Source organism: Lepus europaeus, chromosome 7 (genome assembly GCF_033115175.1).
Source record: "Lepus europaeus isolate LE1 chromosome 7, mLepTim1.pri, whole genome shotgun sequence".
NCBI lineage: Eukaryota > Metazoa > Chordata > Mammalia > Lagomorpha > Leporidae > Lepus > Lepus europaeus.
The window spans coordinates 56,021,278-56,162,336 of NC_084833.1; the positions used below are offsets into that span (position 1 = coordinate 56,021,278).

A 141,059-nucleotide genomic window follows, 5' to 3' on the forward strand; every position below is an offset into this window, starting at 1 on the left:
AATGGAGAACCCATGGCTGGCTTCTCGGCACAGGGGGCCGAGGGGGCTCCTTCGGAGTTTAATGGGCAGCTTTCTGTATCTCTCCGCTTTGACTGGAGCCGCCGAGGTCTGTGCCACACAATGGGCAGTTTCAAGCTGGATTTTAAAAGAAATAACTTTGATCGTTTCAAGAGCAATGAAGCCTGATGCAGCGGGGAGAAAAGCAGGCGGTAATTTATGGCCACCATTAGGGACACAGAGACAAAGGCGGAGAGGACGAGAGGACGTTTCACTAAGTGAAGATTTACAAATGGGCGAAATGCACCCCGATGATGAGAAATAGCTGAGTGCTTCTCCCGGCACCCAACAAAAGGGGGTGGGCGGGAGGGGCAGAAGCCAGAAAGGGACGCACCCTGCCTGCCTTCGCTGGCCGGGAAAAGGTCAAGAGGAAAACAGGCACACAAAAGTGATTTTCTCAGACTCTCATCTGCAACACCCCAAAGAGGCAGGCTCAGCCATGCCCCCCCACCCCCAGCCATGTTTGGCGGCTGGAGGCGCTGGCCAGCCTAGGGTGCAGCCGGCTCAGGGTGGTGGCTGGCCCCCAGGAAGACGACTATGTTTTTGTGCACAAGCTAGTTTTTGTGACGTTCATTTTCTCCTGACAAGAGACAGAGAATTTCTGGCGGGGCGTGGGGAAGGAGGATATGGAATACATGCTGTGCAGAGAAGCTTCGAGAATGTTGTTTGGTTGCATCTAGAAGTGAACTGCACTTGTTCCCAGAGTGGCGCTGTGACAGGCTGCAGCCATCTGTGCACGGGGAGCCCTGGGCCCCTGGAGCCCTGTCCTGCTGGGAGGACCGGGCCAGCACTGCTGGATTTGCAGCTGGCGTGTAGGAGTTCAAGTGGTCACAGATGCCACCTATGTCCCCCGGGGCGAGGTTGGGGCTAGCTCTCATTCTTGGTGGCCCACCCTTGACCGCTAGCCACATTTCCCACTACTTTTTAGGCTGCCCCAAAGATACATTCGGCAGGTTTGGAGTGAAGTGAACATGTGTGGTAGCGGCACCCGGCAGTGTGTCAGGGAGGAGCCAGCCTCAGGGTGCCTCACCACGGGATCCGGCGGGGGTGGGGAGCGCCCTCGGTGCGCTGTGACGGGGTCACAGCAGCTGCGAGGGCCGCATGAGGGCTGAGTGCACAGAGTGTGTGTTGCGGCCAGACAAGGTGCGGGGATCTCTCTCTCTCCTCCACGACCACCCTCCCGGGAGTCCCAAGATGGCGTTGGGGTTCGTGGGCTTACAGGACACTTTCTGGGGGCCCCTGTGCCCCATCGCTCCCGGCCGGAAGGGCTGTGGGTCCTCAGACCCTGGACTGGGTCAAGTTAGAGGGCACGGCGAGCAGGCGGACTCCGGAGCCTGAGCCCTGCGCCCGGCGAGGTGTGGCGCGGGGGCTGCGCAGGGCGCGGGCTGCACGCGGGGCACGGCCCCGCCCCGCTGGGCTGACAGCGCCCTCGGGCCCAGCGGCCGCGCCCTCCGCCCGGCCTGGGAGGGGCGCGGGAGGGGGCCGAGGGGGGCGGCACTGCCCTCCGCGCCGCCCGCCCCGGCCCGGGGAGGACCGTGTGAAAATGAGGCCGGGGCTCCGGGGGCGGGCGGGGCCGGGCCGGGGGTGTCGGAGCGCGGCGGGCAGGGCGCCCGCACACCTCCCCGAGCCGCCGCCGCGCTCGCCGCCCGCCCTCTGCCGCCGCCGCCGCCGCCGCCGCGCCTGCCATGGGGGTCGCGGGCCGCGGCTGTCCGGGGCCCGCCCGGGCGCTGCTGCCGCTGCTGCTACCGCTGCTGCTGGCGGCCGCCGTCCCGCCCCGCCGGGGCCGCTCCGCGGGGCCGCCAGAGGGTGAGTGTCCGGCCCGGGGCGCACCTGGAGCGGCTCCGCGGTGCGGGGAAGGGGGTCCCGCGTCCGCTCGGTGTGGCCCCCGCGCCCTCGGAGCCCTCGCCCCCGGCGGCCAGGCCGAGGCGCCGCCACCGCTTGGGCCCGAGGCGCAGGGCCTGAGTCCCGCAGCCTGGCCTCGGACCCGGGCGGTTGACAGTTCCCGCCCCGGCCCCGCCTGCCCGGCCCGGTGTCCGGGGCTGAGCAGAGGTCGGCGGGGGGACCGAGGGCCTGGCGGGCGCTCCGCCTGAGGCCCCGCAGCTGCGCTGCTCGTTCCCCCGGGGCCGGGAAGTTTCTCCCGCGGGCTTCGCGGTCGGCCCCAGGGCTTCGTGGTCCGCGGAGCGCGCGCAGCGGCCGTCTGAGGGTCTGGGGATGCCCGAGGCCGCCCGCGGTCTCCGGGTTCGGACTCGCACACGCCCTGGAGTGGTGTCAGCCCGGCAATCCTAATGCCAGGGAGGGTTTCCAGGTTGAGAGGAGGGGTAGGCGGGGTGGGGTGGGGGGGACCGTTCCCCCCGGAGCCCGGGGCCGGCTCTCCCTACCCCTGGGCCCTGGGAAGGCTAGCCGCTGCTGGCTTTGCGGAGCGTTTGCTCCGGTTAGCGGGCTTTCCCACGGCTCCTTGTGCGCGGGGTCGCGCTCGCTTGGCGTCAGGGTCTGACTCAGTCTGCTGTCAAGACTCTGCCAGGTAGGAAAATAGGGCAAAAGCCCTGTGTGGTAAGTGCTGTGAGAGGGGGACTTCCTCCCTGTGCTGGAGGTCCTGGCAGGCTTCCTGGAGGAGGTAGACTAGAGCTGAGTCTGGAAGGCCAGTAGATGATGGTGGGGGGGAAGGCCTGAGAGTGGTATGGGTCAGCCCAGGGCTCCGGTGAGGCGTGAAGTGCGGTGGGAGGGTGGGAGACAGGGCTGGGGAGGGCCGGAGGGCAGCTCGCACAAGGCGTGGGGCACCACTCCGGGGCTGGCTGTGTTCTCTTGCAGAAGTGGACGAGTGTGCCCAAGGGCTGGATGACTGCCACGCGGACGCCCTGTGCCAGAACACACCCACCTCCTACAAGTGCTCCTGCAAGCCTGGCTACCAAGGGGAGGGCCGGCAGTGCCAGGGTGAGTGCCGTGGGGACCCGGGTGGGTGGGCCGGCAGGGCACATTCTACCTCCTTAGCTCTTTTATTTGAGATTTATTTATTTGTTTGATACAGAGAAGAGAATGAGGGAGAGAGCCAGAGAGAAAGATCTTCCATCTGTTGGTTCACTCCCCAGATGGTGACAACTGTCAGGGCTGGGTCAGGCCAGAGCCAAGAGCCCAGAAGTGCGTCTAGGTCTTGGGCCATCTTCGGCTGCTTTCCCAGCTGCATTAGCAGGGAGCTGGGTTGGGAGTGGAGCAGCTGGGATCTGAACCAGCACTCATTTAAGATGCTGGCGTCCCAGGCGGCGGCTTAACCCGCTGTGCCTCAGTGCCATCCTGCTCCTTAGCTTTGGTTGGCAAAAGTGCCACTCGTGTTGGTGACAGTGCTGCCCTCCTGCCGAATCCCATTGCTTACTCTCTAAAATGCATTTCAGGTCCTTAACAGACTGGGAGCCTTAGGCCCTCCCAGAAGCCGGCCGTGCTGTCTCGTCTGGCTGGGAAATGTCCTTTGTTGCGCTTCCGGAGGAGAGAGGTGTGCAGATCTTTGGTCCCGGTTGGTTTGGGGCAGAAAGTAAATAGCCCCGTGCTCAGGAGAGCCCTGCATGCGGGCGCAGCGCTGATCCTGGCCTCCCTGGGCAGTGCGCACTCTCCCCTGGGGCCGGCTGCTCTCCGGCCCCTTCCTGGCTTCCGGCTGCTTGGCACTGGGATGTCCAAAGCGTTAGGGCTACACCAAGGGCTTACCTCATTTGAGCTGGGTGTTTACACTGGAGAGATGTGTGCGAAGGGGTATTTTAGCCCTCAGGGCTCCCGCTGTGGGAGTCCAAAGCGTGGATTCGGCCCAGTGACATGAACACTGGGGTTCAGAACTAGCCAGAGACTGGGCACGCATAGGAGGAGGCTGAACCGGGGAATGAAAATCGTGGTACCTGGTGCGAGTGCGGCTCCGGAGAATGCTGAGCCATCCTGCCACTCGTGGTACAGGTGGTGGCACTGAGGCCCAGGGCACTTGGGACACCACGGTCGCAGTGAGTCTGCAGGTGACGGAAAGTCAGGTCTCCCCCTCCCGCCACCCCTCCCCAGCTCTGTTCTACCCCCACGTCTCTCAGTCTCTTGGTGTCTATCTTTGGTTGGGTGAGAACGACTGTTTATAGTTACCCAGTGCAGGAAGAAGTTTCTAGCTGATGGAGTGTGTTGAATTCATCTCTGTGACTGCCTCCTTGCCTCTGCACCTGACCTGCACAAGTGTGCTGGTGGCTCCTGTGGCTTGAGAGGTTTACAGCTCTGTCGCTTGGGCTCAACCATGAAGGGAACCGATCTGAAAATCGGCAGGCCCCAAACCCGCCTAGTGAGCAACAAAAGTCCTTCCAGACACTTGGACTAACACATTAGCCTTTTTAGATTAGGGGGAGCATTTTTAATAAATACTTGGTTTGTTGCCACTTAATGACCTCGTCTTGAAACCCATCTGTTTTATCTTGTGGCTTCTGAGTAATAAAGATTCTTGGTATTGGAAGAGTGTATGATATCCAGTGGTGCCTGGTGTGTGGTAGTCACTCAAACATTCTCTTAATTTCATTTTTTAAAACTTATTTTTGTTTTAAAAGCAGAAAGAGAGAGAGAGAGTGAGAGAGAGAGAGAGAGAGAGAGAGAGAGAGAGAGAAATCTTCCATCTGCTATTTCACTCCCCAGATGCCTGCAACAGCCAAGGCTGGCTCACATTGGGTCAGCCTGAAACCAAGTGCTGGGAACTCTGTCTGGATCTCCCACTTTGGTGGAAGGGACCCAAATACTTGAGCCACTGCCTGCTGCCTCCCAGGGTCTACATTAGCGTGCAGCTGGATTGGAAGTGGAGCCCGGATGTGAGCCCAGGCACCCCAGTATGGGCTGTGTAATACCAAATATCCGCTCACATTCTTGCTTTTTATAAATCACTATGACAGATAGACTCAATCACTGGCACCCTGATACAAGCTCTTTGCCCACAGAAGAAATATCTAGATACAAAATGTGTAGGTGACCAGACAGATGGGTGCCTGTCAGATGCCTTTGTACTCTCGAGCAATGACCCAGTCCTCGTCTTGTCTTCTTAGCACAGCTGAAACAAGCTGGGATTTTAAAAATTACTTGTTGAGTTAGTTAGTTAGAGAAGATGGCACTATTTTCTATCTTCTGGTTCGCTCCCCAGATGCTCCCAATGGCTGGGATTGGGTCAATCAAAGGCTAAGGCGGGGGATCCAATCTAGGTCTCCCCTAGAGAGTAACGGTGTCCCTGTTAGGTTTGGATTTCTTGATAGGGGAGTTTAGAAACGGCCATTGGTGGCAGGAACTTAACTACTTGAGCCATCTTCTGCTGCCTCCTGGGGTCTGATTATCAGGAAGCTGGAATTGGGAGCGAGCTGGGAATTAAACTCACGTGTTCTGATGTGGTTTGTGGGCCTCCTAAGTGCTTAGCCAAACACCCGCCCCACACTGGGATTTTTTTTTTTTTTAATTTTAATTTTTATTTTTTTTATTTTTGACAGGCAGAGTGGACAGTGACAGAGAGACAGAGAGAAAGGTCTTCCTTTTGCCGTTGGTTCACCCTCCAATGGCCGCCGCGGTAGCGCGCTGCGGCCGGCGCACCGCGCTGATCCGATGGCAGGAGCCAGGTGCTTCTCCTGGTCTCCCATGGGGTGCAGGGCCCAAGCACTTGGGCCATCCTCCACTGCACTCCCTGGCCACAGCAGAGAGCTGGCCTGGAAGAGGGGCAACCGGGACAGGATCGGTGCCCCGACCGGGACTAGATCCCGGTGTGCCGGCGCCGCAAGGCGGAGGATTAGCCTACTGAGCCGCGGCGCCGGCTCACACTGGGATTTTTGAATCTCACTTTGCTGAAAAGGAAAGGAGTCCAAAAGACAATGTAGATAGCAAATTTGACTAACAGATGGGATTCTAATGGGCAAGTCTGTGTCTGGTGATACCCTGGGGAAGTCATTCCAGAAGCTCTCCTTTGTGTGTGGACAGCAGAGCCCCTGCCTGTCCTGTCCAAGGAGGTGCGCTCCCCGGCAGGCTCATAGCAGGCAGCTTGGTGGTCCCTTCTGAAGACTGTGTCTCTCTGGGTTTATACTTGCCCAGAGACAGTGTTCTCTTGCTCTTCCTTGCTAGCCCCACCCCCCCTCTTGTCACGGGAATCCAGAAAGTTCCCTCTTCTAGAATGATGTATTTCTTGTGTCTCTTTGCTGATCCCTCCATGCAGGCTCTCTGGAGCATGGGGACTCACACACGTGGGTGGCCTGCTTGGGGAGGTGCTCACTTCTTCCCCATCTGAGTGTTCCCCGTTCTCCAGTTGCTGTGCACTCCCAAAGGGCACAAATCACATACTGGATTCTTAAAGTATATCTTTAGTCAGTGTTGTTGAATGATAAGTGCCAAGAGTTTCCTTACTCGTTTTTGGGTTTGATGTACTACAAATGGAAATGAATTGCTATCAGTTTATAGGTGAAAACCATCTACTATTTAGTTTAATTATTTATTTATTTTTAGGATTTATTTATTTATTTGAAACTCAGAGTTACACAGGGAGAGAAGGAGAGACAAAGAGAGAAAGAGAGAGAGAGAGAGAGAGAGAGAGAGAGAGAGAGGTGTCTTCCATCTGTTGGTTCACTCCCTGACTGGCTGCAATAGCTGGAGCTATGCTGATCCAAAGCCAGGAGCTAGAAGCTTCTTCTGCGTCTTCCACATGGGTGCAGGGGCCCAAATCTTGAGCCATCTTCTACTGCTTTTCCAGACCATAACAGAGAGCTGAATCAGAAGTGGAGCAGCCGGGATTTGAACTGGCGCCCATATGGGATGCCAGCACTGCAGGCCACAGCTTTACCCACTATGCAACAGTGCTGGCCCCAGTTTAATTTTTTTAATATGATTTATTTACTTGAAAGGCAGAACATCAGAGAGAGAGAGAGAGAGAGAGAGAGCAAGCAGGAGAGAGAGGGAGGGGCGAGAGAGAGAAAGAGAGAAAGATCTTCCATCTGCTGGCTCTCCAAATGGCTGCAATAGCCAAGGTTGGGCCAGTCTGAGGCCAGGAGCCAGAAACTCCAAACAGTCTCCCACATAAGTGGCAGGGACCCAAGTACCCGGGCCATCATTCTATTGCTTTCCCAAGCGCACTCGCAAGGAGCTGGATTGAAAGCAGAGCAACCTAGGACTCGATTTGGTGCTCTTCTTTGAGATGCCACATTGCAAGCTGTGGGTTAACCTGTTGCTGCATCACAATACCAGTCCCTAGTATTTAGTTGGTATTATTCCTTTTTTTTTTTTTAACAGGCAGAGTGGACAGTGAGAGAGAGAGAGAGAGAGACAGAGAGAAAAGTCTTCCTTTTTGCCGTTAGTTCACCTTCCAATGGCCGCTGCGGCCAGCGCATCGTGCTGATCCGAAGCCAGGAGCCAGGTGCTTCTCCTGGTCTCCCATGTGGGTGCAGGGCCCAAGCACTTGGGCCATCCTCCACTGCCTTCCCGGGCCATAGCAGAGAGCTGGCCTGGAAGAGGGGCAACCGGGATAGAATCCGGCGCCCCAAGCGGGACTAGAACCCAGTGTGCCGGCGCTGCAAGGTGGAGGATTAGCCTGTTAAGCCACGGCACCGGCTGGTATTATTCCTTTTACATATTTAAATTATTTAAAATAGTATTTGATTATTACTATAAAAAGCCAAATAGTGTAAAATAGAAAATTAAGCACCTCCGTGGGGTCTGCATTTGGTGCAGCTGGTTAAGCAGCTGCTTGCAATGCCAGTACCCAGATGAGTTCAAATCCCGGCTGTTCCACTTCCAGTCTAGCTACCTGGTAATGTGCCTGGACAAGCAGTGGAAGGTGGCCCAAGTATTTGGGCCCCTGCCATCAGGGGGGTGAACCAGCGGGTGTAAGATCTGTCTCTCCCTCTGTCTTCCTCTGTAACTCTGCCTTTCAAATAAAGAAATCTTTTCTTAAAGCACCACCATCACTGTTAGCTGTGAACATATGTCATTTGTACTGTCATTTCATCTTTAACAATGTTTTGGATGTTCAGCTTGTGTTGGAGTATTTGTTTATTTGGAAGGCAGATAAGGCAAGAGGTGGGGGCGAGAGAGATGGAGATCTTATACCTGCTGAGTCGCTCCTTAAATACCTACAATAGCAGGAGCTGGGCCAGGCCGAGGCCAGGAGCCAGGAACTCAATCTGGGTCCCCCATGTGGGTGACAGGGACTCAACCACTTGAGCCATCTGTTGCCTCTCGAGTGTGTGTCAGCGGGAAGCCGGCGCTAGGAGGGAGCTAGGCCTGGCACACCGGGCCTCCGGCGAGGATGGGAGCGCCCTCAGCAGCTTCGTCACCTCGGCAGCAAGTTCAAGTCCCTGGACCGTCCTTTCAAGCTGAAACCCTGCAAGGACTTGATCTTTTGAGTGTTAATAGTGAATATAAACCTAGAGAGTAATGGTGTCCCCGTTAGGTTTGGATTTCTTGATAAGGGAGTTCAGAAACTGGCATTTTCTGCTGAGAAGGAAAACGAGAGGACAGGAAGACTGGCAGGACTCGGGGATGGAATCCTGCTTGTGTGTTTCTCGGCTTCTTGAGTGTTGGCACCACTTGTGTTACAGTCATCGCCAGCTTCACTGGATGTATGTAAATTCAAGGACGGGAACTGGGTTTGCCCAGAGTGGTCGCAAGTTTACCCTCCGCGAAGTCTGTCCTGCCGAAGCTGGAGAAATGAAAGCGTGGTCCCTGGATGAGTAGTTGTGGCAATACTGTGACTCAGAAGTGGCTTAGGTAATCGCTGCGGGCTTCCAGGCCTGGCTGGGCGAGGGGTGTCGTGGTCAGCACACACGTGCTCCTTACTTCTCACTGTAAGGAATGAGTCAAGCTTAACAGGGACGGAGCTAAACTTGGCCTTTGTTTAGGGAACTTTATTTATTTTAGTTGTTTAAAAATTTTATCTTTTTTTTTTTTTTTTTTTTTTTTTTAAGATTTTACATACTTGAGAGGTAGAGTCGCAGACAGTGAGAGGGAGAGACAGAGAGAAAGGTCTTCCATCTGCTGATTCACTCCCCAAATGGCTGCAACAGCTGGAGCTGGGCCAATCCGAAGCCAGGAGCCAGGCACTTCTTCCGGGTCTCCCATGTGGGTCAGGGGCCCAAGGACTTGGATCATCTTCCCCTGCTTTTCCAGGCCATAGATGGCTCAGAAAAGGAGTAGCTGGGACTCGAACTGGCGCCCATATGGGATGCTGGTACCACAGGCGGAGGATTAACCTATTGCGCCACAGCACTGGCCCAAAAAACGTTATCTTTGGAAGTAATTTCGGACTTCTGAAAAGTTGCAGAAACTGCAGGATGCACATGGGCTCGTCATTCACCTTACCCTCTTGTCAACAGCTTACAAAGGCACAGCAGAGTTAGCGCCCGGAAACTAACCTCGGCACAGGGCTGATAGCTAAGCCGGAAGCACTGCTCACATGGCGCCCGTTTTTCCTCCCGAGCTGTTTTTGTCCCAGAAGCCACTTCAGGATGCCACACTCTGCTTAGCACTTGGGCCTCTTCCATCTCTTCCGTCTTTGCCTTCCGTGTTGGTGACACTTGAGGAGGACTGCTCCGCCCACTTGTCTTGAGCTTTCTCGTGATGAGATTCGGTAGAAGAGGGTGCCTTGTGTTTTCTCTTGGTTAGATTGCTGCTGTGCGTTTTTGTCAAGGCCACCACAGAATCACTGTTGTGTCCATCTCAGTGTGTTACATCAGAGGGCACGTGGTGTCACCGTGTCCCGTTGCTGCTGAGGGTAACCTTGATTGCTTGGTTAAGTTGGTATCTGTTGAGTTTTCCCACTGCAGAGTTACTATTTTCCCCATTTGCAATTAAACACGTGTTTGGGGGAAGATATTTTGAACCCATGCCAAAATTCTGTTTCTCCTCAAGTCTTTGCCTACTCCTTAGCATCCAGCTGTAGACCTTGCCTGCAGCACTTACTACCGTGATGAGTGCCCATGGAGACTTTGCCTTTCCCTCATTCCTGTGTGTCTGTTGGGTGGTATTCTTCTGTGAGCCAGATCTGCCCCTTTTCAAAACCTCGCTTATTTATGCATTTGTTCATTTGTTCCACTATGGATTCGTGGGCATTGACTTTATTTTATCTACTATTGTTTACGTTTGGTTCAAATGCTTCCATCTTGGGCCATTGGGAGATCCTTCCCATTGTTTCCTGTGTGATTTTGGCATCCTTTTTTTAGAAGTTCCTGATTTTCTGACACCACAAGAAGCTCCATACTCATCTTGTTTTTTTTCTGCTCCCCAGCCCTGGGAGTAACCACTTCTCCAAAAAGCTCTGGTTCCTTGGGTTGGAGGGTGGGACCCAGAACCCAGAACCCGAGGCTTGGTGTTCTCTTCGCTGCATGTGTGTGTGAGAGGGGGAGGCTGTTGTTCCTAAGCCTTGTCAGCACAGAGCTAGGAAGTACGTGGGTCCACATCCACCTGTCTTCATTCTCTGCGGCCAGTCCTCGGGGCAGGTTTTACGATGAGTTACCCTGATACTTTGGATTTTAAAGCAATGCTACAATATTTATTCCAGCCTCTCCCTTTGCATCTTCCTTCCACAACAGCGAGAAGCTTGGCTCTCATTGTCTGCGATTCCATGTACCTCTTTGGGTAGTCCTAGAATACACATAAAGTGTGTGTAGAATTACTATTCCCGGCCCTATCAGATTTGGGAACTAGAGCACAGTAGGCAGTATTTCTGTTTTCGGCAGGCAACATCCAGTGAAGATATTGTTTTTCAGCGACTTAGGTTAGTGCTTTCCCTCCCCCTCCTTTTCAAAGTGGTTGTGTTACTGATTTATAATCCAGTTTTATTTCTTTTTGTATTCCATGTTTTTGTGTATCAGCTCCTGTCCCTTCCCACCCGGGCTTCCTGGTTGATTGTGTGTATGGATGTATGCACGCATGGATGTCATAAATTACTTGGTTCTAAGAGGCAAATACAGAAAGGTATTCTCAGAGGTGTGTTGTCCCCTCCTCAAGCCCATCACCCACTCCCCTGCACTCTCCTTCCTGTGGGTCACCTATGTCTAAAGTTTCTGGTTTATCCTTTTTATATTTCTTTGTACAAATAAGCAGATATAGGTTTTTTTTTTTTCTCTTTAAGATTAGTTTATTTACTTGAAAGGTAGAGTGTCAGAGAGAGAGAAATCTTACATCTGCTGGGTCACTCTCCAAGTAGTCGTAACAGTCAGGGCTAGGCCAGGCTGGAGCAGGAACCAGGAACTCTATCTGGGTATCCCATGTGGGTGACAGGAACTCAGGCACTTGGGCCATTTTCCACTACTTTTCAGGTGCATTATCAGGGAGCGTGACTGGAAGTGGAGCAGTGGGGACTTGAACTGGTGCTTGGATTTAGGATGCTGCTGTCACAGTTAGTGGCTTAACCCTCTGTACCGCAATGCTGGCCCCTGTGTTTAATTTCTTTTTCTTTTTTAAAATTTATTTATTTGAAAGTCAGAGTTACACACAGAGAGGAGAGGCAGAGAGAGAGAGAGATCTTCCATCTGCTGGTTCACTCTCCAATTGGCCACATCAGCCAGAGCTGCGTCGATCTGAAGCCAGGAGCCAGGAGCTTCTTCTGGGTCTCCCACACCAGTGCAGGGGCCCAAGGACTTGGGCCATTTTCTACTGCTTTCCCAGGCCATAGCAGAGAGCTGGATCAGAAGCAGAGCAGCTGGGACTCAAACCTGTGTCCATATGGGATGTTGGCACTGCAGGCAGCGGCTTTACCCACTATGCCACAGCGCCAGCCCCAACCCTGTATTTAATTTCAAAGAAACTGCCAAACTGGTGATTTCTTGGATGTACATGACACCAAAGGCCCAGGCATCAAAAGAAAAAAGACAAACTGGACTTCATGAAAGTTAAAAGAAAATTGTGCATCAAAATATGATACCAATATAATATAAAGGCCATTCGGGAAATGAGGGAAAAGGTTTGTAGATGATATATCTGGTAAAGGACTAACATTTGGAATTTATAGAGAACTCTTAAACTCTAAAAATCAAACCCAGTTCAAATATGGGCAAATAACTTGAATAGACATTCCTCCAAAAAGATACACATGAAAAGATGCACAGAGTCACTAATAAGTAGGGAAATGTAAATCAAAACTACAGTAGGTATTGGTCACCCTACTGGGATGGCTACCATCCAAAAACACAGACAATAATAAGAGAGGAGAGGAGAAATTAGAACCTTATGTGCTTTGGGTGCGAATGTGAAGTGGTAGAGCCACTATAGGAAACAGTACTGTGGTTCCTTAAAAAATTAAAAATCGAATTATATGATCGAGCAAGTCCACTTGTGGGTATATACCCAAAAGAATCGAAGGAAGGGCCTTGAAGATATTTATATTTATATTTATATACCAGCAGTCACAGCATTATCCAATAGTCCCCAAAAAGCTGAAGCAGTCCACGTGCCCACCTGATGATGAATGGAAAAGCAGAAGGCGGTACCTGCCTCACTGGGATATTACTCAGCCTTGGAGAAGACAGAGAGCCTGCTGCATGGTGCATAAGCATGGCCCTTTGGAATCTGTGTTAAGGGAAATAACAGTGCGTGATTCCTCATATATGAGCACTTAAGTCCCACAGACAAGAAGCAGATTGGCGGTTGCCAGAGTCTGGGGTTGGGAGATGAGGAGTTATTGTTTAATGAGTTATAGAATTACAGTTTCATAAGATGAAAATGCTCATGGAGCTGAAAGGTGGTGATGGTTGCATAACTATGAGTGCTTTAATAATACTGTGCACTTAGAAAAAGAAGTTTCCACACTGTTTTTTGAAGTGGCTGTGTTATTTGTTCCCATCAGCAATGTCTGAGGGTTCCTGTTTCTCTACAGCCTTGCCAACATGTGTTACTGTCTGTCTTTTTTTTTTTTATGACCTTTGAGTAGACATGAGATGCTGTCTCATGGCGTTAGTTTGCTTGCTCTAATCTGTTATGGTTCTGAGCATTTTTTGGTGTTCTCATTAGCTGTTTGCAGTTCATCGTTGGTGAAATGCCCTTTTAGATCTTTTGCCCATCTTAAAAGTGAGTCAGTTGTCTTCTTATTGAGCTGTAAGAGCTCTTTGTACATCCTTCCTAAATTACATGATTTGCAATTTTTTTCTACCAACTCATGGCTTTTTTCATTATTCAAAATAATTTCTTTTGAAGGGCAAAAGTTTTTAATTTTAAGAAAGTTAAACTTACTAATTTTTAAACTTATGGATTATGTGTTTGCTTTTGCTGCAAAGAAATCTGCTTGGACCAAGGTCTCAGTGCTTTTTCTCGTGTATCTTCTCTTAGAAGCTTTCTGCCTCTGACTCTGACATTAGGTCTCTTGTCCACTTTGAGTTGATATTTTGTGTATGGTTTGAGGGAAAGGTCTAAGTCATCTTTTTACATATGAATATCCAGTTATCACAGGAGCATTTGTTGCAAAAACTGTCATTTCTCCCAATGAATTGTGTTAGCACTATTGTGTGACATCAACTAGAATAAATATAAGGGTTAATTCAAACACTCTAAGCTTTGTTCCATGGATCTATCTGACTGTCTTTATGCCCATGCCACACTGTCTTGATAACTATAGCTTTGTAGTGCAAAGTCTCCCAAATTTGTTTTCCTTTTTCAAAATTGCTTGGACTTTTCTTAGTCTTTTGTGTTTCCATATAAGCGTTAGGAAATGTTTGTTGAGTTCTGCCAACACCTCCAACCTTATTTCTTCCATGAAGGTAGCATACTATAGATACTCTTTTACATTTTAATATTTCCATGTCCTAGAATGTCTTATAAATCACTCCAAATCTGTTCAAGATCTTTTTTATAGCTGTATAGTACTCCATCAAACTAATGTGCCATAATTAACTGTGTATGCAGATTTCGTTAGTTTTCAGTATTATGTAATCACAGACAAACAATGCTGCTTTGCATAACGTCAGGTGTATTTATCTTCCTGCTGTTGGGGATGTATCTGCAGGGCAGTTTCCTGGAAGTGGATGGCTGATTCAAAGGTAAAGGCTTGGGTCTGCACCGCGAAGAAATAGCGCCTGTCTGGTTTACTTCTGTTTTGTTCCTCAGACATTGATGAGTGTGAAAATGAACTCAATGGAGGCTGTGTCCACGACTGTTGGAATATGCCGGGCAACTACCGCTGCACTTGCTTTGATGGCTTCATACTGGCTCATGACGGCCACAACTGTCTTGGTAAGGAGAGCAGGGATGGGCAGTTCTTCACCCATGCCCCAGCACCCTCAGCCCTGTCTTGCCTTCAGTAGAAAATGTACTGGTGAAGGCAGAGGGAGACCAGAGACTTGCCTTTCTGCTCCATGTCAGAGCGTTCAGGCTTTTATGCGGTCCGTCCTGATAGAAATCCCTCAGTCCAAGGAGGAGCCTGAACGCAGCCAGGGCTCCTTGCTGATGTTCGAGCACCGACCTGTCACCGTGGAGATCTTCGCTCTGGCATGGAAAGGTCCCTGACTCACAGCTGTTGTGAGTTCCCTCTGAGACGAGGCAGACTCCTTCCCCAGAAGGCTGCAGGTGTGTGCCTGGGTCACAGTCAGGGCGCTGCCCACGTTTTTTCTTGAAAGAGAGAAAATCAAGTGGAAAACTTCCGTGAGCATCCTGCTGGGGTTTTAGCCTCTGAGTGAGGGCTGCAGGGTGTGTTTACGTTGGCTCCTTGTGCCAGCACTGGAAAGCGCTGCGTAGCAACAGCGAGCCGTCGGAAGGGGCTGCGTTGGGTGCAGCACACCGGGCTGGTAGGTATTTGGTGTAGGCGGTTGTACAGGAGGCTGGCACGAGAGACGCCTTTGATGCTGGTGAGCCTACCTGTGGTTGAGCCTCCAGGTCTGCGTGTGGGGACCACTCAGCCTTCCAAGCCTGCTGATGTCCCCCTGGCCAGCCAAGAGACAGCCGGAATGGCCACTTGATCAAAGGCTTTGAGATGGCCATGAAAGGCGCTAAAGTGCAGGCAAGGCCTGTGTTTCGAGTGTGGGGGTCTGCAGTGCCTGAAGGGAGCAGTTCCATTATGGATTCAACTCTGATGTAGCATTGATGCCCGTCAGTGTCACCTGGGGCTCTACCTGCCAGACTGGGTCCTTCCTCTCCTGCCTGTGCCCTGCGGAGGGGGTCGGGCTCCAGGTGTCCAGACCACTCAGCCATCAGCCAGGGGTGACGGGGGCTGCAGGGTCAGCGGCCCCCTCTGCAGACTCCCTGGGCAGCCGAGATCACAAAACACACATCTGAGAGCAGGACTAGATGGAGAGGACCTCAACTCTCAGAAAAGGGAGATGGCTTTCCGCGGGTAATTTGATGGCAAACAGACAGTACGGGGTTTTGTTTGTTTTCCATTTCCAGGGGGAAGCTCCCTCTGATTTGCCAGCAGGGACATTTTGAGGACTCCTGGCTGGCAGCAGAACCATTCACTACTGTTGTGCTCTGATCCATGGCCAGGGCGGAGGTGGGCGGTGCGGGGAGTGTGAGCTTCCAAAGAGCAAGCAGCAAACCACCCAAGGGTTAGGACCCGGGCCGGGTGAGTGGGGTAGGGGTGAGTCCTGCTCGTTGGAAATCTGGAGGCCTTTGCCTCGATTTCTCTGTGGGCATAGATAGATGTTCAGTGGGAGCTCCCTGGGCCCTCCTGGGGTCTCTGTGGTCGCCGGCATCTGCCCTGTGGAGCGACCCCGAGCATCCATTGCACGTGTGCAGGGCTATGGAGTCTGTAGAAGGAAGGGCCAGGGGAATCCAGCCACAGACGCCCTGCCAGTCCGACTTGAGAGGGCGGTGGCACTCCTTCCTGCCTCTCGGGGAGGACCCCTCTCTCGGCTTGGCCCCCTGCCCCCACCGCAGCCTCACTTACCTCTGCCCCCATAGCTGCCTGATGAGCACCGCTTAGCTCTGGTGCTGAGCCTTGCTCGATGCAAGATCCTCAATGCCTGCGAGCCTGAAAAACTGAGCGCTGCCCTGCCACACCCGGACCTGCCCTGTGTCCACTTCCTATTCACGGAGCACCTGGAGCTGCCCTAGTTTATGTGGCTTTGTACCTTAGACGCACCTGTGCAGTTTCCCCACCACCATCGCCTAGGCCTCAGCCAGCACTGGCTGAATCCGCAGGTCTGGAGGTGGCCTCCAGGCGGCAGGGGTCTCGCCTGCAGCCAGGCTGACGGCCATTGCCTTGCAACCTTGGGGAACCTGCCCGCCTGGGATCTGTGCCTGTGCAGGTGGGCACACACACGGGCAGCTGCAGTCCTCCGCACAGAGGGCTAATGAAGCCCTGCCCGTCACTGTACAGAGAAGGAACAGAGGGTTAAGCCAGGGATGGCGTGTGGCAGCGCAGAGAGGGGCACCCCTTGGCTCACAGCCAATCCAGGATGCGGCGCTTGGGGAACAGGCCTGTCCCGCTCACTGTGGGGCGCCCCCGCCAGGTGTGCTCCAGCACGGCTCACCCTCTGGAATGCGCTCCCTTGACTCTTTGGCACGGACGAGGGCCGGTTTGTTAGGCTTGGGGGGATGGCTTGAGTCCCATCAGTTTAGTCAGGCATCTGCTTGGTAGTGTGGGAGGACAGATGACTGCAAGATCTGAAGCTTGAAACCAGATAACAGATATTTAAATGTGAATTTTCTTGTTCCGAACCCGCCCGGGAGCTAGCGATAGACACGTGAGAAATTAGGCTGGAGAACGCAAATGGCTTTGATATCAGCCTTCTCCGGGAGCCTTTGTTGTGTCTGAGAGTGTTCTTGAAGTTTCCAAGTCTTCAGCTCTGGCGGCGCTGAGCGTGCCTGACCGGGGGCGAGCACCCACTGTGCTCTCTGTCCCCACAGACACTGCAGCCGGGTAACGTGTGCCCACAGCCGAGCACAGGTGTCAGACAGTGGTGCGGGAGGACAGGTCGGGGAGGACCTGCTCTCTGCCTGACTCTCTGCTGCCTCCTTCTCTGGGGTTCCTGGGGCTCCCGCTGTGTCCTCCACCCCCTCCCTGGCCAGGCATCCTGCAGAATTCCACCTCTGCCCACCCCCGCACCCCTGCCTTTGGCATTGCCTGCATCCACCACTTCATTCGGCAACTCCAAGTGAGTGGTTTTCAGAGCCACGCTTGCAAACCAGATTCTCTCCCTGTCGGTGGACCTAGCCCTGACTCAGCATTGCAGACAAGCCCCCGCCTTCCTGGGCCGGGGGGACAACCACATCTCCATCCCTGTTTCTGTACCCAGCGCTGGATGTCAGCTTTCCATCTGACGTGGTCTAGCAATGTCCCACCCCCGTCTCCCTCCACGCCTGCCTGCCCAGCGTCCCTGCCGCCAGCCCCAGTTCCGTCCCCTCCTGGTGTTGGCCTGGCTATTTCAGGGGCGTGTATGCAGTGGGCTCCATTCCTCTCCTTCCCTTTGTCCTACCCACCCTCAGCTGCCTCCTTATTTTTCTCCCAAAGTGGGGCCTGCCCTTGTCTCCCCTGCCCTGGTGGTCCAAAGTCCCAGACACATCAAGTAGGCTTCCCCTGGTCTCACGATCCTTCAGCGTGACCCTGGTCTGTCTTCCCAGCTGCATCTCCTGTCAGGTGCCTCCGTGAACCCCTGCTCAGCCAAGGTGAGCGACTCGCAGCTGGCAATCCCCTCTCTTCTGTAAGGGCGCATCGTTCATGAGCTTTCCCAGAGCACCCTGTCCACACGGCCAGGCTGGAAGTTGCCCACTCTCCTTGTGCCACCTTTACCTTCTGTCAGAATCCTCTGTGTCTCGGCCTCTTTCCCTCCACAGAAGGGCAGGCTCCCAGAGGAAACAGGTTTTCTCTTTCTCTGCTCTGTTACTGTGCCCTCCAGCAGGTGCGTAGGAAAGAGAAGGGGTCCCAGTAACATTGACTGGGCTGACCACCTTGCGTCCATGCCCCGGCCTGGCTGAGTGCGGCCCGGGGCCAGGAGAGCTGGGCCTGTGTCTCTGGGCCCCGGGGTGTGAATTCTGAGCACTTCTGTGATGCCAGGACCACAGGAGGGCCCGTGTTGCTCGGCAGGGGTCTCTGTGTGCCACTGGGCGGGGCTCTGAGACTGTCCCCGACGCACAGGCTGACGACCCTCTCTCCTGCAGACATGGATGAGTGCCTGCAGAACAATGGCGGCTGCCAGCACACCTGCCTCAACGTGCTGGGCAGCTACGAGTGCCTCTGCAAGGAGGGGTTCTTCCTGAGTGACAATCAGCACACGTGCATCCACCGCTCAGAAGGTACCAGGCCCCGCGGCCGGCGGGCACCCGGGAGGGGGCAGGGCTCGGAGCGGCATCTGGGAGTCCCCTCGCCACATGCATACACACTGCAGCATGGGATAGGGAAGTCGTAAGTGCAGACTCTGCGGCAGGGCAGCCACGGCCAGCGCCGCCAACATCACCTCCTCACCCGGCAGACCCAGTGCGTTGGACTGGGAGCGCCCCGAGGTCCTTCCCAACTCCAGCAGCCTCTGACTCTGGCCTTTTCATGGAGTGTGTCCCACACGTGACCGCTGTCTCGGGAGAAACAGAATGATGGTCTGCCAAGCTTTTCAGAAAGGGAACCACTGGGCGGTGGCGACTGCTCCTGGCCCCAGGTCCTTCCTGTAGACACTTTCTGTGCACACTGTTCTCAGCCCCTGGCCAGGACTGGCCCCTCTCAGGGTTTTGCATTTTTTAAAAAATTTTTATTTATTTATTTTGACAGGCAGAGTGGATAGTGAGAGAGACAGAAAGAAAGGTCTTCCTTTTTGCTGCTGGTTCACCCTCCAATGGCCGCTGCGGCCGGCGCATCTCGCTGATCCGAAGCCAGGAGCCAGGTGCTTCTCCTGGTCTCCCATGGGGTGCAGGGCCCAAGCACTTGGGCCATCCTCCACTGCCTTCCCGGACCATAGCAGAGAGCTGGCCTGGAAGAGGGGCAACCAGGATAGAATCCGGCGCCCCAAGCGGGACTAGAACCCGGTGTGCTGGCGCCGCAAGTTGGAGGATTAGCCTGTTAAGCCACGGCGCTGGCCAGGGTTTTGCATTTTTGAAGCTGAGCCTGTGGGGCTCCCGGGGTCTGAGGACCCCTCCCTGCGCCAGGGCCAGGCTATTTACAGTTTCTCCATCAATTTGCAGGGAATCTTCTCTTCCGTGGCCGCCTTTAATTCTCTGGGCTTTGACTTTACCCCTTCTCTTAATTCCTTTGCTATTTTAGTGGGTTCCTGGGATGGAGATAACGCAGCCATTATTTTTAGTTACTTTTAACTGAACGGCAGCCTTTCAATCCTTGCCTGCTCTTGCTTAAGCCAATGAGCCCTTCTAGGTGACTGCAGCCACCAAGGGTTGAAGCTGCCTGTTTTTAGGGAAGAGACCAAACTCCTTTAGGCATGCGCTGCTTACTCATTCCTGTAACTTAAGAATGAGATTGAGGCCGGCGTTGTGGCACAGAGGGTTAAGCCCTGCCTGTGATGCTGACATCCCATATGGGTACCGGTTCTTGTCCTGGCTGTTCCCCTGCCAATCCACCTCCCTACTAATGTGCCTGCAAAAGCAATGGAAGATGGCCCAAGTACTGGGCCCCTGTCACCCACTAGGGAGACTTGGATGAAACTTCTGGCTCCTGGCTTCTGCCTGGCCCAGCCTTGGCTGTTTTGGCCATCTGGGGGTGAACCAGCAGATGGAAGCTCTTTCTCCCTCTGTGTCTCCCTCTGTCTCTGTAACTGACTTTCAAATGAATAACTACATCTTAAAAAATAAAATTCTTTTTTAAAAGAGGATTTATTTATTTATTTGAAAGTCAGAGCTACAGAGAGAGAAAGGGAGATAGGGAGAGTGATAGAGAAAAAGAGAAAGGTCCACTGGTTCATGCCTCAGATGGCCACAATGGCCATGGCTTGGCCAGGCAGAAGCCAGGAGCTTCATCCAGGTCTCCAAGTGGGTGGGAGGGCCCAAGCACTTGGACCATCTTCTGCAGCTTTCCCAGGTGCATTATCAAGGAGCTGGATCAGAAGTGGAGCAGCTGGGACTTGAACTGGCACCCATTTGAGACGCTGGTGTTGCAGACAGCGGCTTAACCTACTACTCCACAATGAAATTCCCCATGAAATTCTTTTTTAAAGTTGTATTTACTTATTTTCACTTTATTTGAAAGACGGAGACAGACAGACATCTTCCATCTGCCAGTTAAATTCTCAAATGCCCACACCAGCCAGGGCAGGGCCAAGCTAAAGCCAGGAACCTGAATTCAGTTCGGGTCCCCCCCAAGTGTGACAGGAACCCAAGTACTTGAGTAACCACCTGCTTCCTCCCAGGGCATGCATTAGCAGGAAGCTAGATTGAAGCAGAGGAGCTGGGACTCGAACTAGGGGCTCAAAACAGGACGCAGGAGTCCACTTGGTATCTTAACCTCTGAGCCACAGGCCCATCCCTTGGAAGATGATTTTTGTCTCATTTTCCAAGAATGATGTCTCATGCCTTATACCTCCTTAGAATAAATGGTTCTTTGAGTACTGAGAAGAATTGGGAGAGAAATCAGGGTTGGTGGCTTCGATGGCTGTCACCTCCTGGTGTTTGTGCATTCTCAGTGTTAGGGGCCGGGGAGTGAAACCCACACTGCCGGCGAGCCCGTGGTTTCTCAGGCAGGCAGGCAGGGCCTTGATAGAACGGAAGCTGGGTCTTATTTCCCTGCCAGGTTCTCTGGAGGCTGTGCTGTGTGCCGGGGTCTCGCGCAGCCCGAGCTGTGCTTGATGGAGCTGGCAGTGAATTAAGATACCAGTAGCACAGAGTGGGCCGAGTCTCAGGGCATCCCCTTTCGCTTGCTCCAAGTTGCTGCTGGGAAAGCCCTCTGCCCTTTTCTTCAGGTGCTGGGGGTCGGTGGGGGGGGGCACCTGTAGGCAAAGCCAATGCTTGGACGCCCCCAGTGTGGATCCCCCACTCACAGAGCAGCGTGGAGGATGGTCGCCCAGCGCAGCCCCTCCCCTCCTGCAGGCCCCAGCCCGGTGCGAGACACAGGCTCCCTGTAGCAGAAGCAGACACCAAGGCAGCGCCTTTCCGCAGGCAGAGTTCTCCGAACCTTCTGCAGCTCAGACATTTTTGGATCCCCCGAAGAGTATTTAAAATGAGCATATTTGTCTGGAACTCAAACCACAGTCCAAGAATCTGCATCGTGGCCTGGAAGCACTCTCTGTGATTTTTGGTTATGTTTCCACCTGATTGCTTGGCAAACTCCTGACCGCGGGAGCCAGCAGATCATAGTGGTTTGTAAGGGGCACCTTCCATTTTCCCAGCGGGCAGCCTCTGCCCACCATTCCTCCAGGGCTCCCCCGTGTGCTTCTTGTTAAACCTTTAGAAACCATAGTAACATAGATAAAGTGTTTAAAAGGAGGCCAGCCGAGGCACTAGTATTTTCTAGGGCAGCTGCTGCTGTTGGTAATGCTTACCTACTAAGTGCTTTTCCACCTGGGGGTCCTGGCAGCTGGTTACGAGGGAGAGCTGGGGCACGGGGTGGCATCTGTCCTGAGAGCCCTGAGCCCCACTGGGGAGCCTGTGTGCGGGTGGGGTGGGCTGGAGGGCAACGGTCACCCCACCCTGCCTTTGTTCCTGTTTCCAGGTGCTCAGGCCGCCACGGTGAGCTCCTCCGCTTGTGTTTCGTCTGCTCTGAAATGGTTAGGCGGTGTCCTGCTGGCTGGGGAAGGTGGCAGGGCCCTGCTGTCCATGTTATGAAATGTCGCTCAGCCCCACCTTGAGGTGTATTTTTATTTCATTTTTGGTTTCCAGAAGCATCCTTCAGTGGAAGCCGGGGCCTGGGGAGCGCCAGCGTCGGGTATTTCCAGTGTTTCTAGATGTGGCTGCCAAGCTGGTGTCTGGGCCCTCTGCGGGGCTCCTCCCAGTCTGGAGCAGATCCACGTGCTTCCCCTCCCGGGGGCCTCGTTTGCAGTTGGCCTTGCTTGGGGGGACGGGGGTCACTCCCTGAGAAAGCAGCAGCATTGCCAGAACGGTGAAGCCTCGGTTGCCTCCTGGTAACCTCAAGTCTGGCTCCATCTGATGGGGCAGCAAGGGGGGCGATTTGTCTCCAAATCTCTGTGCCACTGGATCTTCTTAGGAAACATCTCTTGCGTAAGTAAATCGCTCTGAGGCAGTAAAGGTCACTCCGCAGATGTCTTAACGGACTCGGGACCAGAGTGAAACAGACGATGCTCAGGCAGCCGACCCGGCTGAGGAGTGCTCTTTGCTGGCGTGACCGACGCCCTTTCTGGGGCCCTGTGGTATTTGCCCTAGCCTGTTCCTGCTCCGGTCATCTCAGTTGCTCTGCAGAGCCCAAGACAAGCACAGTGCATGCTGAGCCTTCCACAGGCCACTCTCGCTGCCCCGGGGAGCAGATAATAACAGCTTCAGAAAGTTGGGCCAGAGAAAGCAAGAGAGCTTCCCGCCAGTCTGCGAGCCTCTTTCTGTGTTTACTGGCAGCAGCCCTTGGCATGTGTGACCTCCAGCAGACTGAGTGCTGGAATGCACACAACTCATAATTGTCAGATAAAAAGCAAAATGGTTTCAAGAGAGACTCAGGGGAGCACGGGACGTCTTAACCATTGGGCTGCCAGTTGGAATCGGAATGGCCACTGTGTCCGAACAACTCTCCTGGTTAAGCAGAAGTCAGTGACTCTGTGGTGAGAGGTGGAGCGAGGAGGCTTCAGGGGACAGTGTTGGACTCTCATGCTCAGAATGGCACAGCTGCCGGTACTGGATGGGGTCTTGTTAGTAGAGAGCCAGTGGGAACCGAGTGCCTCCTGGGAGGGATGTTCTGGAGTTGCCTTGCACAAGTGCAAACTGTGCAATACATGGACAGGCCCTGATACTGCGGCTCACACGGGGCAAGTGTCCTGAGGACTCCTGGGTGGGATCGGTTCCTTCAGAGCGCAGGCAGGCAGCAAGTTCCCAAAGGACGGGTTTCAGGAATGAGCATTCGGCCTAGTGGTTAAGGTGCCTCTGTTCCAAATCAGAGTACTTGGGTTGGACTTCTGCACCTGCTTCTAACTCCAGCTTCCTGCTAATGCAGACCTCAGGAAGCAGCAGTGACAGCTCAAGTGTAGAGACTCGGATTGAGTTCTTGGCTCCTGTCTTCGGCTCTGGGCCAGCCTTGAATGTGTTATTCACTGGAAAGATATCACATGCAGGAGGCCCCTCCCTTAGGCAGCCCCCCCCCCCCATTGTGTGCTGTGGTTGTGTGATGCTGTCAGTCAGAGCTTGTGCCAAGTCTGCAGAGGGAGAGCACAGGGACTCACTCAGGGCGGTCACGTGACAGAGGTCCCTGGGCACCTCTCTGCCAAAATGCAGTTGTCACAGTCACTTCCCAAGTATGGATTTGGTGGGGATGGAGAGAAGGGTTGAAATTCTTTTGAAAATTATCATCTAGAGTTAGACATTGGGTGTCACCATTGTGGCATAGCTGGTAGAGCCACCTCCTGCAGTGCCAGCATCCCATATGGGTGCCGGTTCACATCCGGGCTGCTCCACTTCCAATCCAGCTCCCTGCTAATGGCCTGGGAAAAGCAGTGGAAGACGGCCCAAGTGCTTGGGCCCCTACTACCCACATGGGAGACTTGGATGAAGCTCCTTGCTGCTGGCTTTAGTCTGCCCCAGGGCTGGCCCTTGCGGCCATCTGGGGAGCAAACTAGCAGATGGAAAATCTCTCTCACTCTATCTCTCTCTATCTCTCCCCTTCTTTCTGTAAATATGATTTTCAAATAAATAAATAAACCTTAAAAAAAAAAGAGTTGGATGTTGTTACTATTATATCTGAAACCTTTCTTTTAAAAATATTTTATCTATTTATTTGAAAGGCTGAGTGACAGAGAGGTAGAGGAAGAAAGATAGTGAGCAAGAGCACTTCCATCTCCTGGTTCACTCCCAAAAGGGTGCTACGGCCAGGAGTGGATTGAAGTCAGGAGCCAGGAACTCCATCCAGGTCTCCCACATGGGTAGCAGGGGCCCACGCACTTGGTCCATCTTCCACTGCTTTTTCCAGGTGGATTGGAAGTAGAGCAGCCTGGATGTGGGCGTTACAAGCAGCAACTGGGCCACAACACTGGCCCCATCCTCATTCTTAGGAAGAGTCTCACGTTCTCTTTGCATTCTTAATTTTTTGAAAAAGCTTTATTTACTTACTTATTTTGAAAGAATTAGAAAGAGGGAGAGACACAGAGAGAAAGAGATCTTCATTTGCTGGTTCACTCCCCAGATGGCCTCAAGAGCCAGTGCTGGGCCAGGCTGAATCCAGGAACCAGGAGCTTCATCTGGGTCTTCCATGTGAGTGACAGGGCTCCAAGCACTTGGGCCATCTTCCACTGCTTTCCCAGGCACATTAGCAGGGAGCTGCATCAGAAGTGGAGCAGCTAGGACATAAACCGGCACCCTTATGGGATACTGGCACTGCAGGTGGTGGCTGTACCTGCTAACCACAACACTGGCCCTTCCCTTTGCATTCTTTATCAGCCAATGTATAAAGACGTGGCAGAGGTCAGAGTCTGAGTTCTGGTTCCTGGGGTCAGCACACCCAGAAGAGAGCTCCGGCTAGTTGCAAGGGCTTCTACCTCTTTAGGGAAATTGATGTCGTATCTCCTTCATGATATAAGAAATTTTCCACATCTCTGTTAATTAAGCCAGCTTGATTCTAATGACATCCTTTTCGGGGGCTGCCAGAAATGCGAGCGGCCGAGCCGCGACGCTGGGGCTCGGGGTTTTCATCACAGCCTGGTCACCTGCTGCGTGCTGCTGTCTTGCAGAAGGCCTGAGCTGCATGAATAAGGATCATGGCTGCAGTCACATGTGCAAGGAGGCCCCGCGGGGCGGTGTCGCCTGCGAGTGTAGGCCTGGTTTTGAGCTGGCCAAGAACCAGAGAGACTGCATCTGTAAGTATGACCTTCCCTCCTGCTGGGAACACACCCGGACACTGCCTTCTGCAGCCTGGCTTCGGAAACACTGTGGCAGGGCCTGGGAGCAGCAGCAGCAACAGGGAGGCAGTGGTGTGGAGACTGGCCACTGCACAAGAGAAGTTGCCTGCAGGGAAGGCAAGAGATGCTTTAAAAGGGCCTCACCTGGGGGGAATGAAATCTGGGAGTCAGTGTGAATGCTGGGGGCAGGGCTCCGCGTACCCTCTGAATAAAGTTACGTTGTCGCATCTGGCCAATCACAGCTCTCGGTCCCTGGTCCCTGTGTCCTGTCTCAGCCCCGCTGCCTCCCTTCTCCGGAGGTTAAAATCTTCGCCTTTCCCATTCTTTGATGCCTCCGATTCTTTTCCAAGCCCTCCTGCCCCCCTGGCTTGGTGCACCTCACCTCAAATCCAGGATAAAGTCTTTTCCCAGAGCCCACGTCATGTGTGCAGGCCTGTCTCAAGATGCTCCATGTCCCAGTAAATTCTTGCAGTAAATTCTGCTATGGATTGCCCTTCTCATTTTGAGCAGAACAAGCACAGTATCATAGTCACAGCAGCAGGCAGTGGCCACGTGGTCTTCACACCGAGTTAGCCGCCTGCCTGACCACCACGCTGTAGCGCCCCCAGTGCCTGCCCAGGCGACCTCACACAGGGCAGCTGTTTGGTATTTTGGCTCCCACATCACTTTGTTTAATTCTTCAATTACAGTGCGTGACACTCCAGGTTGAATTGCGTCTCCCAGGCAGGAGCTATTCCCCCCCCCCCGGCCCCGCCCCGGGCAGGGGCCTTGTTCCACTTTTGCCTCTCAGTCTCCCCCTGGAGTCCAGCATGGGATGTGTCCCCTATGCACTGGCTCCATGAACAAGTGGATACATGGCAGGCACCAGCTGGATGCCGCTATCACGCAATGCTTATGATCACGGAACTCCGAAGTGTAGCGAGTGGTGTTCTGAAACCAGTGTTTATGCGGAAAAAAATACTGGAGGTTTCCCTTGAGCAATCCAAAGGTATGGACAGTCTGCCAGCCATCGTGGTTCACAGCAAGAGTTAAGAGAGGAGGAGACCACTGGGCAGCTGGAGGTCCTCCCTATTGTTTCCAGGCCTGGGCGGAGGGCAGCCGAAAGCCTGGCCGCCCAGGGCTGCTGCTCAGGTGGCTCAGGTGTGCATTGCTGGAGGTGGAACACCTGCCCGCTCACTTCTAAAAATGTAAAATGTTTTAGAGATGTCGCTACTCAAATGATACGGTTATTAAAAAATGATAAAAATGATAATAAAGAAGGAACCGCGCCCGTGACCAGCTGTTGTGATCCTCTGGCATTCCTGTTTGGTTGCTGTGCCCAGGCACCTGCAGTTTTTGCATAGCTATCGCCACAGACCACTTTCTCACATCCCCAATATGTAATTAGGTTTTTTTCTTAATTAGAAAAACTACAAAGGCCTGTGGAAGAATTCAAACGCTCCAAAGTGTACAAAGCAAGCGTGTGGTTTCCTCCCTCCCATTTCCATTGCCAGAGGTAACCACTGTTCACTGTTTGATGAGTAGATAGTTTTGTAGTTGGCTTTTTCATTTTTTTGGCCTATCATCAATGCGTTCATATGTGGTCTTCATAATTATTGGTTAAGGTAGCATTCATTGTGGGCGAAGAGTCATCGTTTCTTCTGATTATCTTCCCTTCAAACTCATCCAGGTGGGATCCGGTGCGAGAAACCCTGATGTGTCAGTGAGCGGATGACTTCAGTATGGTCTGTTTATTCAAACATAAGGCACTGTGTTGTTTCCCAAAGCCCCAGTGCAGCTGGATTATAGAAAAACTTCTCTAGGTAGAGCAAGGCAGTAGTTGGAATCTCAGTATAATTCCCCTGAAACGGTGAAAATCTCGCTCGCTGCTCCCGTCTCTGTCTCCTGTACAGCTCTGGCTGCACCGTCGAGACTGCTCACCCAGACATGGCGGGGTCTGAATCCGCGTTGTCTGTTTTATGTACAGTGCCTGGCACGAACTAGGTGCTCAAATTCTCGCAGAATGAAAATCCAAGTTCCCGTTCCTCTGGAGCAAGCACAGCCCTGGTCGAGGAAAGCTCCGAGTTTTATGTATTGATCCCTTTTGCTCTCAGTGACCTGTAACCATGGAAATGGTGGGTGCCAGCACTCCTGTGAAGACACAGCTGAAGGCCCAGAGTGTAGCTGCCATCCACAGTACAAGATGCACACAGATGGGAGGAGCTGTCTTGGTGAGTGGTCACCGCCACACAGGGCAGGCCTGCCCCAGCTTGCCCATCCCCAACCCCAATCCCAGCCCTGACCCTAACCTCCACACCAACATGCACCCCAACGCTAGCCCTAACCCTTAATGATGTATAGCATCGAATGCAGGAGTTTCTGGTGCGTTTGTGCCCAGACAGGCCCCATGCTGGCTTACCTGTTGCCGTGGGCGTGGTCTCGGCCATGGGGTGGAGGCCCCCCTCCCTGTGCAACCTTAGAAAGCCCTGCCTTCCTTCCTGAAGCAGGTGCTCTGGAGATGGGGACAGTGCGTCCCAGGGCCCAGGGCGGCGTGGGGTTGGAGTTAGCTGTGGGAGGCCTGTCCTGCCCTTCGCGAGTGCCCCCTGCTAGCTGCACTGTGGGAGCTCCTAGGGCCATGGCTCTCTTTGTCCTGGACTAGGGGTTCGGAGCAAATCTGAAGCTGGCATGCCTTGATGTCTCTTTGGTTGGTAGCGGGTACTTCACAACCTTTTGCCATATTTTATGTTTCTAAGGCTCTGCGGGATTGAATGTGCTACATTTTCCGCAGAGTCTTGCGACAGCACCCATTGATTGAGTGAAGAGAGTCAAATGGTCTACCTTGTTCTCACGGCTAGGATTTGTGTAGGGGGTAAATAACCCGGCTCATTCGGTCTGAGCCCTGTGGTCTTTGGCTTCTGTTGTAGAGCGAGAGGACGCGGCGCTGGAGGGGACGGAGAGCAACACCACGTCTGTGGCTGACGGGGATAAGCGGGTGAAGCGACGGCTGCTCATGGGTAGGCGCCGCTCCCCTGCCCGCTCACTGCAAGTGGCCTGAATGTGGGGCGCCTGTGCCCTCAGATCAGACACATGGGGTGAGCAGAGCCAGGGTGTGTCTGTTTTTCACCCACCGCTGCTGCCTAATCACCATCCAAGACCCCAGCCAGGCTGTCAGAATAACCAGGTTAATGACCGCGGGCTGCCCCAGCTAGCAGTGACACTTGGCAGACTGCCCTGAGCCTCTGTCTCTTGGTCATTCTTTAAAAATCTACCTCCTAGGATTATTAGGAAGCTCAGTTCAGACAGGGACATGGCCAAGGGGTGGGAGTCCAGCACTGGGCCTTGGTGGGTGGGCTGTGAGCGTCAGTTCCCACCCTTGCAGGTGACCAGAGCTCTGGAGGCGCTCTGGGGGGCCCAGGCTCAGCCTGGCTGTCTGTCCAGGGCTGTGCCCACCCAGCCTTCTATTTCTCACCCAGCTGATCGTCATGGCACCAGAGCTGAATGGAGGGGAGCAGCCGCTGGCTGAGGGCCTGGGGAGGCCGGCGGGTGGGTCCAGCAATGGAGCTGGGGACAGGAGCAGCAGTAGAGGCAGTGGCCGCGGGGTGGGAACCAGACAGAGCCGCTGACACACTGTTATTCTGGAACAAGATGGGCTGGACCAGAGCAAACCGGTCTCCTGTCAGCTTTTAGATTTAATAGTCAAGTTGGATGTGGGACCATCCGTGGTTACCAAGCAGGTAACTTTCCGGAGCCTTTTCAAAGTTATTATGCTTAATTGTAATAAACCAAAATCATACATATGAATACTTCAAAAGGCGAATTATCGCTCATAATGAAATACATCAGTGTCTCATAACTTTCCCTTCTGGTTTGCCAGAGGCCCCCCTCCCCCAACTTGCTGAAAAGTGAAGTGTGTGCAGTGGTCTCCTTTGTGTCAGTCCCGGAGAGTAGCCTGGGACTCCCAGCCAGGGATGACCAGGTTTGACCTTTCCCAGCTCTGCCTACCCCGGTGCACACACACAGGCATCCTCGCTGCCATACCCCTGATGCAGTTGCATCACAACTCAAATCCATCCTATGTGTTCACGCTATTGTAGCTATGAATACCTAGCTATGACTCGCCCTTGCATCATAGCATACGCTACTCTTGTATTTTGTCTTCTTAGTTTTTTAGTTTCCATTCATTCTTTTGCACACTTCTGACAGAGCTCTCAAACCCACTTGATTATGTTTAAATATGGCAGGTAACATATTAATGCACTTTTCTGCTTTTAAAAGCCTCTGCTGAGGCTTCTACCCAGCTCCAGTTGGCCTGACCTGTTGGCTGGAGGCACGCCCTGCAGAGCAGCCGAGGACTTGTTTCGTGCACCCTCCATCTTGTCTTTTGTTAGCTCACGTGGTGAATGATCGAGCGTTTTAAAATCTGTGCACGCTTGGAAACGCCCTCCTCTTCTGCCCTCACCATTCACGCAGAGCCCTGCTTGGTGTAGCCGTCGGAGCTAGGAAGAATGTTCCAGCAGTTTCGTTAGCACACTGTCATTTCCAGGCATGCAGTGCTGTTTTGAAGGGTCTCAGGTCATGTTTATTCTCGATGCGTCGTGTGACCCTGTGAAAGTTTCTCTCTGGAGGTTTTCAGATCTCCTTGTCCCTGGTGACCTGAAGCTCCACGCTCGCGCTCTCACTGCGGGACTCCGCCCGCCTGTGGTGCTGAGTACCTTCATGGGGGCCGTTCAGGTTCTTTGGCTTTCGGAAATTTTCTTGTACTTTTTCTTTGACAGGTTTCTTCACTTTATCTTCCCTGCTGCTTCTCTCTGGCATGCTTGTCAGTGGCTGTTGTAATTCCTGGATTCACTCTCTCTCTCCCTCCTTTTCTCTGTATTTTTGTTCTTTCTAGAAGGTCCTTCATTTTTCTCTTCTAATCTTTCTGCAGGATTCTTTGTTCATATCTGTTTTCAAATCCTAATTTTTTTTTTTTTTTATCTGACTTTCAGTCTTTTGCGTTGAGAACTTGTATCTTCTTTCCTGGGTGCTTCGCTTCCCTCCTTGAGGAAATTAGTTGCAAGAGTTTAACTTCTCGTTTGTAGTGTTTACTGTTTCCTCCGGGTTTCTTTCCCCCTGTTTGATTTGCCGTGTCTATTCCACATCAGAGGCTTTCCTAAAACACCTGATGACTCCTGACTGCTTTTTCGTGTTCAATAGGGAAAGTCTGCCGAGCCGGTGGGATGTTCTGCCTGGCGGGGGTGGGACTTCCTGTTTGGATGACTAGACAGCCACTCAGCCATTCATTTGGAGAGCCTCTAATACCTATGGGTCTTTTCTCTTGGGCAGGGTGGCTTAGCTGGCGGGGAATCCTTCGGGAGAACAGGGGGTGCCCAGATCTCTCGGGCCGTGGACTGTGCTCCCTCTCCTGCTCTGCTGTTCCTGGTGCACCCGAGGCCGGCGCTCCATCCGGTCCAGCTTCTCCAGTGGGTGTGCTCCTCTGCAGCAGCAGCCGGCACGGGGAAGGGAGAAGCTGTCGGGGTCAGGGAGAAGCTTGGGGGTTTGTCTGTTTCTTACACAGACTTCAATCTGTCATCCTCTTTTTAACTCCATCCCCAGGGCTGCCTCTCCCGTAGCTGGCTCCTCCATCCCTGGGCCTGTCCGGGTTCTGTGGCTCTCACGAGCTTGCCGCCTGTTGCACCCCTTCTGAAGACTCCTAGGATTCAGCTCTCTGCTCGTCAGCTGCCGTTCCCTCACTCACGTGAATGGGTCACATCTTCCAGCTACTGTGTTTTCCGTTTTCTCTGTCCTTAAGGATTTTTGCTTTAAAAAGTCTTTCATTTTAGTGAGGTTTGGAGAGGAAACATACTAAATTGCAACCAAGCTTGTTTCCCCCAGCTGTCAAATGAGCCAGCCTCGGAAGTGAATTCACACGTCTGAGTACCCGGGTGCTAGCGATTGAATGGCTGCTGCGTGTGGCTTGTCCGTTGCACAGGATCACTGTAGGAAACACGGACGGGAAGGCCGTTTGCTCCTTGTTCCTTGTGTCCTGAGCTGTGATTTGATGACCCTGGCTTAGTGTCCCGGTAGCTTTGATGGGGCTTCCTCCTTTCAGGAAAAGGTGAGCTCTCACCTGAGTCAGTTGGCTGCTGTGAGGATGACGGCCCTAGTCTGCAACTAGAGCAATGCTTGGCCCATTGCTCGGATTGAAAGGAGAAGGTTCATGGCAGAGGACTGGGAAAGGGACATGTCCCCTTGCCTGTTCTGCACTCACATCTCACCTGCTGGGTGTGGCTGTTGTCAGCAGGTGGCTGTCTGTGGACCGACTGGAACTTGTAGTGGCTTGAAATCTGCTAGCAGCGGGGAATGGCTCTGCAGGCTGGGTGACATCTTGACCCCTGTGGTCACCCTGACCAGCTGCCTCATTGAGATGGGCGGGAGGCTCTGCACCTGCCCTCCCTCTATCTCACCTGCAGGTGGCAGAGATTTGGGGTGTGACTGTGAGTACCCCTGCGAGCGTCTTGGTGTTCACGGACTTTGTCAAATATTAACAGCAGTATCAGCACTTCTTTAAGAAGCTAACTGCCTTTCTTCCCGCTTGTCAGAGACATGTGCTGTCAACAATGGAGGCTGTGATCGCACCTGTAAAGATACTTCGACAGGTGTGCACTGCAGCTGTCCCGTTGGATTCACTCTCCAGTCGGATGGGAAGACTTGTAAAGGTAGCCTTCGCCTCTCCAGGGAAGTTGGGGGGCCCGGCTTCGGAGGGAGCCCCGTGCTGCTGGGGCTAAAGGGATGAAGGCGGCTCTTCCCCTCACACTCCCTGAGTAACTCCAGGTTTGCTCACGATTCATACCAAGGGAAACTTTTCTTTCCTGGGCCACTGGATGGTTATAACTGAGTAAGCTCCATTAGAACCAGCTTAATTACATTCCCTGTCGAAGAGGTCAGCCTCTGTAAGCATTAAGTACTTCATTTCAGGCAGTGGCCTTGTTAGAAAAAGGCAGTGCAGGGAACATTCATTTGCAGGAGATAATATCAACATATCATAAATAATAGCCTAGAGATTATTATGTAAATAACAGCCAAGATTATTATCCAGAGAACTTAATTAATAACTGAAATATTAACTTTTACTGATGAAGCGAGACCCCAGTGACTGCTAGTATGTAGTGGGCAAGAGTACAAAGGATTGGTTCTTCAGCGTGATAAAGGGAGATAACCGGTTACCAGATGAAACTGAGAGGAGATAAGATTGAGAATCAGCAATCATTTAAAAGCATTGGAGCTATTTGATCATTGTGTAATTCTCCAAAAGGAATGCTCTAATCCCTTAGAGATTTAATCATTAAACTGGAATAGAAAATATACGACAGGGAACCATCTTATCTTGAGAGCGTAACACCAGCATGAGGACATGAGGACGGGACATTGCCACCCTTTCCCGTTTGCTTCGGGGCACCCTAGCCACAGTTCTCCGGAGGCTGAGGCACTTGTCTTTCAAGACTGGCTCAGTCAACAGGGAAACGTGTAGATTCAAGATATCAGCAAAGGGTCTTGAACGCTGGTCTGGGTCTGTCTTCCTTCCTGAGGGGCGAGGGGGAACCGGGAGAGTGCTGCTCTCTGATTGGCCGATGCTTGCCTGTTCCAGATGTTGACGAGTGCCAGACCCGCAATGGGGGTTGTGATCATTTCTGCAAAAACACCGTGGGCAGCTTTGACTGCAGCTGCAGGAAAGGATTTAAATTATTAACAGATGAGAAGTCCTGCCAAGGTATGTGCTGGTGGCTCACACACGGGAGCAGAGACGCTCAGAGACAATGCAGCCAGCCCCTCGCAGAGCCCAGCTCCTGGGGCGTCCCCGTCCAGCCTCCAACACGGGCTTCACTTCCCTGGGACACACACACGGATGTTGCTGGCCAATGTATGTTAGAAGTTGAGTGATCAGCCATCAGAGAACCCCTCGAAGCACGCGTCTGGCGTGATTGTCACAGAGTGCATGGCTAGAAGGAAGCGTGGCAGACAGCCCAGCCTTGGCGGGGGCCGCGGAGGAGGTGATGAATAATTTTCCTCTTCTGAAATTTCTTTTAATGTTATTAAAACTGCAACAAAAGCTGATGGCAAAAATCTGTAAATTTACCTTCTTAGCAAAAGGCTGGGATCAATCCATAACCAAGACTGGGTCCCTGTTGGTCTCATCCTGGTCCTTACAGCCCTTGTTTTAAATGACCTGTTGATGCCCGGGGAGAGGGAGGCAGGGGTGGTGGAGGAGAGATAGTGGCTCGTTTTAGGTAGCTTGACAGCCCCTTCTCAGACGCATGCTTCCCATGTACAGGGGAAGAGGGGGTTCCTCTGGACAGCCATTGGTGTAGTAGCTGCTTTGAGTGGTGGGAGCCATCACTTATTTTTAGATAAGCACCTTTTATGTCCTATCGATATACAGGAAGAAGCTCTCAGGGAAAGCATACTGTCACTCATAATTGCTCCATTTCTGGGAAAAAGGACTGCCTTATTACGATTATTTTAGAAATATCAGAACTAAATCCAAATCAATATAATATCTGATTTTACTTCAGATAACAAAGATGAAACATTACATCTTTTTAATTTCACAGCATGAATTATGTCTGTCTGCTTTCTGGGTTTGTCCTTAAAATGTAATTTGTAGATTCTCCTCTAAATTCAGTGAGTTAATTCTGCATGATGATTGTGTGGTTTCTGCAGTTTGACTTGGAAAGCCAATTTGCCGTTACACGTAATGTTTCATAATGTATAGGGCAAGCAATCCTTTTTAAGCTATGTAAACACATTAAAAAGGAATTAGAAAAGTGATCTCATTATTTTTGGCAAACCAAAAACCCCAAGTGAGCCGCCAAAATCAGCTACCGAATAAGTCCACTTTCTCAACAAGTGGCTGATATTAAAAACAGATTTCATAGAATGGCATCGATTGCTAGGGAAGAAATTGACTTTTTCTTATTTTTCACTGATCAGTCTTGGGAGAACAAATATTTGCACAGAACAAGTTTACTGAAGAAATCGCCAGGATTTCTGGGAAAAGCTAGGGATGAAGACGTTTTGTAAGAATTGCCCCTTTTCATTCCTCCCATTCCACCCAAATGTTTGCTTTTTTATTAATGCAGTTTCTCATGGCACATTCAGTGTTGAAAGAATGGGCTGGCACTGGACTAGTTGGCTGTAGCCGAGAGCTGCCCTGGGCCTGCTTTGTCTCTTTGCAGACACGAGTTGTAACTCTGTTAAAACCTTCCCAAAGAGCTGGGAGAGTGAGGCGCCAGGATTCTGGTCTGCAGGAAAGATGTGCGGGCCAGGCCAGGGAAGAAGAGGTGGCCAGATGGACACAGCAGCCTCCTGAGGCTCGTTCGCTTGACCCTAGCAGCAGCCAAGGACGCGTCCACACCAAACCAGGAAGATAGGGACACGTGGGACCCCAGGGGAGGAGCGAAACAAGACGCTGGCCAAGAGGATCCAGTCTAAAGCTTGATCACCTGTTTCTGTGTTCATGGTGGAAAATGACTAAGGATATTAACTGAAAGAATGCTCATTCTTTTGGCACAGAGGGCATTAAAACTCATAATTCACTAGCCTAATTAGAAATTAGAAGACTAATTTTGGGAAAGATCTGAAAGCAATGGGAACCAGATTTAGCTCCAACCCAAGTGTTTTTGCCTTTCAGTTTTTTTATAGCTTATAAAAGTGTTGTTGTTTTACCAATAGTAACACTCAGAGCTAACATTGTTTTTAAAGATTTATTTATTTATTTGAGAAGTATAGTTACAGAGAGAGAGGGAGAGATCAATCTTCCTTCTGTTGGTTCACTTCCCAAATGGCCCTAATATCCAGGGCCCAGCCAAACCCAGGAGTCAGGAACTTCATCCAGGTCTCCTACATGGATGCAGGGGTCCAAGCACTTGCAGGGAGCTGAATCAGCAATGGAGCAGCTGGGACTCAAACTGGTGCCCACATGGGATGCTGGTACTGCAGGTGGCGGCTTACCCCACTGTACCACAGCACCAGCCCCTAGCATTGTTATTTATAATAAAGTTTATAAAGCCCTTTTTAGGTATATTAGCTCATTTGCCTTCATGTAAATGTTGTAAAAATTTTTATTTGTTTGAGAGGCAGAGACAAACAGAGAGTGAGCACTCCCATGTTCTGGTTCACTCCCCTCCAAAGCCATGAGGCCAAATCCCAGGAGCTGGGAACTCACTTCAGGTCTCCCTGTGGATGACAGGAGCCCAGTTACTTGATCCATCATTGTTGCCTCCTGGGCTCTGCATTAGTAGGAGGCTGAAGTCAGGAGTCAGAGGTAGGTGTTGAGCTCAAGCATTCCAGTATGGGATGCGAGCATTCTGACTGGCATGTTAGCTGCTAGTCCAAATGCTGGCTCCATTTAAGTATTTTAAACTACTCAGCCCTGCAAATAAGCAAGAATGAGAGAGACCAACTGAGCTTTGAGGCAGGTGCAGTTTGCACCAGAATTTGGAAATAAGGGCCCCGGCAGTGAGTGTACTCTGTCGGTGCTCAATAGCTTCTTGAACACAAGTCAGCAGAGAGAGTGGATAGCCTCTCAGCCTGTGTGTGTGGCTCTGGGCGCTGGTCAGCAGTTGGTGTGTGTTATAAACCTCTTCTCCCCAAGCGTCCAGCACAGCTGGTTTCAGCTCTGCTCTTCCTGTGACACTTACAGATGTGGATGAGTGCTCTCTGGACAGGACCTGTGACCACAGCTGCATCAACCACCCTGGCACGTTTGCTTGTGCTTGCAACAAAGGGTACACCCTGTACGGCTTTACCCACTGTGGAGGTGAGGAGATGGCAGGGCGAGCAGGGCCTGAGTTCACTGTCCTACTCTGGGGGTGAAGGGTACACTCCCAGCCCTGTGCAGTGGGGCATTAGGAAAGCAGTTGCTGAGGAGAATCTCCCCACCGCTGTCCCTGTAACACAGCTGCTGTGAACGGGAACACGGGGAGGAGCCGAGCCCTTTTAGCCATGACTCCTTGTGTACCCTACCCTTCCAAACTTCTCGGCAGATGGTAAAGTTGCAGTCCTCAGAGAGGCTTGGCCCGGCCCCAGCCAAGTGGCAGCCCTGGGGTGCATAGGAACTGGCTGCAGAGCCTTGTTGGAGCTCCGCAGTTAGGGCTTTGAGCTGGAAGTGGAACCGTTGTGTGACTCTCTGTTCTGTGCCCGTTTAGGAACACATTCTCCTGTCTCAGAACCTTATGGTCAGGCAGGCACTGGCATGGATCAGACCTGATGCCAGCTGACTCACGCTCTGCTCCCTCTGTCATCACATTCCCCCGCAAGCTTTGAGAACACAGATTCCAACCCAGAATGTCTAGGATTAGATCCCAAGGATTTGGAAGATTTCTGGAGCCCTGGCTGGTATACTTCCTGCCCAGTCCTGTGAGAGTGGTGATTTGCTAGAGATAATGTTGTCTCCCTTCTTTCAAAATTAATATATTTTTATTTACTTGAGAGGCAAGGAGAAAGAGAGAGACATAGAGGGTTCTGGCTCAACCCCTCCAATGTCCACAATAGCCATGGCTGGGCCAGGCTGAAACCAGGAGCCTGGAACTCCACACCGGTCTCCCATGTGGGTAGAAGGGACCCAAGTCCCTGAGCCATTACCTGCTGCCTCCCAGGTGTGCATTAGTGGGAAGCTGGATGGGAAGCAGAGCAGGAACCCAAGGCCAGGCACTCCGGTATGGGATGCAGGGGCCTGCATAACGGCATCCAATGCCTGCTCCCCCTTCTCCCTTTCGACCCGTTCTTGGAACTGCTGAAAACAAACCCTTACAGTCTAAAAGAGACCCAACCCTAAGGGAAAGCACACCTGTGTGTCTGGCCTCTGTCAGAGGTGGCCGGGGATCGGGGCGCATCGCTCCCTTCTCTGTGCCGTGTCAACGGCCGACGGGGAGTCCTGCCTGCCACCTCCCTGCTGTGTGGCCCGGGAGGATGGTGCCGCTGACATTTGAAGCCTGTGCAGTGGCTAAGGCTGACCAGCTGAACATACAGTGCGGTCCTTTCTGAGGTTGAGAATGCAACTTGACCTTGAGACTGCCAAGTGAGGCTCTTACAAGGAAATCTGCTGAGTGGGGAGCGGGGCCAGCAGATGCCAAGGGCACAGCCTCAAGGCAGTCAGCACCTTCCCTTTGCTTGGTGCGTTTCCATCAGGCGACTCCCCTGCTGCCCTTCCCTCAGGGGAGGGGTGGCGCCAGTGGCCGGCCTGCCATGACAAGGGAGTGTTTTGTCCCGCAGACACCGACGAGTGTAGCGTCAACAACGGCGGCTGTGAGCAGGTCTGCGTGAACACAGCAGGCAGCTACGAGTGCCAGTGCCATCCGGGGTACAAGCTCCACTGGAATCAGAAAGACTGCGTGGGTAAGGGGCACGGCGGCGCCAGCGCTGCCACCCGCCACCCACTTCTGCTCCCCTGGGCAGCAGCCGTTTTTTTTTAAAAGAAAAAAAAAAAAAGAGTTCAAAAACAGGAGATACTTTGCAGGCTCTTTGGTATTTCTGTCTGTGCTTCTGCATTGGTTGGGCCTTACTTCTGTTTTCCTGGTTGCTTTCCTGCATGGAAAACTTGCCTCTCCGGGCTGCTCTCCCTGGGCGGGAAGTAAGGCCTGGCGTCGGTGTTCTGTGCGGGGCGCCAGCCCTCCTTTCTTTTCTCGGGGCCTGTGGTGCATGGGCTCTGCCGGCCTCGTGACCCTTGGGGGAAATGCCCTTCTCTCTCTCCGTAAGTGTCTGTGTTTTGTCCTGTCTAGAAGTGAAGGGGCTCCTGCCCACTAGTGCGTCAGCCCCCGTGTCCCTGCGTTGCAGTAAGAGTGGCGGAGGAGACAGGTGCTTCCTAAGATGTCACTCTGGCATTCACCTCTCTTCAGGTGAGTGGGGCCCAGGACCCAGGGCAGGTCCTCATGCCGGAGCCAGGTCTTCCTGGCCCCTAGGTGTCAGCTACCCTCAAAGCGCTTCCAGGTCCCAGACCACATGCCTGCTGGCCACCGGAAGCCCATGTTTTGAGACCCTATAAGCTGGGCATTTTCCTGGAAGCTCCTGTAGAGCAAGGGTGGGGGAGACTGAGCTGCTGCAGGGGGGGACCTTGCTTCCATGGTTGACGACCCACGTTCTGTCTGTTAGGACTGCAAGAGGCCTACTCTGTCGCCTGCGGCTCTCCCTCTCCTCTCAGGAGCAAACAGCAAAAATCCAATGACTCTGCCTTTAGGGGTAATGACCACATCTGTGTGTTCTCTGCGGGGGCTCGCTGTGCCCACAGGGCTGCGTGTGTGGGGTGCTGTTCTTGGGCACTGGCTCTGTTTTCATTTTTCTGACTCTCGATGCCATGAGCACACAATAGGGTGTCCTTAGCTGCAGCCTTGCATCCTAAAACCCCCTCCCCTGGGATAGACACTGAATGAGCACTGTGTGCTAGGAGGTGCCTTGTCCAGCCTTGGTGGGCCATCATAATGGACAGAGGCCCACAGAGCTCGGACACGAGGAGATGTGGGTGTCCCTGTGCCCCTGAGCACCTGCAAGCCCCAGCAGGAAATGTGCCAGGAGCACATGGCACTGATGGAGACCAGCGTGCACAGAGCAGGAGGAACAGGGGCTGTTCTGGTTCTATCAAACCCATCTGGCTTGTCGAAAGGCTAAGAATGAAATCTGCAGTTCTCAGGAGGCCCCAGTGTGGATACCTTTGGCACCATGTCGTGAGAACACCCGGATGAGGACCGTAGTACATGTTGATGCCTGTGTTACAAAGATGAGCAAAGCAAGACGGTCATGGCTCACCAGCATCGACTGAGCCGTGAAACATGCTAGCCCCTGTGTTAGGTGTGTTAGCTGATTTCACCCGTCCTACAGCCGCCTGCAGCAGCATCAGTGCAAGTGTTCCCCTCCTTAACCGCAGGCAGGAGCTGGGCTCAGAGAGGTGACTCAGAAGAGCCAGATGAGAGGAGCGGCACCTGAGGCCAGGCAGCCCGGGGCCCAGAGGCCCAAGTACTGTCATTCCCTGCCCCTTTTGCCAGATGCTTGGGCTCAGCCAGAGCGGACATCACTGTGTGTGGCACCAAATCCCTCTGTGATGGTTCCGTGGTGATTTCAGCAAGGACAGAGCTGATAGGTATTCTGACTTACAGAGCTTATCGCACACCAGGCTATCGACTGGACATTTCCCACGGTGGGGCCGGGGGGAGGGCATCGTCTCATTGAACTCTCACAGCAGCCCGGTACTGGAGCTACTGCAATGGTGTCTGTCTGGCAGACAAGGAAACTGAGGCTTAGGGAGATTGAACAACTTGCTCAGATTCTCACCATGAGTTCGAGAGCTGGAATTGGAATTGGGGCATGGATCCCGGAGCCTAACATATGGTTAAGGCAGACTAGAGGAGAAGAACAGAATCTTGCTCATCAGGCCCTCACAGTGGGACCCTGGCTGCTCCCACACCCTGGCAGCCCCAGCCGTGCTTAGTGGGCACCACGTTGGTCTGGAGTGGCAGCTCCCTCTGCCCTGTCCTCCCAGGAGGGTCTGTGCCAGCCTCCACGGTTTCCTTCAACACTCCTACCCAAATCTGGACTGCGGAGTTACCTGGCCTTCTCCCTTAAGAAGGCACAGAAAGAACTCCATCTTTCATCTTCCTGTTGGGGCTGTTGGGGACCCTCTCTTTGTTATGCACCAACACGGGACTCGTTGCCCTCCCGAGGGCTTGAGTGCGATGCTGAGGAAGCAGCTGGCGTCCAGAGTAATGGGCGCTCCATGATCTGAAGCTTTCTTGGTCTCAGGCGGAGAGAGGGCTCAGGGTGTGTAGCATGTGGTGTGGGACCCAGCCGGGGTAGCTCGCTGTCACCCACCGGGTGCCTCTGAAGGTAACCTCTCTCGCTTGTTTCTTTCTGAAGATGTCGCCACCATCAGGACAAGTGTAACGTTTAAGCTAAATGAAGGCAAGTGTAGTTTGACAAAGGCTGAGCTGTTTGCCGGGGGTCCGCGACCTGCGCTACCAGGTATGGAGTCAGGGAGCTGGCCTGCATGTTGGGAGAGGGGCCCAGAACAGAGCTGGAGCTCCGTGGGAGGGCCGTGTGTAGTCCAGCTGCCACAGGAGTGTGGCAGGTGGGGTGGGACCACTCAGAGCCGCTAGGGCCTGTCATCCCTGGGGAGCAGAGCCTAACCTAGCACCCCTGGATAGCCAGAGCTTGCATGGCAGGGCCTCCTGTGGGAGGCAGGTGCAGGTCATGGAGCTCTGGGCAAGCCTGTGGGTTCACAGGAGTCAATGAGGGCTCACAATGAATTAGCATTTGTGACCACATTGGGTTACATTTTCTAGATCTTAGACTTTGCTTGAAATATAAGCAAAAAAAGAAAAGAGGTTTGGCTGAGAAGGGATAATTTTGACGAACAAAGATGTCATAGCCAGCTTTCCTGCTGAGTCTGGTTTTGGGAAGCAGGGATTCCATTGGCTTCAGCAGAACAAATGCCATCCAAGTAGAACTGGCCTAGTGAAACAAGCAGAAACCACCCCTCCTCTTTCTTTCCCAGCTCACATTTCCACTATTACTTCATAGGATACTTGTGCAGATTAAAAACAAAGAGATCAGGATTCCTGTATTGGACTTCTTTCTTGGGTCTACCTTCAAAAAAGTCATACAAACAAATGAACATAAAGCTTATAACTAGTTGCTTTTGATTGTGTTTTTAAAAGATGTATTTGAAAGGCAGGGAGACAGAGAGAGAGAGACACACACACACAGAGAGTTAGAGAGAGATCTTCCATCTGCTTGTTCACTCCCCGAATGCCCAGAAGAGCTAGGGCTGGCTCAGGCTGAAGCCAGGAGCCAGGAGCTCGGTGTGGGCCTCCCATGTGGGTGGCAGGGACCCACATATTTGAGCCATCCTGTGCTGCCTCCCAGAGTGTGCACTAGCAGGCAGCTGGGATGGAGAGTAGAGCAGGGACTCGAATGTAAGAACTGCTTCTTTTAAGTTAACTAACCAGGGTCAACTTTGGTGCCTCCATTTGTAGAAATACTATGCAGCTATTAACTATATGAGGGTACTTCAGTGAGTTCATGGGAAAATGAAATTAAAAGAAGAGTTTCTTGTGAGGTGGGTGTTTAGCCCAGTGGTTGAGATTCCTGCATCCCACATCTGAGTTACCTGAGCTTATTACCTGCCTCTGGCTCCTGATTCCAGGTTCCTGCTAACGCAGACCTTGGGACATGGTGGTGATGACTCAAGAAATTGGATTCCTGTCACCCCAGGGGAGACCTCAGTTGAGTCAGGGCTCCTGGATTTGGCCTGACCCAGCCTTGACTGTTGGGGACATTTGGGGAGTAAATCAGCAAATGAGAGCTCTCTCTCTCTCTCTGCCCCCAAATAAATAAATACAAATAGTAATTAGTAATACTGGTAAATGAGAGATGTTTGTTTTGGTACAAAACATTTTGAAATCTGTGCAGTTTTTCATAATATGCATTTGCCATGAATGTGTTGAAGTCTGTTCATATGCACAGATGTCAGAGGGTTTTTTTTTGCACCAAAACAAACTTATCTTTGAACTCTATTTTTCATGAACTTCTTGCATATTGTCTAAGAATGTTTAATGACATGGGAAAATGTTCTTGTTATAACAATGAGGTGGAAAGGGGGAAAGTAACATATTGAGTTCCAGTATAATCCAAATTGTGTGAGTCAAAGTATGGCACAAAGGGAAAAAAATGAGGCTCACCATATCATTCCTAGTGATTGTATCTGGGTGAGAGGAGGGCAAAGGATTCTGTTTTCTGTGTTTTCCAAATTCTCCACAGTGAGCATTTACACTTTTCAGTCAGGGGTGGGAGAAGCATGAGTTACAAGTAGATGAGCCCTGTGGTTTCCTTAGTGGGGTTTACCCAGGCTGATTTCTTGGCTTTGACAGCTGCACGATGTTAACCCATGATGTTAGCCTTGGGGGAAATGGCGTGAAGGTGCAGGAGACGTCTCTACATTCTCTTAGCAACTCTTCTATAGATCAGAATTCATTTCAAAATAAACAGTCTTTTAAAAATAGATGTGGGGTGATTGAAAGGGAACATTTTCAAAATGAGCATCTGCTTAGTTTAAGAGAAGTTAGCCTTTTGAAAAGGCAAGATCGATCTTTCGGGGAAAATAGAGAAATTAGTTTGCCTCTTTCCTTTGGTCACCGATGACCTGTGGCTGTGGCTGTGGACATCCTTGAAATGTTAGAGAAGAATGTGATACAGATAATATGAGGGTTTTTTTTTAAATGCATGGAAAATGAGTATTACGAAAGAATGATACCTGGGTTTCAAAGTATTATTTTTTATGTTTTAATTCCATGAACTATTTGAAATGCCCTGGTACTTTAGTTCAATAAAGTAAGGTTTTCTAGTTGAGACAGATTGTGTGGGTGATATGTGGGCCTTGTCTTTGGTTGGGGTTCACAGTCACTGGTTGAATCCACTGGAAGCCGTGGAGAGAGGGGGGACAGCCAGGTTCAGGAACAGAGATGTGTCACACGTGTGTCACAGGTCCGCTCGCCTCCTGGACGCCTCCAGGACACTGTCTCCTTCTTTGTGCCATTCACTGCTCCCAGTTATTTAAAAATGAGAGATCAGTGTTGATGTTCTTTCCAGCTTTTCTTTCGGGCTGGAATCACTCCAAGGTCGGTTTGCCCCAGAGCAGGAATGAGTTCCCTCTTTCCCCTGGGGCCCCTGCTCCGTCCCTCACAGCCTAGCTTTCAGAAAGCAGTGAGCACAGAGCACATCCACATCACAGCCTGCACGACACCCCCCACCCCACCCCAGGCTCCTCTTCCACGTCTGTCGCTGACCAGATGGAAGCATCCAGCACTGGCCCACCAAGAGAATTAAGAGCTAAACCATGAAGTTATGAAGGAGGCAACACTGGCCCTTCACGGTGAAAATGTCATCGTGCTCCGGGCTGAGGGCTTGCAGCGTCTTGGCGCGTGCAGTGGATCGTTGAGTCCCGTGGGAGTCGTGTTCATGAAATGTTTACTGAGCTCCAGCGAATGTGCAGCTGAGTGCTTGGCCGGGACTTGGCTTCCGACCGTTGTGTTTCTTCATACAGAGAAGCGCAGCTCGGTAACAGAGAGCTTCCGCTACGCAAACCTTACATGCAGCTCCGGCCAGCGCGTCCCGGCAGCCCCTGGCCCACCCAGCGCCCCTCAGGAAATGTTGGTCACTGTTGAGTTTGAGCTTGAAACTAGCCCGCGGGAGGCGACAGGTTGGTGTGCAAACAGTGGGCGGTGCCAGGGGCTCACCGCTTGCTCCTGTCTGTCTCCTCGCCTTTCTCTTTCCATCATTCTTGGGGGAAGAATCACGCAAACACTGAAGTATCTCCTGTTTTGTTTTGCTTGTTCACCCTCAAACTAAACCCAATTGGTTCGGAACCTGGTGATTTTCTCTGCTTCCTAAAAAACCCAAAGTTACCATTTTGGTCAACAAATTCCCATTGGAATCAAATGCTGCCCAGCCTGCCAGGTGGCCCCTCTGGGGCTCCCCCCCCCCCCCGCCCCGCAAGTCCACAGGGAACTCGGGGTGTTGGTGGGTCCGACGTCCTCACAGCCTGACCGCCTCCCGGCCCCCTGCCCTGTTTCTGTAGCTTCCTGTGATCTGCACTGCTTCGTAAAGCGAACAGAGAAGCGGCTGAGGAAAGCTGTGCGCACGCTCAGGAAGGCTGCCCACGGGGAGCAGTTCCACCTCCAGCTCTCGGGCCTGGACTTCAACGTGGCCAAAAAGTCACCCCGAACATCAGAACACCGGGCGGAGCCCTGTGGAGTGGGCCAGAGCCATGTGGAAAACCAGTGTGGTGAGTAGCCCAAGACATTCCTGCTACAGAACTGCCTTGAGCTCCATGAACACCACAGGCAACCAGCAGCAGGTCTGGGCAGAGGACACTGGGGACACCTTATCTGCTCACAGTCCTGCTGGCATCTGTCCTGCCTTCTGGACCGGGAACTGCCCGGGGGGGCGGCCTCCAGTCTCACTCACCTCTCTTTGCCCGTACCTGGCACTGTGCCTGGCTTGCAGTGGCCAGGAACCCAAGGGACAGAAAGCAGGAAGCAGCCTGAGGGGAAGAGAGGGTTGCCCTTTAAGCACCTGAAGGCTGGTGGTCCTCCCGGCTCGGGGTTCCCCCGCGGGACAGGACTGGGGCCTTCTGCACACCCCATTGTGCAGCTCCTGTTGTTGCCTCAATGACCGATGGTAGCACTAAGTATACTCCCATCGGCCCAGAGTTTTGTGTAGGGGCCACACTAAGGGGCCGTCAGCTGCCAGAGCTTCAGCCCGTGGCGCTTCCTAGCGTCTGTTCCATGGCATGTTCTTGGTCCCTGTGTGTGTGTGTGTGTGTGTGTGTAAGAATCAGAGACCCGGCCCTGAGCAGCATCAATTCTGTTCCTCTGGTAAATCAGGTACGAAGTTCCAGGGCGGTCAGTTTTGAGATTTGCTTGTCATAAGAGATGATTCTGGGCAATTGTAGGACACACTGCCTGGAAAGTCTCAGATGAGGAAAATGGGGGGGGTCATTTTACAGTCATTGTGGTAGTTTATTAAGTTTGCATTGTCACAAGCGCAACACTAAGCCCTCATTCTGCATTTTCTCATTAAACCCAAACAGTAAACTCACCAGGTTACCTCCACTTACCAGATGAACAAACTGAAGCTCAGAGCCCTTGGTTCTCTTGCTCTACATCTCCCTGACTGTCCGATTCCAAAGCCTGAATTCTGGTCCCAAGTAGGATGAACTCCAGTACCGGGACCCCTCAAGGGCGAGTTGCTGTTCTTTCTGAGGTGTCAGTGGAGTCACAAGACTTGAGAGATGAAGCTTAGCTAAGGAGCAATGAATCAGCTTTGCTGAATGAGAAAGCAGAACTCAGGGCCACTTGTTTTGGAGGATTCTCAGCAATAGCCAAGAAGCTCAAATTTGGTGCATTGCCAAGATTTACTGAAAATCGAGTGCAGCTGTCCACACACAAGGGGCGGTTCCCAGATAGGCTGAACTTTTGTTCCAGCTGATGCTCTTTAACAGAAAGAAGAAAACAGAAGTAAGAACAATCCAGCTGTTTAGCATGTTCCCGTGAACACTTAGAAGAGCTCCCATCCCCGACCAAAGCGATGGTGACACTGGCTCTTGCCACCCCCTTAGCTGGGCAGGTGCAGAGGCCGGCAGGGCAGGCAGGATTCGGAGTCCTGACCCTACAGAAGGCTTGTGTAGCTGTCCTGGTGGGTGACTGTGTCCCTGCGATGCTTGCCATGCTAAATTAGGTTCAATTTGGTTCAGGAGAAGCAGCAGCTCTTGTCTCTAGAGCTCCCTGTAACCCTGGGTGAACTTTGTAGCCTCCATGGGACCACATCAGGCCACCCTGCCTGAGAGCAAGGAGGGGACAGCACACAGGGAACTACCGGTGGCTTTCCTTCCCTCGGCTGGAGGGAGGGGACAGCGTAAGGAAAGGTTGGGAGTGTGGATGAGAAAGGGTTTTTACCCAGTGGGTACGTGACATGGGCAAGCTTTGCCAGAGCCTGAGCAAGAGTGTGTGTGTGTGTGTGTGCGCACGTGTCTTACATTTTTGGGTTATTTGATGGTGTTAGAACTTCATAAAGACCAGGCTGACTGGTGTTCTCTGGATTTCAAATGGTGCATACAGTGGAGACAAGTCTAGATAGTTCTTTATGCAATTATTTTTCATGTCTGCAGAAAGGAGTGTCCCCCCAATATTGAGTGACCTAGAAAAAGAGATGGAACCATTGTGTTTAATTTAAATAATTCAGCTTTAATCTAATAAAAAATTAGATTTATTAATTTAATTAAGTTCAGTTTAAATTTTTAAAGTTTATTTAATTTATTTAAAAGGCAGAGCAGGGGCCAGCATTGTGGAGCAGTGGGTTAAGCCACTGCCTGTGACACCAGCATCCTATATGAGTGTCAGTTTGAGTCCTGACTACTCCCCTTCCAATCCAGCTCCCTGCTAATGTGCCTGGAAAGGTGGCAGAAGATGGCCCAAGTGCTTGGACCCCTGCAGTCCATGTGGGAGACCCAGCTGGAGTTCCAGGCTCCTGGCTTCTGCCTGGCCCATCCCTGGCCATTGCATCTATTTGGGGAGAAAAACAATGGATGAAAGATCAATTTGTTGTGGGGCACGCAGATTAAAAACACAGCGAGACTTTTGAAGTCAAATTAGGAGTCTACTAGCCAGCTGGCGACTGACCTCTCACAGAGCAAGTCCGGTGAAGACAGCCAGCCCCGAGTTGCGGTGGTGGGGGCTTTTTAAAGGCAGAATCTACTTTTTATCAGACATTTGATTATGCATGTGAGCTTTGTGTGAGCAGAAAGCAGGCATACAAAAGCAAGAAGCAGTTAGCTAATTAGCCAGGTTTTTTTGTAACCTTGACGCCACCTGTGCTATCCTGTGTCTGCAGCTGGGAGTAGACAGGAGAAACCAGAGTCTAGTGGCCTTGGCCATTATCAAGTAAGCAGGGGTACAGAAGCTAGAAATGGGCCAGGTACAAACTAACATTTAATTATATGAAGAACAGGCCTTGTTTTAAAACAAGCAAGCAAAATAACCTATTGAACTTTGAATCCCTTGTCACAAATTTATTTCTAACTTTCAAATTAATTAATTAATTTTTTTAAAAGGCAGAATAACAGAGAGAGAGAGAGAAAGAAAGAGAGAGACAGAGAATCTTCTAATTATTGTTTACTCCCCCACGTCTTTGCAACAGCCAGGGCTGGGCCAGGCCAAAGCCAGGAGCCTGGAATTCAATCCAGGTCTCCTGTGTGGTGGTAGAGGCCCAATTACTTGAGCCATCACCTGCTGCTTCCCAGGGTGCAAATTAGTAAGCTGGATGGGCAGTGGTAGTGGGACTTGATGCCAGGCACTTTGATATGGGCTGTGGGCATCCCAAGTGGTGGCTTAACCTACACCACCTTCAAATATTTTTTTAAAAAAGATTGATTTAGTATTTATTTGAAAGTCAGAGTTACACACAGAGAGAAGGGGAGAGAGAGAGAGAGAGGTCTTTCATCCGCTGGCTCACTCCCCACATGGCTACAACAGCTGGAGCTGTGCCAATCCAAAGCCAGGAGCCAGGAGCTTCTTCTGGGTTTCCCACATGGGTGCAGGAGCCCAAGCACTTGGGCCATCTTCTACTGCTTTCCCAGGCCATAGCAGAGAACTGGATCAGAAGAGGAGCAGCCAGGACTAGAACCGGTGCCCATATGGGATGCCAATACTTCAGGCCAGGGCTTTAACCCACTGCGCAACAGCGCTGGCCCTCAAATATTTTTAGTTTAGTTTTTAATTTTAAAAATGGCGCATGTTTCAGAGGTTCAGAAATGCATGCAATTGGCTGGTGCCGTGGCTCAACAGGCTAATCCTCCGCCTAGTGGCGCCGGCACACCAGGTTCTAGTCCCGGTCAGGGCGCCGGATTCTATCCCGGTTGCCCCTCTTCCAGGCCAGCTCTCTGCTGTAGCCAGGGAAGGCAGTGGAGGATGGCCCAAGTCCTTGGGCCCTGCACCCGCATGGGAGACCAGGAGAAGCACCTGGCTCCTGACTTTGGATCAGCGCGGTGCGCCAGCCGCACCGGCCATTGGAGGGTGAACCAACGGCAAAAGGAAGACCTTTGTCTCTGTCTCTCTTTCTCTCACTGCACTCTACCTGTCAAAAAATTAAAATAAATAAATAAAATAAAAAATAGAAATGCATCCAATCAAAGGGATGTTCTCCCCACAGCTCCCCAATCCCACTTCCCTGCAGTCACTGCCTTTATAGTTTGTACAGCATTTTCCCGCATCTTTTTCTGTACATATAAAAATGAAATTTTATTCATTCAATAAATATTTATTAAGCTGTTCTGCCTGCCAGGTATCATTCTATGTTCTGGGGATGCAGCAATAAAACATGTAAAACCCTCGGCCCCTGGAAGTTTACAATTCTAGAGGAAGGAGACAGACAACCAGCCCACAAAGAAGGGAGCAGACCAGGTAGAAGAGTGGGCGTGGTACGCAGAGCAGGTCAGCAGGCAAGTGGAATGAAAGGTGCCAGGGCCAGGAGTGGGCCGAGGAGGAGCATGTGCCCCCAGAACGTCGTCTCTGGTCAGGGACGGTCTCTGTGGACAGTGTCATTTGGGCAGAGACAAAGGCCTCGGGGAGGCAAGCCTTGAAGATCACACGGGGAACAGGCGTCCAGGCCAAGGGAAGAGCAAGGGTGAGAGGCAGCTGTCGGGAGGAAGGTGTGTGAGAGGCAGCTGTCAGAAGGAAGGGGGCGGGGGGGGGGCACAGTGGTTCAGAGCAGCTGCAGGGGCTCAGGGGATGCAGGCGACTGGAAATCAGTGAGGACCCTGACTTTGAACCTGAGTGAGAAAGAGAGCTAATGTGAGCAGAGGACTAACAGGTCCGACTCAACATTTGGAGAGAATAACTTTGGCTACTGGGTTGAAAACAGACTATGGGTTTACATGTGAATCAATGTATTTATTGTAAAAATATATATCGGAGGCTGGTATTGTGGTACAGCAGGTTAAGCCGCTGCTTGGGACACCCACATCCCATACCAGGGTGTAGGTTTGGGTCCAGGCTCCTCAGCTTCCTACTAATGCATCCTGGGAAACCTGGATGATGGCTCAGGTGCTTGGGCCCCTGCCCCTCATGTGGGAGACCTGGTTGGAGTTCTGGGCTCCTGCATTAGGCCTGGCTCGGCCCCAGGTCTTGTGAACATTTGGGTAGTGAACCAGCAGAAGGAAGATTCTCACTCTGGCTTCCACTCTGACTTTCAAGTAGATGAGGATAAATAAACAAACAGCATGCATATCAATACGATCTGCCTAACTACGTGTTGCCTTTAACTCTAGAGCACAGCGCAGCCCTACTAACAGAAGAGCCGCCTCATTTCTGTGAAAAGTTCCTGGTCTGTATTTGATGTAAGACACAGTATTTATTATGCCTACTGGTAGACATTGGAGTTATTCTCAATTTTCCATTACAAACGGTGCTGCTTTGTGCAGATGGCCAGTATTTCTGAGGCCCACTTATTATTATTTTTTATTTGACAGGTAGAGTTACAGACAATGAGAGAGTGGTCTCCTTCTGTTGGTTTACTCCCCAGATGGCTGCTGTGGCCCCCAATCCAAAGCCAGGAACCAGGTGCTTCTTCCTGGTCTCCCATGCGGGTGCAGAGGCCCAAGCACCTGGGCCATCCTCCACTGCCTTCCCGGGCCACAGCAGAGAGCTGGACTGGAAGAGGAGCAACCGGGACTAGAACCGAGCGCCCACATGGGATGCCGGCACCGCAGGTGGAGGATTAACCAAGTGAGCCACAGCGCTGGCCCCAAGATGGCCCACTTATTTGCAGCCCTACCACCCATGTGGGAGACCTGGATGGAGTTCCAGGCTGTTGCCGTTGTAACCATTTGGGGAGTCAATCAGAGGATGGAAGATCTCTTTTTTCTTCTCTCTCCTTCTCTCTCTGTCACTCTGCCTTTCAAATAAATAAAACAAATATTTAAAGAAAGGAGAACAAGGGCTCTAAATTAAAAAAAAAAAGAGGTATGATTGTCAGGTCAGAGGATCTGCATATTTAAAACTTCAATGGGTATTGCCACATTTCCTACCAAAGCCCCATACCAATGTCTACTCCTGCCAACAATTTTTTTTTGAAGATTTACTTTATTTATTTAAAGACAGAGTTACAGAGAGAGGTAGAAACAGACAGAGAGATAATCCATCTGCTGGTTCACTCCCCAGATGGCTACAACAGCTGGTGCTGTGCCAATCCAAAGCCAGGAGCCAGGAGCTTCTTCTGGGTTTCCCATGTGGGTGCAGGAGCCCAAGCACTTGGGCCATCTTCTACTGCTTTCCCAGGCCATAGCAGAGAGCTGGATCAGAAGAGGAGCAACCAGGACTAGAACCTGCGCCCATATGGGATGCTGGTGCTTCAGGCCAGGGTATTAACCCACTGCACCACAGCGCCAGCCCCAACTGCCAACATTTTGAAAATAAACATGTGTTTGTTGCCCCACAACTCTCTTACCATAGATTATTTATCACTCATCCTTTTAATTTTGCAAATATGATGAGCAAGAAATAATTAAGTCATTTAAACTTGTTTTTCTCTGATTATTATCAGACTGAGCCTGCAGTTTGATGCCTGCAGGTACGTGAATGCCTTCTGCTGAGGACAGCGCCGTTCCCCGCCTGTCTGTCCATAGAGCTGTCTGGCTTTCCAATGTCATTTTTATTTACTTATTTTAAAAACATAACTGATTTCTTCTTTTGCAGCATATTTTCTTATTAATTCACTTGAAAGGCAGGGTGACAGAGAAAGACAGAGCATCAGAGAAAGATCTACCATCTGCTGATTCATTCCCCAATTGGCTGCTCATGCTGGTGCGGGCAGGCTGGAGCCAGGAGCCAGGAGCTCTCTCCAGGTCTCCCACGTGGGTCTTGAAGCACATGAACCGTCGTCTGCTGCTTCTCAGGTGCATGAGCAGGGAGGTGGATCAGATGCAGAGCAGCTGGGACGTGCACCTGCACTCTGACACGGGATGCAGGTGTCACAACGCCCTTCCCTCCAATATCATTTTTAAAAAGTAGATTTTAAAGTCCCAAGTTATACCAAACCAAGTAATTGCTTCTGGCCAATTGACTTTGTTCTTTCTTATTGTCATCTTTACATAGTAAAGTCTCATTAATTTGGCATTTGGGGACAATCTGCTATGCAAGTTGTACCATCTGTGATGAATTTCAGCAAGATGGCAAAAAAGAAAAAAAAAAACAGTTATATTCTCCAAGAAACAGATTGCTTGAGTAGTGCTTACTAATGTCCTTCATGTTTAAGGAAAAATTAAATATGACATGAATTTCTAGCTGTTGTACTTTTATAATACCAGTGAGAGGATAACTCATTTAAGAAATAGACATGATAATGTAAGTGATTTTGCATTTGGTCATTTTTGAAACTTGCTGAGATTTTTGAAAAGATACAATCCAGACAGACTCGGAAGTATGTTGGTGCCTGGGTTCCTAGGTGAATAGGAAAGTTTAATTCAATTTTTAACAGCAGTGGCATGCCTGCATTGCAATCAAAAAAGTTAACTCATCCAGTATTTATTGGGGTACCACCCTGTCCCTTCTGTGTGCTGGGGATGAAGCAGTACGAACATAATGAGCAAGGGACCTGTTCTTAAGAATTTCACGTTTAACAGAGGGAGCTGGAAATAAGAAAAGAAAAGGCACTTTCAGAAGTTAAGTGCTAGGAAGATAACAAAACAGAGCATTGGGGGCGGGGGTGGGGTTGGGAGGGCTGCTCTCCACAAGGTGGCCAGGGAGGGCCATCAGGGCAAGTGACATTTGAGTTAGCCTTGAGTGAGGAGAAGCAGTCAGCCTGCGAAGCTCTGATGTGGGTGGGTGGGTGGGCAGGTACAGGGGGATCAGCAGGTGCCAAGGACCTGGGGCAGAAAAGAACTGGGCATTCTCAATTCTTTCAAGATTAAGAAATTATTTGGAACTGATCAGGCAGAAATGTTCTGTTTAAATTGAATAAAATATAATGTCTATGTTAGCAATATAGATCAATATTAGGCAAGTATTTGTCACATGGATTATATGGACACTTTTCAACACTTACAATGTGTTCAGAGCACTGTTCTCATTACTGTACAAGTAATGTCTCACTTGGCCTCACCACGAGTCTATAGTACATTGTGCCCTTTTTATAGACAAAGAGACTGAGGCACAGGGAGGTGAGCATTTTTCCCAGGGTTACCCAGCAAGTAAGTGGTAGAGGCAACATTCAAATCCAGGTCTCGTTCAAGAGCCTCTGTTCCTTACCCTCTCAGATTGGTCCTCTCACCTGTCCTGGGCACAGCCTTGCCCTGGGACTATCGTACTCAGACTGGACTCTCCCGGGAAACTCCTGGGGCCCGCTCCGTGGCAGGCACTGAGGCACTGAGGGTAAATAAGACACCACTCTTCAACTCACCCTCAGCCCTCCCAGGCAAGAGCAAGAGAAGCCTTCCCTAAAGAGAACACCTAAGCTGAGTTACTTTAAGAAGTTCACTTATTGTATTTGAGAGACTGATAGCACTCTCATTTGCTAATTCTTCTGCTCCCCAAATGCCCCTATGGCCAGGGCTGTGCCAGGCCAAAGTCAGAAGCCAGGAATTTGGTCCCACATGAGTGGCAGGGACTCATCACGGCAGCATCACTGCTGTCTCCCAGGGCACACATCAGCGGGAAGTTGGGATCGGGAGCCAGGCCCTCCAACATGGGATGCGGGCATCCCAACCAGCATCTTAACCACTAGGCCAGAAGCCTGCCCCCTACGCTGAGTTTGACGGGTGTACAGACGATGAATCAGTGAGAGGGTTGTTTAGGCAGAGGCCCAGCTTTGGTTTATAAGGAAAAGCAAGATATGCACAGGGGATGACTCATGTCATCAGTATATTAGGACACCTGCAGAGCCACGCAGGGCATGTAGGCAGCCAGGCTAGTGAGAAGACGTGACCAAGTCATGGGGACCTGGAGCATGTTCCTAATGAACATATTCTCCAGGTAGCATGGCGCCCTTAGAGGGTTTAATCAGGAAGCATCCCAGAATACACAGGCAGGTATGTATTCTGGGAAGCCCTAGCTGGCTGTATCAGAGGGTGCAGGACAAGAGGCAGAGAGACCAACTTGGGGGCTTTTGAATGTGTTGCATACAAAGATAGGGAGGGGGCTAGTGCTGTGGCGCAGCAGGTTAAAGCCCCGGCCTGAAGTGCCGGCATCCCATATGGGTGCCAGTTCTAGTCCTGGCTGCTTGTCTTCCAATCCAGCTCTCTGCTATGGCCTGGGAAAGCAGCAGAAGATGGCCCAAGTCCTTGGGCCCCTGCACCTGTGTGAGAGACCTGCAAGAAGCTCCTGGCTTCGAATTGGCAGAGCTCTGGCCGTTGCAGCCAACTGGGAAGTGAACCAGCAGATGGAAGACCTCTCTGTCTGTCTCTACCTCTCTCTCTGTAACTCTGTCTTTTAAATAAATAAAATAAATCTTAAAAAAAAAAAAAGCAAAGGGAGAACGTGGAGGTTCTAGCTGGAGTGGAGAAGCACTGGGTTAGAGAAACTTTTAGGGTGAAAGTGAGCAGCATCGGTGCAAGCATGGATTGGGCAGAGTTGGAACCCAAGGGCGTCTGACTTGGCCTCTGATCGGGCTCTCGCCTCCCATATGTCTCTCCTCTCCCCCAAGCCCTGTTTCATGTGCAAGAGGGACTGAGAAAAAGTGAGTGGTTTGGCTGAATGGTTAGATGAATGTGGGGAACAAATAATCAGAGGAGATTTATATGAGAAGCAGGAAGAAAGTAGGCTCTTGGGAGAGAATGAGAGAAGATGAAAATTGAGATACGGAAAAGGAGACTAAGGAGTGAGTAGGGAATCAGAGAAGCGGGAGAGGTGCGAGGAGGCAGGAGTGAAGCCTTGGGAGAAATGCTGGAGGAAGATGAGGCTGATGGCAGATGTGAAGAGCCGAGCAGGGCAGGACGGAAAGCGAGGGAGATGGCTGCAAGGTTCCTGTAGTGATCCAAACGGGAGGCAGCAGGGCTCTAAAGGATACCAGCGCGTGAGCTTGAAGAGGAGGGGAGAAACAACACCAACCGACCAGGAAGTCGGGATGGCTCTGGTTTGGAGGCTGGCAGCTAGGGGACTGGTGATTCTGTTTATAAAGAAGAGTCGTGCCAGGGGCCGGGATGCGGAGAGAAGCAGTGCCCTCGGGCGAGTTAGGTTTGGGTTGCAATAGGATTTCCAGGCAGAGGTGTTGGAGGGCACCCAAGCCCAGACCCCCTTCCTACGTGTGTTTGCCAGCCCGTGCTGACGTGCCAGCAGCGCTACCCGCGCCTCTCCCCGTCTCGGGGATGCTGCTCCTGCTGCTGTCCCCCCAGCCCTGGCTCCACCAGCACCTTTCAAATGGCTCAAAAACCTGTCCCCCAGCTCTGAACCCAAACCCAGGGCTGCTGGCTCCAGGCATCTCTTCAGACTCCGCCTTATTTCTTTGGCCTCCTCCCTTACCTCCTGTGTCCCCTGCAGGCTGGTTTCTGTTCCCACCTTCTCCACTGAAGCTTTCTTCTAAGATTTCAGATGACATCCAAGTGCCAAATCACTCCTCTCTGATGCTGTTGGTCACCGCTCCCCGGGAGCCCCCACTTCTGCTTCTCTGTCTGCTCTGCCTTCCTGACCTCTGAACACCAGCTGTCCAGGGCTCAGTTCCCCTCCTCTGTCTTCACACACTCCCAGGTGGCCTCATCCAGGGCCATAGCTTTTTTTTTTTTTTTTTAATTTTTTTTTTTTTTGACAGGCAGAGTGGACAGTGAGAGAGAGACAGAGAGAAAGGTCTTCCTTTGCCGTTGGTTCACCCTCCAATGGCCGCCACGGCCGGCTTGCTGCAGCCGGCGCACCACGCTGATCCGAAGGCAGGAGCCAGGTGCTTCTCCTGGTCTCCCATGGGGTGCAGGGCCCAAGCACTTGGGCCATCCTCCACTGCACTCTCAGGCCATAGCAGAGAGCTGGCCTGGAAGAGGGGCAACCGGGACAGAATCTGGTGCCCCGACCGGGACTAGAACCTGGTGTGCCGGCGCCGCTAGGTGGAGGATTAGCCTATTGAGCCACATCGCCGGCCCCAGGGCCACAGCTTTAACGCCACCAGACGCTGGGCACTTCCACTACTGCCCTCGCCACCTCTACTTCTGCTGGGAATTATGTAAATGTACTTGAATTTATGATTATTCACTTATTTATAGATTATATGCTTGTACCATTGACTAATATACCCATCCTAAAGGACAGAGCAGGGGTAGATGTGTGGTGGAGCCGTTAAGATGCCTCTAGGGATGCCTGGGTTCAGGTCCCAGCTCCACAACTGATTCCAGTTTCCAGTTTCCTGCTAATGCGGATCCTGGTAGGCGGGTGATGGTGCAAGTTCCTGCCACCTACGTGGGAGACCCAGAACTGAATTCACAATTCCTGGCTTCAGCCTGGTTCAGCTCTAGCCAATGTGGACATATGGGGAGTGCACCAGTGATAGGAGATCTCTGTTTATCTCTCTACCTCTCTGCCTTTCAAATGAATTAAACAAAATCTTAAAAATAGCATTTTAAAAAAGACAGAAAAATGGAATGGAGATCAAATAAACAAAAATGTTTAACAGCTGGCTTAGCATCCTAGGTACAATTTGGCAGGGCTCATTGTTAACAGCAGTGGTTGTAAATCTATTTTTCTTCTTATTCACTGCTGGAGCTTGGGGTGAACTCCTGTCAGGTCTAATTGAATCATTATGGTTCGTGTCTCTTGATGTGCTTGGAGAAGTGTGAGCCCTGGTGCTTTCCTCTTGGGCTCATGTGCATGCTTCATTGTATAAACATCAGTCCAGCTGTGCTTTGTAGAATCATCCAAATCTGCTATTTGTTGTGTTTGATTTAGTTGAAACTGGATAGTTTAATCAGCAAGTCTATTTAATCAGGTACAGCTAAACTGTAGTTCCTCTCAGTGTGTTGCAAAAAGCAAATCATCAGTACCTGCACAACCCCAGACGTATGGAATGTTACACCTTTGTTTTCTTGGAGATCTGGTGTCCTCATGTCTGTGTCTTGGAGACTTAGACTGACTGAGAGGCCAGCCTTGTACTGCGTACTAAACCAGTGACATTTGTTTCTTACGGATTTGGTAAAAATTAAGAAACACATGTCTGACAGTGTTTTTCCCATACCAGTAGATCATCTTGTAAACTCCTGACATGTGGTTGCCACCTCAGAGCCCACCGGCTTAGCTGATACTTTCTCAGTGCAACCCATGGATGGCCAACAAGCATCTCATATTCAGTGTTTCCAAAGAAAGTGCTTTTTGTTTCTTTCCTTTTTTTTTAAAGAAAATATTTACTATATTTGTTTTCACTTCAGTGGAGAGCCAGAGAGACAGAGACAGCTCTTCCATCCACTGGCTCACTCCCAAAATGCCCACAATAGCAAGGGTTGGGTCAGGGAGAAGCCAGGAGCTAGGAACTCCATCTGGGTCTCGCACATGAGTAACAGATCCAACTACTTGAACCTGTTGCCTCCCAGAAATGCGCATTAGCAGGAAGATAGATAAGAAGCAGAGGAGCTGGGACACCAATATGAGGTGCAGGGTCCAAGCAGAGACCTAACCTCCAAGCCAAATGCCTGTCCCTTAAACAGCCTACTCTTTCCCTCCCAAATCCACCTGTTTCTCTCTGACCTCAGTAAATGGTGCCCCTCATCACCCACTGCTCCAGCTGAAAACCTGGGAGTCGTCTTGATCTCTGTCTTTCTGGAATGTTCTTCATCCGGTCCACCAGCAAATCCTGTCAGTTCGGCCTCCATGTCGGATCCTGAACCCAGCTAGTTTTCCCTTCTCCCTCACCATTTCTCTGTTGCCAGCCACCTTCCTGTCTTGTGTGTCTGTGGCAATCGGCTGTGAGCTGCTCTCCTGGCCCTTGCCCACCTGCAGCCCGTTCTCCGCACAGCAGCCAAGAGATGGTTAAAGACACCCAGTGGGTCATTCAGCACCTCCAGGTCCCCACCCAGTAAAGTCTGGTTTCCGTACCAGAGCCTGCAAGCACTTGTGTGATCTGGCCTTTGCTGGCTTTTTAAGACTCATCTCCATCACTATGCCCGCTTCAGTAGGTCCCTGACCTTTTGGCTCTCAGGCCATCCCATTGTCAGGCCATCTCCCTAGTTTCATTGTGACCTCTGCTCAGAGAGGCCTTTGGTGGGCACGCTTCTAAAAGGGCACAGCGCAGACTTGGCTCCCATCCCTCCCTGTGCCCGCGCTCTGTGCACGTTGCTTCAGTCTACCAACACGTGGTGTCCTGCTCCACGCATGCATTGATGTTTTTGCTCGTGTGTTGTCCATGCTCAGCTCTGTAAGGATTGTGCACCGTCAGGGCAGGGCCATGTCTGTGTATCTCCAGCACATAGAACAGTGCTCAGCACGTGCTCAGTTGAGTGAGTGAGTGGCTCTTCACAGGGACAACACAGGAAACCCCAGCAGAGTCAACAGGCTGAAGAGCCGAGAGGGCCAAGGGCCTCTTTCTGGCAATATCTAGATGGACAGCCAGAAGAGCACACAAAGGAAGTGAAATTTCAGCTCTGTTTAACTGGGCGTGGAGAGACCACGTGGGTGTGCATTTGGGGACCCAGCAAGGAAGGCCTCAAGCTGGGCTCATTTCCCTGCCCCAACCATAACGATGTTTGGAAATAACAAATCAGAGCACACACCCAGCGCTTAGACCAGGAAAAGGATAATCTCTCAGCCCCTGGAGGCATGGTCCTCTGCTCTGATTTAAGGGGGGGGGGGGGCACTCATTTAAAGGGAGTTCCGCCCAGGATCCAGAGGCCCCAGCACTGCCTCTGAGCAGGGACAAAGCCTGGCCCCAGGGTGCCCTGGGGATGCGGCTGGGTCTGTGGCTCTCCTTCAGAAGTCAGGCGGTTCTGGGGACAGCAGTCAAACGCTCGCTCGCAGGAGAGCCACCCCTTCTATTAGGTTCACCACTGTAGCCACAGAGAGACCGCAGTGTTTGTCCAAAGCCATTAATCCTCAGCCCTGCTGCTCGGTCCCTTTTGCATCAGAAAAGCTATCTCTGTGTTTTGTTCTGCAAACAGCTGTGCAGGATTTGCAAATGGGATTTTAATGGTCACTGAAGACACACAAAAGCTGTGCTGGGGTAGTGCAGTGCGCTGGGGGCAATTGGCCCTTTGTCTGGGGCAGCGAGACAAGCTGGCAGCTCTGGAAGGGAGAAGCAAGCTGACGGGTGAGCAGGGCCTCTGCAGGCCGGGGCCTTGGGGTCTGGGGCATTGGGCCTCGCACACTAGCAAAGAGCTGTGTTCCAATTCAGGAGCCGCGTTTTAGGGTTTGGCTTGTTTTCGCCTCTTGTGAAAGAGACACATCCCCCTGGAAGGTGCTGTGGGGACTTGCTTCTGTAGGTCTTCACTCAGGAAGGGATATGGAAAGGTGATTGACAACAGATGGTTCTTGTGAAGCCAGCCTTTCCCTGTGCAGAAAAAGAAGGGGTGCCCTGTTGCTGTGGGGCGGCCCCAAGGCCGTTTCACAGCCCTTTGATTGGCTAAGACATCTCAACAAGTGTGGGAGACCGCGAAGCCTCTCAGAATGCGACATTGACAGGGCAACGGGCAGTTTAAGTGGCTCTAAGGGAGCAGGAGGAGCCTGCCGGGTCCTGGGCTTAGGGGAGGGGAGGGAGCCCTGGGGAACAGACCATGCTGTGTGACTCTGAGTTGAGATGAAAGGGCTCTCCCTTAGGTGGAAGGATGCGAGGTGGAGGGGTTCCGGGCAGCCGTGATCTTACTTCCTGCCGGGCTCGTGGCTGGTGGACTCCTTAGAGCTCCGAGGGAGCTGCTGTCTTATTCACTGGCCGGTGGCAGTCCCTGGAGCAGCCAGGTGCGCCTCAGGACTCGGAGGACGGAGGATGGAGGACGGAGGACGTAGTGCAGCCCAGCCCTTCCTGGGAGCTGGGCTGGAACAGAGTGGCGGTGGGAGCCGTTTGGGGCCTACGTCTAGAATTCCAGACTCTGTCTGCTGCAGATTCGTACATCATGCTCATTAAAATCTCGTCCGCCACGAGTGCCAGAATGTGGTTGGCTTTTTCATTTTTAAATTTAACATGAGTCATCAAATCATATTAAAATGATACATGAAAATTATAAAAGAAAATCTAAACAATTTTAAAAGACATTAAGATTCAGATATTAGGGTAGGCTTTATGGGTTGTCTACATTTAACTGTAGAAGTAATATTTGCAGTACGGCATATTTTGGCTTGTTTTACGATTATGGTGCGATTAATGAAAAGACATTCTCGTTGCTGGCGACAGAGCGCACTGCTGCGTTTAACCCGTAGAGTGCATCTACACCTTGCATCTGCGGGGTCGTGTGACAGCCGAGGTCCCTCTGAAAGACCTCCGGGAGACTGAGAGCAGCCATTCTTGGGTGTGCTTCCCCCTACTTCTTGGCAGGTTCTGCAGAACACAGAGTGCGTTTGCTCCGAGCCCTGCTAACCCCGTAGAGAATCCCTGGCGACGTGCAGAGCACGTTTGTTAAGTAACCATGTTCCCCTGAAAGCCGAAGCTCCGGGCCTTCCTGTAGGGGTAGTTCACAAGCTGGCCGAGGGTCCTTGGCCAAATGCATTAACCTCCCGAAGTCTCTGGTTCTGTGACATGGGCTTCAGGCTAGCACCTCGCCGCTCCGGGTCGTGCTGAGGAGGAAATGAGATCATGCAGGTGGCTTTGCGCAGCTGTGTAGCTGTGGAAGGCTGCAACACGTGGTAGCCATTAGAAAGGCCGGCTCGACGGCTATGATGGTGAAGTTTGAACTTTATAATAGGGAGCGAAATTGGATACGTTTCCTTCACTTTCATATCCTAAAATAAAGCGTAAATCCACATTTAGCTAATGACACCAAAAATTCAAGCAGAGCCCAGTTGATGCATTTGCTTATTGTTTTGTTCTTCCAGGAGACATTTGCCAGGGTTGATTCTGGGTCATAATAGTTTTGTTAAAAATCCCAAGTGGCCTGTTTTATAAGATTAGCCAGATCGCCCCCCTCCCCCCGCCCCCACAAGGATGAGCTTTTCAGCACACAGCCTCTGGTCTGATTTCCCTCCTTTGAGCGGCTCCTTCAGTGTGCAGAATACAATCCAAATGCCAGGCATTCAGGACTGTTTCCTAGAGCAGGCGTTTGGCCCAGGCTGCTTGGCTGCCCAGGTCTACCCCAGGGGTGCCTGGGCTTGAGTCCTGGCTCTGCTTCTGACTCCTGCTTCCTGCCACTGCACACCTGGGAGGCAGCGCTGATGGCTCAGGAGCTGAGTCTCTGCCACTCACGTGGGAGACGTGGGTTGAGGCCCTGGCTCTTGGATTCAGCTGGGGCTGTGGGCTTTTAGGAAGTGAGCCAGCAGATGGGAGATGTCTCTTTCTGCCTGCATCTCTCTCTCTCTCTCTTCCTCTCTCTGTTTTTCTCTCTGCATTTCAAAAAAGTCAATACATAATAATAAAAATCTTCCAAGCAATGTCTGGAAGCATAGCTTTTTTTTTTTAAAAGATTTATTTATTTATTTATTTGAAAGTCAGAGTTATACAGAGGCAGAGAGAGAGAGAGAGAGAGAGGTCTTCCATCCACTAGTTCACTCCCCAGATAGCCGCAATAGCTGGCTACACAATCCAAAGCCAGGAGCCAGAAGCTTCTTCCGGGTCTCCCACACAGGTACAGGGGCCCAAGGACTTGGGCCATCTTCTACTGCTTTCCCAGGCCACAGCAGAGAGCTGAAGTGGAAGTGGAGCGGCTGAGACTTGAACCAGAGCTCATATGGGATGCCAGCACTGCAGGCGGCTGCTTTACTTGCTACGCTACAGTGTCGACCCCACAGCTTTTTTTTTTTTCCAATCCATCTTGAACCTTTCTTTCTTCCCTTTCTCCCGTATGTCAAGCATTAATCTTTACAACTTCCCCCTTTTCCAACTAGGAAGATCCTATTTATCCTTCAAAGCCCAACACAATAGTGACCTCCTCTAGGAAGCCTTCCAGGATGCCATGAGCCAGAATCAACAGCACCCTCCTCACTGTTCTTTCAGCACTGGATTTATGTCCACTGAATGATTTTTACCTTTACAATCTTCTGACGGCCCTTTGAAGTAGAGCGATGTGGATTTTTTAATATCTGTCAATCATCAAGTGCTTGTGCTATAAAAATATTAGGACCCCTGTGATCCTTGCATGGCCTGGGGAGAGACATGAACACCTCTAACAGGGTCGCCAGTGGTCACGGGAGAGAGGGTGGGCAGGGTACCAAGAGGGGTGCACTTTCTGTATTGGGGTGGTTTGCATGCAAGGTTGTGTGGTCAGGTCATGTGGTCTTTCCTTGGCCGGTGCCCCTGCACTGACCAGGCTGTCTCCCCCTTTGGCCAGTCAGTTGCAGGGCTGGGACATATTACGACGGAGCCCAAGAACGCTGCGTTTTGTGTCCAAACGGAACCTTCCAAAACGAGGAGGGACAAATCACCTGTGAACCGTGCCCGAGACCAGATAATGCTGAGGCCCTGAAGAGCCCAGAAGCGTGGAACGTGTCTGAATGTGGAGGTGAGGAAGCCCTGTGCTTGCTGCGCCCGTCTCCGCTGTCGCTGCTTGGGCAGGAAGCAGCCGTGGTGGGCTCGTCGCTGGCTCTCTGGTGCTGGGGTCAGTGCCTGACACACACCGGGCAGACAGAGGACAGAGGACACTGGGGGAACAGTGACCATGCTGCTGTTGGCGTCTGGGGCTTGCAGGACCTCCCCGTCTGCGGGGACTGCCCAGAAGTGCTAAAATGGAGGAAGTTACATCTGACTTTTTTTTTTCCTCCCAGATTTGGTCTCAAATTCATAGCTCTTTTATTTCAAACTAATAAATCCATCTGGGTATTTTATTAAAACCGGGACCTCCTATGTGAAGAGCTTTGAATCACGTATTAGGAAATGTTAACTTTGAAGCCAAGCTCTGGTAGGTTCTGCGGGCAAGCCTTCTGGTTATTTTCTGATTCAGTGTGTTCCTTTTGCTAAGAGGGGCTGGCTGTCTCCACACCGGGGATGTGATCTGAGTGGCCATCAGTACCTGGCGGACACAGTGGAGGGTGCTGGCTCCTGCCCACCTCCCAGTGACCCCTCCCGATGACTCCCGGCCCCGCCTTTCCTTCCTACTCCACGGCCGGACTGCTTCTGGCTCCAAGACCACTTCCTCATCTTGCGCGTGTGGCTTGCTCATCCTTGTATGTGACCTTCTTATATATTTATAGCAAGAAGAACATTAGTGACAATAGCTAACCTCATGAGTGCTGGGCACTCTACTAAGTATATTACATGAATTATTCATGAAGTTGCCTGTATCATTACATCAGCGTTGTGAGGCTAAAGTGACTCATTCAAGGTCACACAGCCAAGGAGCAGAGGGGCCAGAGTGAGTCCCGCCAGACTCTTGCCTTGAGACTGCGCTCTCCAATGCCGTTGTGTCCATGGCTTACGGGTGAAAGGAAGGCCATTAAAATTAGCAGGGGAGAGATGGTTGGGAGTCCAAGCAGATTTTTATAGCGTCTTGCCAGAGGTAAGCCAGTCCCTGAGGAGCGTGTGCTGTTAGAAACGTGCAGTTTACAGCTGTGCTTCTTGCGCTAACCTTAAAAACAAAATTTGCTGCTTAAAGTAAATGCTACGGGCCCCTCTGTGGGCGTGGCCTGGACTGGCTGGGTTTAGAGGACCACTTGGGGGATGCCGGGACAGCGGTGTGACTTAGTGAGGGGACTTGGCAAGGCGGGGCCTCTCTGGGCCACCATGCAGTCTGTGGGTCTGATCACCAGAGAGAGTCCAGAACAGAGAGCTCCCCAGCAGAGACGCGGGGCTGCATGTAGGCCAGGGCCCGAGACACACTCACGCCTCTCCTACTCGAGGGAAGCAGTTGGCCCCACTGTTTCCGTTTTTGCACTGTGCTGGGTAAACGTCAGGTGCCCACTTGCCACCTGACCCTGGCTCGGCGGTGGGCCGGGGTTGTGTGTGTCTGTCACTGAGGCGGGACCGGGTCCTGACTGATGGCCGGCCTCACCCGCAGAGAGCAGGGGCAGGGTCTGCTCGGGCAGCCTCGCTCACCTACAGCCATTGGTCCCCCTAGGTCTGTGCCAGCCCGGTGAGTACTCCCCCGACGGCTTCGCTCCCTGCCAGCTCTGTGCCCTGGGCACGTTCCAGCCGGAAGCCGGCCGTACTTCCTGCTTCTCCTGTGGGGGGGGCCTCCCCACCAAACAGCTGGGAGCCACTTCCTTCCAGGACTGTGAAACCAGAGGTGAGCCCTGGGCAGCTTGCCTATTTTGAGAACTGAATTTATTTATTTATTTATTTATTTGAGTTCTATGGCAGTGTGGGGAGGCTGTGATGAAACCCAGCTTGGGGGTGCCCTGGGTCTCCCCGCCACCATGGCCCCTTTGGACAAGGCTGACAAAGGACGATCAGAGTGAGATAAGGGGGTTTTGTTCTTGGCTGCCCCGGCTCCTACCCTCCAGCCTCCCCCACCTCAGCTCTCTGAGCCAGAGCTTCCCCTCCGACAAAGGCCCGGCCGCTTCTCCATGACCCTCTGCCTGGTACTGGGGCGCACTGCACCGCCCCACGCGGCTGGCTATGCTCAGCCTGAAGACTTGAAATGTGATCACTGATGCCTGCGCTTGGGAAGACACACATAGGAGGCTTCTTTGCGTTTTTCTCAGTAGCCTGAGTCCCATACAAGCAGGCTGTGTAGGGAACAGAGTGTTGATTATTGGCCCCTAACTGGGAAAACGCGATTGCCAGGGGGTGTAACAATTGATCTCACCAAGGGCGGGCCTTTATGTCGCACTTGATAAATCCAGCCTTCTTGTTTCTCGCCGCGGCCCCCAGTTCAGTGTTCACCCGGACACTTCTATAACACCACCACTCACCGCTGCATCCGGTGCCCCGTGGGCACGTACCAGCCGGAATTCGGAAATAACTACTGTGCTTCCTGCCCAGGAAACACGACGACAGACTTTGATGGCTCCACAAACATTACCCAGTGCAAAAGTAGGTCTCTCTCTCTGAGTCTTTTCACTGTCCTGATCGAGAGGGCAAGAGCCTGGGCTCAGCCCAGCGCGGGGAGGACCCAGGGTTCATCCAGAACTGTGTGGCTGCGGGTGGCCATCGCACAGCCACGTGGGTCTCTGCAGAGGGTGGGTGGGCCTGAGCCCCGGACTTAGTGATCCTGGTCGTGGCTGCTTCCCCAGACCCTCGCCCGAGCTCCACCTGCCTTTCTTTCTTTCTTTCTTTTTTTTAAAGATTTATTTATTTATTTGAAAATTAGAATTACACAGAGAGAGGAGAGGCAGAGAGAGAGAGAGAGGTCTTCCATCTGATGGTTCACTCCCCAGATGGCCGCAACGGCCGGAGCTGCGCTGATCCGAAGCCAGGAGCCAGGAGCTTCTTCCGGGTCTCTCCCTGCACCATGCGGGTTCAGGGGCCCGAGAACTTGGGCCATCTTGTACTGCTTTCCCAGGCCATAGCAGAGAGCTGGATCGGAAGTGGAGCAGCTGGGACTAGAACCGGCACCCATATGGGATCCGGCGGTTCAGGCCAGGGCACTAACCGGCTGTGCCGCAGTGCTGGCCCCCTGCCTTGCTTTCCTCCCAGGGACCTAATGTCAGCTCAGCCTTGCCCAGCAGGCACTGTTGTGTGACTGTGTTGGTGCCGGCAGAGTACGCCGTCATAGCTGAGCTGCAGGGCACCCAGGCTGTGGGTTGCAAATGAGGAGAGGCTTCCGGAAGGTGAGAGGAGGTTCTGCTGGGGGCAGTGTCCAGTCACAAGAAAGAGCTTTGTGTCTGGGAGCAGCTAGGGCCAAGAGCAGATGCAGGAATGGGGAAGGGCTTTGGGGCAGAGAGGCCCAGGCCTGAGCAGAGAATGTATTGTTGGGATCCCCTGGTGGACCAGGAAGGGAAGCCTTGAATGCCATCCTAAGGAAGAGGGAATCAAATGACTTGACGTCTTACTGTTTGGGGTGGTAACCATTATGTAAAATTCTCCACTGAAGGCCAAAAGGAAATCTCCACTACTTCCACGTCATTGAGGCAGCAACTCCAGGGGAGCGAGGAGGCCGCCCCAAACTGGGAATGCTCGAGACTGAGGGGCAGTGAATTTGATTTTTATGGCTGAGCGGTTATCTATCCTAGTGAAGTCCTTGGACCCGCATCCTTGGCAGTTTGCATCTGCTCTCTTGTTGAACACCTGCTGTGATGGGCAGCTCGCTCCTCTCATGATGCTCTAGCCCAGGGGCGGGGAGCGTACAGAGCCCGCGGAACCATTGGTTTGGTCATCAGGGCGACCAAGGGCAGGACCCGACAGTCAGAAAGCCTATAGCGGGCTGATTTTTAAGTGATCATTTTGTATGGCCTGCGAGTGATGGTATAAACATCTGGAAGGCCCCTGGGAGATGAGACTTCGGGGAGCTGCAGCGCTAGAAGGTTCTTCCTGGAGCCAGCATGACTGTACTGCCTTATCTACTGTGCCCTGGGGTGCGGTGCAGCGCTCAGGCGGCCCTCCCAGTGTGAGGGTGCACTCCACCTCGCCTGGCGCCCCTCCGCCCTCTTCTCTCCTGAGAGGAAGAGCCTGTTTGTTGTTTTCTACTAGCAACGATAACTTCCAATTACTGTTAGAGAGGAGAAAACGTATCCCTTCAACATCTTCCCCTGCACGCGTCTCCCTGACAGCAGTAAGCAATAAGCTCCCAGAGGCAAGAACTTGTCTCTCCTGCTACTAACTGTCAGAGATGTGTGTGTATGTATGTGTATGTGTACATGGGTATGTGCGCACCTGTGTGTATGTGCGCACCTGTGTGTATGTATGTGTGTGCATGCATGTGTATGTACATGGGTACGTGTGTATGTGTGCATATGTGTGTATATGTGCGTGTGTGTGCATGTGTGCACCTGTGTGTATGCATGGGTACATGGGTATTGTGCCTCTGACACCAGAGCTAAATAGCCACCATGCTCCATACCAACTAATAGCTCACTGGAGCTCTGTTTCCCACCAAAATGTGAACTTACGCGGAGAGAAAAGTGGAAAAAATGGAGCTGTCTTGTCTTCAGCAAAGGTCTCTCAGAGTCCAGTATTCTCTCCTGCGCAGTGAGTTCTGCTCTGCCTGTGCTGACCCACCTGGAAGCCTAAGTCAGGGCTCCCCTACAACTTGGACTCTGTAAACAAATTTTGAAAGCCCAGTTTGTCCTCTCGCTCACAAGTGCCTGCCCTTGACCTTGAGCATCTTCAGAAAGCAGGGCCTCAGGGAACCCAGAGGGCTGGACCCCTGTAGGGAGTTCTTGGGGGCGGCTCCTAAAGGGTCCCAGGGCATTAAGGGACAGGCTCGTTCCTGTTCTTGGGTCCACGACAGAGAGGCAGTGTTGTGTCTCCCTAATTCACCGCATTTCCTTTTCCAGACAGGAGGTGTGGAGGGGAGCTGGGTGAGTTCACGGGATACATCGAATCCCCAAACTACCCCGGCAACTACCCCGCCAACACTGAGTGCACCTGGACCATCAACCCGCCCCCGAAGCGGCGCATCTTGATCGTAGTCCCCGAGATCTTCCTGCCCATCGAGGACGACTGCGGCGACTACCTGGTGATGCGGAAGACCTGTGCGTCTCTGCCGGCTTCCCTCCCCTCCCGAGGCCGGCCAGGAAGCCGGGTGGCCTGCTCCCCAGGCTTTCAACATGAGGAGTGGCCCTAGAGGGGCACATGGGCTGACAGAGTTTGCCAGGAAACGCAACCTAGACTAAAACCACACCCTGGGGCCTCTCCTGAGTCCCCAGCGGCGGCTCAGTACTGCCCTCTGCAGCTCGGTGTTGTCCTCTGCACTCTCTGGCACCTGTGGCACCCTTTCATAGAGCACAGCCGGCCAGTGAGCCTCGGGCAGTGCTGGTCCCAGACGTGGCCTCACCCTCAGTAGCAGCTGGTGGCTGGGGGCTGACAAGGCCAAGGGCACAGTCTAGCCAGGAGGGGCCCCTCCTCCTACCCTGACTCGTGCCCCTGTGTCCATAAAGGGATGCCACGGTCAGCACAGCCCAGAGGCAGTACAGTACGGTGAGTGGGCTCTGGCCAGTCCGCCGGGTTCTCAGTCCCGGCTCCATCTGTTATTAGTCCTGGGACATTGGACCTTCATTCCAAATCTCCCCACATCTCAGTCTCCTCATCTGTGTCCGTGGGGGTCACAGCAGCTGCTACCCCATGAGGTGACCATGAGAACTAAAGGAGGTCTGATCTGAAAGGCACTTCCAACAGCAGTGGTGCACGGAGCCCCTGTGTTAGTGCTGGCTGTTGTCAGGGTTGGCATGCCTGAAACCAGGTGTGGGTTTGGTTCTGATTTTGCCACATACTGGCTGGGTAGCCCTGGGCAAGTGCTTACCTCTCTGTGAAAGAAGGAAGCATTGCAGCAACGTGTGTGGCTTTCAGAGGGTTAAAGATGATGCAGCCCACGGAGCGCTTAGCACCGCCTGGTCTTAGGAAGACCAGGGCAGCAGGCACTGACGATTGGCACAGGTTAACCGTGGGTCCGCTCTGCAATGTGCAGGCCCTCGCCCCAGCTCCGATAAGGAATGCTACAGCCTGGGCTGCTGCCTGCTGCCCAACCACGCCCTTTCAGGCAAGCGCCATCACCAGCAGAGGTGACTCTGGTTCCAGGACTTTGGCTCAAGTGGTGGCTTGCGTGGGCCTGGAGAGCTCCTGAGTGTGACTTGGTTTGTAGCTTGGATGTCTGCCTGCTCAGTGATGAGTCCTGAATCCCTCCCCTCCCCCTTCCCTCGCAGCCTCCTCCAATTCCGTGACAACCTACGAGACCTGCCAGACCTACGAGCGCCCCATCGCCTTCACCTCCAGGTCAAAGAAGCTGTGGATTCAGTTCAAGTCCAACGAAGGGAACAGTGCCAGAGGGTTCCAGGTCCCATACGTGACGTACGACGGTAAGTGCTGGCAGCTCAGGCTGCGGCACGTGGGAGGGGCTTCTCTGCTGTGGCCAGAGCCGACTTCTGAGCCAGCTGGCAGACTGCTGACAAGCACACGTGCTGGCAGTGTGAGGGGAAGGCGCACCGCTGACTCCCCGTGCCGGATTGTAAGCAGGCATTCGGGGACGGCGGCTGCAGGGATGCAAAGATGCTTTAGGGAATACATCAAAAGTGAGCCTAGCTTGGTGTAAGGCCCAGGGCACTGGAGTCAGGCTGCCTGGCTACAGTCTCTGCTTTGACTCTGTGTGCCACTGTATCTGTGTTTCCCTTCTGTAACCTCATTTTCTTAATGTGTAAGTGAGGTTAATCATTGGACTTAAAGTGAGAGTTTAAGGAGCATTCCTAAAGGACTTGATGTAGTGACCGGCATGTAGTAATTACTCAATAAATACTAACTTATGATTGTGGCGTTTATCACATGGGATTCTGAGAAAGGGGAAAAGACCCAAATTCTGGTCCTGGCTCTGGCACTGATTTTCTGTACGATCTTGGGCAAGTCAGACAACTTGTCTGGTTTCATCTTGTTCATATTAAATGCAGAGGTGGCCCCTCTGAGCCATGGGACCCTAATTAGATTGGAGAGACTTGTTCAACAAATATTTACTAGGGGCATAAGATGAGTTGGATCTTGTCCTTGGGGGATCTCACAGTCTAGTAGGAAATGTAATCTGTTAATTCATGAACTTAGTCATTCATCTATCCAACAAATATTTAGTGAGCATCTACTATGCCAGTCATTGGCTAACAACCTGCTCAGTCACAGAGATGCAGCCACGGGTGGGGAGTCTTTTTTTCTGCCAAGGGCCATTTGGGTGTTTATAACATCATTTGTAGGCTACACAAAATTATCAGCCTAACAGCCTGCTGTCGATTTATTGAACTTTGAGTCCCACCTACGGTTGCCTGGGCAGGGCCAGACCAGATGGTTTTGTGGGCTTCAAATGGGTGAGGCTGGATGTCCTGCACCCTCTGTGAGATGCTACAGCAGGGCATGGACAGAGTACTGTAGGAGCAGAGGACAACAGGGAGCAGTTCATTTTCCATGGGCTTTTGGAAGAAATAGAATAATGTCTTGAGGGATTTAGATGTTGAAAGAATTCATAAATTTGGGGAACATAAACAAAGAGGAAGAACATTCAGGAAGAGAGAAAGCAAAGACCGAAGGATGGACGACCTGGCATGGGTGGGACAGATGAATTGTCTGATCTGCCGGTGGGTGGGATGCCTGGGGCCTCCCGTGGGAGAGGAGACTAGAAGGGATGAAGTCAGCCATGAAGAGCCTTGAGAGCCAGGCCCGGAAGGATAGGCATCATCTCACGTGGCGCCATTGAGTGTTTTCAGGCAGACAAGAGACACAGATGTCTGGGAAGACAGTACTCTAAAAATGCTTCATGTGGGCCGGCGCCGCGGCTCAGTAGGCTAATCCTCCGCCTTGCGGCGCCGGCACACCGGGTTCTAGTCCCGGTCGGGGCACCGATCCTGTCCCGGTTGCCCCTCTTCCAGGACAGCTCTCTGCTGTGGCCAGGGAGTGCAGTGGAGGATGGCCCGAGTGCTTGGGCCCTGCACCCCATGGGAGACCAGGAGAAGCACCTGGCTCCTGCCATCGGAACGGCGCGGTGCGCCAGCCGCAGCATGCCTGCCGCGGCGGCCATTGGAGGGTGAACCAACGGCAAAAGGAAGACCTTTCTCTCTGTCTCTCTCTCACTGTCCACTCTGCCTGTCAAAAAATTAAAAAAAAAAAAAAAAGCTTCATGTGGTTCTGTGTCACATGTGGCAGAGGCTAGGGTCAGAATTCCTGCTCTGCTGTCGCCTGAAGGGGAGTCAAGCCCCGCTGTGAAGGCTCTTAGTGTCCAGTGCCTGGGGTGGACACAGGGGCCTCCCACACGGCTCCGTGGAGGGCTGCAGAGAGCCCCATCTACCTGCAAGCAGGTAGCCAGCAACCTCCTCTGTGGAATTAGGAAGGAAGCAAAAGAGACACTAAGAATGCTGAATAAATATCACGGAAGTGCACGCTGTAGCGTGGCTGTTTTCTTTTTTAAATGATTTATTTATTTGAAAGAGTTGAGAGAGAGAGGGAATCTTCCACCTGCTAGTTCAGTCCCCAGGTGGCTGCAATGGCCAGGGCTGGAGCTGAAGGCCAGGGCTAAAGCCAGGAACCAGGAGCTTCATCCAAGTCTCCCACATGGGTGGCAGGGGCCCACACACTTAGGCCCTCTTCCACTGCTTTTCCCAGGCCATTATCAGGGAGTTGGATCAGAAGTGGAGCAGCTGGGACTTGAACCAGTGCTCATATGGGATGCCAGCATAGCAGGTAGCTGCTTAACCAGCCCCTTCCTCCTTTTATTTATTTTTTTTAAAAAAGAGGAATAGCTTGAACTGGGGGAAGTAACACATAACCCTGGTTAGACCCATGAGAGTGTATCGTGTATGTGTCAAAATAGTTGAAAGCTGCTTCTTTAGCCATTTAGAAGCCTCCTAGGTCTTCACTGAGAGTCTGTTTGTTAAAACATGTTTCTCATCAGCTGGCCACGCCCAGAAGTACAGCTAGCACACTGGGAAGGTGCCGGTGAGGCCACCAAGGCCTTCCTGCTGGCCACTGCGGAGCGGTGAGGACTGCGGTGGTGGTGAGCAGGCCTCGCGCATCCCCGGGGAGCAGGCGCGTGCTCCAGTGCCTCTGTCGGGGCACATTCCTCACGATCACCCCACGAAACCGTCACAGATGAGCCACTCGGGCTCAGAGATCTAAGTCACTGGCCCAAGGTCACGCGTGACGGAGATGCAGAGCTGGGATGGACACGGGTCTGTGGGAGCCCAGTGCCTGAGTGCCGAGCGGCAGCCCTGCACTGCTCTTCTACAGACTGGAGCAAGTGGGGATACACAGTGGCTCTTCAAAGCAGAGGAAGTGGGTGTGAAAAGACAGCAGTCTGTAAGCGTGCGGGATAGTGACAAACGGCTGCCCAGCACAGTGACAACACAGCAAGCAACCTCGCCAGTGGGAAACCCCAGCATCAGAAAGCGCCATTTCTCCAAGGCAGAGATGTTGCAGCCGAGAGATTCCAGGTTAAAAGTGCTTGTATTCTGATTCACGTTTTATACGCACTGAACTAAAAGGCTAGGAAGAACAGTATCACAGTAAGAGCACCGGCTCTGTCGCACACACAGCAGATGAGCCACTGTGAACCTTGCGCTGTTAATTTCCACTTGCCATCTCCTGGAGAGACGCTGTTCAAGGGCTCCTCCCACACAGTTTCCGTCATGTTCTTATCATCTGCTTGGCTCTGCGGCACATGATACGCGTACAAAGAGGCATATTTTTTTAATGTGTCTGGAATTTGGAAAAGATTGTGCTTTAGCTACAGCTTGATTTGAATTACAAGTGCAGGAGACAGGCTAGACTGTAGAGGGGGAGAATTTACATTTAGAGAAGGCTTACCATGTGTGTTGCATTTAATGGGTATGCCAAGACAGAAAATGATTAACGAGAGAGAGGACATGGCTGTCTTCCTCCCGAACCAGCCTCGTTCTCCAACCGCAAGCCCCATTCAAATGGGGAGCATTGCTTGGTGGGCGGGAAGCTGGATTATTTTACATAATCCAAAGGCAGAGAGGAAGAGAAGTGCGGTGGGGAGTGGAGAGGGAAAGAAAAGCCTGGGTGAAGTCACCGTGGAATGAGTACAGAGATCCAGGACTGAGCCCCAGACCCCGACAGAAAAAGATGGGGGGGAGGGGGCCACGCGGGGAGCTGAGAGAAGGAGGGGATCGAGGAGGAATATGTGCCGGGGGGCTTGTCTAGGCTATTCAGCAATGCGAAGGGTCACTGTAGACCTCAACAAGCAGTTCTGGAGGGCTAGCGGGGGCCACAGCTGCTTAGACTGTGGGTGGGGGAGAAGGAAAGAGGGTGACACGGAGAGAGGTGGTGCCGACAGTTGTTTCCAGGGGTTCTGCAGCAAAGGGGAGCCAAGAGGCTGCATGAAAGTGGGAGGAGGGTTTTTAAGATCAGAGACAACAGTATGTTTGCGTGCTGATGACAGAGGTCAGTTGAGAGAGGAAATCTTATCACAGAGGAAAGTGGGAGCCAGGACCACTGGAACAGGCCCTTGATTTGGTGAGGGAAGATGGACCCGGTGTGGAGGGATGCACAGAGGGTTCAGCTGAGGGGAGAGGCAGCACGAAAAAGGGGTGCTCAGGACCACCGCCTGCAGTGCTGGCATCCCATATGGGTTCTGGTTCTAGTCCCGGCTGCTCCTCTTCCAGGCCAGCTCTCTGCTGTGGCCTGGGAAGGCAGTGGAGGATGGCCCAAGTGCTTGGGCCCCTGCACCTGCGTGGGAGACCAGGAGAAGCTCCTGGCTTCAGATGGGCACAGCTCTGGCTGTTGTGGCCATCTGGGGAGTGAACCAGAGGATGGAAGACTTCTGTCTCCCTCTGCCTCTCTGTAACTCTTTCAAGTAAAATAAATAAATCTTAAAAAAAAAAAAAAAGAAAAGAAAAGAAAAGAAAAGGAAGAAGGATGTGGACATGGCTGGTGGGGAGAGGAGGCATGGGAGTCGGCGCCTAATTGCCTTCTTGGGATCAGAGCAGTAGGGGTTCTGGAGGCAGCTACAGAAGGGGCATTGCTCGGTTGCTCAGAACCTTACCCAAAATGACAGAGCAAGCTGGCACAGAGCTAAACCTTAAGAATGCTAAATATGGGCTGGCACTGTGGCTCACTAGGCTAATCCTCCCTGCGGCGCCGGCACCCCAGGTTCTAGTCCCGGTCGGGGTGCCGGATTCTGTCCCGGTTACTCCTCTTCCAGTCCAGCTCTCTGCTGTGGCCTGGGAAGGCAGTGGAGGATGGCCCAAGTGCTTGGGCCCTGCACCCGCATGGGAGACCAAGAGAAGCGCCTGGCTCCTGGCTTCGGATTGGCGCAACACTGGCTGTAGCGGCCATTTGGGGGGTGAACCAACGGAAGGAAGACCTTTCTCTCTCTCTCTCTCATTGTCTAACTCTGCCTGTCAAAAAAAAAACAAAGAATGCTAAATATGTCCTTTATTGCAACAGAGGACTACCAGGAGCTCATCGAAGACATAGTGCGGGATGGCAGGCTCTATGCATCTGAGAACCACCAGGAAATACTGAAGGTGAGTGCGTGCAGGAGGCGGACATGGCAGGCGGCAGCTGGGCTGCTGCCCGCCCCCCCCCCCCCCCCCCCAGGCCTGCCCTGGCCGAGGTGGCTCACACCTGTGCCAGACTGCACTTTTCTTAAAAAAACAAACAAACAAACAAACAAAACCAGTTCTTGTCTTCAGTGTTTTCAAGTGTAGTGGAGCTGTTCACTTTGGAAATCTGTGGAAGGATCAAGGAAAACTTGCTAATACATCCAGGCTGGTGGCAGATTAGCACTTTCCAGTGAATTCTAAATAGTTGAGGATTGTTGGTTCCTTGTTTGTCCTACTTTAAGCGTAAAGTTCACAAAAGCTTGGGTGCTTGTATGCAACTGGCAATGGACGTTTGTCACGCCGTGGGCCCCATACACGTCCCCCAGATTCTAGCCTTTTAGCTCGTCTGGGTGAGAAAAAGAAAAAAAAAAACAAACCTTTTTGTACATTGAATTTTCTTTTATAGCAGTATCATGTATATTTTGTAGATAAGAAAAAATTAAAGTGAGAAAAAAGATAGAAATCGGAGGAAACCATTTTCACCATTTTAGCTACATACTGGGTCACTGTGGTTCCGCTGGCAAAATGACAGTGTTTCAACGTTCTGGCCTGATAACGAATTCTATTCTCCCTAGGATAAGAAACTGATCAAGGCCCTGTTTGATGTCCTGGCCCACCCCCAGAGCTATTTCAAGTACACAGCCCAGGAGTCCCGAGAGATGTTCCCAAGATCTTTCATCCGGTTGCTTCGTTCCAAAGTGTCCAGGTTTCTGAGGCCTTACAAATGACTCTGCCCACAATGGCTCTCAGCGCGAATGTCCCACTGTGGGCTTGGGGGGACAGAGCCGTCTGCCTCCTGCGTGCCAGCACACGGTCAGATATCACTGCCTCCACTCCCAGTGACTCGTCACAGTTCAATTTGTATAGATAATACAAATATTTTGGTAAACCGAACTTGGTCTTTCTTTCCGGGCACGGCGGATATGGACGGAGAATGGCCTGAGTGGCGCTGACTCCTCACTGCTGCAGGCAGGTGTCCCGGACGCCACAGGGCTGGCTGAGCGGGACTGCAGCCAGTGCAGGTGAGACTCACCCGTCCTCTTGGCTCTCGCTCCTCCCCCAGGAGTCTGGAATGGAAAAGAGGACCTAGAAGGGGCTGCCCTGTGTGAAACTTAAGCTTCCTATAGCCTGGCTGTCGGTCAGGGAGCCCCCAGGGCTCACATGCAGGCCCTGACTGGGTAGAACAGACAAGGAGGAAGGGAGGGTGAGCCCTGCACGTGCCCTCTGCACCCGGGAGGACCCTTTCTCTCCTAACTGTGTGATTGAAGTTTGCTCCCAGGAGCTTGCGTTCTTACAGTACTTAAAGCAGAAAGAATCACAACTAAAAAGATAACCGAGCACATCCCGATGTTCACCCACAGGCAGCCCCCCTGGTTGCCAGCTCCCACCCACAGCAAATCCACAGCCTTCCACTGTGTCCTTAGGTGAGCACTGCGTTTGGCTTGGAGGGTTCCGGTGGGAGTGAACTCCTAGGAGCATGAACACCTGTCGTGGGAAGATTCCATCAGCCCTGAGTCGCTCCTGCCCAGGGCCCTCCTCTCACCTTCGCCTTCCTTCCCCACTCTCCCAGGGCAGAGATTGACTGCTCGGAGGACAGCCGTGGGGCTGCTATGGGTACTCTGGTTTTCTCACAGTGCCGCCCGGCCTCTCCGTGCCTCGGTCATCTCACACTGGGTCAGCTACTGGGACCTCACAGTCACTTTCCCCACATGAACTTGGGTTTTCAAGATTACTGATTTTTCAAACATTTGAACAATGGCACACACTGTACCAAGCCCGTACACAAGCGATTCTCTGCACCGAAGTACTAACACGGGTTTAACAAGTGCTTTTGAAGAAAACAGATTACTACATCATTGTTGAACTTGCTTTGCACCTGCTGGGCTTTTTTTTTTTTTTTAAACCTATTAATAACATTGCTTAAAAAAAAAAAAAAACTAATCAAACTTCTTTATTTGGGTGGGTCCGAAAAACCAATTTTCACATTTCTTTCCAAAAATTTAAACATCTTCATTTAAAAAAACAAACAAAAAAAGATTGAAATGAGCAGTTGGAATTTGTTACCCTGGAACTTGCCCTACATTGCTGAGTCTGATCGCAAGGTGGAAAATCAAATGTGACACACGCTGAGTTAGAGAGGGGACTGCTTGGCGGGGAGGGGGGGAGGCGGGCTGCGCCTTTCCTCCAGCGCCTTAGTAGCTCTGAGCACGTGACTTCTGTTCCATCTTGCGATCTCACAAGACGGCAAAGGAGAGGAGTCCTCTGGGGGTGGGGAGGACGCTGCGGAAGCCTGGCTGCTGGGACGCATCCTCAGGGAGCCGCCAGAGCTGTGCCCCGGTACCCGCATAAGGCTTCCTGTCTGAGCCTGTTGGCCACCTTAGCAGATGCTGTGTTCCTGTTTTTTTTTTTTTTTTTTTTTAAGATTTATTTATTTGAAAGGTGGAGTTACAGAGAGGCAGAGAGAGAGAGAGAGAGGTCTTCCATCTGCTGGTTCTCTCCCCAAATGGCTGCGATGGGCGGAGCTACGCCGATCTGAAGCCAGGAACCAGGAGCTTCTTCTGGGTCTCCCACGTGGGTGCAGGGTCCCAAGGACTTGGACCATCTTCTACTGCTTTCCCAGGCCATAGCAGAGAGCTGGATTGGAAGTGGAGCAGCCGGGACTCGAACCAGCGCCCATATGGGATGCCGGCACTGCAGACAGTGGCTTTACCCGCTATGTCACAGCACTGACCCCTGCATTCTTGTTGAAAGGCTGGCTGGCTGGGGCTGCTGTCACCAGCTGCTAAGTCAGTGAATACGGTCAAACACCTGCCCTGTGCCAGAATTGCACATTGGGAAGACAGACCACGTCCACGCCCTCTATAAGTTAGAGGGGCAGAGATAACCACTGCACAAATAAATCTATGCAAAAAGTATCAGCTAATGGAAAATTAAAATAGGTTAATGTAACAAATGACTGCCTAGCTTCTGCAGGCTAGGGACTGTAGATGGCCTCTATGGGGATGACTGAGAGCTGAAGGCCAAGAAGGAGCCAGCCTTGGAGAAACCAGGGCCGGGGGAAGAGCATTCCAGAAAGAGGGAAGCTGGGTGTGAAGGCTGCCAGGCAGGAGCAAGCCTGCGTGGATCTCAGTCCAGTGAGAAGGTGAGGACAGGTGTTTGGCCTACTGGGTTAGACACCTGGGTCCCATATTGGAGTACCTGGGTTTGAGTCCTGGCTCTGCTGTGGATTCCAGCTTCCTGCTAATGCTCACCACCCTGGGAGGCAGCAGGGTGATGGCTCAAATTATTAAGGTCCTGCCACCAAGCAGGGAGACCTGGATAGAGTTCCCAGCTCCAGACTTAGGCGCTGGGACCCAGAGTTGTTGTGGGCATCTGGGGACTGAACCGGGAGCTGTCTCTTTGCTAAACTAAGAATGGCAACAGCTGCCGAGAACCAGGCAGGCTGGATCACATCAGGCTTGGGGTCTAATGCCACATACGTTGTGACGCCTTTGAGCTTAAGCAGAGGAGTGACGTGATCTATTTTATATATGTAAAAGTTCACTCTGGTTACATTGTGAATGGGTTTTGGGAAGCAGACACAGAGACAGAGCAGTTAGTAGCCACAGAGCAAGCAGTCATCCAATGGGAGATAAAGTTCGAGTGTCTGGATTGGGGTAGCTGTAGTGGCCACAACGGAAGCAGAAGGATTCTGGGGCTGAGGGCAGGCTCAACAGAACTTGCTGGATGAGGAGTGCATGGGAGGGGCCGACTGGAGGAGGGGCAGGATTGGGACATGTGTGTCCACCGATTCTTCGATGCTCTATCTATGGAAAGCTGGAGTTGATGTCCCCTTTCTTTGAATCTGGGTTCTGTGACTGCTTGGCCACTGTTACAAGGCAGAAGTCGTGGCTGCCAGGTTCCACTCAAGACGCTGGCAGCTTCTTCTTTGTCTCCTTGGGGTCCTCTCACTTAGAGCTCAGTCACCTTACCTCAGGGAAGCCAGGGCAGTGTGTGGTGAGGCCACGTTGGAAGGGACTGAGCCCTCCTCCCAGGGGCCAGGCTGAGCTCCCAGGAGACGGGGAGCTAAACCTGCCAGCGAGGCGGGCCTCTGGGGCCACGTTGGAAATGGATCATCCAGCCCACATTGAACTGCTCCAGCTGTGGCTTCCTGCAGCCCAAAACCCACAACCCAGTGAGAAAAAAGTAATGGTTATTGATTTGAGTTACCAAGTGTTTGGGTTACTTTTTTATTTGAAAGGCACACACACACACACACACAGAATGCTATCCTCCACTGGTTCACACCCCAACAGCTAGGGTTGGGCTAGGCCATATCCAGGAACCAAAACTCATCCAGGTCTCCACATGGGTAGCAGGGACCCAACAGCTTGAGCTTCCATCTGCTGCCTCTGCCCACTAGCAGGAAGCCAGAATAGAGAGAAACGCAGGCAGCCCAAGTGGCAGCTGAACACCCGGCCAGTGCCTGCCCCGGGGGGAGTGCTTATGGAGTATATGACACTGGAAAATGGGAGGGGATTTTGGGCCATTCTAGATTCAAAGTGAAGAGTTCAAATAGGCAATTGATTATATGAAGCTCTGGGGAAGGTGAGTGCTGGAATATAAATTCTAATGTCACAGGATACAGAAATGAGACTTTTCCCAAGTGAAGACCGCCTGGAAAAGTACACTAGTGCCCCTTATCCACAGGCTCTGGTTACTCCGTCAACCGTAGTTCCAATTAAATGGAAAACTCCAGAAGCGAGTATTAGTGTTTTAAATAACTTACTATAGCATATTGTTATAATTTTTCTATTTTATTATTATTAATCTCTTATTGTGACTAATTTATTTTTTTTCCAAAAGAAATTTTTATTTAAGGAATACAAAATTCATGCATTTCCTAAGTACTTTAGGAATATAGTGATTCTTCCCACCATATCTGCCCTCCCATCTACACTCCCCTCATTCCTCTTCCCATTCCCAGTCCCATTCTCCACTAAGATCCATTTTCAATTGACTATATACACAGGAGCCCAACTCTATACTAAGTAAAGAGTTCAGCATTCTCTGTGCCTAATTTGTAAATTAAACCTTAGCCCAGGTATATGTAAGAAAAAACCCAGTATGCGTAAGGCTTAGTACTGTGCATAGCTTGGGGCACCTGCTAACTGTCTGAAAACACATTCCTGTGGCTGTTCCCCATAACTCCTGTACGTGGGGAAAAGACCACCAGGGGTCTCTGAGTTCTGGGATTCCCTGTGTGCACACAGGAACAGGATTCGGAGGAGCTGCAAGCTGAGCTCCCCGTTCCCCCGGACAGCCGGGCCTGTGGGAGGACGCGGAGTGGGAGCAGAATCCGGAGCCCGCTCGGGTCCTTCCTCCCAGCTGCAGACATTGTTCTGCAGCCACGCGCTGCCGCGCTGCCTCTGTGGGATTAGCAATGCTTCCCTTGAGTTTCAAGGCTAATAAAAGAGTGTTTGCCTTCGCGCACCAGCACCCTGGAAAACTGCTTCCGCTGAGTCATTCTCCGCGCTGGTAACTGCGGCGTGTGTAGGCACTCAGTGGATGGAGGCACACAGGTGACTTTCCAATGTCACGTGGCAATGTGGGAAAGGCGGTGCTGCAGGTCTCCCTCGCCCAGTGGCAGGTGTCGGGCTGGAAGATGTGGCAAGACTGTTGGGTGCCGTGGCCCATTGCGGCTGGTGGGCCTGTGCCCTGGGACCCCCAGGGTTCCCAGGCCAGGCCCAGCTGCAATCTTCCCAACCCAGAAGAAATAACTCTTACAGGGCTGACAACAGCTCTGTGGCCTTTCACACATCACAATGGGCCCTGAGAGCCTTCCCCAGGTCTCCGCTGTTTCCAGCCAGCATTTAGGCAGTAAAGGAGTAGCTGAGGCTGGAGGAAAAGCTGGTTCTCATCAGGTTACACACAGGCCTCCTGCAGGCACGGCTGCCTCCGAACCCAGGTCCTGGGAGCGGCCGGGAGCGATCCAGCCACAGGAAATGAGAGGCTTCCGTTCTGTGACTCTCTCCTCCAGAGCTGCTGAGCCCAGCTCAGAGGTCTGCTCCCATCTGTGGTACCCTGCCTCCTCCCTTCAGGCGGTCCTGACCAGCCTGTGGGAGACCATTTTCAGGGGGCTGCCGGCCCAGCACGGTGCTACTGTGACGTGTACCAGTGATGACAGCCACAGCTCGTGACTGCTCAGCAGGGACCACTTTCCAGAAATCACAGGAGGAGCAAAACATTTAGAAAACGAAACCCCTCTAAATTGCAGGCAGGTTTCTCTAGTTGAATAAAATAAATACAAATTAAGCCCACCTACAACAAACAGTGACAGCAACTCAGTGGTGCTTGGTTTCCAGGGTATTATAAGGGGAACACAGCTACCTAGGTACTAGGGACTCCTTGGTGTGCGGTTGCTCATTCATTCACTTCTGCAATGTTTGTTTATTAGTAGTAGAGCCTACTGATTGCTAGGCATTGCAGAAGCCCACCAGCTGCAGTGGGAAAAAGGGAGCCCTTGCCCTTGTGGAATTTAGATTACTGTGGAGGGAGACAGACAATAACCCAGTGAGCAGACACTGAGAGTAGCAGTAAGTAGTGGAGAAAATGAAGAAGAGCTGAATGATCACTAATGAGAAGGTGGTGGGAGAGAGCCGCTGTTCTAGACGGAGTCATGAACCCTGGCCCCTCCCAGGGCATCGGCTCCTCAAACCAAGCCTGGCAGCGCTGGCCCTGGCCAGCTCCTTTGCCCACCCAGCAAGAATTTAGCATTTCCTCCCACACCAGGCTGACCAAAGCTCCAGGCTGTGAACAAGCCATTTTGCAATTACTAGAACATGCGCCACCCAGTGGTTGGAAAGTTGAGTTGATCCTTGTTTCAGTCCCTGTTTTCTGCTCTGGAGTTTAAACACCCATAATTCCAGAAAAAAATGTTTCCAGTGGGCCTCAGGGAGGAGGGCTGGTGTTGGACAACTGATTGGTTGTGTGTTGTTTTATACGGCCCCCAGAGTGAATGTCTTTAGATCTTTTCCTCTCCTCTGCCTTGCGACTGGTGAATGATCAGTGGGAAGTTAACTGATTTAAGTCATTTCAAACGCTCAACGATGCTCTAAATCACACAAACACACACACAGAGAATATTCACTCATTGTCATGGTCTAGGCACCATATATATATATATATATATATATATATATATATATATACAGCCAAGATAGTGGGGAAACAATAAAGGGTAAGGGGAGAAATCAACCCCAAACTGAAGTCTTGTTGGGACACACAGTCCGAGGAGCTGCCACATCCCCTGGCCTAGGGTAATTCTCTGACCCTACGTGCTATGCTAAGACTGATAGGGACCAGCGATGTGGTATAGCAGTGGGTGAAGCTGCCACTTGGGGGGCTGGCATTCCAAATGGGCACCGGTTCAAGTCCTGGCTACTCCACTTCCGATCCAGCTCCCTGCTTATATACCTGGGAAAGCAGTGGAAGACAGCCCAAGTCCTTGGGTCACTGCATCCACGTGGGATGCCAGAAGAAATTTCTGGCTCCTGGCTTTGGCCTGGCCCAACCTTGGCCATTGCAGCCATTTGGGAAGTGAACCAGCAGATGGAAGATCTCTCTTGCTCTCTTCTGTCTCTCCCTCTCTCTCTCTGTAGCTCTGCCTTTCAAATAAATCTTTAAGGAAAAAAAAAAAAAAAAGACTGAAGGCTACCTGTAAGGCGTGGGTGTCTTTTCCCTGCAGAATGCTAAGAGTGGAAATACAAACCTCCCTCATATTTGAGCGTTGGTGCTGGCCTTGCCTTACACATGACTTGCTGTTGAAAATAACTTAATAGCTGCTGGGCAGGGACTGGAACTGTTGCCTCGGGGAGGACAGATTGTGGTCATGTGTGACACAACCACGCACAGCAGGAGAGCTTGGCAGTGAGCAGTGCAAGCTCACGCTCACCCAGCTAGGCCTGCCGTGTCACCCTCTGAGGCCTCGGGGTCACCCACGGTGTGGGCCACAAATCCATCCCCATCACAGGGTGCCAACCCGCCCCTGCCCTTGTGAATTCCCTACCTAGTGGGGTGTAAGACTGTGGACAATGTAACAAGACAGCAAAGCAGGAATACAAGGAGACTTCGGGAAGCACATGGAAAAGAGGGATTAGAAGACTGTTTTGGTGCAATGGAAAATGCATATTATGAAAAAGCTTTATTTATGGCCGGTGCCGCGGCTCACTAGGCTAATCCTCCGCCTTGCGGCGCCGGCACACCGGGTTCTAGTCCCGGTCGGGGCACCGGTCCTGTCCCGCTTGCCCCTCTTCCAGGCCAGCTCTCTGCTGTGGCCAGGGAGTGCAGTGGAGGATGGCCCAAGTGCTTGGGCCCTGCACCCCATGGGAGACCAGGAGAAGCACCTGGCTCCTGCCATCGGATCAGCGCGGTGCGCCGGCTGCAGCGCGCCAACCGCGGCGGCCATTGGAGGGTGAACCAACGGCAAAAGGAAGACCTTTCTGTCTGTCTCTCTCTCTCACTGTCCACTCTGCCTGTCAAAAAAATAAATTAATTAAAAAAAGCTTTATTTATTTACTTGAGAGGCAGAGTTACAGACAGAGAGAGGTAGAGACAGATAGAGAGGTCTTTCATCCTCTGGTTCACTCCCCAGATGGCCACAACAGCCAGAGCTGCGCCGATTTGAAGCCAGGAGCCAGGAGCTTCTTCTGGGTCTCTCATGCGGGTGCAGGGGCCCAAGGACTTGGGCCATCCTCTACTGCCTTCCCAGGCTATAGCAGGGAGCTGGATCGGAAGTGGAGCGGCTGGGACTCAATCCGGTGCCCATTTGGGATGCCGGCACTGCAGGCAGATGCTTAACCTACTACACCACAGTGCCGGCCTGTTCACGAATTTTTTGAGGTGCCCACATGTTGGCCTGGATCGCCTCCAGATTCCTTGACTTTAGGAAGGCGGTATTCAGCAGCCACCTCAGTGCCGGAGCTGGAGTACCACATAATGCAGGCTCACGAGGCTTGGCGAACCTTTATTCAGGGCTCCCCATGAGGAAGTGGGGTGACTCGAGCCGCAGCCCTGGCCCAGTGTGCCCCTCGCAGTGTCCGAACGTGGTTTTTCTGAGAACGCCCTCTCTCTGCTAACTGCAGGGACAGGCGCCTTCTCCAAGACTCGCGGTGCGTCACGCTCATTTTCTCCAGCTCCTTTTCTGTCCTCCCAGGCTCCGCAGTTGTGTCCCAGTTCTGCCACTTCTCACCTGTGTGACCAGGAACAAGTTACTTAACTTCTCTGTGCCTCGGCTTCCTCATAAGGTGAATGAAGAGTGACAACACCTACCAGAGAGGGCGGTGGTGAGAATTAATGAGTGCCTGCAAGGGCAACTCTGGGACCCCTGCCTGGTGCAGTAAGGGCTCAGAGGGTGTTAACTCTGGCTGTCACCACCATTCTGGCCTTCCGCTTCTTGAGACTTGAATGTCAAGGCAGAAACGCGTTGTTTAGCAAGGCTCAGACTTTGACGGCTTCCCTGGTTTCCCTGGCACAGGCACCCCTAGGAGCGAGTTCTCTTCTGGAATGTTCTAGCAACACAGAGGTTCCTGAAGCAGGCAGGAAAGGCCACAGTGCCCGGCCTGTGTTCTCACACCAGAGCTCCCACAGCCCCCCACCTCCTGAGCTGGGAAGGAAGCGAGGTCCTCCCAGTCTCCTAAGATGTCCCCAAGGACGGCGCACACACACAGGCCTGTCAGTCCTTCATCTTTGCTTATTTCAAACCTCAAGCCCCTGGTGCGGGAGGATGGCAATCCTAAAATGGTCCAGAAAAAAAAAGAAAGGTGTGTGTGTGTGTGTGTGTTGGGGGGAAGCAAATGATACAGCGAACAGAGTAAAATGCTAGTAAAGGATACACAGGATACACAGGTATTCTTTTGTTCTATCTTTGTGTTTGTGATTTGTTATAAATTTGCAATGGTTTCCAAATAAAGAGCTTTAAAATAATCAGGAATGACGTTGCTCTCTGGGAATAGACAGCTGTGTGGAAACAGATCAGAGTGGCTGCTGAGGGCATAACTGTGAGTGTGTGTGTGTGACGTGTGCTGGCATGGGAGTCCACACACATCCCACGGGGGTGTCCCTCTCGGCTGTCATTTGCCGCCTGACGCTGTGACCCACCCAGCAGGGGCCACGCACCTGCCCCAGCCACACCAAGCAGCACGCTTAGTTGCTCTGAGGGTAGCTCTGGGCGCTGCTGAGGTAGACAGCGGGCCCCAGCGTGAGTGTCCACGCCCAGTGACAGAGCACGCGGGTCACTCCGGGGCTGCCACCCACAGACCTCTCCTTTCCCCACAGCAGCTTTCTCCACTGGTCTCAGGGCCCCTCTTCCTCCAGGCTCTCTACCAACGTCAGAGAGGGAGGGAAATGGGAGCACGATCCATGGTTTTTGACGGCCAGCGTTGTGTGGGGTGCTGTTTCTCATGTTAACTTATGTAAGCCACAGAGCCCTGCCACGTGGGTAAACTGAGGTGCAGAGAGCGTCAGCAACTCGGCCAAGTCAGGGACAGCACTGGATTCAAGGACAAGCCTCGTCTCCTCCCTCCCCAGCTTCCTCCGGACGCTCCCACCACAGAAACAGAAATGCTTTCCCATTCCTCTTTTGCTGTCCGACCCGAGGTCAGAGCTTGTCCTCATCCCAGGAAGTGGAGCTAAACCACTGCTGACAGCTATGGAGCCAAAGACCCAGCCAGCTTTGGGAAGCAGCAGCAGGGCTGCCACCCGCCCCACCATCAGAGGCCTCAGTGGGGCTGGGAACCATGGCTCCTCGCTCTGCTTGGATCTGCCAGAGCAGACACAGCCCTGAGGGCTGGGCACCATGCAGCCAGAGAGCCTGGCACACATCTGGCACCTGCGGTGGACAACTGTCTGAAGGATCTTCCTGCCAAAGGGAGTCGAGGGAGTAGGGATGCTGGAGGAGCAAGAGGGCTCTGTAGCTATAAGGAAGGGGGCAGTGAGCGAAGAAGGCCTGGGGAGTGGCCATCTAACTTCCAGGGCATGGCCAGGGCAAAAGGCCTTGGGGGAAAAGAGACGGGAAGATAGCCTTGTGGCAGCCTCTCCATCCCCCCGCCCCCTGTTTTGCTCTGTCTTTTTTACTTTTCTGGCCTCCCAACCTCATAGCCCAATCCTAAAGGCCTCTGTGGTAGCTGAAGACCCAAAGGAGTGTTGTTGGGAGAACAGGCTATAAACCTGGAACTGCTGACGGCCAGCAGAAAGGAAGAGCCTGCCCACAGGGCATCCGTGCTGACCCCCTGCGAGAATGTCATTTGAGTTCCTGGATCCAGCTGTGCCTGGAGCCCCTACACTTCTCAATGAAGCAGACCAAAATTTTGCATTTTCGCTTGAAGAATTCCCAGTTGGGTTTCTGTCACTCACAGGAAGAGTAACATGAATAAAATCCTGACAGAGAAGGCACTGGCTTGTCTAGTACGGTTTTTAAGCACAGATCCTCTACAACGGCCAAGGTGGGATGCAGAGAACTTCAGCAAGGAGCCACTTGACACGGTACATCCAGCACCCAGAGACATCAGGGAGAGGAAGAAAGCTGGCCAGCCCCTGCCTCAGGAGGCCTAAGCCCCAGGGAACACAAAGACGCCCACATCCTAGCTGTCTGGAAGGGAGACTTGGAGAAGCCCAGGCCGAGCCCACTCCGAGGGCACAGCAGCCTGCAGGTTTTCCCGAGGCTGTCCCAGATAAGGAGCCCATGCTGCAGGCACCCACACAATGCACTCTGGGTATGGCTCCGTGTAATCCTCACAGCAGTCCTGAGGTAGAGATGTCACTCGTACTGTTTTCTAGACAAGGAACTGACAGCTCACAGTGCTGAAGGGACTTACTAGCTACGTAGCTACCAAGTGGCACAGCAGGGATTCAAGCCTAGTGTACTGGATTCCAAAGCCTGTGCATTTAATACATCTATTATGTTTCCTCCAAGATGGATCACTGGGACAGGGGAGGTTGGTCAGACAGAGAATGAATAATAATCTTTTCTGTTGGTGTAGTCCTTCAGAGTTTACAAAGCCCAGTCTTATATACAGGCTCACTGCACCCATTTTATAGACGTGAAAACTGAGGCACAATGTGACTTGCTCAAGGTCATTTGGGCGAACTGGATAAACCACCCTGGGTGACCCTCTTTGAACCAGGCAGCTAGTCTGTAGTCTGCAGAAACTCTGTGTGTGTGGTTGGGGAGGCGGTGGCCGCACCACACTGTCCCATGCTTAGGGGCAGTAACGGTACCAGTCTGGTAGAAGGTGTCTGACGGGTGAGGGAACCAGCTGGTATTCTGGCCACAGATCCAACTGCAGAACACAAACCCCACTGCAGTAAAGGGCTCTGAATTCACAAAAAGAATCCCAGTGCCAGGCAGGCCCCATCTGATTTTTCAGCAACACTTGATATGGCCAAATTCCAGTTCAGCCAGACAGACTCCACGTCCTGGTGTTCCCAGAGGGATCTAGCTGTGCAAAGAGCCCCTTTCTTCTGTGGGGACATCCTCAGCCAGAAGAATGAATGGGAGCCGCCGGGGAATGGGCATTTCAGCTACTCCTTCCCAGAGCCTCCGCCTGCCGGCTTCCTCCCTGCGGAAAGTAGCTGTCCCAGCCCAAGCCCCAGGGGCCCGCACTGCTGGGCCTGCCCTGACGCTCTGCCAAGTTCAGAGCACTTGTCCTTGAGAGACAAGGCAAAACTGTCTTTCCCCGTCCCCTTCGCGGCCCATGCCTGGAGGAGTGACCAGGCAGGGATCCAGGCAAGAGGCCAGGGAGGCCATATTTGTTCACTGCTGGAAGCGCCAGGAGACTGGAAGGTGAGCAGCAATCCCACCGCCTCCCGGGGCCCCTGCCCTCCGTGTGGGGGAGGGCATGGGGTGGGCAGCAGAGAGGAATCCAGCCCTGGGGTGTTCTTGAAGCCAGGAGGGAGACCTGCAGGATTTGTTTTCCCACCAGCAGTCTGTGCCCTCTGAAACTGGGGCACTGCTGAAGGCAGAACACAGGGAAAGATGCAGGTGCGTGAGGTTCAGGCCAGCCCTTTCCGGCTGTGGGAAACCCACAGATTCCAGGAGCAGACCCTAGCTCTGCCTCTTGACTTCCTCGGGCACAGCCTTAATTTCTTGCTGCGCTTATACTAGTATTTATAGAGAAGCTTCTACATATTAGGGATTCAACGGTGAGCATAAAAGGGTCTCAGTCAACCTTCTTGGGCTTTGTAATCAGTGGAGGGGACAAATGGCCAGTGCCCCTCCACCAGAGTGAAATGTCCAGGACAAGTAGGTAGTACATAGGGAGAACGGACCCGTTCTGGAAGCTCAGAGAAGACTTGCCTGAAGAAATGATGGCGGAGCTGAGGTCTGGAAGAGGGTAGGTGGGGGCACTCCACGCAGAGGGAGCAGGGTATCCAAGGGCAGGCCATTTGGCCAGAGGGACCACGGCTTTCCCAGGGAACTAGAAGGCTCATAAGGCTAAGTACAGAGAGGAGGGGTAGGTGAGGCCACACCACACAAGAACGCGGGTCTTTCTCACCATGGCCGCCGAAGCCTTTGGAGGTGGTTGCTTGAGATGACCCTGGCAGAGAACAGGAGCCAAGCCCAGCCAGGGAGTCCTCAGGAAGCCCACGAGCAGGTCTCAGCCATTCACCTGTAGACATGATAATGATTACAGTGCCTCCTGAGCTGTCGCCAGACTGCGTGTCAGCGCCAGTGTTTGTCCCAGCACCCAGCAGAGAGCAGAGGCTCCGAGCGTGTCCTCCGGTCCTCCTTGGACTGCAGATCTCTCTGGCTCAAGCTGCTGCTGTGACGCGGGGTGGAGAGGGTACTTGTCATGTGTCCCCCAGGTGGAAACGTACCCTGGCTTGGACCCAGTCACAACGACGAGGTCAGAACCCATAAGAATGGCCTGAAAGTATGAGATCGATTCACGAAGAAATACGGGGGTCCAAATGCTCCCACAGGGATGCCGGGGAGACAGGTGACAGACCCTCGGGAAGGTACGCCCTAGCGCCGGCTGAGAAACACTAGTGCTTCTCTGTGGATGCTCCCGGGAGGTGTAGGGCTCCGATCGCGTGCGCTCCGTGGAGGCGGGGACCCTCCCCAACGCTGGGCCTCGCAGGGGTCCTGCTGAGGGCACAGGGTGTCAGGAAGAGGAGGGTCCGGGGAAAGCCGGCTCCAGCCAGCCCACATGCGCTGCCCTCTCACCAGTCACGTGGTCCGGTGGGAGGGGACCGATCTGAAGTTGAAGAAATCCGGAGCCCTCCCACCTTCGGAGCTTGCCGCTGGCCTTGCCGTGCCCCGGGCAGAGGGCGCCGGGAGCCCGGGAGGGAACGCGAAGGCCGAGGAGAGCCGCGGCGCGCGCGGCGGGGCGCCGGCATGGCCCAGCTGTCCGTGGTCCCCGGGTCGGCCACAGTGTGGACAGGTGAGCGGGGGACCCCGGGGCGGCGGCTAGCGTGGGAGAGGCTGCTCGCACCTTGGGTTCCACAGCTGACCCCGTTCAGGTGATGCGGGGCACCCACCCGGAAAGGGGCGGTTGGGTGGCGCTTAGCACCTCAGGCAGCCGGAGCCGTCCGCTCCTAGCTCGTTGGCTCCGGGGCGGGCCGGCTCGAGACCCGACAAGCGGACCAGGGACTCCGGGCGGGGCGGGGCGCCGGGCGGGGGCGCTGTGCCGGCTCCGCCCCTCCGGCGCGCGCACTGGCTGCTCCCCGTGACGTCACGCTCGGCTACAAAAGGCGCGGCGCGCGGCTCTCGCGGCGCTGGAAGAGGAGCTCGAGGCCGAGGGCGCGGGGACCCGAGCGCGCCGGGGCCCCGGGGCCGCGGCGCCTCAGTGATGTTTTACTCAGGGCTCCTCACCGAGGGCGGCCGCAAGGAGACCGACATGCGGGAGGCGGCGCCGCTGCGACAGCAGCGCCGGATGAAGCAGGCGGTGCAGTTCATCCACAAGGACTCGGCCGACCTGCTGCCGCTGGACGGCCTGAAGAAGCTGGGCTCGTCGAAGGACACGGTGAGCCCCCGCGGCCGCGCCCGCCTCGGACCCCCGCTGCTGCCGGCCGCCGCGCGCCGTGCGGCCTCCCGGGTCCGAGCCTTGCGGCTATCACTGAGTCAGCGGCCCGGCCCGCCGCTGCCCGCCGCCCCTCTGTCGCCCGGCCACGGCTGCTCTGCGTCCCGCACCCCCTGCTTGGGTCTCCCTCGGATCTCGTCGTGGTTTTCTTGGCTTACCCTAGCTCCCGCACCGCCTCTGCCCTGCCTGTCTCGCTCGGGTCGGAAAGGAGACCTTCCCCTGCCCTCTTGCCCTCGGCTCTCCTTCTTCCGATTTATTCTTAGCGCCTAATTGGGTTCCTCACAGCAGACAGAGGCAGCTCCCCTCACCCAGACAGAGGCGACTCGTTATGGGCGTCTGAGCACGGGAGAGAAGTGGAAAGGGAGGTTTCACCCCCAGATGAGTGCGTGTTTGTGGGGTCTGTTGTCTCCCTACGCAAAGTCTGTCTGGTTTTGGTCTGTCTGCCCTTGACCTTCCATTCTAAGCGAGGAGAAGGGAAAGGACGGTTGAGGAGGTTTCCTGACTTCCAAACACCTCTTCATCATCCTCTTCTCTCCAGCCCCACCCGCAAGGAGCAGGGAGAGGGGAGGAAGTCGGGCTACTCCGTCTGCCTGACCAGCTAGGAGTTGGCGTTGGCACCGGGGCTGGTGCAGTCTTGTTTTTTCTATCAGAATGGTTCTTAGCTTTAATTAGGAGGAACCCAGGACTTGGAGGGCCTGGATTCGAAGACCATACTGTCCTCTGCTATGGAATGGGGAGAGATGCCCAAGGGCTACCAGAATAAAGACCTGTGTCCGACTCTCGTCATTCTAGTCGCTGAAGTGGAGCTGGGCCAAATTGAAGTCCAGCATTGTAGTTAGATCTGGAGTTTCCTTGTGCTTTGATTGTTTTCCTGAATTTCACAGTCACTTTATTCATCTGGGCAGCAATATATGAAACATTAATAACATGTCTTTTACAATTGAAATAAATGTTCTGCACAGTTTTTCTAGTATTTTTTATTTAGAGCTTTTGGAATGTTTGATTTTGGATATGGTTCACTGAAATTGCCATCCTGTCATCAGGATGTCCATTTTTTTTTTTTGATAGTTCCAATGGCATAGATACCAATATCAGATTTCCCCTCTCTGACATTACTTACACATGTGGAGGAGATAACTACTCCAGTTATCTTATTATGATTTTAAAAAATTAATTTTTTCTGCATAAGTCATAGTATAGTAGATCTGATTCATGCTAACCCACAGTGATGAGTAATTGAAATGTATTCCTACAAAAGAGATGACTTTCTTTTCTCTCACTTTAAAGCAGTCCGAAGTCATTTGGAAAATCAGATCAAGTCTTCCCTTCTGTCCAAAATAATCCTATTTCCCGGGGCCTCAGGAATCAGTAAAGAGGGAAGTATTAGGAGAATAAATAAAATGTGAACTTTTTTCATGCTAGATTTAAGATAGGGGCATTTGGTTGTCCTGGGTTGTTGGGGTGTTCCCTGGCCCTGAAGAGCTACTTCTCCATCCTTCTGCTTAGATACTTCAGGGGAGTTTATGCTGTGTGAGAATTCCATCTGCTTTTCTGATCCCCTTCTGTCTCAGTTGAGCCAGCAGGCTCTGATAGCATGGAGCACAGGAGCAGTCTTCAGAAAGGAAACATCTTCCAGATGTGGGGTATCACCACGAGAGTGACACACAGTAGTTGATTGTGAAAGGCTGAACCATGGTTTGCACTTTCTGCACCTCACTGGCATGGAGTTGATTTCCCTCTCTCACTGTTCTCACACCTTTAATGTGCAAGTAGTTACACAAAAGAGCCAGAACAGGTCACAGAAACCAAGGCAGACGGAGGTAGGGCTGGGAGAAGTATGAATGCTGGGGTGACGTAGTATGGTTTAAGCTCTCTTACAGCTGATGTTGCAGCCTCAGTGCAATCTTAGAAATGACCTTGGAAGTACATTCTTAGCACTTCACTTTGTAAATCCATCTGGTATGATAGAATAGTGTTGAATCCATTTTGTCTCACTAGAAGGGAAATTTAGAGGATGCTAAAATTGAGTAAATAACTCCAAATAGTTTATAGTACAGTCTCAATAGAAGGGTGACAAGAAAAGAGAGGGGATGGGGGGAGAATAAGTTACTTTTAATTGACTCCTGGGGGCTGAGCCAATATGAAGCCCTGGGTTGTTTTTTCCTCATACTAGTAACCTGTATTTGAATTATACTGTTGGGTTTTCTGAATCAACTGCCTCATACCGTTCTGTTTCTATAATGTTCCCTGCTTGATGCCAGCCCATCAGTCCTTTTTAGATGGTCAGGGAGCACTGGTAAGCAATCAAAGGTCGTCATGTTCTCTTGGCCATTGTAAAGCACTTTTGCCCTATTCCCGTGTGTGTAGTTGACTGCACAGTTTGGTGTAGAAATTAACCTTATTTTGTATATCTGTCTTTCTTACTGTGTTTATCCTTTCATCTTATATTTATGTTTATTCTATAAGATTAAGAACTTAACCAGAGATATGAGTAATATTGTATTTGATTTATTATTTTGTTAAACATGATGAAGCTGGAGAAAAATATCTCCATCCTTGGACTTTTTCTTGTTGTAATTTTTTTTTTTTTTTTGACAGAGTGGACAGTGAGGGAGAGAGAGACAGAGAGAAAGGTCTTCCTTTGCCATTGGTTCACCCTCCAATGGCCGCCGCGGCCGGCGCACTGGGCTGATCCAAAGGCAGGAGCCAGGTGCTTCTCCTGGTCTCCCATGGGGTGCAGGGCCCAAGCACTTGGGCCATCCTCCACTGCACTCCTGGGCCACAGCAGAGAGCTGGCCTGGAAGAGGGGCAACCGGGACAGGATCGGTGCCGCGACCGGGACTAGAACCCGGTGTGCCGGCGCCTCAAGCAGAGGATTAGCCTGTTGAGCCACGGCGCCGGCCTCTTGTTGTAATTTCTGTTGTTTTAGTTACCAAGCTTATAAAAATTCTGCTCATTGCACTAAGAACTTTTCGGTTTTTAAAAAGTCTTGTCATGTGATTGTAGGCTGTCTTTGCTGTATGATGTTATTACTGACCTATATGCATCAGAACCCTTATTGCTTTGGCAGTAGAGAGTATTTTTCTTGACTACCTATGATTGGTTCTGCTTTATAACCAAATGCTTTAGCAAAACTGACTAGAATAGGAATGAAGGCCTGGCTGAGAGAAGGATGGAAGAATACAGTGAAGCAAACTGACAATCAAATACTTGTTCAGAATCTCTGTCAATTAGAGCAGCCTTGTCCATTATAGGTCCCCTATAGATGAACTATTATGCCACAAGACAGCCATAATACTCCAAGTCTTGGGCTGGAGAACTTTGAAACCTTAGAAGAAGATCATAAAATACCAGAATCTGGCACAAAGTGAAGAGTTCCAAAGCCGTGATTGCATCCTAGTTACAGCAAACATTTTCTGAACGCTTGCTCTGTTCAAGACATACAGCAAGGACCAGGTGCTAGGACCACAAGGATGAACTTACATAATTTCCATAAGGAATTTATAGGTTATCAGGAAGGATAGGACAGATTAATTTGTTACACAGATATTTATAGAGCATCTGCTAGATATCAGATACTAGTCTAAGCACTGGAGATACAATAGTAAACCATACCTGCTTTCACGGAACTTGTAGTCTTGTGAGAGGAAAAGGTAGAAAAATAAAAGCAAGTAAATATATAATATATCAAGTAATAATCAGTGCTATGGAGAAAATAAATCAGGGTAAAGGGAATAGGGAGGGCAGTGGCTGGGGCGGGGTGGAACCTTGCTGTTTGAACAGAGTAGTCTGGGAAGGCTTCTCAGATGAGATTACCTTTGAGGAGTCACTGAAGGAAATGAGGGAGCAAAATATACTGGGCTTAGAGTGTTCTGGGCGGAAGGAAAAGCAAATAGAAAGGCCTGAGGTATCAATGTACTTGACCTGCTTAAAGAACAGTAGAAGGCCAGTATGGCTAGAGCAAAGGGACAGGGTCACTGAAAATAACATCAGAGACATACGGGGGCCCAGACTACGTAGGGATTTATAGGCCTCTGTTCAGGCATCTGGCTTTCAATTTGAGATCCATTGGAAACCAGTGGAAGATTGTGAACAGAGCGGTGTTGTGACATTACTCACTTTAGAAAAGTATTACTCAGGCTATTGTGTGGATTAGACTTGTAGAGAAAGACTGAATAGGAGGCTGTTGTACAGTAATCCAGATGAGAGATGATGGTGCTGAGAGCAGTGTGATAGCTGTGAGTGGGACAAGAAAAGATCAAGTTCTGGGTATATTTTGAAGTCAAAGCTGACAAAGTTATTTGATGGCTTGAATGAAAAGTCTAAAATAAAAAATAGTCAAGCATGACCTCAAGAGTTTTGACCTAACTATTGGAAGATTAGAGTTATCATTTACTGGAATGGTGAAGACTACAGAGGGAGCAGATTGGAGCTGGAGAGAGAATAAGAATCAGGAGTTTTATTTTTGAACAAGGTAGGTTTGAAATCTCTATTAGTTATTCAAATGTAGCTCTTGAATAGACAGTTTCCTTGAGTAGATAAGTACCACCACCAGGCAGCCTTCCTAGTTGCCACATGTTACTGTCAATAAGTGCTTGAGAGTTCAGTGGAAGAAGTGATTAGATGTGACAATGGGGATGGAGACCAGTGAATGATTACATCATGATCTCTCCCCGTGAGCCAGCTGAGTGTAAGATGCCATGTAGGGTAGGCTGCCTCAGGGTGTGCTCTGTAGAAGCTCGGAGTAAGAAGAATTTTGTCTTTCTGGCCCAATTCCTCAATCCATGTGTGAATCCTTTTTAACATAACTTCAGTCTCCATGGAAGGGTGACAAACCACCATCTCAGACCAATCCACAAAGTAGATAATAATCAGGAATAAGGCTGTCTGCTTAGAAATAACATGTTTGTTAGGTCGTGTGGTAAAGGCAGAGAAACAGAACACAGAAGGCCGGGGCAGTGTGACAGCCTGCCTTCGATAGGTTCCCATCTGTTTTTAAACAGCTACAAACCCAAGGACAACCTGTGTTCCCATGGTGTAGAATGGGTCGTGTGTTATATATTCAGTTAGTAAGCTAAGAAGAGAAGGTACAAACATTAGTGCCCTTTAGATTTCCAGGGTCAGAGATAGAGACATGTATATCAGGAATTCATGTTTAGCTACAGTGTCTAAGGACTAAAATAGAATAGGATGATTTGGGGTCCTTTTAGGAAAAATAATGGTATCTAGCTTCAATTTTAGGCTGTGCATGGGAATTTAAAATGCATGTATATACATGTATATACTTATTAACAGTTGAGTACTTACTCCATATGTGATATGCTGTTATATGCTTTGAATGGGACATCTCAGTGAGCACTGAAATACTTACTAGCTCACTCAAACTCAGCTCTGTCTGACTTGAAACTATATGCTTTTTTTAAAAAAAAGATTTATTTATTTGAAAGGCAGAGTTACAGCAAGAGAGAGGGAAAGACAGAGATCTTCCATCTGCTGGCTCACTCTCCAAATGGCTGCAACAGCTGGAGCTGGGGCGATCCAAAGCTAGGAACCAGGAGCTTCTTCTGGGTCTCCCACATGAGTGCAGGGGCCCAAGTACTTGGGCACATCAGCAAGGAGTTGGATAGGAAGTGGAGCAGCCAGGACTCATACCGACGCCCCTATGGGATGCCGGTGATGCAAGTGGCAGCTTAACTCGCTTTGCCACAGCACCAGCCCCAAAGCATATGCTTTTAAACACTACTCTGAGTCAAGACTTGGCATACTTTTCCTGTAAACAACTAGGTAGTATTTTGGCTTTGCAGGCTGAACAGTCCCTTCTTCCACTACTCAACTCTGCTATTGTAAAGCAAGAGCAGACAATGACAGTCGATGAGCAGGGTTGGTCATGTTCCAGTAAAGCTATAAAAACAAGCAGCAGGCTGGATTTGGCAGGTAGGAAACATTTGTCGGCCCCTGTCCTAAGTAGCTCTAATTGTGATTCTAGCTAACTAGAGACCTTGGATTTTTCTTCTGGGAATAAATGCTACAAAGAAAGCAGACCTCTATCATTTCCTGTTTACCAGTGTAGTCCATTCTGTGGACCACAGAAATCCATAGAAAGAAAGCTAGACAGTTTCTGTCTGTTGATTGTGGCATGAATAATGAAGTAACAAAGTGACATTAGAAGCTGTTGTTCACATCATGAATCTGTGGCATCCCTTAGTATAGTTTGTAACTCACATCTCAGTTTTCTTTCCACTCTACAACTGGTTAGAATAGGTGTTTAGGGGCCAGTGTTGTGGCATAGTATGTAAAGCCTGTGACACCAGTATCCCATTTGGTGCCAGTTTGAGTCCTGGATGCTGCTCCACTTCTGGTCTAACTCCCTGCTAATGATCTGGGAAAAGCAGCAGGAGATGGCCCAAGTAATTGGGCTCCTACCACCCACATGGCATACCTGGATGAAGTGACTGGTTTTGGCCTGGCCCAGCACTGGCCATTGCAGCAGTCTGGGGAATGAACCAGCAGATGGTGTTCTCTCTCTCTCTCTCTCTCTCTCTCTGTAACTCTGACTTTCAAAATAAATAAATCTTTAAATTGAGAGAGATGTAGGGGCCGGCGCTGTGGCATAGTGGGTAAAGCCACTGCCTGCAGTGCCAGCATCCCATATGGGCGCCGGTTCGACACCCATCTGATCCACTTCTGATCTGGCTCTCTGCTGTGGCCTGGGAGGGCAGTGGAGGATGGCCCAGATCCTTGGGCCCCTGCACCACCGTGGGAGACCCGGAAGAAGCTCCTGGTTCCTGGCTTCAGATTGGCGCAGCTCCAGCTGTTGCCGTCAACTGGGGAGTGGACTGGTGGATAGAGGACCTCTCTCTCTCTCTCTCTCTCTCTCTCTGCCTCTCTTTCTCTCTGTGTGTAACTCTGACTTTTAAATAAATGGATAAATCTTTAATTAAGAGAGATGTTTAGGGTTCCAGACTGAGGAACATCATCTGTTTCCAACCAGAATACAGAACTGCCCACAGTACCTGTTTTCTTCAGAAGCTCCTGATGGTGATGGAGGAAGTACATTTGAACTTACCTTGTTAGGACTTAGATGCCTCTAGCAGTCACATTTCAGAAACAGCAGAGAACCAGGGACTGCGTAGGTTGAGTTTTAGCATAATGCAGAATCCATATCAGGATTACTTGAGAAATATGTTCAGAAGGCTACAGAGTATCTGCAGTATCCATCTAGATAACTAGTGCTTGGATATCTTGAATAATACCAGGATAGCACTTAGAAAGCCAGGATTTCTGTCAACATCAATAAAAACTACTTGAGTAGATTTACAAAGCAAAAGTCAAGGAATGGACAGATTTCTTAAAATGCTACTATGAAGAGATTCTGAAAGAAAGAATTAGATGATGTTAATCAGGAAAGGCTCTTTGAAAAAATAAAGGAGAGATTTATTCATGCAGTACTGTGTCAAGACCTGGGGATGTCACTGTGATCAAGACAGTCAAGATTCCTGCCCTTGTGGAGTCGGCACTTGTGTATGTGTTGTTACAAAATAAATAAGCAAAATAATTCTTGGTGTATAATTATGATGAAAGAAATAGTGGGATATATTAGTGACTAAAGAAGTGGCCAGTGTATGGCCAGTGAAGATATCTCTGAGGAAGTGTCACTTGAGCTGAAACCTAAAAGATAAAAAGGTGCTATTTGAAGTGTTAAGAACATTTTAGGCAGAGGGGACAGCAGCTACAAAGGCCTTGGAGTAGGAAAGGGCTTTTGAGCAAGGAAGTGTGAATGCAGCAGAATAAATAAATGTATGTATTTGGAAGCTGGAGAGAAGCAGGGCCCGAATGGTTCAGATCCCCATAGATTTTGATAAGAAGTTTGAATTTTGTTTGAACAGTGTAAAGCCATCAAAGAGTTGTAAGTAAGGGAGTGTTATTATCTGACTTACGGTTTTAAAAGCGAACTCTGGTTGCTGTGCAGAGAGTGAATTAGAGAAGCATAAAAGAAAAGGCAGAAAACAAGCTAGGAGGCTGTTACAGTACCGATAAGAAATGAAAATGGCTTAGGTTAGATTGGAGGTAGTGAAGGTGAGAAGTAGATTGATTACAGATACACTTTGGAAGAAGCAACAACAGTACTTTATATGAGAGGTTAGGAAGAGAAAAGAATCACTGAGTGTTGGTGGTGCCACTTACCAAGGTTGCTAGAAAGTATGTAACCCAGAGTGCTAAAAGGACTTTGGAGCTCAAACTGTTTTATTACTGATGAAGAAAGTGAGGCTTAGAGAAAAGTAATGCTTAGAGAGAGAAGTGATTTATCCAAGGTAACATGTGACAAATGGCAATTTACTGAAAGTAGGAAACTTTCTTGGAGGAATTAAAAAGATGAGGTTGGTAAAGATGATGAGTGTTGTTACTGAAAGATTTTGAATGCCAAGTTGAGTAGTTTTGTTTTATGCAGTTGGCAAGTGAACCTCTATAGGGGAAGGAGAACATGAAAGTAATATTTTAGGAGATTGATTGGATTTAGCAGTAACTGTAGAAACAAAGAAGGAAATAATGAGGGCTTAGGGAAGCAGAATTTTTCACTCACTGAGATAGGGACTAAGAGAAAATATAAGTTTTATGGGAAAGATCAGTGGGACAAGTTTGAAGTGCCTGTGAAGTGTCTAGGTAGAGAAGTTCAAAAAGACCGTGGATGTATGTGTTTAAAACTCATGAGTGAGGTCTGAGCCATTATTACAAAGGTAGTAATTTGTGCACTGAGAACTGATAAAATTGTCTTTAAGAGGCTATGTAGAGTGAGGAAAGGACCAAAGACAGAGCAATGAGGAATACTGACATTTAAGAAACCCTTGAAAAAGACAGAATAAAGAGAAAGGTGGTTTTAGAGGCCAGTGGAGGAGTTTAAGGAAAAATTAATGTAGAGTTCATTATAGTATTGTTTCTAATGGCAACCATGTGGGAACAATCTCTAAGTCCATTAGTAGTTAAATAGCTAAATCAAGGAATGTTTATACCACAAGCTCAGATGTCTGTAGAGGGTGTGCTATTTTAAAATACAGAAAATAGGGCAGATATAAGGAAGTTGGTGCCAAGCTGGTTATAGGGTAATCTGGCATTATACATGCCTAAATTAATTGTTGGCATGTGTGTATATTCATGCCTTACTTTTTGCATGATCTGGCCAACCTTGTTAGTTGGCTAAATCCATTCATTCTCAGCCCTTTCCTATCTGCCTGACTCCTCTATGGAGATTAGAAAAACTAAATTCTCTCCCAATATCCCTTGTAGGTAGCAGTGGCTGTGTGAATTTTAACCAAGAAAATACAGGCAAAAAGCTGCTAAGAAACTTCTGAGAAATCCATTGCTTCCCTGATAAAAGGGACAGATGGCACTAGAAGAATCCCTTTCTTCTACCTTATTTCTTGAATGTGGATGTAATGTCTGGAGCTCAGGCACCCACCTTATGACCATAAAGGCATGTGAAGAGAATTTCAGAGATAGGAGACCTATAGTTTCTAAGTTGCTGAGTTAATTATCAGCTGCTGTGTATCTTCAGATTTCTTGTTATGTGAGAAAAATAACCTCTGTTAATTGGCTTTTCTTGTGGCAGAACCCTTTCATACTAATGAGGTCTATTTTTGAACTTTGATTTTGACTGAAAAAAATTATATAATTTAAAACTTAAGAAATGTTTGAACTATTGCTTGAGTAAGAGAGAGATCTCTATATAAAGGAGATAGTGGTATTTTTTATTTATTGATTTTACCATTATCTATTGATTTTCCTATTATAAAGGATAAGGATTTCTCTTTGACTTACTTATCATATCCCCTTCCTATTATACTGTTATTCTGTTAAATAACTATTTTGGATCAATTAACATTTATTACTTAGATTATTTTAGTATGTTCATTGTATTCACACTGAGTCAAATGTACTATGATTGCTTCATTTCCCATACCCTGCTACACCAGAGCTCTGGCCCCAGCCCCTTCAAGTACCATAAAACTACAGATGGTCTAGCAAGTCCACATTTTTTTTCGGAGCACACTACCTTCCAGAAACCTAGGATCCTCTCATATCATTTTGAACTGGTTGCTCTTAAGGTGGACAACTTGTATCCTGGATTTTTCCTTCGGCACCATTCTTGGAATTTCCTTTGCTTTATTTCTTGGGTTCCGTACTTTTCTCTGTTTATTTTCCTCACTGTACTAGAGCATGTCTTTCAGTCACTTCTTGAGGATGCATGAGAAATAACTCTTTTGAGTTTTGACTGATGGTTTGGCTAGGTTTAGAAATTGTAGACTGTCAGATTTTTGAAGGCATCATTCCACTGTCTTTTAAACTTCCATTGTTACTATTGAGTATCCATAGCCATTCTGGTTCATGATCCTCTGCATTTGGATTATTTTTTTTTTCTTCAGAAGCTTTTGGAATCTTTGTCATCCCTGATACTTCCAAATTTTTCAGTGATGAGAAATTTTGATGTGGATTTTTTTTCCCTAATTATGCAGGGTCCACTTAGGCCCTTTTCATCTTTAAACTCATGTCCTTCAGTTCTGGCTTGGTGTGGCACCCACACTGACATTTAGCTGTTGTAGAAATCTGAAAACCTAGCCAAACTATTGACTAATCAGTCTTTTTTTTTTTTTTTTGACAGGCAGAGTTAGACAGTGAGAGAGAGAGACAGAGAGAGAATTATAGAGAGACAGAGAGAAAGGTCTTCCTTCTGTTGGTTCACTCCCCTAATGGACACCGCTGTGCCAATCCAAAGCCAGGAGCTGGGTGCTTCCTCCCGGTCTCCCATGCGGGTACAGGGACCCAAGCACTTGGGCCATCCTCCACTGCCCTCCCAGGCCACAGCAGAGAGCTGGACTGGAAGAGAAACAACTGGGACTAGTACCCGGCACCCCAACCGGGACTAGAACCCAGGGTGCCAGCGCCACAGGCAGAGGATTAGCCAAGTGAGTCACAGCACTGACCCAGACTAATCAGTCTTTTGATCTAGTCTTACATAAAAGAATAAACTTTGGCATTTTTTCCAGTTATCTAGGTCAAGCGGGAGTCTTAGGAAAACTTCAAATTAATCTGTTTTCAAATCACATTGCACCCTTTCTCAGTAGAGGTTCCAATACTTCTAATTACTAATAGCTCAAACATAATAAACTGTTTTACATCTTTTATTAAAGAATAGGATGAGTGGGAAAGTCTGAAAGATAGCCCTGTTCCCTGAGGCCAGTGCTGTGGCACAGATTAATCCTCCACCTGTGGCGCCGGCATCCCATACAGGCACTGACTGGTTCTAGTCCTGGCTGCTTCTCTTCTGATCCAGCTCTCTGCTATGGCCTGGGAAAGCAGTGGAAGATGGCTCAAGTACTTGGGCCTCTGACTCATGTGGGAGACCTGAAAGAAGCTGCTGGCTCCTGGCTCTGGACTGGCCCAGGTCCAGCCATTATGGCCATTTGGGGAGTGAACCAGCAGATGGGTGACCTTTCTTTCTATCTCTCCCTCTCACTATCTGTAACTCTACCAGTCAAATAAATAAATAAAAAATCTTAAAAGATAGCTCTGTTCCTTATAGTTATTTAGGTACTCAGGGTGTCTATGGCACATTCATCTTCAACATGTGGCCTCTAAGAAGGGTACCCCAAGATTCATTTCCAGTCCAGCCAATCAGAAGAGGAAAAGAGAGGCCAGCATTGTGGTGTAGCAGGTTAAGCCTCCACTTACATCACCAGCATCCCAGACGGGTACTGGTTTGGGTCCCTGATGCTCTGCTTCTGATCCAGCTCCCTGCTAATGCACCTGGGAAAGCAATGGAGGATGGCCCAAGTGCTTGGGCCCCTGCACCCATGTGGGAGACCCAGAAGAAGCTCCTGGTTCCTGGCTTCAACCTGGCCCAGCTCTGGCCATTGCAGTCATTTGGGGAGTGAACTGGTGGATGGAAGACCTCTCTCTCTTTCTCTACCTCTTTTTCTCTCCCTCTCTCTGTAATTCTGACTTTCAAATAAATAACTAAATCTTAAAAAAAAAAAAAAGGAAAAGAATATGGAGGAGTATGCATAGAAGATTTTCATGGGCCAGGCATGGGAGGAGTATATAACACTCCTCACCTCCTTATCTCTAGAATCCACTCATATGGACGAGCATAACTACAAAGAAAGCTAGAAAATATAGTTTAGGAATCTTCCCACATAGATGAAGAGAATAAGGGTTTTAACAAGCAACTGGTAGATTCTTGCCAACTAAGCATTCTGGGAAGTAAAATGGTGCAACTCACTTAAACTGTCAAGTTTTGCTGAGTTACTGCTTTTCTACCTACTGTTTAGATTCCAGAATTTTGGCAATACCTACCATTTTTTCTTATATTCTTTACTGTTATCTTTGTTCTTATGAGTTTAGGCCTTTTTACTCCTTTACTGTCATTTTTATAGAATTTAGTTGGGAGCAGAAATAAATGTGCAGCTACATTGTCACTTAAAATATGTAAATATAATAAAATGACCCAAAGGAAACATAATTGAGGTTCATATGGGTTCCTGGCTGTGAATTTTCTGTTTTCTTTTTCTCAACTATACTATGAATATGTCTTAGTTGTGAAAATCAGAATCGTGTATTGACGTAGAAACATATGTTTAATTCATTAAACCAAAATGAGAAATTTCAGCACAATATTATAATTTGATTCTATTTTATATATGTTTATAAATGTCTTACTAATTTTGGAAAGATAGACCTCTGAACTTGAAGGTCATAATTTGCAGGGAGTGGGACTGAAAAGAGATTGAGGGGTTTGGGGGAGGCCTTCACTTTTAATTTTATAGACTTAATTGATATTTGAGTATTTCACATGGTGCTGTTTGACTCTTATTTGGTCACTAAAGAAGAGAACTGGGGCCAGCTTGTGGTATAGCAGGTTAAGCTGCTACCTGCAACACTGGGTGCTGGTTCATGTTCCGACTGCTCCACTTCCAATCCAGCTCCCTGCCACCCACAAGAGAGACCAAGATGAAGCTGCTGGCTTCAGTCTGGCCCAGCCCTGGCTGTTGCAGTCATCTGGGGAGTGAACCAGTGGATGGAAGATCTCTTTCTCTCTGTATCTCTCCTTCTCTCTTTGTAACTCTGAGTTTCAAATAAATAAATAAATCTTTAAGACAAGAAAAGAACCAGTAAGGGAACAGTTAGCAGGACCAAAAGCACTAGAAAAGTAAAATTAATACTGAAAAGTATCTACTAGATTTGAAAATTAGGAGATCATTATTGGTGTTGTGGGATCAAAAGTGATCTCATGAAGAAAATATAGGGTATCAGAAAACAATACATAGTGGTTTAGATTTTTAAAAGACCATCCCAGACTGGGGTATGATTAAAGGGGGATGTAGAGTTGAGGCAGGATCTGAGGTTTGGGGGAGGGAGGTTCTTCCCAGTATCTGGGAACTTTGAGTATGTTTCATAGCCTGTGGAGGAGTGATCCAGGAGAAAGGGAAGAGGACAACTTCAAGGAGAATGTTTTGAGAGCTTTCCTCATTTTTCTCATCTGTTCATTGATAATTAGACTCCTCTGTAAAACTGAGAGGAACCAACAAGACCAATGTGGAATGAGCACCACAAGCTTTAGGTAAGAGAACTTGACTAGATGGGCTTTGAAGCCTCTTCCAATCTTCAGTTCTACAAATACAATTTATTTGGGTTGGTCCTGCCAAGAACAGACCTCACAGAAACAAAAGCTCTGCTTTAATATGGCTTGAGCTGGGAATGCAGGTTTATTAGTGAAAGAGATTAGAATGAAGAATTTCTGTTTCTTTTGAGAAGCAAAGCATTCTCCCAGTGTTGCATCACAAAATCTGATAGTCAGCACTTCCACTAATCTCTTATCAAGCTAGAAGCTCTCATTTTCTTTGTAAGTGCCCTTCCTTTTTCCCAAGGATAATAATTTAGAAACTGCTCTGCCAAGAATCAGTGTATTTTGGGAATCCGTTTCTTCACCTCACCAGGGTTACATTACAGTGAGTCATAGCTCTGACTTCATTCCTCCTTAGAAATCTGTAAGGTAGAAGATAATGAGGATCTCTAGTGCTACCCTCGTCCCCAGAAGATTCTAGGCTCAGCGCTTCCAAGAGTGACTCCCTCCCCCCTAGAACCAGAATTCCATGTTAGTTAGAAACTTGGTACTAAACTACACTTTGAGAGGTTTTAAATGTTACCATAATGAGGGCATAAAGTGCGTGTGAACCGAAAGTTCTCAAGTGAAGTGGCTTCTTTTCAGTATCTTTATCTTTCTGGAGGCCACTTTAAGTAGGAATAGCAGACCATGAATATCTTCCCTAGGGACTCTCTATCAAAGGACAGACTTGAATTTACATTCCTCATTCTGCTTCCTAGGATTAGGTATGCTGGCACACATATAAAGTCTAATCAAGTCCCCTGCTTCTTGGTCAGTGTCAGCCTCTTCTATACTCCCACTTTTTGGTCCATTAAAGGAATGACAAGATAGGACAAGAGTTTGAGTCTAAATGATGTCAGTGAGGATGATTCCTGTGGGTTCTGCCAGGTTCCAAAGTGTCTGCTGAAGAGCTTGCTAAGCAGGTGTGAATTTTGTCTTCTCACCCCCCTACCCCATATATGACTCAGCCCGTAGGAGAGCCAGGCCATCAAAGCATCAGCAGACCAGGTTAAAAAATTGAACTGTGAGGGAATGAGATTTAAAACAGAAGCAAGCAGAGTTTCTGACTAGCAATCTAGGTAGCTTTCTTCAGCCTATGAGAATGAGCTAGCCTTTCTGTAAGACACTGACTTAGAGTCACCTATGAAGATACAGAGATCATTTATTCCAAACTAAAACTAGAAAGAAGGTACCAGGCTGAAGTTAGTCCAAATCACAAAGATCCCTCAGTTCTCTTGAGCCATATTCACTGGCCCTATCCACATTTTCCAGTGTTTTTGCTCTTTTATTAATTCAGGGTGGCCTACTACAATTTGGTTTTTAGTACCTTGCTGTGACAATAGCAATAAAGTCCCTACTTGCAGGAAGGATAAGTAAGTAAAGATAAAGCTCAGTTATGTGAGTCTCCTTCATTATTTCTGTGACACCTGGAAACAGTTGGAGAAAGGTGAAGTGGTCTGTCACTAAGACACCTCTGCTTTGTGTTCCTCAAGCAACCTCATAACATTCTGCAGAGGCGCCTCATGGAAACCAACCTGTCTAAGCTCCGGAGCGGTCGTATCCCCTGGGCCTCCAAGACCAACAAACTCAACCAAGCCAAGTCTGAGGGCCTAAAGAAGTCTGAGGAGGAGGATATGATTTTGGTCTCTTGCCAGGTAATATTCTGAAAACAACTTCTCCAGGGCTTTCTGGAAAATAGGATTTATAGCCCTTTAGAATCCCAGTAGTGGAGCCCCTCCTCCAGGCTTTATGGAGTATGGGTCTTATCATGGAATTCATAAATGAACTTTAAAATATATGCAATGTTGTGTACGATGTGCATCTTTATGGGAAGAAGGACCAAAGCTTTCATCTGATTTTCAAAGGGGTATTGATTAAAAATTTTTGAAGTAAGAGCTTCTGGATAATGTATAGAATTAAATACTCGAAGTCCTTTGAGATCTCCTGTCAGTCCTGGATTCAACAGGAAAAAGATCCAACTAAAGACAGACTTAGCAGTGGTTAAAGATAGGACAATTCTAACCCATAATTGGGGAGAATGTGCACCAGCCCTGCCTTTCATATGACATCTGCTGCCTACTCCCTACATCTCCCATCCCATTTGCTTCTCTGGCTCCTGCTGAACAGTACATTTCCTCTCCACAGTGTGCTGGAAAGGATGTGAAAGCCTTGGTTGACACCGGCTGTCAGTATAATCTCATCTCCTCAGCCTGTGTGGACAGATTGGGGTAAGTAGCCCTTGTGCTGCATGGAAGTCAGATGTGAATACACTCTTTGCTTGAGTCTATTTTGATGTTAGAGACAGTCTTTAAGGGTCTAAATGGCTGCTCAAAGAGAAATTTGGAGAGCTCAGATTGCAGATAGAAACAGTCCTGGGGCCGGCGCCATGGCGCAGTAGGTTAATCTTCCACCTGCAGGTGCTGGCATCCCATATGAGCGCTGGTTCTAGTCCCAGGTGCTCCTCTTCCAATCCAGCTCTCTGCTGTAGCCTGGGAAGGCAGTGGAGGATGGCTCAAGTCCTTGGGCCCCTGCACTCACGTGGGAGGCCAGGGGGAAGCACCCAGCTCCTGGCTTTGGATTGGTGCAGCTCCGGCCGTTGCGGCCATTTGGGGAGTGGAAGACCTTTCTCTTTCTCTCTCTCTCTCTCTCTCTCTCTCTCTCTCTCGGTCTGTAAATCTACTTGTCAAATAAATAATTAAAATCTTAAAAAAAGGCCGGTGCCATGGCTCAATAGGCTAATCCTCTGCCTAGTGGCGCCAGCACACCGGGTTCTAGTCCCGGTCGGGGCACCGGATTCTGTCCCGGTTGCCCCTCTTCCAGGACAGCTCTCTGCTGTGGCCAGGGAGTGCAGTGGAGGATGGCCCAAGTACTTGGGTCCTGCACCCCATGGGAGACCAGGATAAGCACCTGGCTCCTGCCATCGGATCAGCGCGGTGCACAGGCCGCAGCGCGCCAGCCGCGGCGGCCATTGGAGGGTGAACCAACGGCAAAAGGAAAACCTTTCTCTCTCTCTCTCTCTCACTGTCCACTCTGCCTGTCAAAAAAAAAAAAAATCTTAAAAAAAAATTGCCTCCTCAAAAAAAAAAAAAAAAAAAAGAAAGAAAGAAAAGAAAAAGAAAAAGAAACAGTCCTTTGTAGAGGGGAAGAGTGGTGGATTGTCAGTAAGCTGGGAGAAATCAATGATCCAGGGAAGCCCTGGGCTTTTCTGTAACTCCCACTTGCTAAGTTTTGAGGAAAGTCCTTTGGGTTCTTAAATGAGAGTATTTGAAACATCTGGCTCATTGTGTGCCCTTAAGAAGCTGTCCTATTAGTGGACCCCCATATAAGTAAAAACAGGAATGTAGTTGGCCTTAGCTTATTCAGGATCCTTCTAGAGGACATACTTCTGTCCCCAAGGAACAGATCATAACTGAGAATGGAACTGCTGTTGCTGCTGGACCTGGCCCATCTTAGAGGTGATTAACCATTAGTTATTTAGTACCTTTCTTTTTTGTGAAGAACCTGTGTAATCAAATCCTACTGTTGCCCTTTCTAGGGACTGGGTTTGAAACAGACATCTGGTACATTGTCTTCAGTTCTCTAGCAGTTGGAATTGGGTTCTGGTTTAGTCAGAGAAAGCCAATTTCTGCCTTACCTCCTTTTAACTCAACCTCTACTGTTCTTTCTTTCTTTTTTTTTAAAATGATTTATTTATTTATTTGAAAGAGTTACACAGAGAGAAGAGAGGCAGAGAGAGAGAGAGAGAGAGAGAGAGAGAGAGAGAGAGGTCTTCCATCTGATGGTTCACTCCGCAGATGGCCGCAATGGCCAGAGCTGTGCCAATCTGAAGCCAGGAGCCAGGAGCTTCTTCCAGGTGTCTCACACAGGTGCAGGGGCCCAAGGACTTGAGCCATCTTCTACTGCTTTCCTGGGCCATAGCAGAGAGCTGGACAGGAAGTGGAGCTGCTGGGTGTAGAACCGGCACCCATATGGGATGCTGGCGCTTCAGGCCAGGACGTTAACCCACTGCGCCACAGCGCCGGCCCCATACTGTTCTTTCTTTCTCCCTACTGTTCCCTCCAAAGTAGCAAATGAGCTCTGAGGACTGTCCTACAATCAGTGGAATCAACCCAATATCATTTTCCATTTCTCTAGTCCTAAGTACAACAAACCATCTCCCAACCCAGATCTCTGTAATGAAGCAATCACTAATGTAGATTTGGTGGCTGTATTCCAGACATTCAAGACGTGTTCTTAGGAAGAGCTTATGCAGGGCTTTATTTCTATAGCTGGTGACCCCGGCCATGTGATTATTCCTTCTTGTGTCTGCCCTGTCCTCACCCCTCATCACCACTGTGACTCTCTGAAATTGGCCCTGTGAGTTTTGTATATTGCTATTTAGGGTAGGGAAGGAGGGAGCCTAGAATCCAGAGCTCTTGTGGGAAGAATCCTGAGCTTCTTTATGAGAAATAGTGCAACATGATGGTTCCAGAAAGACTAATAATGCCCTGGTGCATAATTAGGCAGCTGACTGCCATGATTCCAGAGGAATTAATAACTGTCTGTAAAACTGCAATTATTTTTTTTCTTTTGGATAGGCTATAACACCAGAAGAGAGGAAATGAAGGAAAACAGAAGTATTGGCACAGAAAATCCGTAATTAAGTATTTATCCACCAACCCATAATAGCTCAGTGCTAGCTATTCCAATCAGCTTTACATAACTGTGTAAAGCCCTGGTGCTGTGCCTTTCCTTCCTCCTCTGCACAAATTAATGAGGACTTTTCCCATGATATTCCTTGCTGTTACCAATATCAATGCACTTACCAAAAAAGTGCTTGACCCTCTTTAACCTCATAGCCTAAGACAAACTGATGAGAATAGATTGAGAGTGAAATGACAAAGAGGAAATTAGACATTAAGAATCTTCTAAAGTTAGGATTAACTTGCCTGCTCTGATATCTATTACCCACAGATGGGTAAAATGACATGTTAACTAAACTGCCTCACACATAGGTAGGGAATGTTATGATACAGAGGAAGATTCTCTGAATGTGATGGTTCCCTCCTTCACCAATGCAGGTAGTGATGTAAACATTTTGAGAACAGGAAAGGAATGTTTAGCCTTTTTATGTCCCTGATGATAGTTTAGGACAAAGTATAGAAATTTGTAGACTAGCTAGTCCTTTTCTGATAAATTAACCACACACAAAAAATTCTCTAGAGAATTGTAACTGTGGTTAGGCAGTGCCAGACTCTACTCTAAACCTCTGTGAAGGGAATTCTGATATCTTCCTCTCTGGTGCAGACTCAAGGAACATGTCCGCTCTCATAAGCATGAAGGAGAAAAGCTTTCTCTACCCCGGCATCTCAAAGTAGTGGGCCAGATTGAGCACCTGGTGATCACACTGGGCTCTCTGCGCCTCGACTGCCCAGCAGCTGTGGTTGGTGAGTAGAATTGGAGACTGGTCCTGTGTACCCTAATGTAAACCTCCCCTCTATTTCCACAAAACCCTCATGAGATCTCTTGCCTGTAAATATTGACTTCTTCAAAATCCCTGGTTCCCATGTTCCTGTATTATAGACCTTGTTCCCATTTTGCCCTCCAAAGTACTAGATGGACCTTGAGCTTCATTCAGGACCTGCTGAGAATCAATCAGAAAAAGGAGTGTGAAACTCAGATAAAAAAATTCAAGGAGCAAGAAAACATTTTTGTGTTCAGATGACAATGTCCTCTGAGAGCTTTCCATGAACTAGTTAGTAGCAAAGGGCAAGATCTTCCTCCTTTGCCATAAATACACACAATCTCCTACACCTCCTTATGCTTTCTAGACTACTGTAAGTTCTTGGTTTTAGTGTACAAACTCTGAGTTTGAATCCTGACTCAATCACCTTTTAACTGTGGGAAAATTACTTTAATAAAACAGTTGCTCAACAGGTGTTTATTGGAACAGACAGGTGGATGGATGGATGAAATCATCCCAACAGTGATATCTTAATTTTGTTTTTTTGTTTTCATTAGAGGACAATGAGAAAAACTTGTCCCTTGGTCTCCAAACTCTCCGGTCCCTGAAGGTAGGATTGATTCCACCTTCCTTCTTTTCTGCAGTGGGGTTGTCTTAAATGGCGACCTGTAGTGAGGTCATTGACAGAGATTAGTGATTCTTCTTTGTTTTCAGTGTGTCATAAACTTGGATAAGCATCGGCTGATCATGGGAAAGACAGACAAGGAAGAAATCCCTTTTGTGGAGACAGTTTCTTTGAATGAAGACAAGTAAGTACCCAAATGGGTCAGGTCAAGTCAAATGCATTGTCATGAGCTGGGGGAGGTGGAGGTTCTCAGACAGGATATGAGATTATATCCTGCCACTGACTTTCAATCATACCACAAGTCCCTCCCCACCCACAGAGTTCACCGTCCCTCAAAATTCTGTAGCCCACATTTCAGAATGAGTAACAGTTGCACCACCCAAATGAATGATGGGGAAAATGAGTAGCTTTTAAACCACATTTTTTTTACTTACCTTCAACCTAACTTTTTAAAATTTGATATAATTTCTTCTGATATTTCTTTCTCATTTCAGCACTTCAGAAGCATAACTGCAGCCTGCAGTGTATCTGCACATGTGCACACATACCAGGTTGACAGATTGAGAAAACTAGGTTTGAACCAAATGCAGTAGCAAGCTTCTGTGGACCAAGTGATTCTCTCTCATAGAAGCCCCAGGGGCTCCTTCCCACCCAGACCTCTCTAGACTATAGTCTGTGCTTAGAGAACTTGTCTGGTTATAGCCATTGTTTTTTACTCCTTGGATCACTTAATTTATAGACCCTTTTTGACACTGCCAGGTCTTTCTTGTGGCCTATTTCTCTGCTTCTTTCAGGAGTTTGCTTTTATTAGTCAAATATAGGGAGTTACGTGGTTCTATTTCTCCATAGATACACCTGGTTCTTTTCCTGTAGCTAAATGTATAATAAACAGGAACTGACCTTTACCTCCTTTTAGCTGTTTCAAAGAGGTACCTGATATCTACATCTTGGAATTTAAATGTCTTCTAATTAATTCATTGATTTCTCAAGTATGAATGGATCTGAAAGATCATCTATCCCAGCTCTTCCATTTAAAGGCCCATAGAAGCAAATGAATTGTCCAAGCTTATATATTAAGTCAGTGGCAGAAGGAGCTAGAACTCAGACCTGACTGCCCAGTTAAGGTTCCTATGTTGCCTCATTCATCTTCAGGCCTTAATAGGAGGGCAAAGAGGCAAGAGTGTGATAAAAGGCAGGTTAGGGGAAGAATATGCTTTGGAGGTAGATACTAGGAGGATAACATCCTTCCTGAATGGCCTTCCCTCCTGTGTGCCAAGTTCACTAAAAATTTATTGCCCCAAATGTTTAGGCTCTTTTCTTCATCCCTAAAACCTGAGGGTACAAAGAGGAATAAGAGGATCTGTCCTTAGAGGAGAGGACCCACAGAGATCCACAAAGAAGGAATTGAAAAATTCAGTAATAATCTGAGCATTGTTGTGATTGCCCCAAGATCCAGACAGTACCTCTGCCTCACCTTTTATTTGTCTGTCAAGGATGCATCTAGCTGGGAACATTGGTAGTAAAGGAGATGAAAAAACTCAGATTAGGGCCAGACTAGGAGTGCCAGATAGAATGAATGGGCTGGGGGTGCCCAGCTGGGAAAGCTTTTCTGGGATGGAGGTAGGGAGTGAAACTTCTAGGCAGGGGACTGGGAGGTTGGAAAACTCTTGAGCTCTGCCCAAATCCAAGGAAGCAGGGCAGGAGCTAGCAGTGTTAAGGGTGACCTTTTATAACTGCCCAGTTTCCTGGCCCTTCTCAAAGAGTTGGGGAAATCACAATGGTTTTTTGAAACTTTTTTGCTAGGGGATCAGTTTAGGCACACAGTACCTGTAATAGAATCTCTGCTTCAGTTCAGAAGTGCTTGCATAAATCAGAAAAACAGCCAGCTATGAATATGCTAGTAAGAGATTCCTGAGTTCACCTTTAGTTTATAGCTGTTCTCAGAGTGTTTAATGGATCCTACTTTGAATTTTGTCAAGTACCACCAACTATCTTGTTTGACATTCAGCTACTCTGCCTACCAAACAACTCTTTGGAACTCTGAATGTTTTTGGCCTCAAAGGAGCTTCCTAAGGACTTAGGATTCGATGAGCCTTATGTAAACAACTAGGCAGCCATACTGCATTCAGTTGTCACTAGGTCGGTCATTCCCTTGGCTCCCTTTCCATCATCCTCTACAAAGGAAGCTGGATGGAAACCCAAGCATAGCCACAGTAGGGAGGCCACATCTGAAGCTCATCAAGGGTAATCCTAAGGTTACTAGCCTTTTGCACCCCTCCAGCTACAACCTATTCTCTTACCTAGGGGGATTTGCACCTTTCTGCTGAGGCTGTTCCACACTCCTCCCCTACCTGTAACACTATCACTTTGGCCTGAAAGACTTCATCCCTTAATTCCCTACCTGAAAGTACCACTCAGAGCCTTGACTCTTGGCCACAAGTGTGAGGCATATTGCAGGCTTCTCCTGGTTTTTCCTTATTTGGATTCCCTATGAACCAAGTGAGGCCAAAAACTTTCAGGTTCTAAAATGATGCAACTGACTTTGGCCATTTGAGTTCAAGAGGATATGACCTCAGAGGGATGCTCAAATGGCCTTTTAGTGATCCTTCTAGCCTCTGAAAATCATTCAGTGATTTTCCAGCTTGGGAATAGGAACAGTTTAGGTTAAATGAGTTTAGGACATCATAATCTCACTCAGTGCAATTAAATCATTTGAATTCTCTAACAAAATAATTGTGTTTTAAACTCCAGGCTTCATAGAGGCACCTAAAAATTCTAAAGACACCAAAATATTTATGGTTTTCTGTAGACTTTGTAATTCCACATCTTCTCTGTCTTCCATGAAATAAACTTTTTGACTGTTAAAAAAAGTATAAAAATAATTTTGAGAAGTCTTACACTTTCATTAACCTTCTTTAAATGCTGCATAATTAAGTTTTCTGATAGCCTGTATCTCCTTGATATTCATGAAGAACAGCAGGTCTACTTTCGGGGGGGCTGGCAAGGAAGAAGGTGAGGTGAGTTCTTCCCAGAGTCCTAGAAAATTCTGGTGCCTCTAACTGAGGACGTGGGAGAAAGAGTCTCTACCTGGGTCACAGTTCTGAACGTGGGCAGTAGCAGAAGTACCAGACCTATTTCGCTGTATATTAGATGACCATCTCAAGTACAGGAAATTTACAAAATATTATTTTTATTGTTTGGCATTTCTATGTCTGACTCGTTTGAGGAATGAATGTTTTCTGACTTTTCTATTTCCTTGGCCTGCACAGACCCTACCTGGTATGATTTTCTATTCCTTAGTGTCTGTAGAATGGATTGCCTGGTGTGTCAGCTGCCCTCACTCTTGTGTAATAGAAATATCTTTCCAGGCTGGGGACGTGGAGGAGATGAACTGGATTCCTCCTCCTGTTGCCAGACTGTTCTGCATTGGCACTTTATTCGCTCAGTGTTTCTGGCTGTCTTAGGTATATTTGAGAGACCAATGTAACAATAAAGTGAAATCTGCCCCTCTGTGTGTTTGTCTGACTGTTTGTGTGTTGGGGAGGCGGCCCATATGCAGCCTAATTGCATCAGTGTTTTTCTCCGAGGATCTTCTGACAACAAGGCCTTGTGGTCCTTGGGTTCTCCATCACTACTGTCCCTTCCTCTCTCCATTTCTGGCCAAATGTCCTTGGAAAAATTAGTGAACCACACCTAGCTTAGTTTTATAATCCATAGTGCATGCTTCACAGTGTCAAATTAGATAATCTGAGTGGTTGCCATTCAAATCTTTATACACAAGAACACTGTTTTGGGGCCGGTGCTGTGGCATAGCAGGTAAAGCTGCTACCTGCAGTGCTAACATCCCATCTGGGCACTAGTTTGAGTCCCAGCTGCTCCAGTTCTGATCCAGCTCTCTGCTATGGCCTGGGAAAGCAGTAGAAGATGGTCCAAGTGCTTGGGCCCCTGTACCCGCGTGGGATACCCAGAAGAAGCTCCTGGCTCCTAGCTTTGGATTGGCACAGCTCTGGCCATTGAGCCATCTAGGGAGTGAACCAGTAGATAGAAAATCTCATTTTCTCTCTCTCTGCCTCTGCCTCTCTATAACTCTGCCTTTCAAACAAATAAATCTTAAAAAAAAAAAATAATTTTAACCCAGCGCTGTGGCGCAGCGGGTTAAAGCCCTGGCCTGAAGCACCGGCATTCCATATGGGCACCACTTCTAGTCCCGGCTGCTCCTCTTCTGATCCAGTTCTCTGCTATGGCCTGGGAAAGCAGTGGAAGATGGCCCAAGTCCTTGGGCCCCTGCATCCATGTGGGAGACCCGGAGGAAGCCTGGCTCCTGGCCTCGGATTGGTGCAGATCCGGCCGTTGTGGCCATCTGGGGAGTGAACCAGCAGATGGAAGACCTCTCTGTCTGTCTCTACCTCTCTCTGTAACTCTGTCTTTCAAATAAATAAAAATACATCTTTAAAAAAATTGTTTTATGATGGGTTGATCAGCAGTGTTTGGGAGAACACTTCTAGAAATGGAAATAAATAGTTCAAAAGCTATGAAAGTTTTGGGAAGGGAAAGGATTGAATGACAATATATAATTAAAGTCATTGTCTAAATGACATCCCAAATAAATGTATTTTACAAATGATGGACATGTACCTTTTAAGTGTTAATATTTTAAATATTCAAATATTTTAAATATTTAAGTAGTCCACCAAAAATATGCTTTGATTATCAAAGTCTGGAATTACACTTCTACTCAAAAGACACTGTTATTCCACTTCAAAAGGTTTTTTCTCTTTTTTTCCATGTAATCTAACTATGAAAAGTGTCCAATTAAGAAAAATGTCCCCTCAGTACTGGCTCTTAAGCAGTGAGTGACTGCTCACTCGTCTCAAAAAACAAAAACTAAAAAAAATCAAGTTTTAACATTAAAAACTGTAACTTTAATTTCTAAAAAAATACTGTATTTGCATAACAAGAACTTGGATTAACAAATTTATATGAAGATTATATTGATGTCTTAGTTGATTACACATAGGTACACATGAGGGTTCTGTGTGCAGGAAATGCCATTTGCAAGACAGAAATGTATAGGCTAAGTAAAGGGCAATGGTAACATAATGATTGTCTTCACAGCTATCATGTGCACAGTGTTCTTTCTGGTACCAGAAGCCAAGCACCTCCAATAGGTAGAGGTGGCAAGAAGCATAGCCTGACTCAGTTGGTGGGAAGCATCCACTATAAACCAGGGACTCCGCTAACCCCCACAAAGAAGGTAATACTCTGTAATTTTGCAGTAGAGAAAGCTGAAGTACCGAGTAGCATCCTTATACAACTAGCACAGGGAAGTGTTTGGTGCAGCAGTTGAACTTCTGCTTGTGATGCACCTGCCCCCCATGTCGGGGTGCCTGGGTCTAAGTCCCGCCTCTGCTACTGATTCCAGTTTCGTGTTAATGCAGACCCTGGGAAGCAGCAGATTATGGCTTGATGCTTGGGCCTCTGCCACCTGTGTAAGAGACCTGCATTGAGTTCTGAGCTAAGGGGAAGTATTCTCCTGAAAATGGGGAGTTAGAGTTCAACATTCTGAAGTAAAAAATGTCTTTCCCTGGCTTGGATCCCAGAACTCTGGAACTTGGCTGTTAACTCAGGATAGTGCTTCTGCTGCCACCCTCTCAAGGTGGGTTCTTTCTCACACAGTCATATTACTGGTCTGAAAGAAGAGGTGGATGCTGTCCTTTACCCATTCCTGCTTCCAGACATTTCTTCTATCTGCTTTTAAAACTTTTGCAGCTTTGATTCTAATGACATCAAATTATATCACTTCCTTCCCCGTGTTGCTGCTGTCATCTCCAAAATATATAAACCCCTAATCATTCCATTTCTCAATAAGTTTAGCTCTTGGCTCATTTTACTCCCCATTGCCCCCAGCACTACTCTTTGGCTTAACTCTACTGAATTAGATACCTGGACGACCCTTTTAATACCCTGCATATCAGTTCCTTTAATTGCCTGTTTTCCACTGATTTTTTCCTCTACCTTTCTTATCCGTTCACTTGCATGGGCACACCTTAGATCTTGTTATTTATTACCAAAAATTATAAGCCCTCAATCTCAGATTCATATATCTCACTGACCACCACCATCTATCTTCCAGATATCTTCTGGGAACATAACTCCAACATTCCTTTGACTACCACCTTTTAACTATCCCTAACCTCTGAGTTCCTCTCTTTCCTTCAAAATTGATTTCAATCCCAGATTCAGTCATTATAATCCCTTCCTTAATATATACTTTTAATTTAGTTTGCTTTCCTTTTTGTCTTGTTCCCTGCACAAAACCACAGCTTCAGTTAAACCAGGCCTTTGCCTACCCCTGTACCTGTACAGTATCCATGCTGACTGGTCTCACTTTAAATTCATGTACATAAACCTCAGGCCCTTAACACTGGCTGACAGTTATTTCCCCCTAATCCATTTACCTTCCCATTCATCTAAATCAGGGATCAGCCAACTTTTTCTGAAAAGGGCTACGTAACATGTTTTTGGCTTTGGAGGTCATGGCCTCTTTTGCAGCTACTCATTGTGATCAACAATATGTAAATGAATGAAATTTGAATTTCATGACTTTTACATGTCATGATACACTAGCATCTCTAGATTTCCCCCCTCACCATTTAAATGTATAAAAACTATCCTAGGGGCTGGCGCTGTGGCGCAGCGGGTTAAAGCCCTGGCCTGAAGCGCTGGCATCCCATATGGGTGCTGGTTCTGGTGCCAGCTACTCCTCTTCCAATCCAGCTCTCTGCTATGGTCTGGGAAAGCAGAAAAAGATGGCCCAAGTCCTTGGGCCCCTGCACCCACATGAGAGACCTGGAAGAGGTTCCCAGCTCCTGGCTTCGGATTGGTGCAGCTCCGGCCATTTCAGCCATCTGAGGAGTGAACCAACAGATGGAAGACCTCTCTCTCTCTGCCTCTCCTCTCTCCCTTAACTCTCACTTTCAAATAAATAAATCTTTAAAAAAACAAAACTATCCTAGTCTTACAGACTGTACAAAAACAGGATTTGGCCAAAGCTAGAGTTTGCTAAGCTATGTTGTAATTTACTTCCTGTCTTTTTTTTCTCCTGAAACTTCCAGCACCTTCTTCCTCATTCTCATTCTCAAATGATGATCTTGCTTTATACTTCATGAAGGAATCAGAATATCCATCACTCCTACCACATCTACCGTCTTACCAACATGTGTGTGCATATATTCCACTTTCCCTCTGTTACCATAGTACCATAGCACAATACCCAAATATTGTATAATTTAACCTCTCTATCCCCCAGTAGAAAGTCAGTTCCAAAAGGGAAAACAGTGTTGTCTGTTTTGTTGCTTGGTGTATACTCAGCACCCAGAACAGTGTTAGCATGTAGTAAGTGTTCAACAAATATTAAAATGAATGTATACTGACTCCCACACCAGCAGGTAGAAGTTTAGAGAGTTTTTCTCCAGAGAAACCTACCTCCTTTCCAAGAGAAAAGACATAGCTGTCTTGACAGCTGGAGATCACCTTGATCACGTAATTGGTACTTTTCAAATTTCTTTGAAAAAACACATAAGAAATTCCCATTTTATTGGATCAGTCCAGTACATAACATGTACATGTGAAGGAGGATAATAAGGAACTAACATTTCTCAAAATAATTACCTTTTTGTGTGGAATGCATTCCTACATAGTCTTGTATTCTGTGATTTTGGGACGGGTGCGAGGAACGTTAGTTGCAAATCATCAAATTGCACAAACCACTAAAGTATCTGCAGAACCAGACATTTGAAAAACACTGCAGTTTGTCCTAATTATAAGCTCTGTGTACACAGAGGTTTGAATCAGCTTGCTAATACCTACCTCACTCTTATGTATGAATGGATAGCCAAGGATCTCCAGACATTTGAGAAACTTCCAAGACAAAAGACAAAAACAGATTGAAAAACTCAACACAGACAATTCAAGAAGCAAAAGAAAACATGAGAAGGGCTGGCGCTGTGGCTCAATTGGCTAATCCTCCGCCTGCGGCGGCCCATATGGGCCCTGAGTTCTAGTCCCAGTTGCTCCTCTTCCAGTCCAGCTCTCTGCTGTGGCCCGGGAAGGGCAGTGGAGGATGGCCTAGGTGCTTGGGCCCTGCACCCACATGGGAGACCAGGAAGAAGCACCTGGCTTCAGATTGGTGCAACACTGGCTGTAGCGGCCATTTTGGGGGTGAACCAATGGAAGGAAGACCTTTCTCTCTGTTTCCCACTGGCTATAACTCTACCTGTCAAATTAAAAAAAATAGGCCAGCGCCGTGGCTTAACAGGCTAATCCTCCGCCTTGCAGCGCCGGCACACTGGGTTCTAGTCCCGGTCGGGGCACCGGATTCTGTCCTGGTTGCCCCTCTTCCAGGCCAGCTCTCTGCTATGGCCTGGGAAGGCAGTGGAGGATGGCCCAAGTGCTTGGGCCCTGCACCTGCAAGGGAGACCAGGAGAAGCACCTGGCTCCTGGCTTCGGATCAGCGTGATACGCCGCCGCAGCGGCCATTGGAGGGTGAACCAACGGCAAATAGGAAGCCAGGAGCCAGGAGCTTCTTCTGGGTCTCCCCCACAGGTGCAGGGGCCCAAGGACTTGGGCCATCTTTTACTGCTTTCCCAAGCCATAGCAGAGAGCTGGATCAGAAGTGGAGCAGCTGGGACTTGAATTGGTGCCCATATGGGATGCTGGCACTGCAGGTGGCAGCTTTACCTGCTACACCACAGCGCCAGCTCCCAGAACACTATCTTAAAGGAGCAAGGGTTGCACTGGTGTTGTGGCATGTCAGGTTAAGCTACCGCCTGTGATGCCAGGCATTCCATATGAGTGCAAGTTCAAGTCCCAGCTGCCTCACTTATGATCCAGTTCCCTGCTAATGCTCCTGGGAAATCAGTAGAGATGGCCCAAGTACTTGGGTCCCTGCACCCATGTGGGAGACACAGATGGAGTTCCAGGCTCCTGGCTTCAGCCCTGCCCAGTCCCAGCAATTGCAGCCATTTGGGGAGCCAGCAAATGGAATCTCTCTCCCTGTCTCTCTCTCTCTCTCTCTCTCTCTCTCTCTCTCTCTGCCTTTCAAATAAGTGAAATCTTTTTTAAAAAGCAAGGATGAGGGTAAACAACAAAGTGCTTCCCTGAAGGACATTATTCTAAGTGAAATAAGCCAGACACAGACAAATACTGCATGATACCACTTAAATGTGGAATCTGAAACAATCAAACTCATAGAATCAGAGTGTAGAACGGTGTTTACTGGAGGCTGGCGGGGTGGGTAGGAGGATTGGGGAGACGTTGATCAAAGTCTATAAAGTATTCGTTTAAAATGAGGCTTTTTGAAATATATAGTACAGCATGGTGACACTACTTGATAATAGTGTCTACTTCAAAACTGCCAACAGTAGGAGTAGGTGTTGTGGTGCTGCACCCCACATTGGAGTGCCTGGGATTACAGCCCACCTCCACTTCTTATGTAGCTTCCTGCTAATGTGCCTGGGGGGCAGCAGGTGATGACTCAAATACTTGGGTCCTTGCTACCCATATGGGAACCTGGATGGAGGTCCAGGCTCTTGTCTCTGGCCTAGACCAGCGCTGGCTCTTGTGAGCTTTTGGAGAGTGAACCAAAGTATGAGAGACTTCTTTATCTGTTCTCCCTCCTCCCTGTCACTTTGCCTTTCAAAAAATAATTGCTAAGAGTAAATTCTGAATGTTCTCACTGCAAAAAATACATATTTGAGGTGATAGCTATGGTAATTAGCTGACACGTTGTATAAATATATCATTGCTTTATACCTTATAAATACATATAATTTTTCAATTTATAATAAAATTAATTATTTTAAAAACATTTATTTATTTGAAAGGCAGAGTTACAGAGAAAGAAGGGGAGACACAGAAAGATCTTCCATTTGTTGGTTCACTCCTCAAATGGTCACAATGGTTGGGGCTGGGCCAGGCTCAAGCGAGGAGCCCAGAATACCATCTGGATCTCCCATGTGGTTGGCATGGGCCCAAGTATTTGAGCCATCCTCCACTGCCTTCCCAGGTGCATTAGCAGGGAACTGGATTGGAAGCAGAGCAGCTGGAACTTGACCAGGTGCTCCAATATAGGATCCGACATTTCAGGCGGCAGCTTAACCCACTGTGCCACAATGCCTGCTCAAAAATAAATAATAGAAAGTTTTTAAAATTAAAAGGAGAGGTTGGCAAGAAAATATTCCAGTCAAAAGAAAGGAAATGTCTTCATATTATGCTAATTGGATTAACTATGAATAATATGGTTGCCTTTATAATAATGAAGTTGATGGTGATTTATCTAAATTGGTGGATATAAATCTATTGAGGGAAAGAAGATGAAAAAATAACACATGTGTTTATGAGAAGACTTGAGTATAAATGCATATCTTATTTCCTATAGAAAGCAGTAAAATGGCCCACACTTAAAAATTAAGAACTAGCAGTATATGATGCTACGTATGTTTTATTTTAATTTTATTTGAAGGGGGGGGGGGAGAAATTCCATCTGCTAGTTCATTCCCCAAATGCCCACAACAGCTAGAGCTGGGGCCAGGCTGAAGCCAGGAGCCCAGAACTCCATCCTAGTCTCCCACATAGGTGGCAGGGCTCAACCACTTGAGCCATTATCTGCTGCCTCCCAGGATATACACTAGGAAGAAGCTGGATTGAAAGTGGAGGAGCTGGCCGGCGCCATGGCTCAACAGGCTAATCCTCTGCCTAGCGGCGCCGGCACACCAGGTTCTAGTCCCAGTCGGGGTGCCGGATCCTGTCCCGGTTGCCCTTCTTCCAGGCCAGCTCTCTGCTATGGCCCGGGAGTGCAGTGGAGGATGGCCCAAGTGCTTGGGCCCTGCACCCGCATGGGAGACCAGGAGAAGCACCTGGCTCCTGCCTTCAGATCAGCGCGGTGCACCAGCCACGGCGGCCATTGGAGGGTGAACCAACGGCAAAAAGGAAGACCTCTCTCTCTGTCTCTCTCTCTCACTGTCCACTCTGCCTGTCAAAAATTAAAAAAAAAAAAAAAAAAAGTGGAGGAGCTGGGACTCAAACCAGTCACTCCAGTTTGGGATACAGGCATCCCACAAGGTATCTTAATTACTGTGCTAAAAAAAATACACTCCCCCTTTTTCAATTTATTTGAGAGGCCAAGATAGTGAGTGTGTGAGATCCCATTCTGTGGTTTATCTATCAAATTCCTGGTATCCGAAAACTGAATCCAGGTCTCCCACGTGGGTGGCAGGGAGCCAACTGCTTGAGACATCACCTGCTGTCTCCTATGGTGCACATTAGCAGGAAGCTAGAATTGGAAGCAGAGCTGGTACTCAAACCCAGGCACTTCCATATGGGATGCAGGCCTCCCAAGCAGCATCTTAACCACTATGCTAGACATTCACCCCTAAGTGTGATATTTAGAAATATGAAGATAAGTCCCAAAAGAGATAGCTAAAAGGTAAAAAAGAGATTAGCTCTGGGGAGTTGAAATAGGAAGTGTAGAGGTCTAGGGCAGTGTCTGCTCTTTTTCATTATAAGCTATTGATACCTGTGAATTTTTTTAATGTAATTGATAAAAATTAGTGTTTAATGTAGCAGTTCATTGATTTGAAAATCTAAGTGGATGGAGAAGAGGAACTGCTTCCATTAAGCAGTATAAGACTCTGGAAAACCAATAACACTGATTTAGTACCCCTCTGGGAAAAAAAATATAATAGCTCCTTATTTTGGTATGGAGCTGTACTGTGTTCCTTTGTTATTTTAGGGACTCCAGTGACATGTCAGCAGTGGTAGCACCAGCAGCTCTAGGATAAGGGAGAATATTCTGGTTGTACACATTGTTGTTGCCATAGTAGCTACTAGTATATGTGGACATTACACACACAGCTTTCCATATAGTGGCAAAAGAGCCTAAGAGGGTGCATCCTAGCAGATGTGCAAAGTAAAGTGTTGCTCAAATAAGATTTTCGGGTTATGCTTGGGAGTAACTGGAAAGCCTTCTCTGAGTGTGTCCCATCACAACCACTGGAGGCCAATCCAAGGAAATCGTCCAATGCTGTGCATACTCCACTTGTCTTGGACTGGTGTGGCCTAAGCCAGAAAGGGTGGTGTGGAGGAATAAGAAAGAAGGGGGCATCCAGACAGCCATTCAGTCATTAGAGGGGAATGGGGATCAGAGTAGGGAGATAGCGGAACTGGCAAGGCCACAGTCACAGATCTGTCCCAGATCCATAAATTGTCACTTCTGCTTCCTAACCTGTGACTGCCACACTTAAAATTAGAAATAGTTCCCCTTCTTTTCCTAACCACCACCACCATCACCCCAACACACACACTGGGGAATTTTTTTTCAAGCCTCACAAAGAAATAAAAGGACCTAGGCCAGGTGGGAGGGGCCTAAGAGGAATGGAACAGGAAAACAGGAAAGCAAGGAAAAGGGTGGGTACTAAGGCCACAAAAACACATAAACAGAACAACTCCAATGAACCCTAATCCTCTGAGACCCTAGGCCAGAAATCTTTCCTCCCTTGCCTACTATGGTGGCCCCAGATCCTACCATTTGCATCTCTTGGGCATCTCAGCAGAACTGAGTAAGGATTCAAGTAGCTATAGGTACCTGATACTTTTCTTTGGCCAGAGGAACCTTTCCCATTCTTCTTTTTCCTTTCTCTGATCCCTCTAAGTATTTATCTTTTTTTTTTAAATTTATTATTTACTTGAGAGGCAGAGTTACAGACATAGAGAGGGAGAGATAGAGAGGTCTTCCATCTGCTGATTCACTCCCCAAATGGCTGCAACAGCCGGAGCTGGGCCAGGAGCTTCTTCCAGGTCTCCTACATGGGTGCAGGGGCCCAAGGACTTGAGTCATCTTCTACTGCTTCCCAGGCCATAGCAGAGAGCTACATCATAGTGGAACAGGTGCCCATAAGGGATGCTGGCACTGCAGGCGGATGCTTAACTTACTACGCCACAGCGCAGGTCCCAGGCGTTATCATCTTGATCTCAGTATCCATGTGCAAAGATAATAAGACAAGGTCCCCATCTCACCGAGCTCACAATATTTTGGTGGAGGTTGGGAGTATAAAGGCAGATAAGAAAACATAATTTTACTGTAATGGGGTAAGTTAGGAAAGAGATGTGCACAAACACAGAAAGGAGTGCACTTAAGTCAGGGCAGGCTGTGTGGTTCAGCAGACCCCTGACCTAAAGGAAAGTAAGAGTTGCCCAGATATGGGCAGGGCAGAACAAACGGAACTAGCCCCACCGCTTCTACAAAGTCACCGGAAGTTGTATTCCAGTTTTGACAGACGGCTGCCTCTCCAAGCCCTGTGTTCTTGCTAGGTCAGTTCCTGTGACTCCTCTCCTTACCTTGGCCACAACCTTGAACCTTCATTTAGGCTCCAGTCAGGTACCCATCCTTCCAGTCATAATCTACTCATGGCAACATCAGTCTCTATCCTAGAATGGCATTGTCCAATATAAATAGAAAATATTTTGGTAACCACACTTTAGTAAAAAAGTAGGTAAAGTTAACATATTTAGCCCAGTACAAAATATTTAACCATATTAATATCTTAAAATCTGAGATGTTCTATTTGGTTTTAATGCTAAATCTTTGAAATCCAGTATATTTTATACTTACAGCATGTCTCAAATGTTCAGTCACTACATGCAGCCAGTGGCTACTGTACTGGACAGTGTACTTACTGTTCTCCATTAAGCAGAGGTGTTACAGTGTATGTCCTCTAAGCCTCTGCACCCCAGTCAAGGCCATGAGAACAGTTCTGGAGACAGCTATGAGGTTTCAGCCAAAGCATGAGCATTCTCTTTAGACGCCAGACCTAAACAACCCTAAAACAATCCCAAACTTGCTTCTGAATAAGCTTATACAATCAGATCCGAGGTGCCTCACTGATTGTGTAAGCTGATTCAGGGTGTTTAAGTTTGACCCAGGGTGTGTCTTCATTGTCTTGGGTCAGCAGAACACCCATTGACGTCAAAATTCACCAGTGACAGCATCTTCCCAGGGCAACCTGGTGACAGGACAGCCAGCACTGAACTGGCCCTGGTTGGGGATGGGTATTTAGGACTGAAAGGAGCTAAATATATCTGATGCAATATCAGACACTCTTGTGTTAATTCTAGCCTGGCATCCATAGGAATCACGTGGGAGAAAAAATCTAGAAACTTCTGTTAATGAAAACATTTACACAATCTAGGAAAAGATAACTTTTACAATCTGTTTAGAGAAGGAAGCACAAGCATTCCGTCTGAGATCTTGAAATCCAGAGAGGCACAGAGAAGGCGTGTAATTTGCCCAAGGTCGTTCAGCAAAACCCTAAGAGTTTTGACGAACCCTGTATCCTTCCCGCCGACTTCACGGTCTCCACTAACTACAACAAATATTTTAGGGGAAGACACTGTGCCATCTCCAGGGTGCCCCTAATGCTCCCGCGGAGGACGACCCACGCGGGGTCAGCCGCCGCGAACACACTTGCCTCACCCGAGTCCCCATCCCCTGGAGGTCGGGGAGGAGGATACTGCGGGCGGTTCTTTCGCCAACTGCACTCCGTCCGGAGCCCGGCCTGGGCCAGCCCAGCAGCGCCGCTGTGGCCTCCTTTCCAGCTGCCGCCAGGACCCAGGCGGCCAGTGTCCATCCGGAGGCCTGCGGAGAGCCGCACCTGAAGGCGGCACACTGCGACTGCAGGAAGCCGGACAGGGGCTGTGTCCGGTCGGCGCGCGGGCTGCAGGTCAGCGCCTAAAGTGATGGGGACGGCCCCCGACCCCCTGACCGGGGGTGGGCTTATGCGAAAACAGATGGCTCGGCCAGTCCCGGCCCCGTCTGCACGGACTGGGCCACCCTGCCTGCCGTTCCAGGGCCACCCTGCCTGGCACATCCGGGCCGCCGGGATCTCAAACACACGGCTCAGGCCTCGCATGGGCTGCACCTGACAGCCGGAGCTGGCACTAGCTTCCGCAGAGCCCAGGCTGTCACCCCAGAACAGCCCCACTCTGCCCGGCGGCCGCGCTAGGCCGGGCCGAGCGCCGGGACCGCGCAGCCTGCGGACCGTCCGCACACGGAACCGTTTCCGGGGCGGATGCTTTTTGCTGCTGACCCGGCGCGGCCGGTGACGCCAAGGCCCAGACGGAAGTGTGGGCGGCGGAGCCGGAGCCGGAGCCGGATCCCCAGCGTGAGCCCTAGCCGGGAGCCGGTCTCGGGGGCTCCGGGCTGTGGGGACGGCTGGGCCTGGCAGCGATGGCGACTCTGTGGGGCGGCCTCCTTCGTCTCGGCTCCATGCTCAGCCTGTCCTGCCTGGCGCTCTCCTTGCTGCTCCTGGTGCAGCTGTCAGACGCCGCCAAGGTGAGTCCCGCCCAGCCTTCGCTCTGACAGGAGCTCCTCCCCTGCTCCGGCCTTGCGGAAGCTGCCCCTGCCGACCTGCTCGCCGCCCGTGGGTTCCTCTCCGACCCTGACAGCTGGGCCCCTGGCTTCAGCCCCCGCAACACCGCACCTGCCGGCTGCCTGGGAGCTCGCTCGCCCTGAGCCCGGGCAGCCTGGCCGCCCCCGCGCCCAGCCCGTGCCCACAGCCTGGACAGCAGCTCCTTCGTCACTTCCCTTCTTAGCCCCGACAGCACCCACCTCACCCGTCCCAGCCTTTGCAACTCAGAGGGCCTTTCGTTCTCCACCCTGAAGCTCTGACCACCTCCTCCCCCCGCCCCCCCCCCACTCCCCAAGGCAAGGACCGAGGGAGCCCCCCATCTCCCAGGAGTCCTCCTCATTAGGGACTAACTCGTCTCTCATCTCACCCCCGAACAGATTCCCTTCCCGGGTGGAAACTTGCCCCTCCTGGCAACCTCCCTTCCCGATAGGGTCGCTCACTTCCTAGGCTCACCCAACCCCCTCGGGACCTCTTGGCCACTTTTCTGCCTTTTCTTGACTGCCTGATACTTTAGTGGGTAAAAGAGGACCCAGACTGCGGAAGAGGTGAGGTGATCTCCCTGGTTGCGTTTCTCCGCCCCTCTAGTACCCCCATGCCGCTGGGTGCCCCTGCTCCCCGGACCTGCCCTGGCCCTGCACTCTTTAATGAGCTACCCATTATCGGGGAAAACAGAAGGGATTCACACTAGCGTGGTGGGAAAACAGAATGACATTGCAGTTTTCGGAAAAAAAAAAAAAAAAAACAAACTAGGAGCTTTCATCTATAATGGTTTTAAATACAGGGACTGGAAAAAGGAAATGACAGGAAGCAGATGTTTGTGATCAGGGACTGTGAAAGCTTCCCTACCTCCCACTAGAAGCAGCAACAGCAGCAAGTCTCCTGGCACCCTCTGCGTAGCTCCCCTCATCGCTTGATGTAACGTATGGCGACCGTGTATTTATGTGTTCTCGTTATGGGCAGGAACCCTGGCTTGTGCTCATCTGAGCCCACCTCATTGAACACAACAAGTTCCGGTACAGAGCAGATGCTTATCAATAAGCAGTCGCTGAATACGTTTATGGACAGCTCTGCCAGGGGGATCTGTGGGTGCCAGGGCCTGGTGCTCAGGGGATAGTAGATTTCCCTTTGCTAAGGAAGAGTCTGCTACTCTTTCTCTACCCAGATACTTGGTCACTCTTCTGTCTCTTTAAAACTTTTTCTTAGAACTTGTGCTGTCAGCTGGTTCCCTGGGAAGCACAGACCAAACTGATCTCAGCTAGAATGGAACTACTTCCTGTATGTACTTCCTTTCCGGTTGGAGCTGGGTGCCTCCAACGCTTCATCCCTTTTATAGGACTCTGGCCCAGCTCTTTTGTCAGTGTCACTGCCCTTCCACCCAGGAGTGGCAGGATGGTATGGAGGAGAACTGTGACTTTCTGTGAATAATTGTTAGTTTGCTCCTTCCCCATCCTTTTGAAATCAGCGTTCTTATATGCAGGCACAACTGTCTACTCTGTGTGTTTCTAACGGCAGGTACTTGTTGAGAATATGAACACAATTGGATTGCCATATGACCATAACTGGCTAATAAGTCACAGATCCTGTACTAGGTATTATTTCAAAATAATTTTATGTGCTATACAGTGATTCATGAGCATTACCATGAAGGACTTGTGAGTTTTGAAATTTTGTCTCTCAAAATTAAAGGTTTTTAGGCCGGCGCCATGGCTCAACAGGCTAATCCTCCGCCTTGCGGCGCCGGCACACTGGGTTCTAGTCCCAGTCGGGGCACCGGATTCTGTCCTGGTTGCCCCTCTTCCAGGCCAGCTCTCTGCTGTGGCCTGGGAGTGCAGTGGAGGATGGCCCAAGTGCTTGGGCCCTGCACCCCGTGGGAGACCAGGAGAAGCACCTGGCTCCTGGCTTCGGATCAGCGCGGTGTGCCGGCTGCAGCGGCCATTGGAGGGTGAACCAACGGCAAAGGAAGACCTTTCTCTCTGTCTCTCTCTCTCTCTCACTGTCCACTCTGCCTGTCAAAAAATAAAAATAAAGTTTTTTTTTAAGATTCATTTATTTATTTTTTTGACAGGCAGAGTGGATGATGAGAGAGAGAGACAGAGAGAAAGGTCTTCCTTTGCTGTTGGTTCACCCTCCAACGGCCGCCGCAGCCAGTACACCGCGCTGATCCGAAGCCAGGAGCCAGGTGCTTCTCCTGGTCTCCCATGCGGGTGCAGGGCCCAAGGACTTGGGCCATCCTCCACTGCACTCCCGGGCCACAGCAGAGAGCTGGCCTGGAAGAGGGGCAACCTGGACAGAATCCGGCACCCCAACCGGGACTAGAACCCAGGGTGCCGATGCCACAGGCGGAGGATTAGCCTATTGAGCCACGGTGCCAGCTTTAAGATTTATTTTATTTATTTGAGTTACAAAGAATGGTAGAGACAGAGAGAGAGGTCTTCCATCTGCTGGTTCACTCCCCAGATGGCTGCAACGGCTGGAGCTGCGCCAATCCGAAGCCAGGAGCCAGGAGCCTCCTCCAGGTCTCCCACGTGGGTGCAGGGGTCCAAGGACTTGGGCCTTCTTCTACTGCTATCCCAGGCCATAACAGAGAGCCGGATCAGAAGTGGAGCAGCCGGGACTAGAACTGGTGCCCGTATGGGATGCCGGTGCTTCAGGCTAGGGCTTTAACCTGCTGCGCCACAGCGCCGGCCCCCAAAATTAAAATTTTAAATGAATGGTTTTAGAACATTTGGCCAGAGGTGTTTAGTAAAATGTGTGTGCGGTGCAGTTTGTGTTTTATTTTTTAAATGTTGATGGTAAGTTGTGAACAAGCTGTGCTAAGTTTCCATTTTGGTTACAGAATTTCGAGGATGTTCGATGTAAATGTATCTGTCCTCCCTATAAGGAGAATTCTGGGCATATTTATAACAAGAACATATCCCAGAAAGACTGGTAAGTATTCTAGTTATTGAATTATCTGTCAAGGTTTTTTTCTTTGCTTATTGTTGTTAGTACAGAATGTTCCTCTCATGTATAATTTTCTTTCGAAGTATTTCTTTTTAAGCAAAAATGCCCACTTCTATTTGCATTTGAAAGTCCCAGCAGAGCCCTGAGTGCATCATTCCAGCTTAAAGGAGTCCTGCAGCTAAAACACTAAGACCCGGGATTCACATGGGGATGAGGCTGAGTCTGTGGCGCCTGAACCACCATAGTTACTTTAAATTTCTCCCTCATGCTCTTCAGTAAGGGGTTAAGAAGCCTCCTTTCTCTGCATTATAATTTTTACAATTTACAGGTTTGGGTCAAATATTGCGAAGTATGAGAGGCTATGTTTAAAAGTGACAGAGGCTCAGCAAGGAATGGGAGTGAGCTGTGTATGGGACTATCAGAGTTTCCCATTTGGTGAGTGTGAATGGGCTATAGGTGTGCCCTCAGGAAATCAAGCAGGCCTGGCACCCCTGGGGTCCTGACTGACTAGCAGCCAGCAGCCTTCTCTGTTTGTCCCAGTGGGCCTAACAAATTAATTTATTAATTTATAGTATTTATTTGGAGGCAGAGACAGAGAGATGAATCTTCCAACCTCTGGCTCACTCCCTGCACGCCCCTAATAGCCAGGGCTGGAGCAGGCTGGGAGCTGGAAACTCAATCTGGGTCTCCCCTGTGGTGTGGGTGGCAGGCACTCAACTACTGCAGCCATCACCTGTTGCCTCTCACTGTGCATATGAGCAGGAGGCTGACAGAGCTGGGACTCGAGCCCAGGCGCACCACTAGGCAATGTGGTTGTCCCAGCAATGGCTTACCTGCTGCACCAAATACTCTCGCCCATGTTCCCTGTGAAGTGGTTTCATAGTACAAAGTGATTTGGCTATATTCATACAGGTTATACAGCAGCTAGTTACTTTATACAATACAAGAAAGTTAATTTATACAAGTTTACTTCTATAAATTTTCCAAATATATTCTACTCCCATAGACAGTTTATTCTGTTATCAGCAATAGAACATGATGCCTATGTGGCAAATGAACTCATTCTTCAAGTGTTTAAGCACTGATCTTCTCACTAACATTTTGTTATCCCAGGTTTAGACAGAATCATATGTCGTCCATCCCTGGTTACTGGTTGTAATAGGGAGCTCTGGAAAGAAAGAGTTGCAAACAAAGCGTGTATGGGTCCTGCTCGCCCTCCGGCTCTTCCCTGCCTCCTTCCTGCAGCTTCCCGTTTACTGGGAATGGGTTCCCAGCTGACTCTGAAATGTTTTACCCGCCTTTGGATGGGCAGACAGGTTATGATCAACTGGGATGTTGGGACTTTCCAGGCCTCAAATATTTGTCAATCTCCACATGCGTTTTTTTTTTTTTTTAAGGTTTATTTTAAAGGCAGAGTTATAGAGGGAGAGAAAGAAAAAAAGGCAGAGAGAATGAATGAATATCTTCCTTCTGTTGGTTCACTCCCCAAATGGCTAGAGCTGGGCCAGACTGAGCCAGGAGCTTCTTCTGGGTCTCCATGTGGGTACAGGGGCCCAAGGACTTGGGCCATCTGCTGCTGCTTTCCCCAGGCACATTAGAAAGGAGCTGGGTCAGAAGTGGAGGCAGCTGGGACTCGAACCGGCATCCAGCATTGCACGTGGCAGCTTTACCCGCTATGCCACAACACTATCCCCACAACGCAGGTGTATTTTTATCTTCTGTTTTCTAGTCTCTCATTTTGTCCAGTTGTTAGCTTTAATTCTTCATTGATTTACACTGGCCAACTTAGAATTTAAGAAAAGTTAGAGGGGCCGGTGCTGTGGTGCAGTGGGTTAAAACCCTGACCTGAAGCTCCAGCATCCCATATGGGCACCGGTTCCTGGCTGCTCCTCTTCTAATCCAGCCCTCTGCTGTGGCCTGGGAAAGCAGTAGAAGATGGTACAAGTCCTTGGGCCCCTGCACCCACGTGGGAGACCTGGAAGAAGCTCCTGGCTCCTGGCTTTGGATCGGCACAGCTCATCGTTGCGGCCAGCTCGGGAGTGAACCAGCGGATGGAAGACCTCTCTCTCTGTCTCTACCATTCTCTGTAACTCTATCTTTCAAATAAATAAATAAAATAGATCTAAAAAAAAAAAAAAAAAAAAAAGGAAGAGTAACCTGCTTTTTATTAAAAAAAAAAAAGAGTACTCGGGTTTCTGTTTGGGGTGTAGTTTAAAGATGTTAATGCCTTCCTTTGGCACTAGAGGGAGCCATTGCCTAGTTCCCACGGTAGTCTAATTCAGTCTAGTTCTGTTTATGAGTAGCCAACCAGAAGGAACCTTCCTGCTTCTTCAGCCCTTCACAACTTTTGCACAGTGCTGGATATTTTTTTGTGCCTGAAATGTCTTGTCCTTCAAAATAAATACTCAGTACTTACCCAGCACTTAAATTTCCAGGTAATTCTTTGGTTTTGTTGCTAGGCTCCTGTAACTGAGATGAGAAGCTAAACAGGAAACAAGTCTCACTTTCCTGGGGTGCAGAGAGATAAAGGCAGCTGACCTAGGAGGTGAAAGACCTGGATTCTGGTCCTTTTTCAGTTACTGATTCACTCTGTGACCTTGTGCAGGTGACCTCTCTGGGTGTTGGGCTGGATGACCTCCCTGATTCCGAGGTAGATAAGCCCCTGCTAGGGGGTTTAGCTGCCTCTGCCCACTTTATTCCTGCATGTAGCTGCATACATGCCTGGTCTTCCCTATGTTCGCAGTAGATACCACACATTTTTACCATGTGTCTCATGTGGCCTTATCCTTGTTTGAAATACTACCAATTGAGATATAATTTTCCTTACTATCTTTGTGAAAATTGAGTTTGTTAAGGATACCTGAGATGTCATCACTCATACCTTTTGAATTTTCCTTCTAATGCCACAGTTCAGAGCTAGCAGAGCACACACAAAAAAAGTGCTTTTTTGGGGGGCAAAGAGAAGCCTAGAGCCAGGTGCTTCCTAGAAGAATGGGCCCTATAGGGAGGCTACTGTGGTAGAATTAAACCATAAATAGACTGGATATCAAGGGGCAGGGTGGATAAACAATATATTTTTAAATGTATTTATTTATTTGAAAGTCAGAGTTAGAGAGGGGGAGAGGCAGAGACAGAGACAAAAGAGAGAGGTCTTGCATCTACTGGTTCACTCCCCAAATGGCCTCAATGGCCAGGGCTGGGCCAGGCCAAAGCCAGAAGCTTCATCTGGGTCTCTCATGTGGGTGCAGGGGCCCAAGCACTTGGAGCATCTTCCGCTGCTTTCCCAGGCTCATTAGCAGCGAGCTGGATTAGAAGTGAAGCAGCCAGGACTTGAACCGGCTCCTATATGGGATGCCCGTGCTGCAGGCAGCAGCTTTACCTGCTGTGCCACAGTGCCGGCCCTGATAAACAATCTCTTACAATAACAGAAGCACTCATCTTTTTATCTTTTTTAAAATATATTTTTATCTTATTTTATACATTTTCTCATGGTAATTACTTTTCATTTTAAAATGTTACCAATCCTTGTCCTTGCTTTTTCAAATAGAATGGAATTTTGCTCATTAAGGAAAGTGGGTTTTTTCTTAGTGTGGCTTTTAGTGTTCAATTTTCAGAATTTCAGAATTTACTACTTTGTTTAATGTGATAAACAATTCATAAGCTACACTGTGACAGAAATGATATTAGTTAATTCACAAAGGAAATAATCTTATATTTGAACAGTGTCCCATGTACCACAGTTTTGTTTGGTAACAGCATCATTTGTAACTTTTTTAAAAAAGATTTATTTATTTAAAGATTTATTTATTTATTTATATTAAAGGCAGAGAAACAGAGGGAGGAGAGAGAGAGCGATCTTCCATCCGCTGGTTCACTCCCCAAATAGCCACAATGGCCAGGATTGGGCCAGGCCGAAGCCAGGAGCCAGGAGCTTCTTCCAGGTCCATGTGGGTGCAGGGGCCCAAATACTTGGGCCATCTTCTACTGCTTTCTTAGGCACATTAGCTGGGAGCTGGACTGGAAGTGAGCAGCCGGGAGGTGGAGCAGCTGGGACTCGATTTATTTATTTATTATTTGAAAGAGTTACAGAGAGGCAAAGGCAGAGAGGTCTTCCATCTGCTGGTTCATTCCCCAGATGGCCGCAACGGCCGGAGCTGTGCCGATCCAAAGCCAGGCGCCAGGAGCCTCCTCTAGGTCTCCCACACAGGTGCAGGGGCCCAAGCACAGAGCTGGATCAGAAGAGGAGCAACCAGGACTCAAGCTTACTGTGCCACAGAGCCGGCCTCTAAGAAATCTTAACAAAGTGCTAACACCGAGAGAGGAAATGATCTCACTTTGTATTTGATTATTTGTTCTTTATATTCTTCCACTGGGTAAGTTCAGTGATTATTCTGGACTTTAGGAAGGTTTTGATCAATTCAAATAGAAAATACAGCCAGGCTTAAGTAATATTTTGTCTTTGTGTTTTCAGTGATTGCCTTCATGTTGTGGAGCCCATGCCTGTGCGGGGGCCTGACGTAGAAGCCTACTGTCTACGCTGTGAATGTAAATATGAGGAAAGAAGCTCTGTTACAATCAAGGTAAAAAATATATATATAGCTTTTCCTTTCCTGGGTGATCTCTGGACCCCTACCCCAAAAGGAATATTGGGCCGGGCCTGCAGTGTGCTTCATTGAGATGCTTTGTGGGTTAGGACTTGTTAGATAGATACGTGAAAAGGCACAGCAGTGCCCTGTGTGTCATCAGGATACTGCAGGAGAATATCCCGGCTTCTCTGTGGGCCACGTGTACCAAGGCTTCTGAGAATAGCCTCCTCGCCCTCCAACACTTTGAAAAAAATTAGATAAATAATAACTGCTCTAAAACATCACCTGTGGATTTTTGAGATTCCCTTTCTTTATTTCCTGGAAGAAATATAAAGTAGATAACTCTAACCACCATTTGGAGCTCTAATTGTTTCATTACTTTATTATGGTGCTTGATTCTTCTCCCTGATCTTTCTATATGGTATTTTCCGTTCCTTTTCCTTACAAATGGGAAATCTGGGATGGTCAGTTATAACAAAGATTTCTTTTTCTTTTTTGTAGAGATTGACTTTTTTTTTTTTTTTTTTAAGATTTATTTATGGGGGCCGGCGCCGTGGCTGAACAGGCTAATCCTCTGTCTTGCGGCGCCGGCACACCAGGTTTTAGTCCCGGTGGGGGCGCCGGATTCTATCCCGGTTGCCCCTCTTCCAGGCCAGCTCTCTGCTATGGCCCGGGAAGGCAGTGGAGGATGGCCCAAGTCCTTGGGCCCTGCACCCACATGGGAGACCAGGAGAAGCACCTGGCTCCTGGCTTCAGATCAGCGAGATGCGGCGGCCATTGGAGGGTGAACCAGCGGCAAAAAGGAAGACCTTTCTCTCTGTCTCTCTCTCTCACTATCCACTCTGCCTGTCAAAAAAAAGATTTATTTATGGGGCCAGAGCTGTGGCATAGCAGGTAAAGCCGCTGCCTGAAGTGCCAGCATCCCATGTGGGCGCCAGTTCGAGTCCCGGCTGCTCCACTTCTGATCCAGCTCTCTGCTATGGTCTGGGAAAGCAGTGGAAGATGGCCCCCCAAGTCCTTGGGCCCCTGCACCCATGTGGGAGACCCGGAGGAAGCTCCTGGCTCCTGGCTTCGGACTTGGTGCAGCTCTGGCTGTTGTGGCCATCAGGGGAGTGAGCCAGCGAATAGAATACCTCTCTTTCTCTCTCTCTCTCTCTCCCTGCCTCTGCCTCTCTCTAACTCTGCCTTTCAAATAAATAAATAAATCTTAAAAAATAATATTTATTTATTTGAAAAACAGAATTACAGAAATGCAGAGGCAGAGAGAGAAAGGTATCTTTCATCTGCTGGTTAACTCCCCAAATGGTTACAATGGTCAGGACTGAGCCAAGCCAAAGCCAGGAGCTTTTTCTGGGTCTCCTACATGGGTACTTTTCCATCTGAGTCTCCCATCTTCTGCTGCTTTCCCAGGAACATTAGTTTGGAGCTGGATTGGAAATGGGGCAGCCAGGACTCGAACCAGCACCCATATGGGATGCCAGCACTACAGGTGGCGGCTTTACTCGCAACGCCACAGCACTGACCCTCACTGTAGTTTTAAATTTTTTTTAAGTTTATTTTTACTTACTTGAAAGGCAGACTGACAGAGAGGGAGAAAGAGAAATTTTCCATCTGCTGGTTCACTTCCCAAATGCCTGCAACAGCCAGGGCAAGGCCACATCAAAGCCAGGAGCCAGAAACTCCACGCAGGTCTCCTACTTAGTTAGGTGACGATGATGCCGGTATTTAAGCCATCACCTTCTGCCTCCTAGGATGTGCATTAGGAAACTGTATCAGCAGTGGAGCCAGGACTTGATCCTAGGCACTCCAACAGGGCACGCAGGCATCCCGAGCATGGCTTAACCTGCTGTGCCACAACACATACCCGTAAACTTTTTTAAAACATTTATTTATTTATTTAAGGGAGAGAGGGGGCAGAGAGCTTGCATCTGTATTGCCCAAATGCCTGTAATGGCCAGGCTAGATCAGGCCAAAGCTGGGAGCCAAGAACTCAGTCCAGGTCTCCTGTGTGTGTGGCAGGGACCCTACTACTTGAACCTCCACATGCTGCCTCCCAGGGTGTACACTAGCAGGAAGCTGGAAGCAACAGCAGAGCCAGGACCAGAACCCCAGCACTCCAAAATGGGAGGTGGGAATCCCAACTAGCATCCCAACTGCTATGCCGGATATCTGCTCCTGTACTTTTTTTTTTTTTAAGATTTATTTATTTGAAAGGCAGAGCAAGAGAGATTTTTTAAGACTTGAAAAATATTTTGTTTAGTTCTAGCCATCTAAATGAGACTAATTCTTAATGGGAGGAAAGGAATCCTAATAGGAACTGACAGAAAAGTTTATTCAAAAACATTCAGGTTTGAGGAACTAACATCAAATCAGCTTGATCATTAAATTTTATACAAACTTTAAAAGATAATTTTTTTTTCTTTTTTTTCTTTTTTTTTTTTTTGACAGGCAGAGTGGACAGTGAGAGAGAGAGAGACAGAGAGAAAGGTCTTCCTTTGCCGTTGGTTCACCCTCTAATGGCCGCCGCGGTAGCGCGCTGCGGCCGGCGCACCGCGCTGATCCGATGGCAGGAGCCAGGTGCTTATCCTGGTCTCCCATGGGGTGCAGGGCCCAAACACTTGGGCCATCCTCCACTGCACTCCCTGGCCACAGCAGAGAGCTGGCCTGGAAGAGGGGCAACCGGGATAGAATCCGGCTCCCCGACCGGGACTAGAACCCGGTGTGCCGGCGCCGCAAGGCGGAGGATTAGCCTGTTGAGCCACGGCGCCGGCCAAAAGATAATTTTAAATAAAAGTGTCTTGCTGGCACCGTGGCTTAACAGGCTAATCCTCTGTCTTGCAGTGCTGGCACACTGGGTTCTAGTCCCGGTGGGGGCGCCGGATTCTATCCTGGTTGCCCCTCTTCCAGGCCAGCTCTCTGCTATGGCCCGGGAAGGCAGTGGAGGATGGCCCAAGTCCTTGGGCCCTGCACCCACATGGGAGACCAGGAGAAGCACCTGGCTCCTGGCTTCGGATCAGCAAGATGCGCCGGCTGCAGCGGCCATTGGAGGGTGAACCAGCGGCAAAAAGGAAGACCTTTCTCTCTCTCTCTCTCACTATCCACTCTGCCTGTCAAAAAATAAATAAATAAATAAATAAATAAATAAAAGTGTCTTAACTACTCACATATAACCCAGGTTGAAATCAAATCTTAAGGAGAAGCTTTGACCTGATGTAATTATAAATAGGCAGATAATCAGCATATTTAGAATTGTTTAATTCTATAAATTTACATATCTTGGAGTTTTTAAATAAGATTAATGCTACTTGTGTAACACAGCATTCATACAGATATTTTTCTAACATAAATGAGAATAATTTGATGATATTTGTATTTTATGAGTAATGTAAAAAGTAAACCATGGCACACAATTTAATACCAAATCAGATAACACACAGGCCTGTGTTCCTGATTTTGTCTTCCCCCTTTTCTGTTCTTTCCTTCTCTTTCTCCTCCATCTCCTCCTCCCCCTTAAAACAACTTTTTTTGCTTTTTTTAAAAAGATTTTTATTATTTATTTTATTTGAGAGGTAGGGTTACAGACAATGAGAGGGAAAGAAGGAGAAAGGTCTCCCTTCCCTTGGTTCACTCCCCAAATGGCCACAATGGCTGGAGCTGCGCCAATCCGAAGCCAGGAGCCAGGCACTTCTTCCCGGTCTCCCATGCGGATACAGGGGCCCAAGGACTTGGGCCATCTTCTACTGCTTTCCCAGGCCATAGCAGAGAGCTGGATTGAAAGTGGAGCAGCCAGGACTAGAACCGGAGCCCATATGAGATGCTGGCACTGCAAGCAGAGGATTAAGCTACTGTGCCATGGCGCTGGTCCCTTAAAACAGCTTTTTAACAGCTTTTTAAAACATTCCCATCTCTCATGCCCATTTATGGTTAATTCTGATTCCAACACCCAGCCCCACCCAGACAATCACTCTTCTAATTTCTGTCTGTATATATCCGAACAGTTCGTATAAATGGAATCATGTAAGATATGGTCTCTTGTGACTGGTATCTTTCAGTAAGTATAATGTTGATGTTTGTTTAAGTTTTAGTATGTATCAATACTTCATTCTATTTTATTGCTGAATAGTATTGTAATATGTGACTACCCATTCATCAATTGATAGGTGTTCGGATTACTTCCAGCTTTTTAAATTATGAATAATACTGTCATGAATATCTGCATATATGTATTTATATGGATTTATGTCTTCCTTCCTCTTGGGTAAATTCCATACTGTGGCAATTTTCTGTTTTACTTTTTAAGAGACTGCTAGATTGTTTCCCAGAGTGGTTATACCAATTTACCTTCCTATTAGCAGTGATGAGGGTTCATTTCTGCACAGCCTTGCTAACACTTGGCATTGTATGTCTGTTTTATTATAGCCATTCCAGTGATGTATCACACTGAACTTTTTTTTTTTTTTTTGAAGATTTATTTATTTATTTTGAGAAAGAGAAAGATAGCGAGAGATCTTCCATCCACTGGTTCACTTCCCAGATAGTGGCTAGACCAGGCCAAAGCCAGGAGCCAGAAGCCAGGAGCTTCTTCCAGGTCACCCACATGGGTGGTAGGGACCCAAACACTCGGGCTAGTCTCCACTACTTTTCCCAGGCTATCAACAGGGAGCTGGATCAGAAGTGGAGCAGCTGGGACACAGGCCGGCTCCCATTTGGGGTGCTGGTATCGAAGGTTATGGCTTTACCCACTACGCCACAACACCAGTCCCTGTACTTTTTGTTAGTAGACAAACTAATATCCCCAGAAAATTTCTGGCTAAAAAAAGTATTTTTGTGTATCTAGATTGATGTAAAAGGATACCTTGTTGAAATTGATGTGAACTACATTTTCTGTTATGGTTCCTTTAAGGTGTTTTAGCAGCAGTGAATGTAGGATGCTATGTTCACTTTAAAAAAAAAAAAAAAAAAAAAACTGCTGCTGTGCCAGCAATGGTGACAAACGATTAGCAGTAAGTGAGGATGAAATTTTGAAGACTTGAAAACAAATGCTTTCTTTCCTCCCTCTCTCTCTCATTTTTTTTTTTTTTAATAATACTTTGGTAAAGGGTTGGGTTTGTTTCTTAAATCAGAATCTGGTTTGTGTAGACGTCCTGGATGCGTAGCAGATGTATTAGTCTTCACTGTGGCTTTACTGTTATTCCACAAAATTCTGATCCCTTGGCTTGAACAGAGATATGACTTGTTTTCGATTTCCTTCAGGTTACCATTATAATTTATTTGTCCATTTTGGGCCTTCTGCTTCTGTACATGGTCTATCTGACTCTGGTTGAGCCCATGCTGAAGAGGCGCCTCTTTGGACACTCACAGTTGATCCAGAGCGATGATGACGTTGGGGTGAGTTCTCAGCGTGCGCTAGCTGCCCAGGGCCAGTCTCTGTCATCTCGGGCACAAGTGAAAACAATCGCATGTGTGTGTGCTGAGGTGCGGGAGCAGATCCTCAGCTAGAGAAGCCAATTCCAGTTCTCACTGTGAGCTCCATCTTTTTCTCTGTGAGGAGACTGTTCCCACAAAGCTGTAAGCATGGTGGTTTTAACTGGTGATCCCTGGGAAAGGGGCGGCAAGAGGCCTTGCCCTGTTTACATTGAGAAAAGCGTCTGGGACGGTTTTCTCCCCTTGTTCCTGCCTGAAACACCTCTCCTGTCGGTAGCACCAGAAATTTGAGGAGAAGCTTTAATGAAAGGAAGCGTGGAGACCAGTATACTTTTTTCTTAGTGAACTACAGCTTGATAATCTGCTGATTGTTTTATCTTGCCTTTTTTCCTCCTGCCTAAGAGATACTTTTTTTTCCCTTTCATTATGAGAAAAATGAAAATGTTAGTTTAGATACTGTTCTTGACTTTAAAACATGTTTATATTTGTACTTGTAGTTGGTGTAATCAGTGTATTAATATTTTTGTAGTCTCCATTTCGTTTTCACATTTCATCATTCTGGACTATGTTGAGAAACTGACATAGCCCACAAACTTGTTTTTCATTGTAGCTTAGAGAATTACATTGTTTTATCATTGTCTTGTTTAGGATTGTTTCTGGATTTCCACTGTTTCATTATTATATATAATTTTTTTTTAGAAATTATGCTTTTTTATAAAAAGGTTTATTTGTTTATTTGAAAGGCAGAGTTACAGAGAAAGAAGGAAAGATAGACAGATTTTCCATCTGCTGGTTCCATCTGTTGGTGCCTGCAATGGCTGGGCATAAGCCAGGCCAAGCTAGGCATCAGTTTCATGTGGGTCTCTGATGTGGGTCTAGGGGTTCAAGCACTTGAGCCATCTTCTGCGTCTTTCCCAGGTGCGTTAGCAGGGGGCTGGATCAGAAGTAGAGCAGCTGGAACTCGACCTGGTACCAATATAGGATGCTGGCATTGCAGATGGCAGCTTAACCCAGTGTACTACAATGCCAGCCCCATAGAAATGATATTCTGTTTTGAATAATTTCATTGAGTTACATTCCTTAAAGTAGATAAGATTCAGTGTGGTTTCAAGAATCAGTGCCAGAGCCAGCACTGTGGAGTAACAGGTAAAGCCACCGCCTGCAGTGCCAGTATCCCATATGGGTACCAGTTCAAGTCCCGGCTGCTCCACTTCCGATCACCTCCTTTCTACTGCACCTGGGGAGACAGCAGAGTATGGCCTGGGCCCCTGCACCTATGTGGGAGACCTGGAAGAAGCTCCAGGCTCCTGACTTCAGACTGGCTCAGCTCTGGTCATTATGACCATTTGGGAAGTGAACCAGAGGATGGGAGATTGATCTCTCTCTCTCTCTCTCTCTCACCCACCCTCGCCCTCTTTCTAATAAATAAGTCTTAAAAAAAAAATCAATTCCAAAAGCCAAACCCAGCATGAGCTCTTGCCAACCACTTCAGAAGCCCCTTTTCTCTGGAAAGGCTTGGGGACCTATCAGTAAAAGATGGGAGAGGGGATCCTATCTGGATGGCTCAGGTGATAACTATAAAAACCTGGATTTTGATCAACACATAGTCTCATGAATATCAGTTATGAATACTTCACTGAACAAGATCTTAATGTTTTTGGTCAAGAATTTTCATAGAAATACCTGTTTGACTCTTTCCCGCATTGCCGCTTATATTAATTCAGCCAATACATATTGAGTTAGCTTTTTTGTTCCTGGTACTATACTGGGTACTAGAAATAAAGGGAAGAATAAAACAAAGACAAGCTTTTAATAGAAATGACTGACAGTGGTGTGTTTCCCTTTTATTTTTAATCATATAAGAAACATTTATTCTAGAAGAATTCTTGGAGGAGACTGATAGACTGAGAGAGAAGTTAAGGTGAGAGATCAGATGTGGTCCAAACTACTTCGATGAGGCTGAAGTGGAGAGAGCTAGAAGGACGGGTTTGTGTCACAGAAGCAGTAGAGTCTCAAGTGCTGCTTCCCTGTTCATTTTCATCCACATGTTCAGGTTTTTTAAACTTGATGCCAGAGACATTTAAAAGGTTAGGTAATTGTTGGGGGTTGCGGGGAGATGTCCTGTTCATTGTAAGATTATGAGAGTTCTTAAAAATTTGTGGAAAATGCATCTTATGAAAAAACTATGCATGGATTTCAAAATTTCCTGCAACAAAACAAACTCGTCTTCATTCCATTTTTCCATGAAATTTTATTTCCATGAAAATTTATTTAACAGTACCCCTGACCTCTGTCCACTAGGTGCTGGCAGCACAGTCCTGCCAAGCCTCCCCCATTCTCACCCACATCCCAGTCGTGCCAATCAGAATTGTCCACAGACATTGCTAGCTGTCCCTGGGAGGTAAAACTGCCCCCAGCTGAACTGTATTGATAAATGAAAGATGCCACGGCCACTGAAGCCATTTTTGTTATATGCGCTTGGGTTGAAAGTCTGACTTTACCACATACTTTACAGCATTAGGTATCTGCTCTTGATGTCAGAAATAGCATTTATATAATGTATGTGGAACATAAAATAACAGACGCTCAAATGTGTAGACAGGTGCATGTGGGTCAGGCCCCGAATTGGTGAAGGCAGGTGCTCAGTAGCTGTTCTGCCTGCCAGTGATTTACTCTGCCTGTGCATTGAGCTGCGAGAGACCTGGCTCACCATTTTTTGGCCTTTTGGCTAAGATCACATGAGAAGCCTGATTCTTGGGTATCTGTTAACTGGTTGTGGTGAGAGAGAGATTTTTCTGACCAGAGATGTGAGTTTATGTTAATAACTTCATATGAAAATAAATTAAATTTAAATTCCTAATATATGTGAGTTCCTCTACTACATATGTACTTAAATTTTTTTTGTTAAATTCCTAAATTTAATTTTTCTATTTGTATTCAGTGTAGAGAATTTTAAATCAAATTAAGTTAGTACAAATAGTTAAAAAGCTCACTGCAAGTAGTCACAATATTTACTGTATCATATATCCATGACACATCATCACTGTTATCAAAGCATTACATTAAAACATGTTTTGTATTTATTGTAATTTTATCAGGTGTAAAAAGAACAAACATATAAAAAGGGCAAATCTCTTTGCATTCCTCCAGCATCCTTGACCATGAGCAACTAGTTCCATCTTGTTCTAATAGGTGTAGAACAGACCAAAAGGATTAACTGGTTTGTTTAGGCTTTTGAGTTTGTTCCTTAAGAGGATTTTTCTCTCATTACCTCAGAAGTAGGTAACAGAACTATGAAACTGAGAGGTGCCCTGCTGATAAAGTACATCCCTCTTCCCAGTCTTGTTTATGTCAAAACAAACCAATGGTAATAATGTTTTATATACAAGTCCATTGTGGCACCATATTCATATAGTGTCATTTTAATCTTCCTGAATAAAACCTGTGTGTTGAGAAGCTATGACATCAAGTCAAGGTTAGGCAAAGTTTTGTTTGTGCTAAATGACCTTGGGCTGGTTTATTTCCTTATGGAAAATCAAGGAATTTTAAACTTTAAGCGTCCTCTTTCCTTACCTTCTTTCACGTATCTTTGAAACATTTTGGACTTTATGGAATTGTCTTTATTATTTTCGTTTGTAAGTTTAAAAATATTTAGTCTTTGCACTAAGCCATTACCTAAATCGAGTGAAAAGGGAATTTTGGTAAAGAAGGTGAGTGATTCTTCATAGAAAGCTGTTTGAACGACAGCACTGTGGCACAGTGGGTTAAGGCGCTGCCTGGGACGCCTGCATCCCATACTTATGAATGCCTGCTTCAAGTTACTGCTGTTCCATGCTTCTGATCCAGTATTCCTGCTAATGCGCCTGGGAGGTAGCAGATAATGGCCCCAGTAGTTGGATTCCTGCCATCCATGTGGAGACCTAGGTGGATTCCCTACTCCTGACTTCGGCCTGACCTAGCCTAGCCCTTCCTGTTGCAGGCTTTTGGGAGTGAGCCAGCAGATGGAAGATCTCTTTCTTTTGTGTCTCTCCATCTCTCTTTGTCACTCTGTCTTTCAAATAATAAATAAATCTTTAAAAGAAGAAGATAAGTTCTTTGGAAATGGAAATATTATATATTTTGTTGTTAAAACAAAACAGGTATTATAATACCGTCTAGTTGTAGTGGCTTATATAGTTATGAGATTATGCATAGCTTTCCACAAACGTGCTGACTCCTGTCTTGCATATATAGTAGGGCTTTTTAAGACATGCACAGTAAAACAATGTTGATTTTTTTTTTTTTTTTTGTCCCCTAGAGGCAAAGTTTAGTTTAAGAGAGTTGACTTATGATTTGGATCTTGCGTTAGAACATTCGAAAGCTTTGCTAACATAGGGTTCTGGAAAAAGGGATCAAGGAAAAAGCAAACAAAAGCAATAAATTATTATTGAATGCTATTTGTCATGTAGACAGCTGTGTTTGTATCTCATTCATAAATAGATTAGCATGGTGGTTTCCTGTGTAATGACTACAAACATCCAGTTGCATTGGTTTATTTTGACCGAGATAGGTTGGCTTCCCACACAGATACCTGAGTAACCCTTCAGTGGCCTCTTTCCTAAGGCAGCAGCTGACATGGAAGGCACTAGGCGCTCCGCAATGAAAGATTCAAGTCTCTGTCAACAGAAACTGAAGTAAAGAATTCCTTACTATGGTTGGTGCTGAAGGGTAATTGTAGCACTTGAGCTGTCTCTTTTCATTACAGACTGGGGAAGGGAGGAAATGAGAAAACTTGGAATCTGGTCCATTTAGTGTTTGTATTGAGGGTATAGGAAGAGATTAAACCAATTAATAAAAGACCCTGGCAACTCGTCTTCCAGGGTGAATGTGGTCCCTACCTGGCAAGTAAACAATTCTAATATATTGAGAGTCAGGAAATTAAAAGAAGTTTCCTCTGTCACAGATTAGCTGTATAGTATTGAGTAAAGTCAGCCGAATCTCTACTTTCCATATCTGTAACATGGAGGTGTTAAAGTGACAATAGATGTTCTTCCCCCTGCTAGTCAGGGGAGCCTTCTTTTTTTTTTTTTTTTTTTTCCAAGTTGTATTTATTCAAAATGCAGAGTTGCAGACAGCAAGAGAGAGAGAATGAATGAATCTTCTGTTTGCTAATTTACTACCCAAATGTCCACAATAGCCAGAGCTGGGCCAGGCTGAAGCCAGGAACCTG

General features: G+C 49.4%; 3 protein-coding genes across 6 annotated transcripts in view; all 3 read left to right on the forward strand.

The window, feature by feature from the left end:
• The first annotated feature begins 1,742 nt into the window (after positions 1-1,742).
• On the forward strand, positions 1,743-73,535 carry SCUBE2 (signal peptide, CUB domain and EGF like domain containing 2). 4 transcript variants are annotated; one of them, XM_062196531.1, is made up of 23 exons: positions 1,743-1,863; positions 2,866-2,988; positions 14,116-14,241; positions 18,103-18,237; positions 24,756-24,881; positions 27,017-27,133; positions 27,827-27,916; positions 31,484-31,600; positions 32,530-32,652; positions 35,584-35,700; positions 37,155-37,277; positions 37,661-37,777; positions 38,031-38,117; positions 39,786-39,890; positions 42,970-43,125; positions 43,504-43,710; positions 60,853-61,023; positions 62,575-62,742; positions 63,330-63,491; positions 65,894-66,091; positions 67,259-67,411; positions 72,492-72,571; positions 73,225-73,535. In XM_062196531.1, the coding sequence occupies exons 1-23, from the start codon at positions 1,743-1,745 to the stop codon at positions 73,375-73,377; spliced, it is 3,075 nt and encodes a 1,024-aa protein (XP_062052515.1). In that variant the 3' UTR covers positions 73,378-73,535. The 4 variants fall into 4 exon arrangements, with proteins under 4 accessions (XP_062052515.1, XP_062052516.1, XP_062052517.1 ...); XM_062196532.1 differs by lacking the exon at positions 38,031-38,117; XM_062196534.1 differs by lacking the exons at positions 1,743-1,863; positions 2,866-2,988; positions 14,116-14,241; positions 18,103-18,237 and adding an exon at positions 21,898-22,092.
• A 13,881-nt stretch (positions 73,536-87,416) lies between these two features.
• On the forward strand, positions 87,417-110,943 carry NRIP3 (nuclear receptor interacting protein 3). Its single transcript, XM_062196535.1, has 7 exons — positions 87,417-87,651; positions 102,859-103,020; positions 103,511-103,593; positions 106,652-106,791; positions 107,366-107,418; positions 107,523-107,617; positions 107,928-110,943. Exons 1-7 carry the CDS (start codon positions 87,478-87,480, stop codon positions 107,941-107,943), a joined length of 723 nt encoding a protein of 240 aa, XP_062052519.1. The 5' UTR covers positions 87,417-87,477; the 3' UTR covers positions 107,944-110,943.
• Positions 110,944-122,619: 11,676 nt separating this feature from the next.
• TMEM9B (TMEM9 domain family member B) overlaps positions 122,620-141,059 on the forward strand; it is a 20,115-nt gene continuing 1,675 nt past the window's right edge. Inside the window, exons 1-4 of the mRNA XM_062196536.1 lie at positions 122,620-122,821; positions 125,734-125,825; positions 130,312-130,420; positions 135,680-135,814. Of these exons, the coding sequence (XP_062052520.1) occupies positions 122,717-122,821; positions 125,734-125,825; positions 130,312-130,420; positions 135,680-135,814 (441 nt within the window). The 5' untranslated portion in view covers positions 122,620-122,716. The remainder of the gene's footprint in view (positions 122,822-125,733; positions 125,826-130,311; positions 130,421-135,679; positions 135,815-141,059) is intronic.

Coding starts and splice junctions, on each gene's coding strand:
- SCUBE2 (XM_062196531.1), top strand. CDS start 1,743: ATGGGGGTCGCGGGCCGCGGCTGTCCGGGGCCCGCCCGGGCGCTGCTG. Junction 2,989..14,115: donor GGAGGGCCGGCAGTGCCAGG/GTGAGTGCCGTG, acceptor TTTGTTCCTCAG/ACATTGATGAGTGTGAAAAT. Junction 37,278..37,660: donor GAATCAGAAAGACTGCGTGG/GTAAGGGGCACG, acceptor TGTCCTGTCTAG/AAGTGAAGGGGCTCCTGCCC.
- NRIP3 (XM_062196535.1), top strand. CDS start 87,478: ATGTTTTACTCAGGGCTCCTCACCGAGGGCGGCCGCAAGGAGACCGAC. Junction 87,652..102,858: donor TGGGCTCGTCGAAGGACACG/GTGAGCCCCCGC, acceptor GTGTTCCTCAAG/CAACCTCATAACATTCTGCA. Junction 106,792..107,365: donor CTGCCCAGCAGCTGTGGTTG/GTGAGTAGAATT, acceptor TGTTTTCATTAG/AGGACAATGAGAAAAACTTG.